At 45.0% G+C, this 144,179-nt stretch overlaps 1 protein-coding gene across 1 annotated transcript; it reads left to right on the forward strand.

Moving 5' to 3' along the window:
* Positions 1-5,582: 5,582 nt before the first annotated feature.
* On the forward strand, positions 5,583-104,004 carry LOC144751952 (Fc receptor-like protein 5). Its single transcript, XM_078639915.1, has 6 exons — positions 5,583-5,772; positions 8,457-8,744; positions 22,962-23,309; positions 45,986-45,991; positions 89,313-89,594; positions 103,943-104,004. Exons 1-6 carry the CDS (start codon positions 5,583-5,585, stop codon positions 104,002-104,004), a joined length of 1,176 nt encoding a protein of 391 aa, XP_078496041.1.
* Positions 104,005-144,179: the final 40,175 nt, after the last annotated feature.

Here is a 144,179-nt window from a genome sequence, read left to right on the forward strand (position 1 = left end):
ACTCAAGACCTGGCTGTTCGATCAGTAGCGCCCCCCCCCCCAGCGCCTTGAGACCCTTGCAGGTATGTAGTGGCTTTACAAATGATTGATTGATTGATATGTCCCCTCACCCCAGCTTCCCGGGCACACACACACAGCCATACCCAAGTACTTCACAGGTCTTTAAAAGACCATTTACACGTTAATGAGGCTTTGCTCTATGGGGGCCAGGCGATTCACAACAGACAGAGTGTCTCGGAGTCCGTGTTTGCTGACACTCTTGAGTTAATTTTTTAAAAAACACAAGTACAATGTCTGCAAGGTCCGCAGGCCACCAAGGAAGGCTTGCCAGGCAGCTGGCGGCCCGTGGGCCTTACTATGAGTACCCGTGCGCTAGATAATAAAAATAGGGTGGGACCTGACATCAACAACTTCAGCAACCTCCCCTTACCCAGGTGTGAGCATTCCTGTGGCCCGTGTACCAGCATGAGAGCGTTCACCAACACCTAATCATAACCCCTGAACCTTATCTGCAGCTTTGGTACAGTATAGTGCAGCACTCCCCGAAACCTTGCTCCATGCTTTGTAGTGCACGCTGTTCTCAAATGATGCAGACTCTGCTGCTAGCAACCGAGGCAGCGGAGCTGAGGGAATCCCTGTAGGCCGCATTGCAGCCTCAGCAGAGCCATGATAGTTTAGCTGCAAAAGGTGGGAAACCCTGGAGCCTCCATGGCTGTCTTGTTTTGCACTAGATTTTACTTGTGCCAGCCCAGCGAAGTTTCATGTAAAGCGGCCCAAACCTGAGGCTACGATGCACCCCCACCGCCCTGTCTGCCTTAGCTTACGGCCGACTTTCGGGTTCAGGCTCATGCTTACCTCCGCTACTTGATCGTCCATTGTCTGGGGGGGGCACCGCTGCCCGCACCCACCCGCCACCACGTGGCTGGCCCTCTTGGCCCAAGGCCGGTGCGGTCAGCTTGTCCTGCATCCTGGCTGGAGTGCTCCCCTGATAACCGATTGTTGGCACAACCTCTTTGCCCCAGACACCGCTGTAGGGGCTGCAGGTGCCTGGCATGCATGGTTCTGCTACTTTGTTATTTTCTGTATCCTCACTCGGCCGCTTTTGCTCACTCCTGGCGCCCTACTTAAAAAAAAAAATGTTTTTGAGTTTTATGTAGCGCAGACTAGACCCGAAACGGGTATCAGAGCGATTTACATGAGCACCAGTTTCGTTACACAATGACACATTCATTTATGAGAGCGCTTTACATGAGCACCAGTTTCGTTGCAGAAGGACACATTCATTTTTGTCAGGCAGAGAGAGATTAAGGGCCCGATGTAGGTAATTTTTTTTACCGGTTCGTAAATACCAAATCATACCGAATCGGTATTTATGAACCGGAAAGCCACATGTAGGTAAATAATCGGTAAAAAATACTGATTCGGTAACATTCGGTATCCACACTCGGTAAATACCGAATCGGTAATCACCGATTCGGTAATCTCCGATTCGGTAACACCCATTCAACCCTATGGGCCTCCAGTCCCATAGGAATGAATGGGAGACACCGAATCGGAGATTACCGAATCGGTGATTACCGATTCGGTATTTACTGAATCGGTAAAATCCGATCTCGAAAATTCGAATACATGACATGTGAGCCAGTGAACCAATCAGGGACACCCACCACACCCCACAACAAAGCATAAGAGAAATCAACCAATCAGATGCAAGTACCACACCCCAGTACCTGGAGGTGGCCACACCCATTTAGGTGCAGAGCAACAGAACTGCAGAGAGAGCTGGAGGTGAGACAGAGGAGCAGGCTGCACTGAGCCCACTATAGCAATACCATGGAGTCCCAGGATGCACAAAAGGATGGAGGTGACAGAAAGAGGAAGGTGAAATTCAGCCCAACTGAGCTCCAGGTGCTGGTGGAGGAGGTTGTGCAGCATTACAGTCAGCTGTTTGGGAGACAGTCTCTGCAAGTAGCAGAGTCTGTAAAGAGGAACACCTGGCTGGCAATCCAGAGCAAAGTCAATGCACTAGGAGTGACTCATCGCGAAATTGATGACATGAAGAAAAGGTCGTATGATCTGAGGATCACCACCAAAAAGAAGCTTGCCACCCAGAGGAAGGAATCAGCAGCCACAGGTGGGGGGAAGAATCGTGCACCAAGCCTCACAGAACTGGAGCAGCTTGTGGAATCCACCATGGAGCCTGAGAGCATACACGGGGTTGGGGATGCTGATAGCTCAGCCATAGCTGCAAGAAAGAAAGGTAAGATGCAGGGACATGTACCCCACCCATTCCCTGTCCCCTTTCCCAATGTGGGTGACTCACTCACAATCCAGCACACATGACAGTAGTCACCAGCAATGCATCATGGTAGTCGTAGTCATAGGTACATACATCAAAGCTGCCAACACTGAACACTGCATGCCATGCCACACTCCCCATACACAACCAGTTGAGGCATATGAAAATGTAATTTAGGATTTTGTGTGATGAAAACACACAGCTGATCATTGTCCATGTCTCTCCACAGGAGAGTCATCGCGCAGAGCAGCGCAGGGAGGGGAGTCAAGTGCACCAACAACGGCTGCGAGGGAAAAGCCCACAGACACAGCAGGACCTAGCACTGTCCCTGAGGACACAACCACAACGCACGCACCCACAGCAACGGAGAAAGACACTACTGCACAGCCACTGTCGCCCCTGCTGTTCGAGTCACAGACTCCGGCAGCACCTTCAGATGTCCCCTGTGCATGTGAGGCCAAGGAGGCAGGACGTACCACCATTAAGGATCATGGAAAGCTCTGATGAGGAAGTTGTGGAGGTTCCCAGACCGAGCACACCACCACTGGCTGGCGAAGCGGGCCAACAGGGGTCAATGGGATCTGGCCGTGCAAGTGACCGTGGCGTAGGGCACGTGAGCAGGATGAGGGGCAGAATGTGCAGGGGGTCTTTGCTGGGCTGGAAGCCACAATGGTTAAGGTCCAGCGCATGCAGGCCAAAGGGATCATGGCAGTGCACAGACAGGTGCGCATCCTGAACAGCAGGATGTCAGACATCGATCGGGGGAAGTGTCATGGCAAAGGGAATGGAGTCCATGGGCAAAGGAATGGAGTCAATGGGCAAAGGAATGGAGTCCATGGCAGAGGGGGTCAGGGACATGGGTGTGCACATGGGTTCCCTCTGTAACAGGCTGGAGAGTGACCACCAAGAAAGGCGCAGGTATAGGCGCGAGGTAAAGCAGCTGAATCAGTCAATTAACTGTCTGGCTACTTCTACCACACTGCTATGCCGCCGGTCAGTGAACATGCAGACTGAAATTGTGCACTGCTGCAGTGACTTGTCCAGGGGGATGGGGAGGGTGACCTCTGCTATGGAGGTACTGCTGACACAGCAGGCAGCCACTGCTGATAACACATGTGTTGGGGACACAGAGGAGTCCACAAGCAGGAGTGGAGCCAGCACGCCTGTACAGGACATTCGTCTGAGCAGCAGACTCCATGCAGATGACACTGGTCCCACTGCGCAGGTTGACCCCCAGCCCCGTGGCTCCCACAACATCATGCGTAAGCGCAAACATTAAGAAATCATAATGTACACAGGACAGGTCACAGTGAATTGAACTTTGGCCACCCAGTGTGCAAAGTGAATTTAATTTGATTTATGTGGTCTTGAATAGTGCAGTAGTGCATTTTAAAGTGAGTGTTTCAAGACATGAACATGCCTGTGTGTCATCACTCTATTAAAAGTATCTATTGGTGATTTCTGCGTGTCGCAGTCTACCATCTGTTGCAGGTGTTGCTCCTGCTGCAGTGTAATCGCCTAGTACAGTCCCATCATCTATGTCCTCATGATATGTTAGTTCAATCTCTGTGCCCTGTTTGGTTGCAAGATTGTGCAGCATGGCGCAGGTCGCAATAATCTTGCAACAGATAATTGGCGTGTATTGCCGTGCACCTCCACTCTTATGGAGGCACCTAAATCTACTTTTCAGCAGTCCAAAAGTGCATTCCACCACGCAACGTGTTGTTCTGTGTGCCAAGTTATAACGCCTTTCGCTCCTGGTCGATGGGTTCAGGTAGGGGGTTATCACAAATGACCGCAGGGCATATGCACTGTCACCTGGGTGGAAAATGAAATTTTGATTAGTCACATACTCTTGATTTTTCCTTCTGCATGGACTATCAGGGTGTCTCACACATACTTACCCAGCAGGTATCCATCACCAAAATCACCAGCCACAAGGCGTCTGTATATCCCACTGTTCTGAAATATGTAGGAGTCGTGGGTACTCCCTGGATATTTGGCTACAATGTCCGTTATTATGTTGCCAGTGTTGCAGATCACCTGCACACTGATTGAATGTGTGGACTTCCGGTTTCTGTATATGTGTTCAGTTGCTGCAGGTGGGCATAGTGGGATGTGCGTCCCATCGATACAGCCTATGATGTGCGGGAACTGTGCAAGTTGATAGTAATCGGTTTTTGTCTTTGCTAGTTCAGCAGGTGTGTCAGGGAACTCAATGTAGTGTTCCATCCTCTGCATCATGGCGTCAAGCAATTTTCTGAAAAACCGTGACAGGCAGCTCTGGGACATCCCACCTACCGCAGCAATCACATGCTGGTAGCTCCCAGAAGCAAGAAGGTGTAGACAGCACAACACCTGCACATGGGGTGGGATGGCGTGTGCTCTTGGTGTTGGGTGTTGCAGATATGGGTGGAGGTCCCTGATCAAGTCCAGGATGGTTCTGGGGTGGAGTCGGTACCTTTGCAGGATCGCAGCTTCAGTCAGTTGGAAGAGGGTGATCCTCTGCCTATACACCTGCTCCTCCCTTAGCCAGACCCTCTCTCCTGCTGCCTGTATCCGTAGCCGCCTTGCAATAACGTAAAAAGCCGCCATAGTGGTTGCACTGTTGCATTTTGGGGCCTTCTTATATATCCTGTTCCTGGTTTCCACCTGCTTCCAATCTGGTATTTTTTGGATTTGCTACATCTCAACAGGCCATTTTTACCATTTTTTATTTACCAACTCGGTAAATATGAATTCGGTAAAGGTTTCAGATTTCTGTGACATTTTCATAATTTCGGTGCAATTATGAGTGACATTTCAACAACTATGAGTGACACCTTCTCGTGAGAAAAAACAAGTAATAAAGACGAGGGAAGCATATAAATATCAGAAATTACACCCATCTGAGTAATGAGAAACTTTAAGAAGATCTTAAAACTGCTGTAAAGTACAAGAAATGGAAGGGCATTTAGGCATTTAGGTGTGAATGTGTGAGGCACGCTGCTTCTAAGCACCTCATGCCCATGAACCAGCCTCGGCCTCCCTGAGTTCTTGGGTGCTCCTTTTGCCCTAATATGCCTCTCACATTCCTACGGGGTCGCCCAGGCTGCAGGCACAGAGAGCATGTGCAGCCTCGTTCTACAGGTGTAAATGTGTGAGTTGCTCTGCTTCTAAGCACCTAACACCATTGATCCACGTCTCCTCCAGCCATCCATGAGTTCTGAGGTGCTCCCTCGGCCCTACCATGCTTCTCACAACTCTAAGGGGTCACCCAGGCTGCTGACACATATGTAGGGTCATGAAACGTGTGAATGTGCTACATGGTCTGCTTCTTAAACACACCACTGCCACCCAGAACCTCCAGCCCTTCTTGAGTTCTGAGGTGCTCTCTCCGCTCTACTGTGACTCTCACACTCATAAGGGGACATCCAGGCTGCAGATACAGAAGGTACTAATAAGAAGGGGGACCCCTGACAAGATACAGGCCGGTAAGCAGGGGAAATAAGGACAACCAACAACAAAGAAGTACCTTCCCAATACTTTCAATAGTGGCCCTAAGAAGAGGGTCCAATAATAATGGCCACCCACCGGAGCGGACCAGAGCTATGACAGACAATCACATGGAGTTATTCAAAACATTTTGTCATTTTATTTTTTCTTTATCAAGTATATAAGACACCCAGGGACACCTTACCGGCTTTGAGCAATTGAGAACCCCTGTCTGGAGACCACTCTGTCCCCGTTCCTATCAGGTTATGATCCTGTTTTCCTAGTGACGTATTCAGTGATGTGATAGCTACCCTAAGACCCCTGTGAGGTGTGATATCCTTGCCTCTCCCTGTGATCACTTGGTGGGAGTGCATTGTGTGCTGTGGAGAAGGACCCCATGGATACCGCTGGAGTTCCGTTGGGTAGTTCTATCCTCTTGGGCTCCCTGTAGCCCCTTGCTCTAAAAAAGAATCTACTGATCTAGGTGCATCACAAAAAACTACGTGTGCATTGTCCCACACTTTCTGTTCATCTTCGCCCTGATAAAAGTGTAGCCCCGGCTGGGGCGATACACCAAAACGCGCGTTGGCGTGGTTTGTGCGAGGGCAGCTGGATTATATTTACCCCTCCCCCTGGATGACCTCTTCCAACTTGTTATCGAATCATCCTGTGGCTGTTGTATATACCTTGATGTAATAGTTGATGTGAACTGCATGCGTGATGCTTGAGGTGTTCTGACGAGTCCTGGTGTGTATGATAGTATGAGTGTCATGTGTGAATCTGGTGTGTGGGACATGACTTATTGATTTATCTTTTATTTATATGTGGTTTGATTTTGTATTGAATTCTTGTTCATATATTGATGACATTTGTCTTATATATTTGATAAAGAAAAAATAAAATAACAAAATGTTTTGAATGACTCCATGTGATTGTGTGTCTTGGCTCTGGTCCTCTCCGGTGGGTGGCCATTAATATTTGGACCCTCTTCTTAGGGCCACTATTGAAAGAATTGGGCAGGTACTTCTTTGTTGTTGGTTGCAGGTACAGAATGCACATGACAGTTGAGCTGTTTAAATTTAGAGTCAACAGCTGACTCTTTGATGCTGATGCAAACAGGCAGGGACATTGACTGGGCAACAAATAGCACTGAGCAGCTGAGGTACACAGCCAGCAGCATTATTTCATAAACTACCCATCCATTCACTGACCCCAAAAATAATTATAACCCCCCCTCCACATACACCCCACCCTTTTCACAGATCACAGCATACCGCAGCTTTCACAGAGACCTACACACCACTGACCAGAGTCACTGGCGCAGCCCAATTAAAATGAGTTAGTACATGACACTGTTGACTCGCTCCATTCCAGGACTCTTGAAAAGTACAGTATAACTAACACTGCAGCCATACAGATTAGTATTAGAATGTACAAAGCGATGGGCACTGGATGAAACTAGTGTAAATGCTCAGCTGAATTTCTGTGCTCCTGTTCTTACTGATGGTTTGTGCTTGGGGTTCCGTGGGGACACAGCGGAAAGTACTGCAGTGCTAAGAAGTTCTAAACAGATCCCCGGCATGAGGGACCAGCATATTGTGTGCTCACTGTGAACCATGGTTGCTGGCACAAAGGTCAGGCCGGGAGTCTTCTCAAGGCACAAGAGGTCGGAGGGCAAGCCGCTGCAAATACACGAGCGAGAAAAATATATGGGCAGGGTTGCAGCCTGACTGGCGTCAGGGACTCTGCAGCACTGGTGCTAGGCTCAGGCTGTGATCCACTCCCCCCCACCATGCTAGGCTCAGGCTATGATCCACTCCGCCCCCCCCCCCTTGCAAAAACCATTTAAATTTAAAAGGCCGCTGGCCTTAGTTCAGGCTAACTGTCCCTGATTTGAGTTCTATTGAGCCTGTCACCGGCTGCTGCACCAATCTTACCGTCTAGTGAGTGTCACGGAAGACTGCCACGATGTCCCACGATGTCCGATCACTCCACTGCATGGCAAAATCACATTCACAGTTTGTGGCGGCCACCGCAAGCCCCACAGCATGCGGGCCCCTACAAGCCGACAGCAGAGCGCGGCGCCACCTGCAAACCAATGAGCCCACGCAGTGCTGGATTTTCTCCTAAACTTTCAGCAGCACCAGACGGCAGCAGGACGTGATGTTCCCCACGGCGCCACTGTCCAATTTTATCAGTTGGGCCCAGCCCTGGAGTCATGCTCTCTGACTCACGGCCGCGCGGTGCCATGGAATCACCACCTCCTGAATAAGATAGATACATTGTAGCATTAAATGGCGATGAGCCTGCCAGCGGCTCCTTAGCTCAGCTGGAAGCCCCAAAGCCTGTGGGAACAGCACTGCTGTCACCTACCAAACACACAGATCATTCCACTTCACAATGGCAGCTGGCATATGCAAATTTGTGTGACAATGCATTTCAGTGCGGTGATGCGGAGCAAAACCCTTAAATGTGTTACTCTAACACCTGATGCATGATACTTGGCAGGGCTGCGTCCAAGAAGGACAGGGTGGAAATGTGAGGGGTGGAGCGGGGATGGGGGAGCGGGGTAGAGTGGCCGAGCATCTGAAGTGGGTGAATTTGAGGATAGATAGGCTGCTACTTATGTACCATAAAATGAAATCTAGTTTCTACTCTAACTCCATTGTGCTTGGCATTCTAGTTGCAGTGACTAAGCCTTTGATCCAGCCTGAAGGATACTTTCTTGAAGTTTCTGAAGGAGCCACAGTGAACCTCATATGCTCTGCGGAAGGCTCACCACTGTTTACTTATAGATGGTACAAGAGGGACCTGGTACCTGGAAGTCGCAGAGTCTTTCAGTCGGGAGGAGTTTCGCTCCTCATCCCGAACTTTCAAACATCTCATTCTGGGACCTACTATTGTGAAGCGGAGAACTGGATTCCTGTGAAGACAACGCAGCAAAGTGAAGAAGTGCATCTAAGCATCACAGGTCAGAAATTTAATACACAGGTACATGTGCAGGAAAAAAGTTGCAGGCATTTTAGATGTATAGAACTTCATACCAAAAGTGTTTATACATGGCAGTAGCTGACTATAGAAATGAGACCATGTTTAAATTCGTTTTTTGGAGAACAATAATTTTTACAAAACAATAAATCACTTGCAACTAGCAAGATGTGCTTAATATCTTTGAGTTTGGAATGGTGCTACTTAATGGTCACAATATGGCTGACACCCTGTGATACTCTCAGGTATTTGAATATTGTTGGCGAGGCATTGGTGGGGATCATAGAGTTCTTCTGTGAGGAAAAGATATGTCTGGGTCAAGTCCACTCATTGGTTGACCACCAACAGCTCAGAACTTGGTGAAAAAAGGCAGGGCGGGGGAGTATTCTGATTATATAAATGTGCGTTTAGTAATCTAGAATCCATTGTGCGAAATAAGGGAACAACAGTGCAAGAAGATGAAGTAATATAGCAAGAATCACGTACGTTTTACTAAAATGTGATACTCAAACATGAAGAGTAATACTTTTTCCTTCTTTACAGGCACAGCACACAGATCCAATATAATGGTCATAGTTTCTGCGTAAACATTCTAAGCCTTTGTCGAATAGCAATGATCTATATAATTTCTAACATAAACTAAACAGGGGCAAGGATACAGAACAAAGGAAATAGAAGAAAGATATTGAATAACACTAATATTAAAAGATTGTGTCGGAGGGAAGGTCAGAAACAGAAGTGAAGAGGCCATATAGGTTGAATATTGTAGGCTTTTATTGACGGTAATTAGTATCCCGTAGTGAATAAGGTAGGATGGGGTAACAGTCTCTTGGTATAAACAAAACAAATAGTCCACAGCGTTATCTTCAATGGGTCCTTCCTCAGGTATGTTTTCAGGTGGTCCCTGGAACCTTGATATTCTCTGTGGTAGGGGCTTCCATGGGGTACCGAAGTCACTGAAAAGAAAAGAGAACAGCGGTCACTGTTTAATTCTACTCTATAAGAATACCTAATCCGTCACAACACCGTGCGCGAGGTTTAGAGAATGTGAGGGAGGGGTTTTATTATGTGCACAGGTTATCCATCACAGGGGTTATCGTACTTCTGACATATGTGGTGAGCTCTAATCCTGGTTACATTAGGCATGTGGAAGGAAAAGGGGGTATAGATGTGCGCTAGAATGGCAAGGAAAACAAAAGAGCACTACTTTCCCTCCCAGCCTCACCCACCCCACTCCCACCTGAGCGCGAGGTATCCGCTACGTACCGCTGTCTGCCACAACTCTCCTGAGTTGTGGCGGCTCGTGCGTGTCCCCCAGGCTCCACCAGTCTTCGGTCCAAATGTCGAGATCCTCTGGTGTTGGCGGCGTCCTTGGCTCTGGCAGCGTCCTTGGCTCCGTCAGCGTCTCCTTCCGGCGTTGTAGACCCAATTCCAGCGGGTGCGCATATTGTTGTTTCTTCTGGCTTTTTCTGCTGCTCTTGTCCTTGTGGCTGGTTCCCTGATTGGTCAATCCGTTGAGGTTCGCCTCTAGGGAAATCCACTTCAGGGTCAAGTCCGGCGTACTGTGAGGCGGGGAAAAGCGTCTTCGTTATTGCGCAAGTTGTGGTATCGGCGTCCTCGCCCTCATCAGGACGGTAATGAATCCAACTTCTTATGTCTCCATCGGGATATTTACGCCCACTGCTCTGCTCCTCCTCACAGATTGTAACACATTTTCCTTCTATAACACGAAACAACAGACCTAAGGAATAGAAGTAAAACAATTGGAGATTAGACCATGGCGACTAAGAACTATTAAACAATGACATCAGGTCCTTGAGCTGTATTGAATGTTTCTGAAAACTAGCACTTTCTCTTCCCCAAGAAGCCATCCTCTCTTGTTCTCACATATGCATCCTGTCATCTTCATACTTAGCAAGAGTCCCGTGCACACGTTAAGTAGTGTATATGAACATGTCATAAATAGAAGTCATTCAAAAGGAGACTCCTACGAACGAAACTAGGCATAACCGGTCTCGATCTTTTGGCGCTATTACCCAGATAGCTGCGAAGACGGCTGTACCCGCCCGTCTCTTTTAAACTTTACACCTTGAGATTGAATTCAACAAGTTACTTTTCCTTTTTACCCGTTCCCGCTGGGTCGGAATTATCACCGGCTACGCAAACCCAGAACTAGCGGCAATTAACAGTCCTGAAGAGTCACGGGTCCAGTGCCAGCATGACGAAACACATGTCGGTTGGTCGTTTTCTTTGAAATCACCCTTCCTGAAAGGAAGGCCATTTATATTTCATTTGAAAGAAATTACTCGGATGTGTCCACCTTGTTTAATGTCCACCTTCTTTAATTTCTATATGTTTTGAATGACTACTATTTATGACATGTTCATATACTCTACTTAACGTGTGCACGGGACTCTTGCTATATTCACTGAGTGGGCCTTTGGCACTCCTTGCAGAGGTTTTAGTGTCTCCTCTGACCTGTAGCACCGTTGTACTATTACTGTTATTCACTCAACATATACAGCTACCAGCCTAGGCGCCATCCTTCCTGCACATTCAGAAACCCTACACAGAACTCTCAGTATCTTCATACTTAGCACCAGATGACATACTATCACATTGCAACCCATCATCATCTGGAACATGCAAACATCTGTCACCCTCTATGCCAGACCTGTCTGTAACATCCGTAAGGATCTCCTGACCATACTTGCATCTCCTAGACTCCACATCCCACTCATTGTCCTCCGTTTTGCTAATCTTTTCTCTATTGTTACCACCCTTGTCCGCTCGCCTCATATTCCAGTCAAGTCCATCTTGGGTAATAACACTGGGGCATTCACTTTCACCACCCTTATGGGCCGACCAAAACTCAAATTGCGTGTTTTTAACAAATCCAGATCAAAAAGCTCATGGTACTTGTGTCCACTAGGCAAATGATACTAAAAAAGCCTGAACAAGTATTGATAAAGCAACCCAAACCTGAGGCTACGATGCGCCCCCACCTTAGCTTACGGCCAACTTACGGGTTCAGGCTCATGCTTACCTCTGCTACTTGATCATCCATTGTCTGGGGGGGGGCAATATCTCAAAGCAAAACATCATTTACCTCTTGTTTACCGCTTTAAAGGTGATGGACATTTGCCACCGTGTCTCACCTTCAGGAGACTTTACATAAACATGAAAAATCAAAAATGCAATTAATATTTAAGCCACTAATGAGAATTGTGAATATTTAAAGGGTTTAATTTTCTAGTCAAAGGTTCAGTTTCTCTGACCCTTTATTCATTAATCATTAATCAAATATCAAGCAGGCTACAGAATTGGAAAACAGGAAAAAGATAATTAATACAGAACATATTATAGGTAGCATACAAAGTACTCCATAAAGGAGGAAATGAGGCATCAAATGTCAGTCAGAATTCCTTAAAGAGTTCAGGAAAATATAATTCAAGAGTGATTTTTGCAAGGCTAATCAATAATTAATAGTTGGCAAAAATCTCCCATAAAGAGAAATAAATGCAAACGACAAATACATCTTTTCAAAACTACTTAATTATTCAAAGAATAAACTTAGAGTTTAGCATCTAAATGTAAACTTGTTCTATCAGCTGCTCTCTCTGCCCTGGTCTGTTCATCAGTCTCTCTGTGACTCACATAGGCCTTCACAAGACCACAGAGGAATGTGATCTGCCTTGCCAAAAATATGACGTGCAAGACTAGCCTATGCCTCTCTGAAAAAATAAATATGAGCAAGGCCCCCCTCCTCCCTCTGTCTCTCCTCGGAGGCAATCTCCTCCCAGACTGCACCTGAGATGTTCACGTACCTAACCCATGTGATGTCTGGTCAAATCTGCTCCCGCTCCTCATCTTTCCTCTAAACCCGGCATACCCCCTAAGCGTCATTATTTATACTCTAATTCTGTTCTGACTATACTAATAATGTTACAGTTTCAGTAGAAACTTGCACTGTGATGGGTTAGCATAGGTGACATGGGGTCTCATCATCATGTTCTCATTGCACATCCAACCCATGTTCTGACAATAGGGGCTTAATGCTAAGAACAATATACATAACATATATCAGTATGAACATTTCTTGCAACAAAATGTATCACTTAATTTCCTGTCTCTCTTTCACATCACACACAGGAATGACACTTTCCCACAAACACTGGTACATTGGCACGATGACAGGAGTGTACAGTTCATTGTGGCCTTGACCCATGTGTCTTCACTTGAGGCACTTGGCAGTTCATGCAGCTGGCACAATCTTCTGCGCCTGCATCTCTCATTCAGCACACTGCTAACAATTCTCAACCATACTGGATTCTTAAGCAGCCCATTTTATTGTGTGCCCAAAATGTATACTAAAGTAAAACAAACACAAAAAAAATGTAATTTATTAAATAAAACCCATTATGCTTACCTCCCCCATACTAGTACCCTGTATTAGTTCTTACCTAGCAAAAGTTATTAGTTTAAAGCAGCTTTTCTATCATTTGTGCACAAAATGCAAAAATGTGCAATGTACAACATAGCATAAACATGCCCCAGTGCAAATTTTCAAACTGCAAACAGTTAATACATACTCATAGCAACATGCTCTAATGTTTCAGATAGCTTTTCATGCAAAATGCGTTTGCCTCACGTGTAGTGTTGGTGCATGGTTGATTTACCCTTTCGGTGCTGATGACGGCTCCCAGCCGTCATGAGTCACAGTGCTCGTGTGCTGATGACGGCCGTCATTACCACACCCATTTCAATTGACCTTCAGCACAGCAGGGGAATATCTCAAGCAGCCAAGGTGTTAATTAATACACATTATGAGAAAGATGCATTATGAACTGAATATGCATTGTCTAAATATGCAACAAAGCCAACGTCTCTTGAGACGGGAACAGGGAGTGTAGATTACAAGGAAAAGGAGCTGGGAGGAGAGAACACATTCCCTGCTTATCTTCAAAGCTAAAGAGGCCACTGAAATCACTTGTTTTTCCACACTGGAAAAACACATGTTAATTCAGCACAATTATGTGCTACTTTAAAGGTTAAAAAAAAAAACATTCTCTAAATTAAATGTACATTCTATAGTGAGGTTAAAACTAAACACATTAACATCCATGATAAATTCATTAAGCATGGTTTTAAATGAATGCATTTCAGACTGAAAGCATTTTAACCAGGCCCTCATTTCATGTATTTCATTTTGCATGCACCAAAAGTGCCACTTTTAAAAATCATTTGACTACGCTTCATTTCATGTTTCATGTGCCATGTGTTTTCACTTGCACCAAAATCTGTGTGCCGTTTTAAATGCAGTCTGTCTGAAACGCAAAACAGAGCAATGCTTAATCTTGATGAAAGCTAGCTCCATCAACCCACCCTTTGATGATAAAAAATCATGATACCTCAAATGATTTGTAAATCATCACACTTATTTATTTTCACAGGTGACATTTTTATTGCAAAAGCTGAGCATATAACCATTTTACCTCTAATTCTAAGGCAACACAACTTTTGTCTGTAATCAGATCATATATGGCCAAGCTCAAATGTTTAGTGCAGAGTGCAGAGTTCTGTTAGTAGCTTCTTAGAACTGTTCTCTAAAATAAGTAACTAAAATAATAAAAGGAAAATTCAAGAGGACAGTTCTCTTTTCTCTTTTCTTTTCTTCTTTTTCTTTCATCATTCAAAGATTCTTTTCTCTTCAGCTCTTGACAAATCTCAGTTATTGTTTCAGCATTTCCTGGCTCTCTGTCATCAGCTTGCCATCAGAGTGGCTCATACAGTGTGTACATTCTGTAATTTTTCCATGCAATTTGACCACTCAGGTGCTGAGAAACTCTCACAGAGCACCATCAATTCTTTACACTTTTTCAAACCAAACATTTTACTTTTATTTTCACTTTCATCAGATTCAGATGTTTCAGCTATTGGTGCAAATGACTTTTCAAGGGACCACTGCAGACGTTTAGGATACCCTTTCAGCCAGCTTTTTCCTGCCTACACTCGTAGGCCCACAGCACTAATTTCTTCTTCAGAGGCTGCACCTGACTCCTTCATCCTTTTGACACCGCTTTCATCTGAGTCCGTTTCCACTTATTGCTTTTCCAGTGCCACTTCAGTTTTTTCTAGTGCTGCTTTATGCTCTGTGTGTTCCCTTACAGCTTGACTGGCCCCCTTCTGTGGGCTTATGACCACTCCTGGCATCTCTTCTTGAAGAGGAGCTATTTTATCAGGGGGACACAGGACTATACGTGTGTGGGAAGCATGCACCCAATTTGGAAGGCTACCACATTTCACAACAGTCTTTGCCAGTATCATTTGGAACAGGCCTTTCCATTTCACAGAATCTCTCAGATCAAAGTTTTGGCACCATCCATTATGTAGATGTTGTGTAGCAGCTGCAAAATGGTGAGAAACTGCACGCTCCACATCAGTCAGACCTTCACAGCAATGGCTAGTCTTTTCATCTGTTGTTTTCACAAGTGCATTTGCATGGACATTTTCAAGCCACTTCGGTGATGCTGAAACACGGTCTTTTGAAAAGTGTAACTCCGTGCTATCTTTTTGTTGCTTTATTATACTTGGAACTTCAGGCAGATAGCTACAATCCAGTCTTTGTCCAATATGTTGTTCTCCACACATCATCTTTGAAACCTCATTATGATTTGATTTCAGAAAGACTGGCAATATATACCTGGGCATCAGTTTTTGCAATAACACATTTTCTACTATGCAGTTGTCATTATTCTCAAAATCTGTTCTGATACAACCTTGTTGTTCTGTTTCTGAAACATTCTCTTGACCCTCTATTAATTCATCTGTGAAGATTCCATTGAATGTATATGCTAACAGAACACCATTTTGTGCAACTGAATTAGTATTTATCTCTCCATAACAACAGTGACTCCCATTTGAGCAGATATACTGCATGTTATGGTAAGGGCAATCAATTTTGAATTTTGGGCTATGGTAACTACTGAAAGCCATGAAGCTTTGACGACATAATGTATAAGGAGCACATCATATGCTGCTCCGAATGTGTCATTGTTACCTTTCAAATATGGACCATCTACACAATGGACATTGTTGGGCTGAATCCGACGTTCATCCTTAAAGTCTGATCTTGGCTTTATGCATATTTTCAGGACATCTAGACACTCCTATTCAGTTTCATTGATGTTGGGAAATACATCACAGACCTTTGAACACATTCATGTTTTTGAACAGGCACTAAGAGAGCGCAGCCTTCCCTCTCACTGCAAATTGGTGTATTTTATTTTAAATAAACTTGCATTCCTAGTGCCGTGGTGCAACACTTTTTCTCTTTCAACTCCAGGAATGCTCTTGTGCAATTGTTGTCCAATGGAAGCGGATCAGACACATCCTTGTGTGTCAGCATCAGTAAAGGCTTAGCTACTAGGGAAAGGTTTAGTAACCGCTCTCTACAGCAGACAACCATTCCCAAAAACTTCCTAACTTCTTTCTGAATTTGAGGTGGATTCATCTGGTGAATTATTTCCACTCTCGCTCGTGACACCTTTCTACCTCCCTTTACAATTTTGTATCCCAAATATTCATCTTCTTTTTGACAGTACTCCTGACTATTCTCATGCAATGGCACTGTGACATGAAATTGACAAAAATCAATAACAGGAAGCCCTTCTTCAGCACATGAAATGTGAAGAAATATATTGTCTGGATTCGGTACCACAGGACAACATGGAAAAGTTATGCTATTAATCTCCTGAACTAATCTGTTCTTTTCATTTAAAATTGTGAACCTGTGATCAGAAAGTTACATACACTTCCAATCAATTCCATCAAAAATCCTTTACTCACTTTATCTCCAATTATGGGTAACATTTCTGCAACTGATGGTGTTCTTGAATATATGTCATCTGGTTCTAATTTGAATAAAACATGTTCTGCACATTTTATTAATCTGTCATCTTTCTCTGTGAATTCTCTTATTTCTATGTGTATTATTTCTTTCAAATCAGAAGGTAATTTTTCAACTGTCATTTTTTAAAACAATGATGCAGCTGTCTCATGTTAGGCCAATTTAAACTGTACATCCTAATCAGGAATCTGAAAATTAACATTATCTGGTGTACAGTAATTTTTGCTGTTTAATTTGCAAAGCCATTGTTTTCCTGCTAGGCCTGAGTCACAATCAACAACTTGGCAATGTTTATCAAATGGGCCTATTTTTGCTCCAACATTTCCTAAAACTGAGTTTGTAATTATTCTTTTTAAAATTCCTACAACTAAGTCTGGACCTTCCACAATGGACTTGGTAAATTCAAAATGATTATTGATAAAGCTCTCATTTTCAAATACAACAACCTGTTGAACAGGGTTCTAATTTTGTTTTGGAAATAATTCGCATTTGCTCTGGACAATTGATTTAAATTAATGTTAGCATTTTCCATATTTTGTGGGACCATCTGAGCTTGAAAAACTCCTGCCATTGGTACCTGTTTCTGAACTGTCATTTGCATTTGCCTAACTGGCATATTTTGCACCTGCATTTCTCTCAGTTTGTGCATTCACATTTGCTGCATTAGGTTAAATTTACATTTATTCTTCCAATGCTCAAATTTGTTATAAAGATGGCAAAAGAATACTTTTTCTACCAGTGCAACATCCATACCTTAATTTGCACAAACTAAAACACCTTTACTTCCATCCTGTGTTCTTTTAATCTGTACCCAATTAACATACTTTGCTGGCACTCTGCCCTTCAGGAAAGTAATCACTGCTACACTTTTCTCCATAACAACAGAAAATGATGGTGCATTCATGCAAACCCTTTTCATTGTCTCCTCACCTGGCATTTGCACAGCAACTTTAGATTCAAACCATAATTCAGTCTGCATCGCAATGTAAAAGAACATTTCCAAATTGATACACAACTCTTTTAAAATGTCAACAAATCCATCAATTTCTGGGTACCACAGCATAGGGTTGTCTCTCAATTTTGAGAATGTGTTCAGAAATGCTACAAGTTCACTTTTGTTTCGTGGCACATGAACATGCACTTCTCCCACCTTTTCTATAATGAGTAAGCAAAAGCTTCTCCCTCATCCTGTTTATTATTTTCCTCAACTAGATCTGGTGGTTTCTTTTTCTTATCCAGTTTCCTTGCTAGGTCTGGTGGTCTCTTTTTCTTCTCATGTTTTCTTGCCCACTTGTCTCCTAATTTATCAAACCCATTGCATTTGAAAATATATGTAATTATTTCTGCAGTGTGCAATTGCATTTCTGAAGAACACATGTTCTCATTTGCCTCATCATTCATAGGTACCCTGAAATATTTCTGAAATGGAAAACTTCCAGACACATCAATTTCATATTTTTGAGCCAAATTAGTCAGTCTATCATGTGTAGTTTCTGCACATGTAGCTGTTTCCTTACTAAGGGAAATTAATTCTTTCTCCTGACACTGGTTCCCATTTTCATGATTTAAATAGCAAGGACTGTTAATGTTTTCATGTTCAAATGTTGATTTTAAAGCACTAAGCTGTTTCTCATTTTAAGGGTCTGGGTTAATTTGTTCCCCCTTGCTCTCTATATTTTTTATCACTCCTGCTTCCTCAAAGCAGGTTTGAAAAATCCCATCTTCAAATATATTCATTTTACCCTGGGTTTCAGATGTTGTAAAAATCAATTTCCACAACGTTCCAGTGCTTGGATTGTCTGAGGTAATTTCTCTTCAATAACCTGTGAATTCTGAGTTTCTGAAATCAACCCTGACATAGTTACTCCTGCAGTTCTTTGAACCTTTTGTAGGGGCCATATTAATTGGGACAGTCACAATTTTCCTAGGCACTGCCTGTGCATCTGCAGTTTGTGATATTTGGTCTGAATCAGTCACATTTGAAGAAGGAATTGGTCCAAATGGGAAGTAACGCCATCTGTAACATTTGAAGAAGTAACACTTGGAGATATCACTGTCAGTGCTGAATCAACAGGTAGTGGGTTAATCTGAAATGTCTGCACAGTTCTTTCAGTCTGTGTTTCTCTCTGTTTAACAGACGCCGTCGCCACTGTAGTACTTACTGGTAGAATATTATCAGTATTTTTAATGGGGACTACATAAGATGGCAAACACTTAGTTAACAATGCATCCATTATTTCATCCCCTGAATCACTATTTATTTGAAGCTTTTTGTCATCATTAATTCCCTTCTCCTGTATCTGGTGCTTTACCTATTTATCCTCACTTACTTGTCTCTTGCTGATTTTTCCCACATGCTTAAAGCCGCAAATTGTGCAGCTCTAGATTGTGGCTTTATTTCACAGAACACTTCCCTTAATTTGTCCATTTTCAATTCAAATGTACCATCTTTTGGAACCCTCACAGGACCTTTTTTCCAGTAATCTTGCACCATTGGTGAACTCAGATACATGAATTTTGTCGCAAATTGTAGACATAAAATGCACAGGTGTTCCTTTAGGAGCATCACCAATTAAACATTTTTTTTTACTTTACCTCCCAACAGTTTCTTTAAACCTTTAAACAATTTCATTTCTGCAATAGTTCAATGCAATTTCTTTTTTCCAATGCTGTCAGTTTCAATTTCAGTCAGTTTAACTCCTACTACTGACACTCTCAACTGCAATATTGTCTATGTTTTCCTTAATCAAAATTCTGTTAGTAACAACATAAAAACATTCGCTACTCTGCCTGTCCCACTAAATAAAGGATACATTTCTTTTCACTGCGAGTAACACATTCTGCTTACTCTACACAAAGTAAGAACTTCTGTTTACTCTTCAAAAACTGCAAGTAAATCCCTTCCGCTTACCCTTCACTCAAGCTCAGAAGAACCTGCTACTCCTTCAGTGTTACCCTTTCTAGGTGATATAAAACCAAAGTTTCACCAGCGAACTCTTTGCTATCAATCACTCTCACATTTACACAGAAAATAGTCCCATATGTGACGCTGCCTACCCTACCTAGTTTCTCAGTGTTATTCCATTAGACGAGTAACCTCACTGCGGTGTGGTTTCTGTCGCCACCCGCTATTCATTTCCAGACAACATAAAAAAAGATGCTAACTTTTCATGTTAAGAAAATATAATCAATAATCAAAAATTCTGTCCTATGAAATTGCCAATATAATCAATAAAACCATCAAGTCAAAATGAGCAAAATTTCACTAACAGTCAAAGCCCTTACTATTTTTTCAACACTTCAAAAAAATAAAGCATATCTTCTAGCACATTGACAACATTTCACATTCCTACTGATACTCACACCACTCCAGCATTTGCTTTCTTACATTACCTTCCAGTACTGCCTTGCCAGTCTTCAGGTTCTGAGCATTGGAAATCAGGACTTTTGAGAATGTGGACATTTATCTAACTTGGGCAATTATTTTCTAGCGCTATTTAGGCTTTAAACTAACCTATGCTCCTTTTGGTGACGGTGTTAACCTTACCTCTGCTACCAGAAACTGATCCAGCAGTAATTTCACGTTAATATCTCAATGCAAAACATCATTTACCTCTAGTTTACCGCTTTAAAGGTTATGAACCTTTGCCACCGTGTATCACTTTCAGGAGACTTTACATAAACATGAAAAATCTAAATGCAATTAACATTTAAGCCAATAAAGAAAATTGTGAATATTTAAAGGGTTTTATTTTCTAGTCAAAACTTAAGTTTCTCTGACCCTTTATTCAATAGTCAAATATCATTCAGGTTGCAGAATTGGAAAACAGGAAAAACAGAATGAATACAGAACATATTATAGGTTGCATACAAAGCACTCCATAATGGAGGGAATGAGGCATCAAATGTCAGTCATAATTTTTTAAAGAGTTTCGGAAAATATAATTCAAGAGTGTGTTTTGCAAGGCTAATCAATAATTAATAATTAATAATTGGCAAAAATCTCCCATAAAGAGAAATAAATGTATAAGACAAATAATTTTTTTCAAAACTAGCTAATTTGTCAAAGCATAAACTTAGAGCTTTAGCATCTGAAAGGAAAACCTGTTCTATCAGTTGCTCTTTATGCCCTGATTTGTTCATCTGTCTCTCTGTGTCTCACACAGAGAGGCTTCCCTCCCTTCACAAGAACACAGAGGAATGTATATGCCTTGCCAAAAATATGACGTACAAGGCTAGCCTATGCCTCTCTGAAAACCTTTTTGGGAGCAAGGCCCCCCTCCTCCCTCTGACTCTCCTCGGACGCAATCTCCTCCCAGGCTGCACCGCGACGTTCATGTACCTAACCCATGTGATGTCTGCTCAGATCTGCTCCCTCTCCTCATCTCTCCTCTAAAACAGACACACCCCCTAAGAGTCATTATTTCTACTCTAATTCTGTGCTGACTATACTAATAATGTTGCAGTTTCAGTAGAAACTTTCACTGTGATTGGTTAGCATGGGTGACATGAGGGTTTCATTATCCTGTTCTCATTGCAAATCCAACCCATACTGGTTCTGACAATAGGGGCTTAATGCTAAGAACAATATACATAACATGTATCAGTAAGAACTTTTCGTGCAACAAAATGTATCACTCAATTTCCTGTCTCTCTTTCACATCGCACACAGGGATGACACTTTCCCACAAACACTGGTACATTACCACAATGACAGGAGTGTACAGTTCAGTGTGGCCTTGTCCCTTGTGTCTTCACTTGAGGCACTTGGCAGTTCATGCAGCTGGCACAATCCTCTGCGCATGCATCTCTCATTCAGCACACTGCTAACAATTCTCAGTCTAAAAAGCAGGGCTGTCTTTAAAAATGACAGCAGTCACACAGTGCTGCACACTCCAGTGTGGGGAAATCTACTGGGCCTCTAAACCCCTGCCCTATTATATACTAGGGACTTATAGGTAGTTTGAATCCCCCCCGCCCTATTATTACTAATGACCACATATCTTTTTCTTCAGAGCACTGGCCCTGTTTAGCAGTCAGTTACCACTAGTATCAGTCAAAATCATGGGGGTGAACATGGTAAAAAAGGATGACTTTCTCACAAATATATATACCAACTAATGGAATAGATGGGACTCAGAAATGTTCTTATAGGTCTTGATTGGCAGGATTTAATTTGGCCGGAAGTAGAATGGATGTTAAGCTGCTATTCTAAACTGTTTTCCTTCAGTCACTCGTGATTAAGAGTAGCCTAGGTGGTAGCAGGGAAAAACTTTGAATCCATTACCCTTTCACCTGTTGCCCCGCCCTTCCAGGGACAGAAATCTGGAGAAACAAAACGTTGTGTTGGTACAGTTGGGAAACCTAAATTGCTCCACTAGGGGTAGGTATATGAAAACTTTACACATCCCTTAATCCATTATGCTAATGCATGAGTATCCATTAAATTTCTATAGAAGGTTTTGCTTCCTTTTAGGTTAACCCTGTGAATGTTTGTGTGTTAAAGGGATTGAATATTTCATTACCACAGACTTTACTAAAGTTCAATGTTGTGATGGTTGGATTATTGAAGGGGTCTCGAAGATCCAGTTGATCAAGGATTTCTCCAAACCAATCAAAAAAGTTACAGATGTGAGCACTAATGGGCGGAGATGCCACATTGCATGGCCAATTAAAGCCATTCCATACACAGATTTCAATGAAGATTCCAAACAGAATTATAAGCAAGGGGTAAACTTTCTTGGGTAAGGGGCTTGCTTCAATGTAGGCTATATAGGTTAGTAGCGTGTGTCTTCTTTTATTGTGTCACACATTCTAGGTGTTGTGCTGATGTTGTATGTCACAATATTGAGGTCATTAATATTCACCAATAACAATATTGAGTCGACTATATCAACTACCATTATAACGATGAGGTAAGCATCTATAGGGAAGTATAGATTTACTGTTCTAAACTCCACATCTACTTACTATGCTGATATAGAGGTAGTTGATATAGTGGAGTTAATGTTTTGTCGGTTGATATTTCGACCACATTATTAGAACCCCCACCCTAACAGGAGATGGGGCCTCACCCTGTGTCAATATAATTGAGTCCACAAACCCGAACATTAAAAAGGCTCAAGTTTTCTTGGACATTCTAGATGTGTAGATAGATATCATCTCCGTTCCTATAATGTTTTGACCATAGAATGAAGGAAATTAATGACTTTCAGTTTTTTGCTCGTTTTATTACAGTCATCCATGATTCCTAGGGCTAACTAATAATCTACAATTTACGTTAAATTACAGCTGAATTTAACCGGTCTGTCCAGCAAGACGATCATGGGACCTGGAGAAGTTCAGTCATTCTTCCGTGCTCCTACTCGCCAGTACGTTCTACACCACATAGCGGCAGATGGCTAACGAATGGGCTAATGATATTAACAAGAGATAACACCAGAGACCACACATTTATTACTAAGGACAGAGGCCAGCTCAGCCTCCCATGGGAGTCTGAAGGGAACAATATCTCTATCACTATCATGAACCTTCAGACTGACGACGGGGGACAGTACTCCTGTGAAGTGTCCCTATTGTTGATTGGAACCAGTGACTTGCTGAAAAAGGAGGCATTGTTTAACCTGGATATAACCAAAGGTAAGAAAGTAACAATGTGCACATCTTTTCTTGGTGTTCTCAAACTGTTATCCATGGTCGAACTTGCCTGAGGGCATTGTGGCATGGTGAGCAAAAAAACAATGGATTTAACCCAGATCTCTTGACTGGGGTGAATGTTTGATTTGCTCTGCATTCTGTCCATCATAGTGTGTCTTTTGCTATTGGGCAATTGGGCAATTGGGCAGTGCCTGGGGTTCTGGCCTGACAGGTCATGGGGGGTGGGGGTTCTTTTATTTTGCCTACTTATGGGCCTGTTTTCAGCCTTGGCTTCTCACGTGAATCAGTAGTAGGTCTGGGAGGTGGGGGGGAATAAAAATTAAACAATGACTTACCTGCCGGCTAGCTGGTTGGCCGCTGCCTTTCTTGCGTCCTCTTCCTGGCTTTTGTTGCAACAGGAAGCAGGATGGGCTCCCCTAAGCCAATCGCATTGCTGCATTAAAGCATTGTGATTGGTCTGAGTGCCTTGGTTCGGCGCTCAGATGGGGAATTGAAGCCTGGGCATCTCCTCCACCCAGGCTGGTATGCATTCTGGGTGGAGAACATTCATGAACCCTTAGGAGGGTGTAACACTTCTCCACCCCTGAGCAGCCCAGCCTCACCCCACAAAACTGTCCCAGCACAGAAAAAGAAAATGATAATAACATTGTGTTATCATTTTTTTTTGTGCTGGATGGCAGTGAGGCAACGCTTCTCCACTTAGCGGAGGAGCCGCCCCTGCCTGTTTCATCTTCTGATGGGCTTGTATCTTACCTTTGATTTCTCTTATATTAAGCCAAACATTCCATGTATCTAGCTCAAATCCATGCAGTCTCCCACACCTTGAAAAACACTTTTTACAGCTTGGCTTTACAATTTCAAAACTGCCCCAATTTACAAACATCGGACACTTTTTAAGTGATCAGATTTGCTAATGGAGGGGTGACTTTAATTTTGGTGCCCGGGCCCATTCTCTGTCTCCGTCTGACATTGCTGTACTCATAGTGTAAGCACTATTGAAGGCAGAATAGTCAGAAAGCACATGGCCCTGGTTTAATCTTGACTTCCATGGTACCGTAAGACAAAGGCTACTAGACACCAGCACACAGTTTTTATACCAGGATCTCCCGTATGATACAAAACAGTTCATTAAAACACCTACCAAATTTAGTCAGACCTGTGGCTTATGCATATTCATCATCCTCGTCATTTTTTGTTGTTTTTTTTAATCACATCTAATGTGTTCGCTATCACAATTCTTATATATTGGAAGAGAAAGCCCCACTCAAAAGGGAGATGATCTACTGATAACCAAATATGTATTACTCTGTGGCAGTCGACACTGTAGATATGGCTCAGTCACACTTTCAATCTAAAAGGTATTTTTTTATTTAACTATACCCTTGGCCCCAATGACAAAATTTGGTATACGCTTAAAATTGTCAAGTACAGTCCATGCAATTCCACGAAGGAGAAAAAAGTTGAGAGGTGTCAAAAATGTTATCGTATTTTAGCTGCCATAGGAAATTTTGCTTGCACCTACAACAAAAAACACTAAACAGATTTGAACCAAAGTAAGCATGAATATAGAACTTTTCTCCAAAAGTATGCTTTTGTTGGTTCGATGTAAATCCGTTTGGAAGTATTTGGAGTTACTAGTTGTAGGAGAGTAGGATCTGCTTCTTATAGTTATCCCCAATTTTTGCTGATATATCACTGTTTTCAACTTAGACTGACTGGGATCCTGCTATTCAGGACTCCAGTCTATCTGCTTTCTCCTCTAAATTTATTGCATGTACTTTAGGTAAACTCCAGATTGGATACTGGGGTACAGTCCCTTATCAGTCCCTAGTATATGGTACACCATGTACCCAGTGCATAGGTACACCAGAGGCATCCAAGGGGCTGAAGCATATATTGTGCCACCCCTGGGAGGTCATTCAAAATAACACCACAGGTCTGCTACTGCAGTCTGTGTAGGTTGATGCATGCAACCCTTACTTAGATATAGATTACATATATCTATTCTAAATCACTGCACATATAAACCTATCAGTCACCCCTATGGCAGGCCTTATCAATCCTGAAGGCAGGGTGCTTGGTTTTATGTGAGAGGGTGCCCCTGCGGCCTTCGGAACCGATTTTCCGGTGTTGTCTGTGATGCAGCCAACCATATGTATTTAAGTGTATTATAACCTTGTGGTAAATGCTAACTTTAAAATGGCTGCTTAGAAACATGTCGTGTTTGGTGTCAAACACCTTGGAATCATACCTCCCCACCAGTAACTGGCTGGGGAGATATGATTATATCCTTCTAGAGTGACTTATGTGAAACACCGGTACATCCGGTACCAGCTTTCTCGACCTGGGCATCATAAAATGGATGTTGCCAGCCACAGACACGAGTCTGCCCTCCTGCTGCTGAGCCAAGCTCGAGCAAAGGAAGGCCTGACAATAGGTTTGCTGTCACAGGGAGGTGTGACCACCTCCCAGACAAGCTTTAGTGTAATGGGGCTGGGTTGGTGCACTCAGAGTGCCAGAAAGTCTGCATTGGGAGCAAATTTGGTGTCCCTGTGCATAGTCCAGCTCAAACCAGTTGCAGGAGCCATTTTCTCCTGCTTTGGCACGAAACTGGACAAAGGACATGTTTGTAGCCACCCCTCTGTCCTGACCCTCCCCAAGGTGGGTCCCCAGAGTTAGTACAACCTCTTCCTTGGGTATATAGTAGGAAACCTGACTACAGGACTTTAGATTTTACCTGGACTAAACTCTGCAAGCAGAAACCAAGTACTTAGATGGTCTACACTTCACTGGATGACAGAAGAATCTCCCTTGGAGTAAAGGAGTTACTCCCCAGCAGCAGCAGGCACCTTAATGCATCTGACCAGTTCACAACTCTCAAGCTCCTGAGGACTCTGAGGATTTGTGCAACACAGGAGGTGGGTTCCCGAGTGTCTCGGAGGCTGATCTGCTCTCTCAGTAATCCTGAGATCAATATCCCTCGTGGGGACCGTGTAAACCGAACCACTGGGCAACATGTACTTTTGCAGCTGCATATGCTTCTTGGCAATCCCTGAGGTTGTGCTTTGGGCTTCTAATAGTCTTGACCCCACACAACACTTCTGCTGAGGATATCCAGCCTTTACACCACGAGTGCTCCATGGGCTGGTACTTTGTGATTCAGCTTGAGGTCCCTTTGTGATCCCTGGTCTGTTGGCCTGTGGGTCCCTGCGAGGGTAACTTTGATTTCCGGTGAGCTTCCTGGTTGCTTTCGACATGCCCCGACTCCCCATAACATGGAGAGTCTCCTGGACCTTGCTGGTCTTTACCGTATCTTCTTTCTTCTGCCTGCGTGGGTTGCATTTGCCAAGGCTTGTTGGTGTTCAATCCGGACACTGACCCCTCAGCACTCAACATCCTTCATGATACAGCTCACCTACGGACTTTGGTCATCGTTGACATCTCTTGGTCCCCGTGGTTGCAGAGTCAAGCATCCTATCTTCACACCTGAAGCACCCAACATCGGTTGGGTGCTTCAACATTGGCACCCAACATTCGTCTACCGGGCCCCTGGTCACCCTGAAGTGACCCAGACTCTGTCCCCTCTGCTTTCAGGTTCTTCTCACCTCGGATCCAAGTGTGGATTCCACCGGACACTTTTCATCTTCACCGCAGCAGCACTTCTTCACATCACACCATTGAAAACTATGAGAGTTTCCGACACCACTTGACCCCCATGCACCTGCTCCTCTGGGATAGGTAACACAGGTACCTCAGTACTCACAAGGGTGCTGGCCTTAGAATCTTCTATGTTCCAAAGGGTTTGCTTGAAGTCCTCTCCGAAGTGTCCTTAAACTGTCATTTCCCAACCTCGATTTTCCCATAGGGTTGTACGGAGCTCGCGTCTGTGTTCCTACACTGCACCCATCCTTCGTGGGCTCCCTATGTCACTCCTTTGGGTGTTTCTTTGGGGTCCCAGCGATTCTACATGCTCTAGGCACTGTGTCTAGTAAAGACGTTGTTGTTATACTATTTTTTTAGTATATGGTAGATATAAGCTCCTCACTCTAAGAGAAGAGAATGCTAATAATTACACAGTCTTGAAGAGTGCTCTCATTTATGGGTTTGGCTTAACCACTGAGCAATACAGGATTCAGTTCAGAGACACCCAGAAGGCACAGACTCAGCACTGGGTTGACTTTGTAGTTTGTGCTACTAAGGCATTGGAAGGCTGGTTACCTGGCAGTAAAGTGTATGATTTTAGAGGATTGTACAATTTAATTATTAGGGAGCAGCTCCTTAATAATTGGCGAAATCAGTTGTTGCATCAGTACCTGGTGGATTCTGATATGACCTCTCCCCAAGAATTGGGAAAGAAGGCAGACAAATGGGTCAGAACCAGGGTGAAGCAGAAAGCTCAGAACCAAGGTGGTCACTCTAAAAAGCAAGATTCTAAAGCCTCAGATAAGGGTGGGTTGAAGGGTAAAGACCAGAAGTCTTCACAAGGGCCCCAAACGTCTTCATCTGGGGGGGGGGGGGGATGACAATCAAACAAGGGAAGAGGCAAAAAAAACCTTGGTGCTATATCTGTAAGGATAAGAACCATTGGACAAAGGATGCTGACTGTCGAAAGGCCAAGGAATCTACTCCAACCACCACTGCCCCTAAAGCAACTGTTCCCCCTAGTTCAGATCAAAGTGGTGGTACACAGAATAAGGGTGTGTAAGGGTTAACACTGGGATCTGAGATGGATTCTGCCATAGTCAGAGTTCCAACTCAGGCTGTGTTAGTCTGTGATGGAGGCATGGATATTGCCTCTTTATTTGTCAGTCCCAGTAATCTGGGCAAATACAGGGGTTCCCTTTGATCAATGGTAAGGAGGCCATGGCATACATGGACACAGGTGCAAGTATCACAATGGTGGCAAAATATCATCTGGACCCTGAACAGATCACACTTGATGAGATGTACCAAGTGACCAATGCAAGCAATGTCAGGACAAACCATTTCTTGGCAGTTGTGAATTTCACCTGGGGAAGGGTAACTGGCCCTAAGAAGGTTGTGGTAAGTGCAGACCTCCCTGTTGAATGCTTATTGGGCAATGATTTAGAAACTTCAGCATGGGCTGAAGTGGAACTCATGATACATGCAGAAATGCTGGGCATCCCTGCAGATGTGTTTGCCATGACTAGGTCACAGGCAAAAATGTCTTACACTGAACAGGCCCTGGATCCTGGAATAATGGACCAGGTGCCTTCCAAGAGAAGGAGCAGTAGGGATTCCCCACTGCCTCATAATACAGATCAGTCTCTTGAGGGAGATGATCTTAGTCCTGAAGAAGGAACTGTCTCGAGGAACTTCAACCTGATCAGGTTGAGTTCTTGGGGATAGGGGGCCCTTCCGGGGCAGATCTGAGACAGGAGCAGCTGAGCTACCCCTCTTTTGAACACCTCAGACAGCAAGTTGCTGCTGAGGCTGCTGGGAGTACCAGTGGGTCACACAGGATCTACTGGGATGATGGATTCTGATATTCAGAGGATAGAGACCCCAAACCTGGTGCTACCAGGAGGTTGGTTATACCTCTGAAGTTTAGTGGCTTCCTATTGACACTGGCACATGATATCCAATTGGCAGGAAACTTAGGGTAAAACAAGACCTGGGACAGACTTGTTCCTCACTTTCATTGGCCTCATATGTCAGAAGACACAAAGGCATTTTGTCGCTCCTGTGTCACTTGCCAAGCCAGTGGTAAGGCAGATGGCACTACAAAGGCCCCCCTGACACCACTACCTGTGGCTGGGGTTCCCTTTCAGAGGGTGGGGATTAACATTGTTGGTCCCATGGATCCTCAAACTGCATCTGGGCACAGATTCATACTAGGGGTGGTGGACCATGCCACCAGGTATCCAGAAGCAATTCCACTTAGGACTACCACAGCTCCAGTAGTGGCTAGAGCCCTCCTGGGAATGTTTTCCAGAGTGGATTTTCCTAAGGAGGTAGTATCAATCAGACAGAGATGCAAACTTTATGTCTGGTTACTTGACTGCTATATTGAATGAGTGTGGAGTAAATTACAAATGTACCACCCCTTTTTACCCATAATGCAAAGGGTTAGTTGAGAGATTCAACAAAACTCTCAATGGCATGAGAGAGCAATGGCATCAGAAGAGGACTCTCTCTAGTTATTATTGTGGATTGTTTTGTTCCCTGCTCACTTATTTTCTATATGACTTTGTCCTTATGTTGTGTTTAGTAGTGAAATTTGTCTACTAAGGGTAAATTATTCTAGCCAAGACATAAATATTTTGACTGTATGGTGTGCTGTAATTAGAACCTCATCCCCAATTTGCAGGGTAGCCAGTAATCGCAAAAGGCCTGGCATGACCAAAAGGCAGTGTTGACTGTTTATCAGCCAGGACAGAAAGTATGGGTGTTGGAGCCTGTGGCCCCATCAGCCCTCCAAGACCAGTGGAGTGGCCCTCATACAATCATGGAGCAGAAGGGAGAGGTTACCTTGGAACTCCCAGGAGCCCCCAGAGGGTGCTCCATGTGAACAGACTCAAGCCATATGTTGACAGGGAAGACATGGGCTTGCTCATGGCTACTGATGAGAGACAGGAAGAAGAGAGTGGTCCACTTCCTGACCTGCTCTCACAGAACCCTGATGATGGTTCAGTGGATAATGTAGCCTTGGCAGGCAGCCTCACTGACCAGCAGCAAACTGATTGTAGGAAAGTCCTCAATCAGTACAGACAAATGTTTTCACTGACTCCAAGTCAGACTACCTGGTGTACTCATGAAGTGGACGCAGGTGACAGTCTGCCTGTTAAAATAAGATTTACAGGCATCCAGACCATGTCAGGGACTGTATCAGGACTGAATTCCAGAAAATGTTGGAACTGGGAGTAGTTAAGCCCTCAGATAGTCCTTGGGGTAGTCCAGTGGTTTTGGTACCAAACCTCACACCCAGGGTTGTAAGAGTGAGATGAGGTTCTGTGTTAACTACAGGAGTCTCAATGCAGTAATTAGGACTGATGCCCATCCAATAGCCAGGGCAGATGAACTTATAGATACTTTGGCCTCAGCCAAGTTCCTGAGTACATTTGACCTGAAAGCTGGCTACTGGCATTCGGATTAGCTGAGGATGCAAAGCCAAAAACAGCATTCTCAACCCTTCGTGTGCACTACGAATTTGTGGTGATGCCCTTTGGCTTGAAGAATGCACCTGCCACTTTTCAAAGGTTGGTGAACAAAGTCCTTACATTCCTGGAAACCGATAGTGCAGCTTATCTAGATGATATTGCTGTCTTTAGATCCACCTGGTAGGATCACCTGGTCCACCTAAGATAGGTTTTGGAGGCTCTGCAAAAAGCAGGCCTCACTATCAAGGCCACCACGTGCCAGATAGTGCAGAGTAAGGTTGTATACCTAGGCCACCTTGTGGGTGGAGGTCAGGTTCAACCATTGCAGAGCAAAATCCAGATCATAATGGACTGGGTTGCTCCAACTATCCAAACTCGGGTCAGAGCTTTCTTGGGCCTGACTTGGGTATTACAGGAGGTTTGTCAAAGGATATGGATCTATAGTGACCACTTTGAATGATTTAACTTCCAAAATAATGCCTAAGAAAGTTCAATGGACAGTTAGCTGTCAAAAGGTATTTGATGACCTGAAGCAGGCCATGTGCACTGCTCCCATTCTGCAAAATCCTGACTATTCCAAACAATTCATTTTTCAAACTTAGGCATCAGAGTTAGAGGTAGAGGCTGTGTTATCACAACTGAATGAAGAGGGTCAGGATCAGCCAGTAGCTTTTATTAGCATAAAGCTGATCCCCAGAGAGAAACGTTGGTCAGCTATTGAGACAGAAGCCTTTGCTGGGGTTTGGGTCTTGAAGATGATGAGGCCATACTTGTTAGGCACTCACTTCATTGTTCAGACAGACCATAAGTCCTTCTTATGTCTAAAACAGATGAAGGGTGAAAACCACAAACATTTGGTTGCAGGAGCCATTTGCTCCTCATCTGGCATGAAACTGGACAAAGGACATGGGAGTAGCCACCCCTCTGTCCTGACCCTTCCCTAGGTGGGTCCCCAGAGTTAGTCAAACCCCTTCCTTGGGTATAAAGTAAAAAACCTGACTACAGGACTTTGTATTTCACCTGGAATAAACTCTGCAAGCAGAAACCAAGTACTTCGACGGTCTACACTTCACTGGACGACAGAAGAATCTCCCTTGGAGTAAAGGAGTTACTCACCTGCAGCAGCAGGCACCTTAAAGCATCGGATCGGTTTGCATCTCCTGAGGTCCTGAGGACTCCGAAGATTTCTGCAACACAGGAGGTGGGTTCCCGAGTGTCTCTGAGATGGATCTGCTCTCTCAGCAATCCTGAGACCAGTATCCCTCGTGGGGACCGTGCAACCTGAACCCCTGTGCACTGTGTACTTTTGCAGCTGCATATGCTTCTTGGCAATCCCTGAGGCTATGCATTGGGCTCCGTGTAGTCCTGACCCGAGCAGTATTTCCACCGAAGGTTTCCAGCCTCCACTCCACGAGTGCTCCGTGGGCTGGTACTTTGTGATTCAGCTCTCGATCTTTGGTCCGTTGGCCTGTGGGTTCCAGCGAGGGGAACTTTGACTTCTGGTGGGCTTCCAGGTTGCGTCAGACTTGCCCTGACTCTCCATAGCTTGAAGAGTCTTCTGGACCTTGCTGGTCCTCACCGTAACTTGTTTCCTCTGCCCGCATTGGTTGCATTTGCCAAGGCTTGTTGGTGTTCATTCCGGACACCGACCCCTCAGCACTCAATATCCTTTGTGAGACAGCTCACCTCCGTACTTTGGTCATCGTCAACATCTTCTGTTCTGCTGAATGCAGAGTCAAGCATCCGATTTTCACACCTGAAGCAGCCGACATCGGGGGGCTTCGTCTACCGAGCCCCTGGTCACCCAGAAGTGACCCAGACTCTGTCCCCTCTTATTTCAGGTTCTTCTCACCTCGGATCCAGGCTTGGATTCCACTGACACTTTTCATCTTCCCGGCAGCAGCACTTCTTTGCATCACGCTTTGAAAACGACAAGGGTTTCCAACACCACTTGACCCCTATTCACCAAGCTCCTCTGGGATAGGTAACACGGGTACCTCAGTACTCAAAAGGGTGCTGTCCTTAGAACCTTCTATGTTCCAAATGGTTTGCTTGAAGTCCTCTCCGAAGTGTCCTTAAACTGTAATTTCCCAACAGCAACTTTCCCATAAGGTTGTACGGAGCTTGGGTCTTTCAGCCAGATTCATGAAAGGAAATCCGGCTCGCAAAGGGCCAGATTCTGCGAATCTGTCCCTTTGCGAGCGCAATTTTTGCATTTGGGATTCATCATCCCAAATGCAAAAATCGCTAATTGGGAAATCGAATATTTGCGAGGAATTGCTTTTAAGGAATCTCTATTTGAGATTCCTTAAATGCAATTCATTATCCATTTTTTATTTGCGAATTCGCAAATTTGGCCCGCTATTTACCACAAAGTCAAACCTCGTGGTAAATAGCGAAAACTTAGAAAAATGCACTTAAGTGCATTTTTCTAAGTTTAATGTTACACACACACATGTCCCAAGGACATGTGTGTGCGTAACACCAGCATCCAATGTCATTTCAGGGGTGCAACAGGGTGTCCATTGGACACCCCTGCACCCTTGAAATCGCAAAATCAAAATGCGAATCGCTAATAGCGATTCGCACATTGATATGTCTTCCCATTCATTCCTATGAGCCTTTAGGCCCATAGGAATGAATGGGTAGTTATTCCTTATTTGCGATTAGCAATTAGCTAATCGCAAATAAGGAAGCTGTAGGAATCGCAATAAATATTGCGATTCCTACATGAATCCCGTTTTGCGAGTCTGTAATAGCGATTCCTTATTATTCGCTATTACAGACACGCAAAACATGCCGATGATGAATCTGGCTGAAAGTTCCTACACTGCACCCGTCTTTCGTGGGCTCCCTGTGTCGCTCCTTTGGGTGGTTGCTTGGGTTTCCAACGATTCTACATGCTCTAGGCACTGTGTCTAGTGAAGTTGTTGTTGTTATACCATTTGCTTAGTATGTGGTTCTGTCTCCCTCTGGAGCCCGCAGTGTATTGTGCTATTTACTATTGTTCTATTGATTAAGTATAGTGTGCCTTGTGCTCTAATCTCATAAAGAGTTTAGTTGAGAGTGTTTAGCACTAAATGCATATATTTTTTATAACACTTGTATGGTTCTCCTTTCATTTGGTTTCACAGAAGGTTCTGATCTGGTAAAACAAGCTGCTTTACATTCCTTCAAGACTTAGCGTGAAGGCTGCTTTCCATAGTCACCACTAGGATAGCTTTCATAAAGGTTATTTTTAACCTAATCACCATAAGGGTCATTTGTACTGGTACAGGGTGCCCACTTTAATTAGTGGACAACATATACCAGGCCAACTTCTCACACTAGTGTTTGTAAAAAAGGTGCTGGGTGCAATTGAAAGGGATAACACTTTTGTATATTTTGTCGGTAGAAAAGCCATGTTTTGATTAGGAACTTTGGCCTTGTTTGAGGAATAAACCTGAAATTTGGAAGATACCCTCAATACAAGTTGGGCATAGTGCGGTGGCGTATTTACTACATGGGGTAAATACCCTTAGCCTGGGGTGAGGTATGTAGCACGTGTGGTGAATAACAACTATTCAAGTCTAAAATGAATCATAACATTCCCCATCTGTATTTAATTTGATATGTTTTGCCTTTTCTAAGGCCTTTTCCACAATAAATTCCGGTAGGTTTTCCTTCGGAAAACAAATGATAATTCTGATTGTTGTACAAACTTTTGTTTGCACAGGAATTGCGATTATCCTATTACCATGATTAGAGAATCTGGATTTCATTAAAGACCTGGAGGCTCACATTATGCATGAACTTTTAATGCAGTCTCTAAGCAGCCGCATACATCATAGTTAAAAGGTTCCATAAAAAGAACATTCAGAATAAATAAAGGGTATGAGTCAACATGAATCTGCCTTTTTAAAATATGGAAATACAGATAAGTCCATAGAATACAATAAACTTCAAAATATCCAAGTAACTTCAGGTGAAAAAATCCAAAGACGGTAAAACTGTAGAAGGATCCAATCATCTCGGAATTAAGAAGAATTATCTGAAAAAGAGATAAAAACGTAAATTTCGAGAAAACCAAAACAAATAAAAAGACAATAAAATTGTATCACAATAAATATAAATCAATATGTTAGAACTGTAAGCAAGATTGTAAAAAGGTAATACAGATTATTTAGTCAAGGCTGTAAACATAGTAAGCAAATAGAAAGGAACATATTATCAGGGAGGGATGGGTGGGATAGTGTGAGCCTCCGTGTCTTTAATGAAATCCAGATTCTCTAGTCATGGTAATAGGAGAATCACAATTTCATTACAAGAACAGAAGCTACATTGTGCATGTTGGTAGCTTTGTAAGACTACATCAGACATATGTTCTATAGGCTTACAGTAGTGTCGAGCAAAGGTGCTAGCATTGGACCAATCAACAGCTTTAAGAATATCATCCAGCTTACCACCAGACCAGAGGGACTTGCTGGCCATAGCACTTCTAAGAGAATGAGCCTGATATTAACGTAAATCGACACCTGCTAATTTCATAGCTGTTTTAACCCATCTAGCAATGGAAGTAGAAGAAATAGCTTTATGTGGTTTAACAAAAGAAATGAGTAACTGTTTGACATCAGGGGTAGAAGAATAGACATTCTGTAATTGTACTCTCTTAAACAATCAACCACACAAAGTTTAGGGCAGGAGTCAAAGCGAGGATAGAAAATTGAATCGGACATAGTTTTAGTTCTTCTATAAATTTCAAATTTCACACCAAACATGTTATAGGACCTATTAGAAATCTCTAAAGCTTTGACTTCGGAGAGTCTTCGACAGGAAATAAGACATAAAAGAGTAGCAAGTTTGATTGAGAGGAATTTTCTGTTAAGGAAAGAGTTATCAGGACAACTATTGAAAAAGTCTAAGATTAATTTAAAATTCCAAAGAGAATCATACTTTGGTTTAGGAGGTCTCCTTAGACGGATGCTCTTCATAACTCTATAAATGATAACATTTTTACCTACCATCTTACTATTCACAAGAGTATGAACAGCAGAAATAGCGGATCTATAGCAATTGATGGTTCTATAGCTAAGACCCCTATCAAATTGTTCACAGAGGAAATTAACTATGTCAACAATATGTGCCTTAAGGGAATCCAGGTTCCTCTCCACGCACCAACGAACCCAGGTTCTCCAAATGTGGTTGTATATGTAGTGGGTGCCAGGAGACCATGACTCAGAGGGGAGCTGAAGCTGTAGACGAAAGTCCTGAGATCTCGTTAGATCTCCTGACACTCTCCAAGCAAGAAGGTTCAAACTCCCTGTCTGGATCAGAAGGTGAATTCCACCATCTACGTCTGTTAGGAGATGATCCATGAAAGGGATTAGGAAGGGAGTGTCGTAAGCCAGTTCCAGCGCCATTGGGAACCAAGCCTGAGAAGGCTAGAAGGAAGTTACTAGAACAAAGGATCATTCATTGTTCGATTCTCACTTTCTGTAAAACCCTTTGGAACATAGCAAAGGGGGGAAAGGCATAGCCTCTCAGGTCTTTCCAGGATTGGAGAAAGGCGTTCACAGCTAGAGCTCCGTGATCGGGCATCCAGCTGAAGTACTTTTTTAGTTGAAAAGTTAGTCTGCTTGCAAAAAGGGTCCCCAAACTTTGTTGAGACAGTTGGAAATGGAAACGTCGAGTGTCCAATCGCTGTGTTCTAGAAGAAATCTGGAGTTCCAATCCACCAAGAAGTTGGTCTTGCCTGGAAGGTATTCTGCTTTCAGAACGATTTTGTGTTCTAGACAGAACATCCAGAGTTTCTTGGCCAGATTCGAAAGGTCTGCAGATTTTGTTCCGCCTAGACGATTTATATAGGCCACTGCAGATAGGTTGCCCATCTAAAGACAACTGACCTCCCTTGGAGAAACTGTTTGAAACTCATTAAAGCGTAGAGACCAGCTGTGAGTTTCAAGTAATTTATGTGTTGAGAGGATTCTTCCGGAGACCAGACTCCACCAGTGTTATGATCGAGAACGCAATTTCCCCAACCATGCAGGCTGGCATCTGACTCCAAAACGAATTTGGGTTTTGATCCAAAAATCGCTTTTCCTGTCCATGCTTCCAGGTTTTCCAGCCACCAATTCAGTTCCAACTTGGCATCTAGGTCAAGTGAGATGTGATCTTCGTACCAAAGACCAGATGTCAGGGCTCTCGCTTTCACTCTTTTGAGGGCTAGATAATTCAGAGGTCCAGGAAATATTGCTTGGATAGAGGAGGATAGAAGACCGAGAAGTCTGGCCAGTTCTCGGAGTGGAAAGTCTTCTTTTTTCAGGACATGACAAATGTATTTCTTGATTTTGGTAATCTTCTTGGAAGGAAGAAGGAGGAGACATTTGGATGTATCCACAGTGAAACCCAAAACTTCCATTGACCTTGAAGGAGTCAAGACTGATTTCTCTTAGTTGGTGGAAAAGCCTAGATTTTCGAGAAGGATCATAACTGTTTTCAGATCTTGAGAAATTTGCTAATAAGTTTGGTACTGTGTAAATTATCTACATAAAATTGGTTAGAATCTCTTTAGGATTAGTTTTTCTATTAGTACGCATGTTGTGTTCCAATTCATCGTAAGGGGCAAACATAAAGGGGGGGCGGGGTCAATAACATTTTTATTTGCCTATTACTTGAGTGCCCTTTGATGAATCTGCATCAAGTGTGGCTGGTAGTAAGTTACACCCAGAGCAGGTATTTCAGGGTTCATGAAGATCCACTAGGGAGTCTAAAGTTAAACGGGGGTGAAATATATTTTTGATTTGGTCTTAACTTTGGCACTGTGTGATGAATCTGCACAATGTTCGGTAGGGACTTGGCCTGTTTGGTCGGCACCCGGTGTTTTTAAGTTGATGCAGATCCTTCAATGGGTGGTGGGTAAATTGTTCATTTGCTGATAAAATTGGCACTGTTGTGACAAATCAACACAACACTGGCAAATACTTGGAAGGGTTGGCTTGCTATTAGTATGTCAAGTTTGATGCCAGGCTGTTAAGGGTGAGGCAAAGGTGAAGGTGGAAAATAACCTTTTTGACATGCGTATAACTTTAGTAGTGTTTGATGAATCTTCCTCAAATGTGGCAAGCAGTTAGCAAATTATACCCAGTGCAGGTATTTCTGGTTTTGTGCATATCCAATTGGGAGGCCTGGGGAGGGAAAAGGGCGGAGTGTTAGAAATTGGATTATTTTGGGTGTAGTACTACCCTCCTCAAGAATTAACTACAACCTTTGTCAAGTGAACCCTGTAAGACAATAAATTAACCTGAGCAGACAGGCTTAACTTACACACAATGCGTAAAGTAGGTATGATGTACCAAAACAGTAATAAAATCAAAATGCCAAACCACTAAAATCACAAACAAAAACAGAGTGAAGTTAAATGAAAAAAAGTTACACCAAAATGACATAAATCCAATAAGAAGAACTGGAGATATTAAATGTTAGAATAGTTCCAAGAATCACAAAGTATCATTGATAGTCAATGGTTGGGGTGGCACCTAGGCACAGTTTGAGGCTGACAGCAAAGGAGCACAGGTCGTATATACTAACCAGATTTGTCTTGATAAAAGTTTTTACCTTTTGAATTTCTCCTTCAAGTGCCAATCCACCACAGGAGTACACTTCCAGACCTCATTATTCACCATTCGTGTAATAAAAAATAGAGTACAATTAGCTAGATTTGGCCTTCCGTGGCAGCTGAGGTAGTAAAAAATGTTTTTAAGTGTATGTTGTGTGCGTGCTAGTTGGTGAGTGTGTGTTTACGTGTGAATGTGTTTAAGTGTAAACGCATGAGTGAAACTGAAGATCAAAGGGTTTGTGATGTCATTGCCGCTGTTCCCGACATTTTTCTTCATTGACGTTCATGCTTTCTATTAGCCCAAATAGGTTACACAAGCCAAACTTGTTAACTCCAGGTCCCCTCGACTGTTGCCTGGACCTTTCTGATTTGAAAGGAAAGAATAGGAGGTGCACTCATGATGCCAGCCTTCCAGGGAACAACTCCAATCCACGATTTATCACAAGACTTGTCTGCCTATCGTAGCCAGAAGGGCGCCGCTCGAGAGAGAGACACTTGCCAGCTAGCCAGCTAAACGCTACAGGAGTAGCTTACCAGTTCCGTCTAGCCTGGACACCGGACCCTTGGGTGGAGTGACTGTTTCCCTGGAGGTTGGCCGCAGAGGAGGTGAGAGGCGCGGCGAGCGGGACTGCGACGACCAGCATTCCTGCAGAACACCGCCAGCTGGTTCCTCTTCCCGCCCGCGCCGCGCCCCCTCCCAGTGCCACGCCCCCCGCCTGAACGCTCTTCACCTCTCGCGGCTCCCGCTTCGCGGGCGCCGCTCGAGAGAGAGACACTTGCCAGCTAGCCAGCTAAACGCTACAGGAGTAGCTTACCAGTTCCGTCTTGCCTGGACACCGGACCCTTGGGTGGAGTGACTGTTTCCCTGGAGGTTGGCCGCAGAGGAGGTGAGAGGCGCGGCGAGCGGGACTGCGAGGACCAGCATTCCTGCAGAACACCGCCAGCTGGTTCCTCTTCCCGCCCGCGCCGCGCCCCCTCCCAGTGCCACGCCCCCCGCCTGAACGCTCTTCACCTCTCGCGGCTCCCGCTTCGCGGGCGCCGCTCGAGAGAGAGACACTTGCCAGCTAGCCAGCTAAACGCTACAGGAGTAGCTTACCAGTTCCGTCTTGCCTGGACACCGGACCCTTGGGTGGAGTGACTGTTTCCCTGGAGGTTGGCCGCAGAGGAGGTGAGAGGCGCGGCGAGCGGGACTGCGAGGACCAGCATTCCTGCAGAACACCGCCAGCTGGTTCCTCTTCCCGCCCGCGCCGCGCCCCCTCCCAGTGCCACGCCCCTCGCCTGAACGCTCTTAACCTCTCGCGGCTCCCGCTTCGCGGGCGCCGCTTGAGAGAGAGACACTTGCCAGCTAGCCAGCTAAACGCTACAGGAGTAGCTTACCAGTTCCGTCTTGCCTGGACACCGGACCCTTGGGTGGAGTGACTGTTTCCCTGGAGGTTGGCCGCAGAGGAGGTGAGAGGCGCGGCGAGCGGGACTGCGAGGACCAGCATTCCTGCAGAACACCGCCAGCTGGTTCCTCTTCCCGCCCGCGCCGCGCCCCCTCCCAGTGCCACGCCCCTCGCCTGAACGCTCTTAACCTCTCGCGGCTCCCGCTTCGCGGGCGCCGCTTGAGAGAGAGACACTTGCCAGCTAGCCAGCTAAACGCTACAGGAGTAGCTTACCAGTTCCGTCTTGCCTGGACACCGGACCCTTGGGTGGAGTGACTGTTTCCCTGGAGGTTGGCCGCAGAGGAGGTGAGAGGCGCGGCGAGCGGGACTGCGAGGACCAGCATTCCTGCAGAACACCGCCAGCTGGTTCCTCTTCCCGCCCGCGCCGCGCCCCCTCCCAGTGCCACACCCCCCTGCCATTAATAAGATCTCTTGGTCACGCGCCTCGCGGGACGCGCGCGGGGCGAAGACCGGGCAAAGAGCGGGCCGTTAGAGGCCGGGAGAGACCGGACCGGGCCTCCCCTCTGACGTCTTGTCTGACCCAAGTCTCTGCCCTTGCCCTTATTAGCCTGCTCCCCCCGTTTTTTTCCTCCCCATGGCTGCCAGAGCTTCTAGGAGTAAGTCTGCTCAACAGTCCTCTGGTACACTTGAACATTTTTTTCCCAAGGCCAGTGCTGCGGTTAAGAAAGGTCACACAGTGCCAGACACTCTGCCTGAGGTGAACACTGAAAATGTGTCTGTGGGCCCTCCGGACCCCTCTTTAATTGATGTTAGTACTCCAATACCCCTTCACAACACCCATCTTTCACTTTTGGACAGCATTGACGAGACAATTGAGTCAGTCCTCCAACAACTCAGGACCCCGTCAAACTTATCAAGGGATAGTGAGTCCTTGCGTCCTTCCGGGGTGGTGGAGACCACTCCCTATGTGAATTGTGTGGAAATGACCGAGTCGTTGGTTGGGGGCCAAGTTGTAGTGCTAACGGAACCCGTAGGTAGCAGAGTGGACCATCCGCCGAAAAGGAAAAGGTCAAGGGAGCTAACCGGGGCAAAAAGGGCTAAAGTGGACATATCCAATCCAATACTGGATGCCAGCACGGATATTTCGGCATCTCCCGATATTACTTCCCCGGGTCTTGGGTCTGGTCAAACAGGCTCGCCATTTGTTACAGTTGTACCAGGGTGCTCTGGGCCATTTATATTTGGGGGTCCTCCACCTAATATCACAGATGCTCTAATTAGTTCACTTACGGACATTTTTAAGAATTTATTGGAACCCCTATCTGTTAAATTGGACTCTATAGATGCTAGACTCTCAGCTATAGAAAATGCACACTATAGAAATAGTCCCAGCGGGGGGTTGGGCTCAAGTGCACAGACGGCTCCTAGAGAACCTGTGGGGAATGGACCTTCTACTGTTGAAACAAGCACACAGGCCCAGATTGGGGCTCAACACAGTATTACAGGTAGTCATGTCCCCCTACTGCCCCCTTCACAAACCCGTAGGCCCCCTGTCCCTGCACCTAGAAGATCCAAGCCACCGACACCACCCCAACCATTGAGTGAGGGGTGTGCTACCAATGAATTTACTGGTCGTCCTATTAGCTCTAATACTAGGCGTAGGGCGGTTAACCTGCCCCCTGAGGCAGTGCCCTATACAGCGATTATGGTGGGAGTTCCTGAGCTCAATGGCGACACCAGAGAGCCACAGGACTCACTTCGCAATAAGGTAATCAGCTGGCTTAACATTAACAGGCCCCTCCCTCCTAACATCAAAGGAGATGTGTTGATGGTTAGAAGGATCCCATGGATTGGAGTCACCCCTAAGAATAGGGTAGGGGACTGTATTATAATCAGCTTTAAAAGCCCACTGGTTGCTCCTTATATCTGCAACTGGCTGGTAAGGCCGGATAAGTCCAACATAGATTTAGTATCCCTCTCACACTTCTACCCAAATGTCTCTAATTTAGTTGTGGGGAGGGAACAGAGCTGGACTAGAGTGGGCTTCGCAATTGATGGCTCACGGTACAGACCCAAGCATAACACACTTCCCGTCCATGGCAATTTCATTCACCAGAACAGATTTTCCTGCCTGAACCAAGTAGATTGACCACAATGGGGAGATACACCACAACACTCAGGTAAATCCCCCCTTGGGGTTCCAGACAGTGGGGTGGGGAAACCTTATCCCGCAAATGACAAAAATATCAAGGTCTCTCTCAACGAGGGGGGGACCTTCTTGGGAAGCATCCCAGTTCAAGCGGAGGAATCATCAAGCACATGCACTGCTTCTACATTGCAACCAGTGGAGCTTGTTGTATTACCCATCCCGTCGTCCACCATAACCGGGTTGGGTGATCCGGCTAAGCATGCACATGACATCTCGCCCGTATTAAGTGAAGTAGGTTCGCAACCCCAAAGCTCAGGGTTGAATATTCTGTCTTGGAATGTGGCAGGCATTACAAATAAGGTAGGCACCCTGGAGTGGGAAACCTTGGTTAATAAAAGTGATATCCTCCTTTTCCAGGAGACGTGGGCAAGGGAACCACTGTCTAGGAGGGGGTATGATATTTCTGAAATCCCGGCAAAGTGGAATGGGAGGGGGAGACCTTCGGGTGGTCTAGCAATTTGGGTGGCAAGTCACATTGGGTGTCAGGTGGAAAGGATGGACACACTTTCACAGGACATCCAGTGTGTGCTCCTCAGATGGCCCGGCAAAAGAACTTGGGCCATTGTTAATGTTTATTCACGACCAGTCGCTGTGGGCAATGAATCCTCTACCCTAGTCGAACTCTCATCTTTTCTAGGACAACTGCCAGGTGACCTGGAAATAGTGATGGGAGGGGATTTCAATTGCCACTTCGAACCCCTGGAGGGTCTAATAGAGGGTCCCTTCACAGCCGAGGATGATCACTGGGGAGTTCCACCCTCCTCCTCACCTCATCCCAAAGCTTGGTCTCCGTTGGCAATACAACTCACTTCCCTCACTTTGAACTTTGCTTTGAGGGCGTGCAATGGGCGCACCCCTTCCGACACTCCATCGGTGTGCACATTCAATAGAAAGGGTCATGAGTCAAGGCTGGACTATATATTCATAGATATCTCCCTGTGGTCTAAAGTTCATGACTTTAGAGTGGTACCGCGAACAGATAGTGACCACAATTCCCTTCTGCTGGAGATCCAGCATCCAGCCCCTGCAGCAGGGCTGACAACTACTGACACCGGAGTTGAACAGGGGGATATACTCCTTACTACAAGCAGGCGTCGGGTGAAATGGGGGAAGTTGGTTGACAAAGAAGATGCTATTAACAAGTTATATGGCATAGCACTCCCCAGGTTCCAGGAGGTGGATGCTCTCGTTAACCAACTAAGACCCTCTGACTACAATGAGAGACTATCTGGCATCCACCAGGCCTTGGTCAGGGACCTTGCAGATGTTTTCAACCCGGTGGTGCCCCTAAGAAGGAAAGTGACGCGTACTGCGACTTGGTACACCTCTACTTGTAGGAAAACTAAATCTGAGCTACTGTCCGCCATTAAAGAAGGTAGTGACAAGGAGAGGGTTGTAGCCCTTAGGAGGGAGTACAAGTTAGCATTAGCTAGCGCAAGGGCAGAGTGGGACTGGAACCATTGGCACGAATTGATGGAAGCCCTGAAATCCAAAGACTCTAGAAAATTCTGGGCCCTGGTAAATAATGGAGCAGGGGATCTTACATCCGCAGTAGTACCCAATATTGCCCCCTCTATTTGGGAGGCTCACTTCGGAGCATTATACCAAGAAACCACTCTATGGCCCGAAGGGATGGCGGCGGAGTTCCCCTGTCCTCCAGATATGGCCCTGGAATTTTCCTTAGGTGAGGTGAAGATAGCACTGGAGCGCTTGGCGCTGGGGAAGGCACCGGGGCTGGACAAGCTACCCGGTGATTTGTTTAGACACCATCCTGACATCTGGGGCCCGTACCTTCTTATCCTTTTTAATGCTATATTAGGAGGTATGGCGGTCCCTCCTTCTTGGTTAGGGGCCGAAATAGTGCCGATTCATAAGAAAGGGTCCCCCCTGAGCCCGGCAAACTATAGGCCAATTAGCCTTATAGATGTCCCCCAAAAGCTTTTTGCGCGTCTCATATTGAACCATCTATTAGACTGGGTAGAGGATAACGACATCATGAGTCCCCTGCAGGCTGGCTTCAGGAAAAACACGTCGACCATGGACCAGATCTTCCGCCTCGTTCTCCTCTACTGGAAGACGGTGAGGATCGAGGGGGGAAGATTGTACATGGTCTTCGTGGATCTGAGGTCAGCCTTTGACCTAGTCCCGCGCAGGAAACTGTGGGAGGTGCTGGAAAAGCTAGGAGTTCCCCCCCAGCTACTTAACATCTTAGCAAGGCTGCATGAGAACAACTATGCGCAGGTCAGGTGTGGGAGGGATGGCAATTTATCATCCAGGTTCCCTGTCCGTCGAGGGGTGAGGCAGGGTTGTGTCTTGGCACCAACCCTGTTTTGTTTATTTATTAACAATGTCATCTCTCACCTGGAAAAAGTCAAGAACAACGACGCCCCATGTTTGGCAGGCAGGAGGGTACCGGCAATTATGTTTGCCAATGATACCCTCCTCCTTTCCAAATCTCCCATGGGGATCCAGAGGATCCTGGATGGATTTGGTCTTTTCTGTCGTCAGCACGGGTTGGAGGTGAACACAGAGAAGACTAAGTTTATGATTTTTAATCCACCTACCAAAACCAGGCCCAATCCCACCCTGGGGACTGTCAGCCTTGAGAGGGTGTCTACCTTTATATATCTGGGGGTAACATTGCAGGAAAATTAATCTTGGGACCGCCAGATAGTACGATCTAGGGTTAAACTGTCCCAACTGTCGGGCGCAATTTTGAAGGTGGCCAAAACTTCTTCCTTCAAGCCCATAAGTCCGGCCCTTGAAACTTATAGGTCCAAGGCTAAGGCAGCGGCCATGTATGGCAGTGAGTTGTGGGGGCATAAAGCGGTGAAGGACCTATCAACAGTTGAAAACAGTTTCTTAAGGCGCTTATTGGCTCTCCCACGTGCCATGCCACTTTTGCCCTTGAGAATGGACATGGGTCTCCCCCCTATTGCAGAGGAGCTTGTGTCAAAGCCAGTGAAGTTCTGGCACAGGCTCTGGTCTACGAATGAACTCCATAATTATAGGGAGGATCTTGCCCACGTCATGAGCTTCAACTGTAGTGGTAAAATCCCCTGGCTTGCCTTTGTGAAAAACGAACTGATTGCTATGAATCTCCGCGACCTCTGGGAGGACCCTGCGCATGGCTGTCAATCAATCTCGCGCAAAGCCCTGTCACAAATTTTTAAAGATAGGTCCCTTGCACATCTGATGGACGCTCAAAACAGCGGCACCTTACCTTGCGATTTTTAGAATCCAAAAATTCATATGCTTTTGAACCTTTTATGGATTTTATCTTCCCTATACTGGCGAGGAAACTGTTTGTTCAATGGAGGCTTGGCACACTCCCTATTAACTCATACACATGCAAGTGGACCAACGGGGACGACAAAACATGTCCCTGCTGCAATAGCCACTTGGAAGATGATCTCCACATTTTGTTTGTGTGCCCCGCTTATCAAAGGCCCAGGAAACATTGGATAGCGCCAGTATGTAAGAACCTAGGGTTCAGAGAGTATGCACAGGCATACAGGATCCTGAAAACCAGTACCCTAGGCCATATTGTGTTCGCTGTTTCCAAATTTCTTATGGCAATATGGTTGATTAGAAAGAAAAAAACCTCTGAAGCCTCCTGAACTTTTTAGCGCTTTTAATTCCTTCCCCGCTGGGCGAGTGAATTTTATACTATGTATTTTTATTATGTATTTCTACTGAAAAATGTGTTTTTTATTGTATGCAATGCCTTTTATTGCATCTTTTATGGTCTATATGGCCGAAATAAAGATTTTTGGGATTGGATTGGATTAATGATTACTATAAAGTTTAACTACAAAGTTCATAGCCAGCACTAGTGTAATTATGTGGTAGTGAGGACCAAATTATGCAATGGGGTTAAATAAACAATGCTGCAAGAAAAGCCCAATTATGCTGCACATTCTGTAACTATATTTTGCTCTTTAGTCATTTTAACATACATTAATAACAAAGGTATCGCAAACACAGTATACAATTCTACGGCTTCTTAAGAAAGTAAAGTAATTCTCCCAAAAAATAATGTTTTTGCTTTTAGAAAGACTAGTTTATCGACACCATGCCTTCAAATTTCAAGATTGAAATACTGAGGTGGCTAACACATTTGAAAAAGGGTTGAGGGGGAACTTTGGGGCACTGGGCAGTGGTCAGTGAGCAGGGGTGGGGTTGACAATAAAGAAATTAAACTTACCTGATGCTGCTTCTGCCACCACACACCTCATTGCTCCTCTGCTTCCTGGTCCCAGCAGCCCCTGAGAAAGCATCAGAGACTCCCTGTGCAATCCCCGAGCTGCTCTCCTGCTGCATGAGAGCAGAATGGAGATTGACCTGAGTGGCTGGTTTAGCGCTCTCTCAGGCACAAAGAGTCTGTGCCTTTTCTGCAACCTGGCTGCCCAATACAGCTGGGTTGGAGAAACCTAACTGCGCATGTTCATTTGGCCGGCCTAAGACAGACGACCAACCAGACATGCACACTTAGAAGTGCACCAACCACTCCTCACTGTGACGCACAGCCCTGCTCCACCCTAAAAATGCTGGCTTGGCCAGCAGCCAAAAAAAAAAACAATAATAAATTATTGTTTTATTTTTCAGCTGCTGGCTCTTAGCCAGTGGGGCGCCGCTCCTCCACAGCAGCGGAGGAGCCACCTCTGATAACATAGTTTGCTACAAGACGTCTGCACAAGTTCGTTTGAGTGCAGAGGAAAATGAGTGTACATTTGACAGTTGTAATGAAACATGTGTCGCTTAAATTTAGGGTGTCCAGTCATAAGTTAGAGATGGTCTTCAGTTTTGGGTTTAATCTAAATCCACATTTGCACCTTTAGAAACATCAATTGTATTTGGGGAAGCCCTTCAGAACAGTATTGTACATTACATATCAATAATGTAAGTGTTTTTCTTTCAGTCATTGAAAGATTCGAAACATTGCACCTTAAAAAGTGAAGTAACATGCTTGGGATTTTTCTGTTCTTTGAGGTCATGATTACAAGTTGGCCGAAAAATTTCATTCCAAGCTTAAACCCATATTTATGCACAGGAGGAAATTACGAATTTGGTTTCATTTAACACATCCGATAATTCTCTGTTGTATTTAATAACCAAACATTAGTTAACCTTTTGCAGGTCAAAGCCGCCGAAATTTAACAAGTGAAAACATATGGTATTTCCCATATCATGCGGATTTTGGTGCTTTAAACACCAAACTCTGCATGCTATTTCCCATAAACTCATAAAAAGTGTTATTTTAAGCACTGATGAATAACGTCCCCCATTGTATCGTTACATAACCTCTACTTCTAATCAGGCCCGGAGTTTCCTTTCAGAAACTACTGCTGATACCAGTGTCTCTGGTACAACATGAGTTTGTGTGGATAAGAAACTAAACATTTTTATAAGAAAAAAAGAATCATCACTTCCCAGTGTTTGACTTACATTTTAAAACATAAGAGTTTGTTTGCTGGGTTCTTTTCTCGGCAAATGTTTCTTCTCATGAATACTAGTTTTACACCAGAATGCTGCAATCCACTACTGAAAAGTGACCTGACAACCATTGTAAAGGGTCTGCCAATGTGTCAATGTGTACACCACGAGTGACAATAAGCTAGTGGCGCATAATTTTTTGTAGAAATATGCAAATTAAGCAACAGATTGTGACATAAAAGCAAGAGTGCTAAGTCTAATACTAAGTGGAAACATTTGCATCTGCATAAACACAACTGCAGTGGACCTGCTGATGGATAAAGGGTATTTTCATGGAACAGTTTCTCAGCTACAAGCACACCCCATACGGAAAGAAACACACAAGAAACAAAACGGGTGATAAAGATTTCTTCTCACAACCAGCCAGTGCTTCATTTTAGCCGGTGGATTTCGGTGCTCCGCTCCGCCACCAAATTGTCAACACCGGCACTTATGGCAGTCTGCCACGTGGTGACGCTGCTTGTCTAATTTACAGATGAGCACAAGAAGAGTTGTTTAATAACTGAATGTACATTCAGATACCTGCCGTCCAAGACATTATGATGGCTTTGGGGGCCTGGGATAGTCCGAATTGTTACACTTGTCAGAGTGTAATGAATGGTAGTTCTGTCGGTAATTTCATTGGCCGCGCTGGCAGGGGCAAGGGGTGATGCACGCTGCAGTGGCCTCCGGCCCTAGCTCTTATTGTTTCACAAATTAAGCACTGCAACCAGCCCAGAGATGCAACTTCCTCTGAAGGCGCAGGAGCCACATCCAGTCCACTCTCTCTGAGCGCAAGTGACAGCATGGAGACCATAGCTCAGGATGTATTGTTCAAGAGGAAGGAAACCTGCTATCTTTATGGGGTGGAGTTTACAAATGAATAACTCCCCTTTATTTATTCTTCATCAAAGGACAGCGGTTTTGTGAGCAAATGCTGACCTTTAACGATAAAGTTCCAGTTTGTTGAGCACCCGACTGGACTGATCACCGGTTGATTAGTTTTTTGGTGCTGGAATGTGCGCGTCCGGATTACAGAGCGCCTACCTCGCTCAGACCGGCCTCGAGAGCGCTTCATAGAGTAACTCCCGACTTGCTCGAGCAGGCGCTGCTGGAGCACCCTTGTCTTCTCTCGGGTGACCTGGATAGCGACACAGAGACTTTGCAGCGTTGGCTTACCGATCGGCTGGATGATCTTGCCCCCAAGGTTGTCCCCCGGTCCACGGTGGTTCGGCACTCTGCCCCGTGGTTTACGGAGGCGCTCCGTGTGGCTCGTAGGCAGTGCAAGGTGGCCGAGAGGGCCTGGCGCCTTGTGTACGATGGGGAGGCTAAACTTGCCTACAAGGCGGTGTTGAAGGCTTACCATCGGGACATTCTCGGTGCCAAGAGGGTTTATCTGGCTAGGAGGATAGAGGCATCTGCGAACTCCTGTAAGGAGATCTTTAATATTGTGAAGGAGTTTACGATCCCCAGCTCCCCATCCGCCCCCACCAGCTTCGGCGGACGCTTGGGCATGCGATCTCGCTGGTTTCTTCACAAATAAGATCAAGGCCATTCAGGCCACCTTCGTGGAGGAACCGGATGGAGGCAGCGGTGCGAGGGTGGACTGTAGACTGCCGCAGATCTCTGCGGCAGTGCTGTCCGACTTTCCTACTGTTTCCAGCGAGGCGTCTCATACGTTGTTGGCCAACCTTAAATCTGGCTCGCCACTTGACCCCTGCCCTGCCAAATTTTTGGCCGGGATGGCGGCAGTGGTGAACCCTTTGGTCAACTCCATCCTTAATGCCTCCCTGAGGGAGGGACGGGTCCCCAGCTCTTGGAAAAGAGCGATGGTGATCCCCCTCCTAAAAAAAACGGGCCTTGACACCGAAGTCTTGGCGAACTACAGGCCAATCTCGCTGTTACCAGCACTAGCGAAGCTGACGGAAAAACATGCCCACGGTGTTCTGTCTAGTTTTTTGGAAGCCAATAATCTGCTCCATCCATCTCAATCGGGCTTCCGTCCTAATTTTAGTACGGAATCAGCTTTGATAGAGGTGACTGAGATCATCAGGGAGACTCTGGATGCCGGCGGCAGGGCCATGCTGGTCATGTTAGATCTGTCGGCGGCTTTCGACACCGTCCCCCATAAGGCGCTTCTAACTAGGCTTTATGACATCGGCCTGAGGGGGACGGTGCTCAGGTGGTTTACTTCTTTCCTGGAAGGCCGCCGCCAGACGGTCTGGGTTTCCCAGAGCTCCGCCGAGATGCCGCCTTTGGGAGTTGGGGTTCCACAGGGTTCTGTGTTGAGCCCCACATTATTTAACATCTTTATGTCCCCTCTGGCGGCCTTGGTGGAGGCGTATGGGGCCCAGATCGTCTCTTATGCCGACGACACGCAACTCCTCTTCACATGCGGGAAAGATCAAGAGTTTGTGGGAGAGAGAATCCGGGACTGCCTTGCGCTGGTCTTCGACTGGTTCCAGCGGAACGGTCTGAGGGCCAACTCGGGCAAGTCCGAGATTTTATTTTTTGGTTGCGTTGCCGATCCGGAGTGGCAGCATTGGTGGCCGTCCGACATGAGTCCTCCCGCACAGTCCTCCGTGGTGGCCAAAAATGTGGGCGTCAAGCTAGACAATCAGCTGTCGCTCCGAATTCACATTCTTGGCCTGGCCGGCACCTGCTACGGATTACTGAAAATGCTCCGCAAATTTTTGCCTTTGTTATCTGAGGAGCACAGGAGGATTACTGTGCAGGCTCTGGTCGGTTCGAGGCTAGATTACGCCAATGCTCTTTTTCTCGGCCTTCCCGATTATCTGGTCCAGCGCCTTCAGGTGGTGCAGAACTCTGCTGCCCGGGCGATCTTTGGCTTAGGGAGACGAGCTCGAGCTTCCGGGCTGCTCCAGACGCTTCACTGGCTCCCCATTAGGAAGCGGATCCAGTTTAAATCCTTGACCCTGATGCATAAAGCTCTGCATGGATCAGGAGCGGGATATCTGCAGCGGAGATTGACTTTTTATCGTCCAGCTCGTTCCCTCCGCTCGGAAGTTCTCTGTAAAGCGGTGGTTCCACGGGTGAGGAAGGCCCGTGCAGGAGGGCGGTCTTTTGGCTGCAGAGCCCCCCAGCTTTGGAATCTGCTTCCATTTTCTCTTCGGAGTACTGCCAACCTGCTCCAGTTTAGGAGGGGCCTGAAGACCTGGCTTTTTAACTCCTAGTCTGTTTTAACTGCCTACTGTTTTTGTTTTGTTCTGTTGTTTGTTTTTAGCTGTGTTGTGTTATTTCATTATGAGTTGATGGTGGAAAGCGTCGGGACACTCCTTGTGAGTAGCTGTACGCTATACAAAAGCTTAATAACATAACATAACATAACATAACCCGAACATCAGCGGGGCTCTCACACTCAAAGGTTGCACACTACCTCTCCCCAGCACAGGATTCCTGCACATCAACATATCAAGGATTAATTCATAGAAAAATGGCTAAACACTGCTCCCCATCATCTAATACAACATATCTACCTGACCATTACAACCACAAGTCGTCTAATTATACATGGGAGGTGCCTCAGGGTAAAGGTAGGGACGGTAACCTTAAATGGTACATTACGTGGCATTTTAGGCCCCATGTATCAAACGATTTTGCATATCAAACAAATCAAAATAGCCTTTCAAGATGTATGAACAGCTTTGTGGCCGTAATTTTATGTAATCGCTAAAATTGCCACTAGAAATGGGGAATCGCAATTTGCGATTTCCTTTGTACATGTACCAAGAATTTTCTAAATGCTAACTGTGCGTTTACAAAATGCTCTTAACATCTACTCCAAGTCTATGGTAACCATATGCACATTTTTAAAAATGCATTTTTGTGTCATAGGGCATGTGTGCGCTTTACATGTGCACTTTTTGGGGGGGCAGAGGGGGCATTAGGCTCCCGGGCAACCTTGGTATTGCGATACTTAATTTGCGATTACCAATTAGGTAATCGCAAACTATGTAATGTAAAAATACTTGCAGCTATGCCATAGGAAGAAATTAAGTATTACTACCTACTAGCGATTACCTAATTGCGATTGCAAATCGTTAGGAATCACTATTAATTAATCGCTATTTTCTAACCTACTATTTTGCATTCCTTGAAAAAGGCGTGGGCAAATGGTGCATTTTCAAGCAAATTTGAGAAAGTAAGAAGGTTAATAAAGCAATGTTGAACTGATTCCCTGAGGGCCAAATCTGTGGATTAGACCATGCCAGAAGCTCATAAGTACTAACATTACACTTATTATGGGAAACAAAACCATGGGCAAGGAAAGGGCTGTGCTTAAAAATATGGAAATAAAAACTGTCAGACTGAAGTGACTGTTTCCACTGTCCCTTGCAACTACTATCCCATATCCAGGAGTTTAGCACTGTGAGGTTAAAATGAAAGGTATTTCTTAAAATAAATAAAATAAATGTACTTGTGAAATGGATGCACCAGGTTATACACAAAAGCTGCTCTAGTCTCCTGAGCTATTTTCCTAGCTCAAGGTGGAAGGAGGGAGAAGTTTCCCATTACTTGAGCTCAAGACGTGACCACTGAGGCCATATCCTATCGATCCCTCGCCCTTAATCCAGCCTGCCTGGGTCTTTGTAGCAAATTAACTTAACAGGGACACTGCCTGTGCCCAAGAGAGCAAGGTCGCAGCCAAGGGAGTAGCCCAAATATTATCAGAGCTCCTAAGGCACCAAGCAAACAAAGCAAGTCATCACAACCCCACCCAGAAGAGCTCTCTTGTCTCCTCCATCCAAGCATCTATCAATTCATCCTTCCATCCACCTGCTGATATCTGCGATTTAACTTTTACATTCGGTAATCCATGCGTTCTTTCATTTATCATTCAGTCTTTCACCATTCCGTCCAACCATATTCAAACCTATGCATCCATCTCAAAATCTATCCACCCTTTCGCTCAACCGTCTCTACATCCACCATTTCACTAATCTACCCATCCATCCTTTGTCATTTATCCATCATTTGAATCCATCCATCCTTGCACTCGTTCATTCATCCTCCCTTTCACTCATTCATCCATCCATCCTTTCACTCAGACATCTAATCATCCATCCTTTTACTCATCCTTCCACCCAACCACTCATCTATCCATCCATTTACCCTTTCACTCATTCATCCATCCCCTCACTCGTCTACCCTGCTTTCACTCATCCATCCATCCACCCATCCACCCTCCCTTTCATTAATCCATTCATCCATCCATTCTTTCACTCATGCATCCACCTTTATAATAATGCATTCATACATCCTTGATCCATCCTTTCATCCATCCATCCTTTCCACATCCATCCTTTACGTCATTCATCAATCCATCCATCTACACATCCATCCCTATACTCACCCATCCACCAACCCTTAAAGTCACACATCCATCCATCTAGCCTTTCACTGACTAACTCCCCTTGGTCTGTCAAGTTGCAGACAGAGGCGGCCCATCAAGAACTCCACCTCGTTGTAGCTTCTAAAGTTAGGAAGTTCACAATGTCCCAATATCCAACCTTTCACTCATCCACCAATTCACCCTTTTGTTCAATCATCAATCCACCCCTACATTTTGCCCATCTGTCTACCCTTTCACTCCTCCCATCAATCCTTTCTCATCATCCATCTACCATTCACCCTGTCATCCATCAATCTACCCTCTCATTCATCCATCCATTCTTTCACTTATCCACCTATCCACACTTTCATCCATCCTCTCTTTCACTTTTCCATCCTTACATCCATTTTTCACCCATGTATTAATCCATTCATCATCCACCCTTACAGTCACCCATCCACCCTTTCACTCACACACCTATCCGTCATTCCTTTCACCTACATAACCAACCACTCACCCCCTTTCACATTATTCAAGAGCCTTTATCTGCGGAGCTGCAGACAGGAGAGGCTCATCAAGAACTCAACCCCTGTTTTAACTGCTAAGGCAGGGCGGGGGGCAGGGGGTTCAAGATGCCCCTGGACAGCACCTCAAGTGGTTGCAGGAAACCAGCTGTGGCAATTATAAACCCATTAATGCACACTATTATAGGTGGCATTAGACCGCTTACACATCTTTTATCCACGTCCAGATTAAATGATTTGCCCAGAATCACAGGATGGATTCCAGTGTGAGTCTCGGTACCAAGGCTGCAACTTAAGCTTCTTGACCTCTCATTTTGGGAGACTCCAGGACACTTATTATGGACAATCTCCTTAGGCCCATCGGGAACGCCTTTCGGCTGCTTTATCTCTTAAAGGGAAATCATTTTTTAATCACATGAGACTTGAGCTCCGTGGAGGGCATCAGTGGCCTCTTTTGAACTGCTCAGGGTGGTCAAGGGAAGGGAGAAAGGCAGCCTCAGAGTAGAGTTGAAAAGATGCCGATCAGTAATTGTGGAAAAACAAAACTGGGTCTTGACTCCTAAAACAGCAAGGCTGAGTTAAATCTGAACTAAACCAACGATACAAATGCCAGTACTGAGCTTACTCCGTTTGTAATAGCAAAAAATGACCTGTTATGAATGAAACATAGCAGTCTATTTGAACGTATCATATTATTTTTATTCAAACATGTTTTCAAAAGATTTTTTTGTTTATATTATTCAAACAGAATTTCTTGTGCATATTCACGAATATAAACAAACTGTACAAATAGATACAAAAATAGACAACTCTATACAAGACACTCCTATAAATCACTCATACTGAAACTTTCACACCTCATTTATACAATGTATATCTCTACAACAAAAACAAAATACCACTGAGGTATGGATCCGTGTCAATATTCCATTCAAATGTATGATACAATGTACATTTGTCAATTATAACCAAAACAAATCTTTTTATTGTTGATGGATCACTGCTTTCAATTTTACACTGACAACGGACCTATGAGGTCGACGCGTTTCGAACCCCCTATTAACGGGGTTCTCCTCAAGACCAGGGTGATTTCTACAAAAACAAAACGGGCTAAGGTAACTAATAAAAGCAGACAAACTGCGTTTCAAAAACAGCCACCATCCGGCTTGACAACGCCTACCTTAATTCACCTGCTAATGGGGCCTCGGTCTGGTGTAAATAAGTCTGCACAAAAAGACAAAAAAACACAAAACGCGACATTTATAACAATCTATGGTTGAATAGCCTGTAGTGATTGTTATGTCTTGAACAGATAGTGTGGCTCACCTTCGCTATCTTTAGAACTTGTCTTGAATGCCTATAAAAGAGGGGGAGGTTCAATCGGTGCTGTCTTATTTAAAAAGCGCAATACATTTCAAATTGTGACTGCTCCTAACTTAAATGCGCTTACCCGGTTTCAGCGTGGCAGGTATTAGCCCGGGTTTCCCATGGCGGTTTGTTTGAAAGTGTTTCCGTTTTCTTTATCGACAGGAACCGCAATTAAACTGCACGAAAATGCTGAAATTAGTAACGGTACTGCTACCATGCATTTCACCGTGTCAAAAGTGAAGCGGTTTAGAAAGATGACTCACTTGTGCTGTCGAGTGTCTGCTGCATGAATGAAACCAGCGCGTCCATAGATTGACAACAAGCTTACTTCCTGGGGATGATCTCCTATGATCTTAAAGGGCCCGCAACACTACAAATCGTGCTACATGAACGTTTATAGTATAATTCTTGTACTCGTTTTACAAAATTCACCCGGTTATATTGTTGGTACTAGAAAAAGATAAAACATAATGAAAAAGCATTGGCAGAAGCCTAAATATAGCTATTGTCCAGTGCAAGGCATTGTGGGCAATGTAGTCCCCTTCAAAATTAAATTTAAGTGGGTTGATAGAATGCCTTTTCTGTGTTATTCTTAATAGGTGATGTGCGCATTATGGGGGTGCCTGGTGGTGGTTATTTGATAAATGGACCGGAAAGCACGGTTAGGAACACTTAGTCACGTGTTGGAGGTATTGTGGTTGAAATGGCTGCAGTGCTGTACTTGATTGTCTTTTGCCACCTCATTAGAATTTATTGACCGTGAAAGGCTTAACCAGGGTCCCCCTGTAAATCTCAGAAATCTCATTAAGTCCTGTAGTCGCCGTATTGTACTTCATTATTAAAAATGCTTCTCGTTGTGCTAGTTTCAAATCCATATCGCCTCCACGTGGATCGTTTTCAATTTTGGAGATGATCGTCCAGCGTATATGTCGCATTCTTTGTGGTCAAGTGTGGACCAATGATGGACTAAAGGTGCATTTGGTACTTTCTTTTTAATCATTGACTTGTGCTGTGTGATTCTCTGTCTTATCTCCTGTGTCGACTTTCCAATATAGAGTTTGGGGCATGGGCACCAGATGCCATACACTACATTTTTTGTTAGGCAATTCGTGAAGGTTGTATGTTTCCAATAAATTCTTTCAAAACAGAAGACAGTGCCTTCTTCCGTTGAGTCACAGCAGGTACAGTTCCCGCATTTATGATGTCCAGTAACCGGGGGTAAACCAATCATGCTTCTTAGTGATGGTTTTGGATCTTTTGGCAAAGCTGCCCTTACAATGTGATTGGCCACGCTTTTTTCTTTTTTATAAGCGAAAAACGGAGGGTCCAATAAGTCACAGTGGAGATCTTTTACCAGGTGCCAATTCTGTAGTACCAGTTTCCGTAATTGATGCGTGTTAGGACCAAAAGTAGTGACGCATACAATCCTTTTCAATTCATTTAGCGTTTTCTTTTGGAGCAGTGTCTCCGTAGGAACCCACCAAGCTCTCTTTAAAGAATGTTTTAGTAGCTTTTTAGGGTAACCCCTCTCTGTTAGACGTTCTTTCAGATTGTTGGCGTGTTTAAAGTATTCCTCCTTATTTGAACAATTCCGCCGAATCCTTAAAAATTGGCTAAAGGGCAGATTTTGCTTTAGGCTCCTTGGGAGAGGACTCGTGAAATGTAATGCCTTATTCCTATCAGTAGATTTCCGAAACAGGGTAGTTCCCAGTGTGCCTTCTGTGGAGTATACTTGTACATCCAGAAATGTAATGCTTTTGTTTGATGAAGTGTGGCTGAATTTAATATCTTCTGTCCTCATGTTGAGCCAGGTCAGAAATTCAGTCAGCCTCTCTTGTGAGCCAGACCAAATAAAGAAGACGTCATCTATATAACGCATGTATGCTGTGATATGCTCAGCAAAAGTGTTATTGTTATATATACATTTGTCCTCATATAAGCCCATGAACAGGACCGCCAGCTCTGGAGCAAAGGGGCAACCCATTGCTACCCCTTTGGTTTGGAAGTAAAAATCTGTGTCGAATTGGAAATAGTTTTTTTGCAGTGCAAATTTTGCTAGCTTTAGTATAAAATTGGTTGGCACTCTACCAGGTTGCTCTTGTTTGTCCAGAAAGAGTTCCAAAGTTTCTAGCGCAAGTTCTTGGGGAATTTGTGTATACAATGATCAGTAATTGTGATCATTCCTGCAGAGCAGTCCACAGCCAAAGTTGCTGCAATGAATCTTTCCTCCCTGGGATTCAGAGAGAGTTGGGCAGCCTAGAAACTGCACGCACTAGAATGAGGATGACATGGTCGAAACCATGAACAGTCAAGCAGTATTACAGGAGCCAGGACCAGAATCGGACGGGCCGCCATTATGGCGGTCCCCCCTAGCCCCTATTCACAAGGAGGGAGGGGGTGAGGAAACGCGTCATCTCCGACGCTGCCCTCGCGCCCCCCCCCCCTTTCGTGGGATCCAATCGCGCCCCCGCATTCCAGCCGCGAACCGGAAGCATTTTATATGCATGACAGCCCGTCGTGGCATTGCATTGACACCCCCTTTTTGGGTTTCGCCTGCCGAAGGCTGCTGCGCAGCCTTTCAGCGCAGGTGAAATCCTATGTCCCCAATAAGCACTTCGGGAACGTCCCCCGGCTCTCATTGGCTAGCTCCATAAATGGAGGCTAGCCATTGAGTGCCGGATCTGTCCGTCAAGGCCGGACCAGATTCGGGGGCGTTCCCGAGATTTTTTCCCAGGGCGGAGTTACGTTTTTTCCTGTTCCCTCCCCTTTCCCGCCGTCCATGTCCTCTCCCGCCCCCCTCCCGTCGTCCGTGTCCTCTCCCGCCGTCCGTGTGCTCTCCCGCCCCCCTCCCGCAGCCCGTGTCCTCTCCCGCCGTCCGTGTCCCCTCCCGTCGTCCGTGTTCTCTCCCGCCCCCCTCCCGTCGTCCGTGTTCTCTCCCGCCCCCCTCCCGTTCGTGCAACTCGAGTCAGCTGTGCCCATCAGCGAAAACAGGCAAGAGAGAGACTCTGAAGTCGGCAGTCAGGTAAGTTTTCTTTTTTTTTTTTAACTTTTCTTTTTAATGCCCCCGGCCTCTCATTCCAGCGCTTCCCCACCAAATCCCCCCCAACCCCTCCGCAGCCATTGTGCTGGATGTTGGGTGCGGACACAAGCAGACGACTGGCCCGGGGTGCTCACACTTCTGGGATGCCCTCCAGAGTCTCCCCCGCAGCACCGCAGGTCCGATCACTCGGGAGCCGCCGGGCCTCACAAGGCATGCGCCTGGGAAAACACGTGGAACAAAACCTGCCTCGAGCTTCCAAACATCGCCTATTTTAAGCTGATTAATAAATAATACCCCGCGGCTCACTGCCGGGTGCAAACAATTCTTCGAAGCAGGATGCGGTTCCACCAGGCTCCTCGCCTCCAAAACCAGGCCTTGTTGGCTCCTGGCGGATGACGTGGGCTCTGCAAGGCTGGCACGAGCTGCAGACTTCAGACTAAGTGACTAGAATAGGAATCCACAACACCACGACCCTTATACTACGCCATGCGGGCCTGTGCGGGGAGTGCTGTGGCAAGGGAGGGCTGAGCTGGGGGCTCTGTGTGAATGGCGGGCGGGGCAGCCAGTTCGGTATTGCAGAGCCGCGGGGCAAGACGCATTTCCGAGGAAAGGATGGTGCGATCACTGCCGGAGCCGATGGCATTCAGCAGGCACGCCGGCCAGGAATGTGCCTCGCGCTACAGCTTGCTCGACCTCTCCCCTTCCCGCGCGCTGCCCAGGGCGGGGAGCGCGAGACAACACACGCAGTGCTCGAGCACCGCGGTCTGGAAATGCTGCGCCTTCACTGGACCATACTCCGGGCACACACATACTGCCCCGGAGCTTCTTAGTGCGTAGCGGCAAGAAACGAAGGGTATAATTAAGACGCAACAAACCGAAGGCCGACTTGCCCTAGCCAGGATTCCCACTCAAGACCTTAAGATCACTGCAAGGCCTAGACGTGGGCGAGGCAAAAAGCAACAGGGAGAACGGAGTTAAGGATCGGGCTTGACTCCAAGGGTCCGTGCACGAGCCGAGCCAAGAAAACAATTGGAACGAAAATCATACAAAAAAAGATCACATCAAAATATCATGAAGGCTAAGAAAACTTTTTCTTTAAAACATGGAAGCGTTTAGCCTTAAAGCATCAGATGGTGGCACTGAATTGAGACCTATGTATTACGTGACAGTTTTTCAACATAAACTTCCAAACATCTCTGCCCCCCACAAGGCATTGATGAATTTAGAGGAGTCATTTGTCAAGCGCGCCTCATATATGGCCTAGAATCTTTTTTTTTTTTGCTCTAGCCCCGCCGTCTTCACCACTGACCCCGCCCCCACCGGTGCGCCCCTCGGACACAAACCACACTGTAAACTTGGCCCCCAAGAGAAAGTTTGTGAGTACCCATGGCCTAGATTATTATAGATGGAGCTCCATGATAGTCTTTTAAATCAAACACAAAAGGTTCTTGCATTTTCTAAAATTCACGTATTCGAAGGTGAGCTCATATGTGATAAAAAAAAGAAAAAAAAAGAAATATTATATTTGCTTAACTAGTTCACACAATTTAGTCAAGCTGAGAAGTCAGGACTGCTCCCAATTTTGTTGTTTTCACATTGTGTAATTTAGTCGTTACTAGATATGCACCTCTCTCTCGCCGTTTGACATCAAAGGTCAGTGCTTTGTTAATAATTCTTGGTGCATGTGGTTAGAGCCAGGTGTCGGGCAGAAGCCACATGACAGCTCAACTTGTTTTGGGCTTGCAGGTCCAAGAAGACCTTTAGCTAAGCCGGAGCCAGGCACCTGGCTGAAGTCCGGCTCACGCTTTCAGTGGCTCACCCATGCCTGCACAGGCCCACATTATATAAAGGGTGCACAATCCCCATTTGCGCTGTGACAAACGAGGACAGAACTCAAACTACATCTCCTCAATAAATACTGGGGACCCTAATCCCTATCTGTTCTCTTCCGCTGGCCACTCCTGTCCTACCCTATTTGCATCCGCCCTCTCTCTATCATCCTTACTCGCCCTTCCTTCTCGTCATTTCCCCTCAAACCCCCCCCTACTTCTCCCCCTCCCTTCCTTACCAACCTAACTGATCACTAACCACCCTATCCTGACTCTGCAATTTCCGGCTCTTTTTTTCAATTTGTGCCTTATCATATTTTTGATTATCACTTCTTCCACATTCTGATATGCTTACTTCCCATATTTATCGTTTTGTAATCTGTTAGGCAGAGACTTATATGTTATATATATATATATATATACATAGATGCTTTGTATATCCCCTGTCTTATTGACCCTCTTGTCTCAAAAATGTAAAGCGCTCTGATACCCCTGGGTCCAGCCAGCGCTATATAAAACCTCTAAAATAAATAAATAAATTTAATGACAGTAAATGTGCTCTCCCCAAAGGTTGGAGGCAGTGCATCAGTGAAAGACAGCCTGGATTTTTAAAGCCACCAGTTTGCCTTTCACTGTGCAAGCGGAAACCCAACTGTAACCGAACTGGGGAAAATAACTCCGTGCAAGCAGGCGCAGTCAGTGACTGTGCACGCCCCCCTCCTTTTTGAGCGATGCCCTTGGGGGGGTTCATGAATGCGTGCCTCCTTTATGTGGTGCAGTCAGAGCGCCTCCTGACAGCTCCTTTAATTCTGCTGCAGGGGCAACGTTTTCCCTCATTTGCCCAGCCCCCCGAGAAAAGGAGTAATAGACCCCTCGCAATTATGCCAGTGCCAAGCGTGCACCAACATAATCCATATTATAGAAAAGTTCACAGAAGCATCTGCAGCTCCTTCTGTAATACCAAAGTTCCCTGAGGTGCAAGAAGTGGCACAAATGGCTGTTGGGGCCCCTGGGGAACTTATTGTCATATAGCCCCAGATGTCAAAAGGCGCAATTAATTTACTGAGCCATTACAATCACATAATCCAGCTCATCCCAGGGGAACCTGGCACACTATCCATGTCACAACACAGGTCCCTAATAAAGGTGTGGCGCAGTGGCCAGGGTGCCTGACTCCAGACCACAGGGTTCACGGTTCAATCCCCGGCGGCAGGTTAGCCCAGCACCATGTGACTCTGGGCAAAATTGCTGTCCTGCTGTTGCTTGTGCTTGCTCCCCTGCCCACCGTTGCTCGTGCTTGCTGTCCTCCCCCCTCAGTGCTTGTTCCCCTGTCCCCTGTTGCTTGTGCTTGCTGTCCTGCCCCCCTTGCTGTCCTGCCGTTGCTTGTGCTTGCTCCCCAGCCCCCCCGTTGCTCGTGCTTGCGGCCCCCCCTCCTCATTGCTTGTGCTTGCTGTCCTGCCCCCTCGTTGCTTGTGCTTGCTCTCCTGCCCTGCTATTGGCATTATAAATGACAATGCCATTTATTTATGTTTTTTTTTAAAAAACATAAATAAAAATAATGTCATGAGCAAAGCCAATAGCTCTAACTTTTGCAAAGGCGAAACCATTGCATTGTAAATGCTTGTTTCTCTGTGTTACTTGCAGTTTCTCCGTCCTGTGACTCAGGAGGGAAACATGCGTCTTTACAGTCGGTGGCCGTCCGCGGCGAAGCGATCAAAGAGATGACGCAAGTTTACTCTTCGCATCGGAAGAAGCAAATTCGGGGCGAAGCAACCAAAGAGGTGGCGCAAGTTTACTCTTCGCACCAGAAGAACCAAGAAATCTGGGTGGTAGGACATTCATATGTTCGCCGTTTGAAATCTTTCTTTACAGGGTCCATCAAAGACAGGGTGTCAAGGTTAGGGTCAAAAATGTCATTTTTTGGACAGGGGGGTCTGTGCGTGGAACAATTCAGAGAACTGGTGAACCATGCTTTATGCGCAAGCTCGGGACCACCTGCTATCTGGATCCTGCACTTGGGGGGCAATGATTTGGCAAGAATAGGTAGGAGGCAGTTGACGGAGGAGTTACTCACAGAAGTGGGGTGGCTAGCGAAACAGTGTCCTCAATCCATTATAGCGTGGTCGCACATGGTACCAAGGTTCCAGTGGAGGGGGGGTGAATCTGTCAGAGCGTTGAATCACGCGGTAAAGCGGCTCAACACCAAATTTGACAAGTTGTTTAAGACCCCTAGGTTAAAGACGATATCACACAGATACATCAAGGGAGAACAGTTTTTTCTTCAGGACGGGGTGCATCTTTCACATAAGGGGAACCAGGCATTTATGGATGACATCATAGCCTGGCTTAGGGAGTTAAAACAGAGTTCGGGACCTTCCTAGTTGAGATGGGGGGGGCCAGATAGTCGGTCAACTATGCTGGCCTGTGGCGGTAAGGTCAACACTGGTAAGCATAGTCTGCGGTCTTAGCGGTCAGTACCATGTAATTCCGGGGGTAGTGACAGCCGGTAAGTAGGCTGTCGGGGTATGGGGGCCGGGGGAGTCATCTTCCAAGTGGGCCTGGGGCCACCCCCGTACGCACATGCGCAGCAGTCTGCACCCCTTTTATGGAGCTGAAGGACCGGGCGTAGGGGGGGCCCGGGGGAAAAAGATCCGTCCGATAAGCTGGACCCCTTGCGCGACCTTGCTCCAGGAATAATAGTGTCAGTACCCTTAGGACTAAAGGAGGGAGGAGAGAGAAGCTTGCCAGACGTTGACTTTGCCGTCAGGCTCAAAGGGACACGCAGAAAGTCATATCGTACGTTGTTAGATTTATGGTAGGAGTGCCTTCTGTATTAGCATGTGTTAAGGTTAGTTCTGTCAACAACATGTGTCTATCAATGTAAATTGTACTTTCTGCGTTTTTTAATTTTGTAAACTAATGGTTTGAAATATTTGTTTGTACTGTTAATAAATACGGCCAGGGGGGGTCACTCCCCCTAATCCAAATAACTTTCAAACTCTTAGTCTCGTTGTCCAATCCCTGGGGAAAAGGAAGGAAGATCGGGGCGGGGCTAACCTTTGCGCCAGGGAACTGTTAAAGTATTGAGAGGGGGCCTTATGGGGTACCTGACCATATTACAGGAGCCAGGACCAGAATGGGACGGGCCGCCATTATGGCGGTCCCCCCTAGCCCCTATTCACAAGGAGGGAGGGGGTGAGGAAACGCGTCATCTCCGACGCTACCCTCGCGCCCCCCCTCCCCTTTCGTGGGATCCAATCGTGCCCCCGCATTCCAGCCGCGAACCGGAAGCATTTTAGTGCTTCCGGTTCAAGAGTGTCCACCCCGGAAGTCCTCAGGCTCGCTTACCCCCCTTAAATGGGCGAGCCTGTGAGGGAGACAGCCTCTTTGTTGCACGGCTGCCTCCCCCGTAGCATCTGCGCGCTATCCTTGTCCTGGTAATCGTTTGCCCACCCACCATCCCCTAAGAGCAGGTTTCTGGGTAGTTATGTGTCGATCCATGCTGTATATAGTCATTTATGGCCACAGAATTGTTCTTTCCCACAGGTTGTGATAATGTAAATAAAGTTAATATGTATTTTGCATGCTTAGCTGTTTGTCGTATTTTACATGTCCTTGGTTAGGCGGTAAGGTCAACACTGGTAAGCATAGTCTGCGGTCTTAGCGGTCAGTACCATGTAATTCCGGGGGTAGTGACAGCCGGTAAGTAGGCTGTCGGGGTATGGGGGCCGGGGGAGTCATCTTCCCAGTGGGCCTGGGGCCACCCCCGTACGCACATGCGCAGCAGTCTGCACCCCTTTTATGGAGCTCAAGGACCGGGCGTAGGGGGGGCCCGGGGGAAAAAGATCCGTCCGATAAGCTGGACCCCTTGCGCAACCTTGCTCCAGGAATAATAGTGGCAGTACCCTTAGGACTGAAGGAGGGAGGAGAGAGAAGCTTGCCAGACGTTGACTTTGCCGTCAGGCTCAAAGGGACACGCAGAAAGTCATATCGTATGTTGTTAGATTTATGGTAGGAGTGCCTTCTGTATTAGCATGTGTTAAGGTTAGTTCTGTCAACAACATGTGTCTATCAATGTAAATTGTACTTTCTGCGTTTTTTAATTTTGTAAACTAATGGTTTGAAATATTTGTTTGTACTGTTAATAAATACGGCCAGGGGGGGTCACTCCCCCTAATCCAAATAACTTTCAAACTCTTAGTCTCGTTGTCCAATCCCTGGGGAAAAGGAAGGAAGATCGGGGCGGGGCTAACCTTTGCGCCAGGGAACTGTTAAAGTATTGAGAGGGGGCCTTAGGGGGTACCCGACCATAAAGGAAGATACAGAAAGCAAATAGGAAGGTGTAGTATTAGCATTGGAGCTATAGTTACCAGTACAATAATGTGACGTACATCGCCGGGGCGGAGACAGCGAGGGCTTTTGGAGGGATCACGTGCCCTGATCAGACAGACACATTTTTAAGCGAAAATTAAATTGCGTTTTGTATGAAACGTTGTTTTAAACCATAACCACATGTATTATATCGCGAGCTACCCTGAAGTGAATGCAAGCGTTTCTAAACAAATAATTCACGCCTCTGCTCATGCATGATGCTTGCAATTAACTTATCACATTAAAAAGGCATGTAACCTCATAGACGGGGAGACATGTTTGAAAGACAAATAATTTGTCCGTTTAACTTAGCCTACGTAAATGAAAACTGTTTTCAGATGATCATCGACTGTCACAACGGCATAGCCATCAAAAAACGCTGCGGATTAACTAATGGCCGACATTTCAGCTTAGTGAATACGGAAAACATCGTAAAGTCAGGGCTTTAAGTGGACGGAGTCTCAGCAGTGCTGCGCACCAGCAGTTTTTAGTTTAGTGCTGCGTTAGGAAAACGACCTCTTGGAATCGCTTTGACTCTCGTGCGTGTCAAAAGGCCTACGGTTTTCTGTTACAAGCACTAGCGCGCAGTGTGCCATCTGTTGTGTCAGTTTTCACACAAGCGTGCGCACCACTCACGGGATGCTGCAGCTGCTTTCACTTTTGCCGGCACTTGTCTTATTAGCTTTCACTTTCGTGAAAGTTTGCAGCCTTGTTTGTTTGCAGCCAGGGAGCCCTGTCATCCATCCGCGCAGCCATCAAGCATGGAAATCCGCAGAAATTTTTCTAGGGGGGGGGGCTAACCTGGCAAACGAAGGGGCGTGGATAATGGTAATCACTAGGGGCGGGGCTAAAATGGCAGACAATCAGGATCGGGTAATGCTCCGGCCAAGCCGGAAAAAAAAAGTGGTGAATTCTACATGTGAAACTGGACAACAATTAGAGCACACATATGAACTCTAGTATCACCCCCTGGCCCCTTAACACTCATACATTCCCTGATCCCTAAAATTAACCCCCTGGCACCCCAAAACCCACAACCCATACTTGCCCTGACCCCTAAAATGGTCCCCCTGGCACCCCAAAACCCATACCCAGCCTGAACCCAAAAATGTCCCCCCCTTTCAACCCAAAACCCATACCTACCCTGAACCCTATAATTACCCACCTGATACCCCAAAACCCATAACCACCCTGAACCCTAAAATTACCCCAGCCCCCCCAAAACTCATACCCGCCCTGAACCCTAACATTTCCCCCGGCACCCCAAAACCCATACCCGCCCTGAACGCTAAATTTATCCCATGGGCATCCCAAAAGCTGAACCTACGGGGCAGATTTACAAGCCCGTTGCGCCACTTTTGCGTCTCTTTTAACATGGGAAAAGTGATGCAAAGTGGCTCAAGGGGCTTGTAAATCTGCCCCTACAAGCTTACACTACATTTGCATATTCGGAGGGAACTGTCCTCATTGACATTTCCATGCATGTAAGTCTAAAACACTGTAACCTAGATATGCAGCCAGTAGGTAATGCTGGTGATGCTGTAGAATGCATTAAAGTTACTCGAACTTACTTGAAAACAGCTGCCTGCTCTTCTGATACTATTCAGTGGAGTCGGGCTGATTAGCAGCACTGTCGTCCTGGCATCCAGCCCCTCCTGAAGGTCTCACTTTCTAGATAGCTGTGGGTCAAATGTCTGCTGGATTCTCTTTGCCTGGGCCTCCTCTGTTTCTTCGTCGGTGCCCTTGGATGCATAAAGAGACAGATCCATGGCCCTGTTCACCATTTATCTGGTGAACAGCGCCGTGGATGTGTATTCCATACAAGTGCACATACAGCAGGGTGAAAGGGATGGCAGTGCAGGTGACACTTTGTAAAGTAATTCCTGCTGGTGTCATAGCCCAAGTTATGCTGTCTGTGCACTTGTATGGAATACACATCTATACAAATGCACAGACAGCAAACCCTGGACTATGATGCCAGCAGAAATTCCTATACAAAAGAAAAGTGTCACCTGCACTGCCATCCTTTCCCCCCTGCTGTGCACATCTTCCCACTCCCAGCCCATGACGAGGCAGCTAGAAGTGGTAATTTGTCATTCTGAGGGGTGTGAATGTTATAAGAATGTGTGTGCCTGTCTGAGACAGCTTCCGGCACAGCACACACAGAGCCGCATCCGAGTATTTCACACAGGTCTTTAAAAGACCATTTATTTGGTAATGAGGCTTTGTTGTGTTTTCACCGTGATGACTAGGGTGACCAACTGGCATGGGTGCAAATTCAGGACAGATAGTGTAACAATTCAGGACAAAGGGTCAAAATTCGGGACAAAAATTCAGGACAGGAGGTCAAAATTCAAGACAAAAGGTAAGGTTTACATACACATCAGAGAAGGTTGCGCAATAGTATATAAGTAAGTAAATAGACAACCACTAAAGTACAAGTGAAAATACGGTTATATTAGGTTGAGACAATTGTGCACTTCATGGTTTGTCAGTATACGCGCATCTTTAAGCAAATGTGCAGGTCTTTTTGTGGTAACGAAACCGCCCCCACCTTTCCAGCTCCCAAAGAAAACACCTGATGTCTGGTCCAGCCAGTCTGGCATAGTTACCACCCTCCAATGGCGCCCCTCATCTTCACATAGACCCTCTCTCATGTGTATTTAATTTCTTCTATAGTGCTATGAAGTAATCTCCTAAATTGGAGAGCCAGGACTCGCGGAGGTATTTAGTATCTTTATTCTTGAGAGAAGGATAAAAGGAAACGTCGTCTATGCAAGCCTGAGTCAACCGATTCCCCGTGGAACATCCCCACACCCAGTGTTCTACATTCTATGTAGGAATGGAGGATACCACACATCCCCCTTTTTAGGAAAATAAAGAACTCATCTAAAGCTTTGAGCGTTAACAAGAGGAACATGTATATCAGCATTGAACAATATAAGAAAAAGAACAATAATAACGATTTATAACCATACAATAATATCATTCACGAAATGTTAAGACTAAAGGAAAATAACTAGATATACATTGACAATGTACTTTGAACATTCACTTGAATTTGTATAAAATCACTTATACATTACAAAATCATTGTACCGTGAGGGTGGCTGTCTTGTTCTTGGTTTCAAACATTCTCGGGTCCTCGCTGCACTAGAAGAATCTTGGCTTTTCCTTCACCAATTGACATTACCGGATTGACCTTGACTTTTCCTATCTGTATGGGAAGAACTCTGGGGGTCATTAATTTTAGAAACTCTCACAACTTTCGAAAGACTCCAAACATTCCCATCTGTCAATTCTACAACTTGCTTGCCAACTCTGACCACTTGCATAGGATTTGAAAAACGAGACTCTCCACTCCGAACAAATCTACCTTTTTTCACACGTACCCAATCACCAATGTTAATGAGTTGAGAACATGAAGCATCAGAAGCCCTAACAATCCTATGTGATCTCCCTGACAAAGAGATGTTATCTCCTTTAATTTTAGAGACAAGCAAATCCCTCATCCACTGCTGACTTAAATTGCAACATCCTTTCCTTCCACGCATTTTCTCAAAAGGTGATAAATCACAGTCACACCTGGGAGTATTTCTATAATTCCATAACAACTTGCTCACAGCATCATAGCAATTTTTCCCATTCCTCGAGCAAGTTGCAATCCTTCCTTTAGAACTCTAATCCAACGTTCCACTATACCATTTCCTTGTGGGTAATACACTGAAGATCGTTTGTGAATTATCCCATGATTATCGAAAAACTTTTTCATTTCCATGGAGGTGAACTGCACCCCGTTATCTGATTAGATCGAACAGGGAAAACCTTCCTTTTCAAAAATACCATTCAGAAATTGGATAATAATCTTGGAAGTCACATGAGGTACAAATGTAACTTCTGGCCACTGAGAAAATTGATATATTAACACAATGGCATACACTGGATTATGCCCAGAACTCATTGGACCAGCGATGTCTACCGACACACATTCCCACACCGCAGAGGGTCTAGAAACAGGATCATGATGGTAATTGATCGTCTTCTGGGATTTGTCACTTACACTACACTCAATACATGACCTTACCTTTCTCTCAATGCACCTATCTATATCAGGCCACCAAAATTCGCTCCTAATTCTTCTTTCCATGCTTGACATTCCGGGATGTCCCTCGTGAGCCATATCCAAAACAATATCTCTGAAGCTACAGGGTACCACCAGTTGCAAACCTCTCAACAAAATATCGTTTTGAATAGTTAATTCATGAGAAATTTGAAAATAAGGCAATAAGTCTTGAGATAGATCAGTTTCAATGGCCATTTGCCTTTGACAAAGGACACGACACACTTATAATCACCGTCCTCGTCACAGGCAGCTCTCCATTGTTCTGCTTTTATACAACCGTTAAAAACTTCACAAATAGAAATAACTCTATCTTGAATATCATCTGCTGCAACAACATTATCATCTTTGACAGGCAGCCTAGATAAACAGTCGGCTAAAACGTTTTTCACACCAGGAATGTACTCTACCTGAAAATGAAATTCCTGTGATTTGTATTGCCATCTAGCTATTCTGGCAGCTGCCTTTCCACACCCCTTAGTTGTGAATAAGTCTACCAATGGGCGATGATCAGTCCTGACTTTACACGTATTTACGAAAATACTCAATTCCCCACCAACAGGCTAGAGTTTCTTTCTCCAGTGTAGAATACCTATCTTCTGCACCTCTCAAGGGTCTGGATGCAAAAGCGATGGTGACAAGACTACCCTTTTGCTTTTGCATAAGTACAGCACCAATGCCCATATTACTGGCATCCAACACAATAATAGATTCACACGATGTGTCGAATGGAGACAAGGCAGGTGCAGAAGCTATGCATTTTTTTAGATAAACCAACTGGTTTTTACAATCAGAATCCCAATTGAAAACTTGATGATTTTTCAGGAAATTTCTCAAATATTTGATTTTATCAGCAAATGATGGAATACATTTGGCATAGTATTCTGCTAATCCTAGGAAAGATCTTAGTTGGTCCTTGTTTTGGGGTTCAGGGGCATCCTCAATTGCTTTCACTAAGCTTTGTTTAGGTGAAATACCATTTTTGCTGATTGAATGACCTAGATAATCAACAGAATCCATGCCAAATTTGCATTTCTCTTTGGTCAACGTTAACCCATTGTCTTGAAGAATCGACAATACTTTATGTAAAATTTCCGAATGTTCTTTCACATTTTTTCCAAAGACTAAAATATCATCTTGAAAATACAGTACACTGGTTAAATCTTTAAATAACTTGTGCATGACTCTTTGAAATACCGAGGAGGTGGACACTAACCCAAACGGCATTCTTTTGTATCTGAATGCCCCCTCAGTAGTTATGAAAGAAGTCAAGGGTTTGCTGTCATTGTGCAGTGCTATTTTATGGTATGCATTCGATAAGTCTAATGTCGTGAAAATGGTGTCATCTTTAAGTTTAGAAAACATTTCCCCGATATTTGGGAGAGGATGCCTGTCGACCCAAACACTGGAGTTGAGATCTCTCATGTCAACACACAATTTCACATTGCCATTAGGCTTATGTGCTACGACAACTGGCGAAAGCCATTCGGACGATTTAATTTCTTCTATAACGTCCAGTTCACAAAGTCTCTCTAGTTCTTTCTTTACTGAATCTCTTAATAGCAAAGGAATGTTTCTTACTTTATGGACTTTAGGGGTGGCATTATGCTTCAAAATAATCTTATGTACACATTTCTTGAGTAGCCCCAATTTAGGTGAAAATACACTTGGAAACAATTTTTCCCAATCACTTGCGGTAATACAATTAATTTGGCTGATGATGTCAGAATATCCTAACACTTGTTGAGGGTGGTTATGGTCAAGGATGATCATTAAATCACGCTGCTGTGGCCACCCTAACAAGCAAGAACCCTCCTTAGCTACATAAACCCTTGAAGATATATTTTTACCTTTGAATGAAAGGTCAGAAATAAAGTAACCTAAAACCTCTATAGGTTATCGCCCATACCCAAATAATTTATTATCCGGTGGGAGCAAAGTTACGTTAAGAAATTCTTTTAGCCATTCATCACCAATTAGTGTATGCCTGGCACCAGAATCAGCCATAACTTTTATAAATTTAGTACCCACTTGCAACATACAAAATGGAGCATCTTTCTTGTCTTCATCAATCTCATAAACTGTCAACAAATTTTCTGAGTCATCTATATCACTATCAATTTCGTTGACGTTGTCAGATTTAGAATTCCTGACCTCAATAGATTTGTTTCTAAACTTATTTCTGTTTCTGCACATTTTTGCAAAATGCCCTTTTGATCCACAATATCTACAAATTTGACCTATAGCTGGACATCGTTTGTCTGTAACAACATGACCAGGGAATCCACACTTAAAACAAATTACTTTTTTCTTATTACTGCTTTTAGTATTAGGAGAATATTTGTTGTAACTGTTCTCCCCAGATTTCTTTCTGACAACGTGAACTTCAGATGTTGCTGTTGATGTTTTCTTCTCTGCCAGTTCCTTCATTCCCAGTTTCATGTCTTCAAAACGATGTGCTATATCAAGTGCCTTGGTAAGAGACAATTCCTTTGCAGCAAGCAACTTCTCTTGTAACTTTGCATCTGCAACATTGTGCACCAATTGATCTCTTACCATTTGATCATGAAAATCTTGATAATTACATTTTGCCGCCAAAATTCTTAAGTCTTTCACAAAGGTATCGACAGGTTCGTTAGGTAATTGTAGCCTACTTAAAAATGTATGTCGAGCTACAACTTCATTGACCATTTTAATATACTGTTTGTCAAGCTACATTATGGCATTCTCATAAACGTCGCCCTCGTCATCACTTGAATTGTCTGCAATAATGGGAGGTAGATGACTAAGAACTTCCCATCCCATCCCATCCCATTCCCATCCTCGTCGCCACTGAAGTAATCTCCTAAATTGAAGAGCCAGGACTCGCGGAGGTATTTAGTATCTTTATTCTTGAGAGAAGAATAAAAGGAAACGTCGTCTATGCAAGCCTGAGTCAACCGATTCCCTGTGGAACATCCCCACACCCAGTGTTCTACATTCAATGTAGGAATGGAGGATACCACATGCTACTCATCCCAAGTATGTGGGGGAGAGTTTTGGAGTGCGTTACAACACACATATATTATATAGAGACAATCACTCTTATAAATGGGAAAGTCAATGTATAGGAAATGTTGCTTAAGCTAATGGGGCTTACAATGTGTAATCATACTTTCATCCATCATTCAGTCTTTCACCATTCATTCTGTCCTTCCATCTGTGTGCCCACCCATGCAGCTGCGGTCGGTAGTGGGAGTAGCTGCCGGGCGGTGACGTTGGAAGGGGGAGGTCCCAGGAAGCTTGTTTCCGGTCCAGGGAAGACATGGCTTTGGCAGTTCGAGCTGGACTGTTCCCATGAGGCACAGGGTCAGACTGATTTGCATATGGCCATGTCTGAACTGGGGTGGCGGAGTGAGCTAAAGAATGGTGATGGATTAAACCCAGATCTGTTGACTGGGGGTGAGTTTTTGATTTGCTCAAATGCTCCGTCCATCATCCCCTTTTGTATCGCTTTGTTCGCCCTAAGTTGGCAGGGTATGCACAGACGTGAGTCCCTTACTCACTTTGCCACTGGATTCAAGCTAGCCTTGCTGATGATGGCTGAAATGCCAGAAGCCAGTCCCAGGATACTTGTTTCCGGTCCAGGGAAGACATGGCTTTGGCAGTTCGGGCTGGACTGTTATCCATGAGGCACAGGGTCAGACTGATTTGCATATGGTCATGTCTGAACTGGGGTGGCGGAGTGAGCTAAACAATAGTGATGGATTAAACCCGGATCAGTTGACTGGGGGTGAGTGTTTGATTTGCTCAAACGCTCCGTCCATCAACCCCTTTTGTATCACTTTCTTCAGCAATACGGCACTTTCTGAACACCCTTATTAGAGTGTTGTGACCAGAAAGCGCTCACCCGATGCAAACTTAGACAACTGTTTTCTTTTTGATGGGACTCCGACTCCGTATATCACTAACAGGGCACCCAGCTTGTACGATTGATGTATTTTTACTGGAAATATATTTAGACCCGTGTTGCTTTAACCTCACAAATGGGCCAACTGAGTGTGCCAGTGCTTTGTTGCAATTTGGGTAATTTATGAAGGTAACCAAAAGTATGGTCAGTATTTAAAAAAAATGTAAATAATATTGGCGTGTACAAAGCCACGTGGATTCGAGCAGTCCTCCATCGGCCAATTGTCTTCTCAGCACTCGTCCCAGCAACCTGCCCCTTTAAATCCTTGTGCCTGTGTCGAGGCGGAGCATGGCCTTGCTCGTATCCTTTCTAGACCGCGCACCAGCGGCCGTTCGTTTGCCCTGCTGTAGTGCCCAACTCCTGCTGCCTCCGCTGTACCAGGCACTCCAGTGGATGGGGTGCTGCTTCCTCACTTTGGTCAGGCACCGGCCGTGTGGGTTCCAGCAGTCCTCCATCGGCCGGTTGCCTTCTCCACACTTGTCCCATTCAGCCATGACCTGCCTGGTTAAATCTGGTGAGTACTGATGGCGCAGGCAGGGCGTGCTTCCTCTCTTGGCTGTGCGCCGGTGCCCGCTCCTCCACTGTGCTTTGGTGTCTTGTTCCTGCTGGCTCCGCCATATCTTGGTGCCATCAGACACTCTTCCTCAGGCCGGTTGAGGCGTCCCACCCGCTGCGTAGCACTCAGGAAAAGTGGAGGGAGCTGGCTCTCATAGGCACTGCTTTCTAGAACACGCCCTCCCAGGTTTCCACAGCTCCACACCTGCTGGTCAGCTGTGTTAGATATGGGGGTCTCTAGTTGGCAATGGTATTCACCTTTGTTCAAATAGGGACCCTTACTTCTAAGTCAGGATAAGGTGATTACACTCCTTAATAACCCCTGCTCACCCCCTTGGTAGCTTGGCACGAGCAGACAGGCTTATCTCAGAGGCAGTGTGTTAAGCATTTGTGAATATACACAGTAATACAGTGAAAACACTACAGATGGACACAACACAGGTTTTATAAAAAATTATTATTCTTTATAGAGACTTAACACAAGACCACAAATGACAAAAATCCACAATACTACACTTAAAGTTGACTTAAAGATGATTAAAGTTGCTTAGTTCAAGTTGATGATAAATGTGACAAAGTTCTCAACAAAGTACCTGGATGCGTAACGCAAAGTGAACAAAAGGCTCGCAATAGGGGAGATGCGTCGGTTCCGTGATCCGGGGAAAAGGTTGCGTCCTGCCTCAATGCTTGCGCAGAGTAGGGGATGTGTCGTTATCCTTCCGGTGCAGAGGTGATGCGTAGATTCTCAGCCTGCGAGCCCGTTGTGGTGCGCAAGATGGCTCCTTGATGCGATGTGATAATCCTGGTTTGATGCAAGAAGATGGCGCCCTTGATGCGGCGATGCGATGACGATGCGATGACTCCCTGGCAGCCTTGCGATGACTCTGTACTTTGGAGCCGCGACAGGCCCTGCGACATGCTTCTCCAGTGAGGCGATGCGACTCTCACGATGGCGTCACGCTTCTCCGGTGATGCAACAGCAGACAGCTTCGATGAACGCACGCTTCCAGGGAGATGCGGCATAGGCTCGATTCTCCGGCGTTGCAATGATTTCAGCTGAGGCGGCGACACGCTTCTTCTCGATGCGTCGCGCTTTCAGCTCCGAGCGGCACGCAAGTGTCTGGAGTCAGAATTCCCAGCAAGGAAATTCAGGAGGGAGCTGGAGGTGAAGTCTTTTGTCCCTGAGACTTCAGCAGGAGGCAAGCACAGTTCAAGCACTTGTAGAATATTCTGTAGACGAATGGAAGTCCTTAAAAAGTTCCTTCTCCTTTCCCTTGGCAATAAAGCAACCACTGCAGGCCAACCCAGCAAATAGCACACTGGCAGAGGGGCAGTCCAAACTCCTGCAGCTTCCTTGGTCCTTCTCCTTGGCAGAAAGGTTTTGTTCCAGAAGTAATTACATTTCTTGGGATCAGAGTCCCAATATTTATACCCCAAAATCCTTTGTTCTCTGAAGGCAGAGAGCCCTCTGCCTAGTCCAAACCAGTTCCTGAGCACTTTGTTTACAGGACTCTCCTCTTCCTTTCACTGTGCAGGGCAGAGACATCAGCCGCCCCACAGGAGGTAGAGCCAGCACAGGGGAGGAAAGATACAGCTCTGGACCACTTTGTTGACAAGATTCCTTCTCTCCTTTCACAGTGCAAGGCAGAGACATCAGACAAGCCTCAGGGGGTGGAATCAGCATTGTAGAGGGAAGGCCCAGCCCTATTCAGATCCCAGGTGCAGCTCCTCCCTCCCATCTAGATGCAGATCTCTCTATTCACCACCGGGCTGCCCCAGCCTGTCTCCTGGAATCCCCCAGCCCTGTCACTCACAAACCCAGACAAGGAATACACAACCTAGCAGAGGCAGGCCTGGACAGTTAGGCAAGAAAATACCTACTTTCTAAAAGTGGTATTTTCAAACACAGAATATTAAAATCAACTTTACTAAAAGATGTATTTTAATATTACGAGTTCAGGTATACTAAATTAGAATTTCTACCATGTTTCCTGAGTCAGTTAGGATTAAAAGAATGTAATAATCTAACTGCCCATTCTGGCCTATGGAGAACAGTTAGCCTTCAATAGTGAAAAACGAAAATGGCTGTAATTCACTATTAGGACATGCTACACACATCAGGGCATGTCTTACCTTATACTTACAATGCACCCTGCCCTTGGGCCTACCATAGGGGTGTCTAATATGAAGCAACGGGAAGGTTTAGGGACTGGCACGTGGGTGCACTTGGCCAAGTCGACATGGCAGTGCTAGACTGCACATAGGCCTTGCAATGGCAGGCCTGAGACACACTTTACAAGCTGCTGTTGTGGGTGGCACAACCAGTGCTGCAAGCCCACCAGCAGCATTTGACTTACAAGCCCTGGGCACAAATGGTGCACTATACTAGGGGCTAACAGATAAATCGAATGACCCAATCATGGCATCCAATTAGTACATCAATTTAACGTTGGGAACACTTGAACTGTGGCATTTATTAGCAGTGGCACAGTGCCCAAAGCATAAATCCAGCAAAAACATATCAAAACAGAGGAGGCAATCCATCAAAAATGGAAGGGAGACTCACGCCAATGATGTCAGGTCTAACACGCTGCAATACCGGGCACTGGCGGTGAACTCTCTGGTATTTCTTTCAGACATAACACACGGATCCCTCGACAACCGCCCACGGGTAATTTTAAAAAATCCTTTCAAAATATTTCTAAGCATGGGCGGATTTTGCGGATTGGCAATCCGCGGATCTGCGTATTTGCGGATTTGCGGATTGCGACAATACGCAAAATCCGCGGATCCTAGCGTATTTTTTTTTTGCGTGTTCGCACAGGTTTCTGCAAGTTCGCGAGGGTTTTATTGTACAAAACGCTCGCGAACGTGCAGAAACCCGTGCGAACACAATGTGCCTACTCATGGCCAAACGGACGGGGCTTCCCACACCTGCCCTGCCTCCACGACGCTCACAATTGTTTCTGGGCTGATGAATGAGTCACTGAATTTAAGCTTCAACTAGGGCACATGCTTTATTGATATCTGTAAGTGCTTCCTCGTTGGGTAAATGTATAGTGCTTTTACTACACTACAGCTGCCTAAAGTGCCAGAGAGTTGTCTACAGCGACCATGTGTGTGTTACTATACAATCGCGCCGAAGGGCGCAGGAGTCACTATTTACAATGGCGCCAGCAAGCTGCCAGCGCCGTTGTAAAATAGTTACAAAGTTAACTTGCACAGGAAGCACTTAGATAAAATAAAGCAGCACCTGCTTCGTTTTATCTAGTGGTTCCTGTGCAAGCTAACTTTGTAACTATTTTACAACGGCGCTGGCAGCTTGCTGGCGCCATTATATGCGTGGGTGGGGGTTAAACTTTTGAACCCGTTACATCCGCGGATTTTTTTGGATTTTTGGGAAAATACGTAAAATACACGGATTGCGTATTCACCAAAAATCCGAAAAATCCGCGGGCGTAACGGATTTGCCGCCCATGCTTAAATATTTCAGCACCCCGCCCCCAGCTCCATTAGAGGAGGCTGTGTACCGGCATTTGTCATTGAAGTGTTTCCTCACATCTGTGTTGTTCTTGTGTTTCAGTTGCAGTGTGCAAATCAGTGTGCTTTATCCCAGTGCTGGTGGGTTTCAGTTGCCATGTCCTGCTCTCCATGACCACATTACTGTGATGTCCCTGCCTGTTTCAGGCGTATAGTGACATTTCAGTGTACAGCTTTGTCTGACCAGCAGCAGTGTGTTCTCTTTCCTAGCTCATTGCATCTCCTGTGTTCCTGACAGTGTATACCCTGACCCAGGTTACCTGTTTGTCCAAGTATCAGTGTATTCCCTCTCCTTATGTATTCCTCTCCCTCTTCAGATATGTTTGTGTGCCCAGTGTCTGCGTGTCCTTCTGTCTCAGTGTCAGTGAGATCCTTGTCTCAGTGTCAATGTACTTCCAAATCTCAGTATCTTAATTTAATGTCTTGATGTAGTCCTTACCTCGGTGCCGGAGTATTCCTTCTACCAATGTCGGAGTCATTCCAGTCTATGAGGGATTTTATTCCCTATGTATATACCCTGTATCGGTACATAGCCTGACTCACTGTGTTCCCTGTATGTGTCATTGTCTTCCTTATAGCATTGTGTTCCCAGTCTCGGCGTCAGTGTACTCTCTGTCACAGTGCAATGTATTCCCCGTCTCAGTGTATTCTGTAAGTGGCAGTGCATTCCAGGTTTTGTTGTATTCTACGTCACTCTATTCCCAGTCTCAGTGTATCCTGTAAGGGGGAACATCACATACAACGCAACTTTTACCATGCAGTGCTTTTACATCGCAGCTTTTACAACGCAAACCATTACAACGCATTGCGCTGGGGGGGGCGCTCTAGGACAGGGAATATATTTAATTTACTATCCAACACCTTCCCTACTATCCACGGGGACTGTAGTTGGAATAGTAAATTAAATAATTCATTATCCAGCGCCCCAAAGCACTATGCGTTGTAATGGTATGCGTTGTAAAACTCGCGTTGTAAAAGCATGCGATGTAAAAGCATGCGTTGTAATGTCGTACATCCTCCTGTAAGTGTCACTATGTTCCCAATCTCAGTGAATTCTGTGTCACTGTATTCCCTATAGAGGTGTGTTCCCAGTCTCAGCCTCAGTGGGCCCTTTGTCACTTTGTCATCGTATTCGCCGTCTCAGTGTATTCTGTTAATGGCATTGCATTCCCAGTTTTGGTGTAGTCTACGTCACTGTTTTGCCAGTCACAGGGTATCCTGTAAATGTCACTATATTCCCCGCTTCAGTGTATTCTGTGTCATTGTATTCACTGTCTTGGTGTCATTGTTTATCCTGCCTCTGTGTCAGTGTAGTTCATCTCTCAGTGTCACTGTCTTCTCTGCCCCATTGTATTCCCTTTCGCCGTTTATTTCCTCTTTCAGTGCAAGTGTTTTCACTGCCCCAGTATCAATGTATTCCTGGTCTTAGTTGTGATATGTCTCCTGTCTCTGTGTTGGCGTGTTCCCTCTCTTTGTCCCTTTATTCCCTGTCTCAGTGTCAGTTTATTCCCCTTCTCAAGTCGGTGTATTCCAATTGCCATTGTCTGCATTCCCTGTCTCAGTGTATTCCTTGTCTCAGTGCCACTATATTTCCTGACTCAGTGTCAGTGTATTCTCTATCTCGTAGTCCCTGTGTCAGTGTCAATGTGTCTTCTGCCTCATTATCTACCCTGTCTCAGTGTAAGTGTTCTCCTTGTCTCTGTGTATCCATCTCTCATGGTCATTGGTTTCCTTGTCCCTCTGTATTCCACTGCATTCCCTGCCTCACTGTTTTCCCCGTGTCAGTGTACCCCCTGTCTCAGTGTCAATATATTTCATGTCCATTACAGTGTACTTCACATTCAATTTGTAACTTGACTTGGTGTCCCCTGTCTTGGCTGTCCCAGTGTCAATCTATTCCCTGGGACGGTTTATTCCCTGTCTCTGCGTATTGCCTAACTCAGTGTTAGTTTCTTCTTTGTGTGAATGTATTCTGTACTCCAGTGCCAGTGCTTTCCTATTTCCTGTGTCACTGTATTCACTGCCCCAGCGTCACTTTACTCCCTGTTTCAGTATCAGTGATCTCCATGTGTCTTTGTATTCTCTGTCTCAGTGCCAGTGTAGTTCTATTCCATGTGTCACTGAATTCGGTGACCCAGTCTCATTGTCCCCCATGAGCCAGTGTCAATGTGGTCCCTGTGTGTTTTCCCTGTCTCAGTGTTAGTGTATTCCCTGTGTCTGTGGGTTGTCTGTCTCAGCATCAGTATATTCCTATGTCTTTCTGTTCCCTATCTCAGTATAAGTATATTCCTTGTGGCTGTGTTCTCCCTGTCTCAGAGTATGTGCATGTTCTGTGTCTGTGTTCCCTGTCTCAATGTCACTGTATTCCTTTTGTCTTTTTTTATTTTCCCTGTCTCAGCTTCAGTGCATTCCCTGTATCCGTGCTCTTCCTGTCTCAGTGGCATCCTATTCCCTGTCTTTGTTTTCCCTGTCTTAGTGTTAGTGTCTTCTCTGTGTCTGTGTTCTTCCTGTCTCAGTTTTAATCTATTTGCTGTTTCTGTGCTTGTCCTGTCTCTGTGACTGTGTTTTCTCTGACTGGTGGGGCCTCTAGTTTTTATCAGGCTCCTGAAAGGTCAGTAAGTCTTGGGCAGTCAGTCACATGTGATGCCTATGTCTCAGAGAGACTACCAGATTTAACCTCTGTCGAAACACTTATAAGGTCCCAATGGTGAGATCTATTGGCTATGCCAATGCTTGTTTAAAAGAGAACTCGAAACAGGTCTCTATTGGGCTCTGTTTTGTGCCCTGGCACAGGCGGTCTGTTTTTTTCAGGACTGCAGTGACAGCAGGCATATCAATGTACGCATGCTCACACTGCCTACTTCTCACTAGTTGTAGGGGAAGGGAAATCCTTTAACCCGTTTACCGCGGCGGTTAGTTCGCCGCATGCGGGCTTTCCACGAAGTGGGCGAGGCCGCATCGGCCGTTGGCCATTCGCAGCACCAGCGAGGTAGCGCTTGCGACGGCCAACGGCCGACGGGAGCACGGAAGGGGTTAAAGAGAGTCATTTTCTCTCTGGATTTCCCTTTTCTTTTTGAAACTCAGGAGCAGCAACATTGTCATGGTGTCACCAGGGCTTTAAGTGGAAGCTTGTTCAATATTATATGCACGCGATAGTTACTGCTTATTTATCTTAGGCAACCAACAACCATTGACAAAGCAAATAGTCCTGACTTTTTGTAGGTAGGATGTTACTTGTTGTATCATATCTGGATGCAATGACAGAAATAGCAAACTACAATTTGGGTGACACACTATGTTAAGCACATATTTTTAGCTTACATGTTTTAAGCCACACCCTTAATTACATTGGGGACACCCCTTTGAGAGACCCCTCAGTTTTTTCATCCCACTTAAAGCCCTGCGTAAAGTTAACACATGTCCATTAGCCTTTAGCATATACACACAGGGTATGGGGCAATGGTGACCGCACCTAACTCCTTAGTGAGATCAGGTAATGGGTTTGGGTGCCTAGGACCTGAGACGCAATACCCTTCGGTCTCCTATGAAACACTCCACAAAGCACCAATTTAACATACAATGATCTGGCACTCCATTCAGTGATTAGAACATATAACAATACATCAGTTTTCAAAAGAACAGAAAAAGCAGGTCATGGTAGGTCTTCTTTATTCAAAAAAATATTATTTTCTTATTTCTTATGAAACGAACGAAGTAGCCAAACACGAGGTAGCCAACGTGTTTCGTCCTTACAGGACTTCTTCAGGGCTACAATCAAATACATACAAACAATTTTCACTGTTTTGACATTATGTGCAACACATCCTATATACAATATATACATTAATACAAAACTATACATTTAAAATACAATATTTAGAAACGTTTTTTCTTCTAAAAGTAAAAGATTCGGCTCTACACAACCACATGAGAAATATACATTACACTCATTTATTTATACACAAATCAATTTTTATTACTATAAAAAAGATTGGTATGAGCCACAAGAGACCTAATCGGAATATATATTTAAAAAATGTATTTTTTAAACGGACCTGCTAATTCTAAATATACATTATGCTTTTGATTAAGAGTATGAAAGAAGAAGGGAAATGAGAAAGAGGGTCAAAAAACAAGGAACAACAAATACTAAATTAAGTGTCATTCACATCAAATTCCCAGGGAATCATTAAAAGAATCCTTTTAGTTAGTACAGTTCCAAATACCTGTGTTCAATCAGCCATAACATGTAATACCCTAGGGAGAGGTTTCACTTGGCACCAGTCCTTAAAATGCCTAACTGCAAATACTTCTATATGGTGGACTACAAGAAGAAGCTTACCGAATACGGTTCCTCTAGTGCGTCCCTTTCAATCATTAACAACAGAGAAGTCCACAAGAAAAAGAAAACGGTAACTATATTTACGTTTTCAATAGTAACCTGTAAGACAAAAATCAATCATATAACATTTTGTCAATATTTATTTTTGATTAGCAGAGCATACTTGTGAAAGGGCCAAACATAGAGAGATGTACATAAGTCAATAAAGTATTTCTGAAGCTTTGCACATAATAATGATTATTCCAGAGGTCACTGTCGTCGAGAGATCGCGGTGCTATATTGGTATGTTTCAACCCTAAAAATATCAAAGGATTTGCTCAATACACTTATCATTATGAAGCCCATATTTATAGTCCCTTATTGGAAACAGTATTTTATGAAAAAGTAATGGCAAGCGCCCTAATAAACAAACAACTTGTGAGAAATTGATGGGCCTAAAGCCTTTTGTAAGAACCAATACACTAGTAACTCTCAAAAGGGGCTCACAAGACTGTAAAGAATAGACCGCCAATTTAAAATCAATTGGCAAAATTCTACAAGGTAACCATGTCGGGACCATTTAAAATCAGTGACTCCCACAGTATAAAACAGACCAGTAATTACCCGGTTAAAAACTCCATGTCAAGAAACCTAGAAAGGCACAGTCACCCGAATCAGACCCGGTAGCTTCAAAGACATACTATTATGTTAAAAAAAGGAAAGATACATACACGTATTTCAGTATTCCCCCAATAACAATTATACAAATGCAGAGCAGAGCCCTGCCCCAGCTCCCACAACTTACTTCGAGTCCAGCACCCTGGTAGCGAAGCGGTCCAATGTCACATTGGCATTTTGCTTGCTGAAGACATGTGGGAAAAGCAGCGTTTAAATAACCCGCCCAAGCTCACAGCTGTGAGCAATTTCGATCAGCGTGAAATTGAAATACATGTGAGCTGTTCATAGGGACTTTTTGTGTTGAGCATGTTTCATATAATGGTGGCCGAGTGAGAGGTTACTACCACTGAAGCACTCCACTATAAGATGGCGGCCACTATAGGGGTGATTGTAATGACTGATTTTTCCGCTTCTTCGGGTGATTCAGTTGATTATCCAGGTCTCTTCTCATACTCTTTTTAAGACACCTCACTTCAGAATACTCACCTGAGGAACTAACTACTAGAGATGAAAGAAATCATAGCTCTGAGGGTATGTATAGCAACGTCTCCCGACGAACAACGCAAATCTATGCGAGCAACACACCCTGGTGCAAAATCAGCAACGTCTCCCGACGAACAACGCGAATCTACGCGAGCAACGCACCCGGGTGCGAAAATCAGCAATGTCTCCCGATGAACAACGCAAATATACGCGAGCAACACACCCTGGTGCGAAAATCAGCAACGTCTCCCGACGAACAACACGCATCTGCACAGGCAACACGCCCTGGTGTGAATCAGCAACGCCTTACGACAAACAACGCAAATCTACGCGAGCAACGCTCCCTGGTGCGAAAATCAGTAACGTCTCCCGACGAACAACGCGTATCTGCACGAGCAACACCTTTCGGTGAAAAATCAGTACATACCACATATGCTATGTTGGGTTGATCTACTTATACTTTTAGCATTCTTGCTCAGGAGCCGATTTCCCTACTCGTTAGAAGGAAAATAGCCCATCCCTCTGTAAGCACTTGGTAAAAGAGGGGCCCGACCTTCCTTTACAAAGAATAAGAACCAAATTCACATTCCAAGGGTCTTTATTATATAATAATAGTGGTGGCAAGAAAGAAATAATAGTTAAACATCAACACGCATATACACATAAATCCTGAAAATGAAAGGCAAAATTAGATAGTATTACATATACATGGAACATCTCACCATAATGGTGTTCATCTGTGTCTTGAAGAAGGGTTCAACTCTCTCTCTCTGTCCCTCTCTGGTAAGGCCAAGACTCTCTGCTCCACAAACACGACTGCACGTCTGCACCGTGAAGTTCGTCAGACCATCAAAGCCGCCAGACTGTTGTCTCACAGGCCAATAAATCCATCTCCTCTCGCTTGGACCTGCTTTCACTAATATAGAATCTAACCCTTTCTCGAAGCTTCAAGAAGAACCCCCCTACCGTTATCACAGGATTCCTGTACCGCCTCGTACTGTAGTGTAGTTCCTATATTCCCAATAGGCTCTGTGCATCGGAATAATATATCCTGTAGCTTAGACGTAGGACTGAGGTCTACTACGTCTCTACCGGCTATGTGAGTGCCAGCTAGCTCAGAGGTCACTAGAAACTTTCTCGAATAAACAAGAAGGGATTAGTTTCTGACAACGCATAAAACATGACAGCTTTGTTTCCCAAGAATAAGAAATCAAATCTCTAGAGTTGCGGAAACAATAGATAACTCTTTCGCTCAGTCAATCGTGCATGCTTAGTTTCACCAGAGATGCAAGAGAAATAGAGAGACGGACGTTTTCAATAAAAAGGTATTTATTGAACAGTCTTCTTTCTCAAGCATTGAAAATGAACTGCTACAATAGTAAGGCTTACTATGAAGTATAATGCATATAATACGAACAGTATTATAAAGTAGTACTGTAAAAGCATGATATGGTTTCTAAGCCATAAAGTGCATAAAATGTATAAAATACATAAAATACATACAGTGATAAAAGGATGACTAAAATACTCAACTGGTGCTTCTAGAATACGCCTACCCCGGTGTAACTAACCTAAGTCTGGTAAGAGGGAGGGAGTATAAGAGGAGGAGTTTAAGTCTAGGAGTTCTCTGCCAGGAATCGGATTCCAATAATTCTCTTAGAGGTCTAATCAGCTCCATACCTTTGTTCTAGAATGAAAGATGTCTTGTATCTCGTTCTCGGGACTCGATTTCCCAGATACCCGCAAGGGTAGCCTGGAAACACTGGAGCTGGATTTCTCGGCAGGAGAAATGACAGAGTCTCGCAGTGCGTCTGCTGGAGGGTCGGCTTCCTTCGGCACTTGCTGCTGCAGGGCGTCGGGCAAGTAGATAGTCGATCTGCTCCAAACCACCGTGTGTTTGTTTAGGCAAATCAAGGCATATTTATACTTTGAAGGTGCTGAGTTTGACGCATGTTTGGACTTAATAACATCACTCTAAGGCTCATTTCACGGAAAACGCTGGGAGTTCCAGGAGAATTTAATATTCAAGCAGGGGGAAGTCCCGGGCTGCTGAAGGCGGGTTTTTCCAAGGAAAAGTTGTTAATTCTTGGAGCTTAGTGGAAGTATCCATGCCGTATTTGGGCTGTATGGTTTAGGCCAAATATGGTAATGATTTCTATGCCTATATAAGGGAATGATAAAGTATACCTATATAAGGGCATGAATCTGGAAATGTATACTAGGGTCCGAGATTCATTTACAACAGTACCAGGCACACAACAGCAGCTGGCCAAGCGTTTGTTGTGTCTCCTGCGCGAAGAGAGCACATTCCACCGATAAGAACCGGTCCGTGCTGGTTCACTGCTAGAGAATAACACCTCAAACATAAAACATTACCCTTCACCTAGAGGAGCTCAGCAAGATGGGGTCGGGGAAAGAATATGGCTCTGCTTGAGCATAGGCCTCTAGGCCCGAAAAAGAGCAAAAATTGTGTATAAGACAGCATAAAGTTGTCAAAGCCTATCGGTAAGCTCTGCAAATAGGTCGAGTAAGAGTCGAGACTACATCATATACTGAGATGGTGGTGGGCAATGGTCATAACCACGCCAATTAAAACCAGTATCTCAGTCACTACAGTGATCTACGGCGCACGCCAAATGAAATTGCTCACAGATGTGAGCTTGGGCGGGTTATTTAAATGCCGCTTTTCCCACATGTCTTCAGCAAGTAAAATGCCACTGTGACGTTGGACTGCTTCACTACCAGGGCGCTGGACTCGAAGTAAGTTGTGGGAGCTGGGGCAGGGCTCTGCTTGCATTTGTATAATTGTTATTGGGGGAATACTGAGATACCTGTATGTATCTCTCCTTTTTTTAACATAATAGTGTCTTTGAAGCTACCGGGTCTGATTCGGGTGACTGTGCCTTTCTAGATTTCTTGACATCGAGTTTTTAACTGGGTAATTAATGGACTGTTATATACTGTGGGAGTCACTGATTTTAAATGGTCCCGACTTGGTTATCTTGTAGAATTTTGCCAATTGATTTTAACTGACGACAGTGACCTCTGGAATGATCAATATTATGTGCAAAGCTTCAGAAATACTTTATTGAGGTATGTACATCTCTCTATATTTGGCCCTTTCACAAGTATGCTCTGCTAATCAAAAATAAATATTGACAAAATGTTATATGATTGACTTTTGTATTATAAGTTACTATTGAAAACGTAAATATATTTACTGTTTTCTTTTTCTTGTGGACTCTTCCGTTGGTAATGATTGAAAGGGACGCACTAGAGGAACCGTATTCGGTAAGCTTCTTCTTGTAGTCCACCAGATAGAAGTATTTGCAGTTAGGCATTTTAAGGACTGGTGCCAAGTGAAACCTCTCCCTAGGGTATTACATGTTATGGCTGATTGAACACTGGGGTTTGGAACTGTGCTAACTAAAAGGTTTCTTTTAATGAAGCCCTGGGAATTTGATGTGAATGAAACTTCATTTAGTATTTGTTGTTGCTTGTTCTTTGACCCTCTTTCTTTCTCTTTTCCCTTCTTCTTTCATACTCTAAATCAAAAGCATAATGTATTTTTAGAATTGGCAGGTCTGTTTAAAAAATAATTTTTTTAAATATATATATACCGATTAGGTCTCTTGTGGCTCATACCAATCTTTGTTATAGTAAGAAAAAATGATTCGTGTATAAATGAATGAATGCAATGTATATTTTTCATGTGGTTGTGTAGAGCCGAATCTTTTACTTTCAGAAGAAAAAACGTTTCTAAATATTGTATTTTTAATGAATAGTTTTGTATTGATGTATATATTGTATATAAGATGTGTTGTACATAATGTCAAAACAGTGAAAATTGTTTGTATGTATTTGTTTGTAGCCCTGAAGTAGTCCTGTAAGGACGAAATGCTTTGGCTACCTCGTGTTTGTCTACTTTGTTCGTTTCATAAGAAAGAAGAAAATAATATTTTTTTTGAATAAAGAAGACCTACCATGACCTGCTTTTTCTGTTCTTTTGAAAACTGATGTATTGTTATATGTTCTTTTTTAAGTTCAAAAAAAAAAATTTTATTGAAAGAAATGCATGGTAAAGGAACAGAATATGAACAAGTACTGTAGGGAAAATATTGTTATATGTTCTAATCACTGAATGGAGTGCCGGATCATTGTATGTTAAACATGTCTCTTAGCCGTCCATTCCTCCGACTCAAAACATTAAAGACGCTGAAGTTTACTGCCCCGCTTTATGGCAAGGCACAGTAGCGTGCTTCAAAGTCCCTGCCCTGAAATAATAAACATATAAAAAAATGTACTTACCCACTTGTCCTCCGCTCCATATTTCTTCTGGAATACAGTCAGCGCCAGTCCTCCCCTCGACGAATCCAGACACTGATCTCATGCTGCTAATGTTAGCAGCACGCGAGCAGCGCCAGGATAGGTTTGAGCTGGCTGCATTGATGCTCCTGCAGGCACTGGGGTCCTTAGCATGCTCACCACCCAGCTTTCTACGACAGCTGAGTGGAGAAGTTTAAAATTCGCATTTGAGGCTGGCTGTGGCAAGACCGCCAGCCAAAGTGACTTGCGCTGATTAAACAGGAGCAACACTTTCAATGCTCCCTGCTGCCAATTAGCAGCTAGCCACGCCCAGTTCTGCCACTTGGCTTGGCTGCAATGAAAAATGAAACTGTAATTAAATCTCTTCATTACCATTTCATTTTTCATACTTGCTGCACTGATAGCAGAGGGGACAGGGCTCCTCCACCCCATGGAGGAACTGCCCCTGCTTAAAGAGCAATTACCAAGAATTCGCCATTTAAGGAATTCAAAATGGATTTTTGATGCATTTGTTCCTAAGTTGCTAAATCAGAGGAATTATACATTTGTTACCTTAAGTTTTGTTACATTCATAAAATATGCGTGGACGCTCAGCCAAATTGCTTTGAATGATTGCAGAAATGAAGAAATTTTAGTTGTTCAACACATGGGCACACAAAAGCAGGAGTTGGCTAAGATAAAATGGTGAAACAAAGTTGGTCACTTTTATTGAAGAGGATTAAATGTGATGGAAATATGTTGCAGGCAGTTATTAATATTATTATTTAAATGTGTACGGCGCACAGTTACCCCGTGGTGGGCATCTGTCAGGACCTGCCCGGGCTGCAAGTGCCGTTCCGCTTACCCTGGACCCTTTGTTCGCCACCTGCCTGCTCTCCAAGGCCCCCTGCGTTTGGCTTCCCAAGGACCCTGTGTGAGCATTTCATCTACTCTGCCTGTGGCTGTGTGCTGTCATTTAGCTCCCTCAGTAACCCTGCAGTGAGGCAACCCAAGGGCCCTGTGGGAGCATCACATCTACTCTGCCTGGGGTTGCGTGCCGTTGTTAGCTCCCTCAGTGCCCTTGCCAAGAGGTATCCCAAGCACACTGTCTGAGCCTTCCATCTACCTTTGTTAATTTTTCTTTCTTTTGTGTTTCTTTCCTGGGTTTCTGCCACCAGGCTACCTACGGTACAACGATCAGAGGGAGCGCCATCCTGCTCTCTCTTCCCATTCTCGTTCAAGAGAAACCCATCTGCTCTGAGATCCCTACAAAGTTGCGTGAGAAACTGTCCATCCCTGCCCCTGCCAGGTGTACCCTGCGCTCGGCTAGGTTATTCTGATGCCTGTCCGCCCTGATTCTCCTAGAGTTTCTTGTATGCCACTATGTGTACGGTATTACCGCCCTGGAGTACAACTTCACATTACCACTGCTATTTTCACAAAGGGGGAGCCTGTGGGCTACCGATGAAGTAAAATGAGCGCAGGATTAAACGTGTGAACCTATCACTAGTCATGTCCCCTGCCTTCCTAAACATGGTAGATGACATGAATCCATCTCACGAGATGACTCACATGGATTGTTATTGTTTTGCTCTCAAACAACCTTTTTCATTTAGCAATTCTGAATCTGATTTAATCCAATTTAGTGAAGTAAAAATGAGCCACGGATTAAGCGTGCCAACCTATCACTGATCATGTCCCCTGCCTGCCGAAACATGGTAGGTGACATGTATCCATCTCACAGGATGACTCACATGAATTGTTATTGGTTTGGCCACAAAAAACCTTTTCTGTCCATCTCTGCCCCTGTCAGGTGTACCCTGAGCTCGGCTAGGTTATTCTGCTGTCTTGCCACTGTCCGCCCTGATTCTCCTACAGTTCCTTGTATGCCACTATGTGTACGGTATTACGGCACTGGAGTACTACTTCACATTACCATCGCTATTTGCACAAAGTCGGAGCCAGTGGGCTACCAATGAAGTAAAATAAGCTCAGGATTAAACGTGCCAACCTTTCACTGGTCATGTCCCCTGTCTGTCTAAACATGGTAGGTGATATGTATCCATCTCACGAGATGGCTCACATGAATTGTTATTGTTTTGGCCCCAAAAAACCTTTTTCTTGTAGCAATTCTGCATCCGATTTAAACCAACCTCAGCTGCTAGATGCCAGATCTCTTTGCCCTCTCCTTTGATTTGGTCTGATCCCAATCCTAGGTCTGCTGCAGTGTTGGCCACCCCACTACAGAATGAGTGGGACCCAAATGCCCTTGGAGAAGTCCCCACCTTTTCAAGTGACTTCCTCACAACCGCTATTTATTGGAAACATTTCATGCCATGTCGCTATTGTATACTCTGTCTGCTGAAGGGTGTCCTGTCTAATAGCATTGGGGTGACCGTCAAGTTGTTCCGGCGATTCTTTGGTGACCCTTTTGGCTGGGTGAAACATTGCCTCTTTTATGTGAATGCTCATCATTATTCGGTTAACACTGGTAAGGGTGCACAGAAGGCCTCCTGCAAAACTTCCCATCGCTTCTGCCCCTCCACCACATTTGGGGCGTGTCACATGCCCTGCTCGAGCAGTGGTGGGTCACCATAGCTGTGCCCTTTTCAGGAGCTCAGAAGCCCTATGTACCTTCCTACCAGCTTGACTAGCCCCAAAATGAATCAGTGTGTTTCATATTCGGGGTGTGGCTAAGGATGATGGTACGAAAAACCCATGTCTTCCCTCAAATGCCATGTCCCCAGCATCCCATACTGTACTATTGCTTGCTGACAGTGGAGGGGGGGGGGGGAGATTACACTGCTTGATCCCAGTAAAGAGAAACAGGGAGATTTAGACTCCTGTATGCCCAGTTGCCTGTCCCTTCACACCAGGGTGGGTGGCAGCCCCCCTTTTCGTACCCCAACCCTACATTGATATCATCATACCTCTGTGCTTATGGAAGTGCATAGGCAGCTGCAGTTGCTATCCCATATTATATGCTGCCTAGTGCAAAAGGGGGGCAGAAAACAACTGGTTTATGGAACCCCCTTTTTCTAGACATGTTGCAGCTGGTTAGCTTAATGAGACCCATTTTTAAAAAGTGCCAGCTTAATTTAGACATATCTAGGCCCAGATGTAGGTAAAATAGATTTGCCGATTTTTAATTACCGAATTTTACCGATTCGGTAATTAAAAATCGGTAAATCTAAGGGGTGGATATGTAGGTATTCCAGATGTGCTGGAATACCGATTCTGAAGAATTTGGTATTTACCGATTCGGTAAAATGCCCATTCATTCCTGAAGCCCATAGGAATGAATGGGCATTACCGATTCGGTATTTACTGATTTGCACAAGGGTGCAGGGGGTGTCACTTTGACACCCTCTGGCACACCCAAAACAGGCACGGGGGCCATGTGGCAGGCATACATGCCCTAAGGGCAGGTCTGCCTGTCACATGGCATAGGTGTGCATGTACACATGTGCATGCACACCGGAATCGGTATTTTACCATCAAATTGGATTTGATGGTAAAATACCGATTCTGTAAGGCCTCTGGGACTCTGAAGAGTTCCACCTACATCTCGGTGCCTCAGAATCGGTAAATTTACCGATTATTTATTTTACCGAATCGGTAAAATTACCGAATCGGTAATTTTACCGATTCGTTAAAATAATGCCCCCTACATACCTGTCACCCATATACCGGTCGGTAACTGCCGAAAATACCGAAACCCATGTTTCTACCCTAACTCCATTGTTTTTTGCGTTCTATTTGCAGTGACTAAGCCTTTGATCCAGCCTGAAGGATCCTTTCTTGAAGTTCCTGAAGGAGCCAGAGTGAACCTCACATGCTCTGCGGAAGGCTCACCTCCGATTACTTATAGATGGTACAAGAGGGACCTGGCACCGGGAAGTCGCAGACTCTTTCAGTCGGGAGGAGTTTCGCTCCTCATCAATAACTTTCAAACATCTCATCCTGGGACCTACTATTGTGAAGCGCAGAACCGGATTCCTGCAAAGACAAGGGAGCAAAGTGATGAACTGCATCTACGCATCACAGGTCTGAAATTGAATACACAGGCACATGTGCAGGAAAAAAGATAAAGGCATTTTAAATGTATAGAACTACACACCAAAAGTGTTTCTACGTGGCAGAAGCTGACTATAGAATTGAGGCCATGTTTTTATTTGTTTTTTTAGGGGGAACAATAATTTTTACAAAACAATAAATCACTTGCAACTAGCAAGATGCGCTTAATATCTTTGAGTTTGGAATGGTGCTACTTAATGGTCACAATATGGCTTACTCCCTGTGACACTTTCAGGTACTTGAATATTGTTGGCGAGGCATTTGTGGGCATAATAGAGTTTTGCTGCGAGGAAAAGAGATGTCTGGGTCAAGTCTGCTCATTGGTTGAGCAGCAACAGCTCAGAACTTGGTGAAAATCGGCAGGGCTGGGGGGTATTCTGATTATATAAATGTGCTTTTAGTTATCTTTAACCCATTGTGACAAAAAAAGGTAACAACAGTGCAAGAAGACGAAGTAATATAGCAAGAATCACATAAGTTTTACTAAAATGCGATACTGAAACATGAAGAGTGTTGGACTTGGCACTTGTTGCAGGGTCATCCCTAAACATTTTGCCTTTTTCCTAGCCTTTTCTCTGACATGGTGTTGGTGGTTTTAGGCCTCTGGGCACTTTAGCCCTGTTGTCCAGTGTAAAGTGTCTCAACCAGCACCGACTACACCCTCAGCACTGTCGAACACCTGCCCTTTCAGTTCCACACGGACCCCAACACCACCCTCAGAGGAACGCTCATCTACAGACCCCCCGTACCCCGGCCTCAGTTCAGTGACTCCATCGCCGACTTCATCAGCATGCACGCCATGGGCTCCACGAACTACATCCTACTCGGAGACCTAAACTTCCACCTCAAGAACACCAACAACACCAACTCCACCACCCTGATCGACAACCTCGCCAACCTCGGAGCCAGACAGCTCGTCACATCGCCCACCCACTCCACCAGCCACACGCTCTACCCCATCTTCTCCGCAAGCTCCCACATCTCTTTCAGTCACACCACCGAACTCCACTGGACCGACCATCACTGCATCCACTTCACCTTCCGGAAACCTACCACACACCACCACACTCAACAGATCCCCCGCCGCAGCTGGAGCAAAGTCACCGATGTCCAGCTTAACACCACTCTCGCCCGGAGCCCACCCGCCGACCCTACTGACACAGCCGCCCGCGACCTGGGGCGATGGATTAACGACTGCACCAATACTCTCGCCCTGATCAAGAAACCCTCCAACAGACACACCAACAAGAAAGCCAGCTGGTTCACCGCAGACCTCCAGGCCTCCAAGCAAACCTGCTGGAAACTAGAGAAGAAATGGCACCGCAAACAGACACCGGACAGCCATGAGGCCCACAAGAATGCCATCTGCAGACACCATCTCCTCATCAGAACCGACAAAAGGGTCTCCTTCAAGAACCGCCTTGACAACAACGCACACAACAGCAAAGAGCTCTTCAACATCGTGAAGAAACTCTCCAACCCCAGCTCCAACGCCAACAACTTCCCACCATCGCAAGACCTGTGCGACTCCCTTGCCACCTTCTTCCACAGCAAGATCGCAGACATCCATGACAGCTTTAAAATCCAGACCGCCTTGACAGCCAACGACACCTCGGACTCCCTGTCCACCATTCGCATCGACCCCATGCTCACCTGGACCAACATGAACGACGATGACACCATCAAAATTATGAACACCATCCATTCCGGCTCTCCGTCAGACCCGTGCACCCACCACATATTCAACAAAGCTAGCGCCACCATCGCACCCCATGCTTGCAAAGTCATCAACATCTCCTTTGAGACCATGACCTTCCCGGAGAGCTGGAAGCATGCACAGATCAATGCCTTACTCAAGAAAGCCAAGGCGGATCCGAGAGACATCAAGAACTTCCGCCCCATCTCCCTGCTCCTGTTCCTGGCGAAGGTCATCGAGAAGATCGTCAACAGACAACTAACCCGCTACCTCAAGGAGAACTACATCCTGGACTCATCCCAGTCCGGGTTCTGCAGCATCCACAGTACGGAAACTGCCCTCATCGCCGCCACCGATGACATCAGGAGTCTGCTGGACAATGGTGAAACCGCTGCCCTCATCCTCCTGGAACTCTCAGCCGTCTTCGACACGGTCTGCCACCACACCATATGCACACGCCTCCACAACGCAGGGATCCGAGACAAAGCTCTGGAATGGACCACATCCTTCCTCTCCAGCAGAACTCAGAGCATCTGCCTCCCCCATTCAGTTCCCAAGCCTCTGAGATCATCTGCGGTGCACCCCAAGGATCATCCCTCAGCCCAACACTGTTCAACAACGTCGCCTGACTGCACGACCTCAACATCATCTCCTACACCGATGACACCCAGCTGATTTTCTCCCTCACCAAGTACCCCCTTACCGCCAAAGCCTACCTCCACGAAGGAATGAAGGTCGTCGCCAAGTGGATGAAGAAGAGCCGAATGAAACTGAACTCGGACAAGACGGAGGTCCTCATCCTCGGCTCCACCCCGTCAGCCTGGGACGACTTCTGGTGGCCAACCACACTGGGAGCAGCACCGACACCCACCGACCACACACGCAACCTGGGGTTCATCCTTGACTCGACACTCTCCATGACCAAGCCGGTCAATGCCGCCTCGTCTTCTTGCTTCAACACCCTACGTATGCTTCGCAAGATCTACAGGTGGATCCCCACCGAAACAAGAAGAACGGTCACCCAGGCCCTGGTCAGCAGCAGGCTGGACTACGAAAACGCCCTCTACGCTGAAGCCTCGGCCAAACTCCAGAAACGACTGCAACGCAAACAGAACGACTCTGCACGCCACATCCTCAACATCCCTCGCCAAAGCCACATCTGTAGTGTAAGGTGTAAAGTGACAAATGTGTTGATTGATTGCGCTCTCTGTGTTACATTTGGTAAGATTGGTCTACACCTGTTTGGCATATTTAATTTACCTATCAGTCCCTTGTAAAGTGGTATCCCATATACCCAGGGCTGGTAAATTAAATGCTACTGGTGGTCTTGCAGCACTGATTGCGCCACCCACCAAAGTAGCCTTGCAAACCTATCTCAGACCTCATCCACTGCAGGGCCTGTGTGCGCAGTGCTACTGCCGCTGTGATGTGGCACCTAAAGTGTGTGCCATTTTATTTATTTTTTATTTTATATTCTTATATAGCGCAAGAATCGACCCCTTACGGGGTATCTCCGCGCTTTGCTCGCAAGGTGGCTTGGCAGGTGTTACCAGAGGTTGTGGTTATCAGCTGACAGTTGATTATTTATTCTTCCAGGAATAAGCATGTTTTTAATTTTTTTCTGAAGGAAGAATGGTTAGAGGTTTGTCTTAGGTCGGGTGGGAGGTTGTTCCAAAGATTGGGCCCTACCAGAGAGAAGGCTCTGCCACCTTGTCTGGTTTTTTTTACCAGAGGAGCTTTTATCAGCAATTGATTGCTTGACCGTAGTGCTCTGTCAGGTTTGTAAAGGGGCAACTTTTGAGTCAGATAATTGGGGGCTTTCCCGAACAGGCATTTGTGAACCATGCAACAGATTTTAAATTTGATGCGTTGCCGTATTGGCAGCCAGTGAAGTTCTCGCAGCAGAGGCTTGGAAGGGGTTCTGGGGGGGGCATTCAAAACCAGTCTTGCCGCTGTGTTTTGGACTACCTGGAGGCGATTTATGGCGCTCTCGTTGGCTTGTATCAGGAGTCCATTGCAATAATCAATTTTACTTATCACCATAGTCTGCACTAGGGTCTTTCTGTAGTCACATGTCTGTGACTCCCCTTTTTCTGCATATCAGTCACCCCTAAGGTAGGCCCTAGCTAGCCCTATGGGCAGGATGCATTGTTAGTAAAAGATAGGACATGTACCTTAAGTGTGTGACATGTCCTGGTAGTGACACACAGCCATTTTGGTTTCTCACTACTGTGGGGCTGACCTCCCGTAGGAATGCATTGGGGATTCCCTGATTAGTGTTTCAGTGGTAATTCCTGATATGGGAGGAGCAGCGTGGTCAAGTTTAGTATATTTGGAATCGTCATGATAAATGCTGCGCAATGGTGTATGCAGATTTATTATACCCATTTTATAAATACCACTTGTAGAAATTGGCATTTCTGTGTGCTATGTGTCTGCCTGCCTGATGTGAATTGTATGTCTGGCTTTTGAGTGACAGGGGCTCAAGAAGGATGAGAGCGTGGGTTGCACAGCGCTGAGCTGCAGCCTTTTTAAAGGGAATCCCCATTGTAGGGATTCCCCTGTGATGCCGTGGAGCGGGTGCCCACCCTACATGCTTTTCATACCAAGTGGAAGCCCACCCCGCTTTATATACATTTAAAATAGCGGGTGCCCTCCCCGCATTGAGGATTTATTTGGGATGTGGGTGCCCATCCGGCGTTGTTTGTTTTAGCAGAAGCCCACCCCGTTCTCCTATTTAGAGTCACTGCCGCCGGCCCGACCTGGACGCCAGGCGGCCTTGCCCGACTCCGGGCGGGGCACAGAACAGGAAGATGCTGCTGGGGCTGCCAATGGCAGCGCAGCCGAGAGAAAGTCTGTGGCCAGGCGGGGCTCCCGTGAGCAGAGGGAAGCTTAGCGTGAAGGAAATGCTGGCACTGTTCAGCTGGGTTCTCGTAGTGAAGAGAGAGCCTCGTAGTGAAGAGAGAGCCCCGCGTATTCCTCCGGCTGCCAGGAGCCCGCCGGAAAAGAGGAGAAGGGCTATAGCGGGACAGCGGGGATCCCATGGCGGAGGGAGAGCCCCACGTGTGCTTCACCGAGGGAGTCCAGAGGGCTTTACCTACCCCCAACAGAGAGCCCAGTGAGTGAGGAAGGCTGGGGGAGCGAGATCAAAGCACAGTGCCTGTGCCTCTTCTGTGTGGCCAGATTTACAGCTGCCCCGCCTGCTAGAGGGCAGTTGCAACAATGGGGGTAGTTTGATTGAGCGAGCCCCAGTGGAGGCCCTGAGGGCCCAGTCGTGCATGTGCCTCTTTACCTTATCACAGCTGCGCCGCACCAGCGCGGGCAGCTGCAATGATTGGCTGCATTGTGTTAGAGAGTCCCAGAGAGGGGCTCAGGTGACACAGTGGAGCCAGGGCTGATTTCCTTGTCCCCAGCTGCTCCGCACCAGCGCAGGCAGCTGCAACGTTTTGCCCATATTTGTTTTAGAGAGTCCCAATGGGGACCCATCCAGAGGGCCCAGTGAGTGCCCATGTCTACATTTGATTTCCCAGCTGTACAGCAATTAGTGAGAGCTACAAGGTTTAGGTCTGCGCAATTGCGTTTTTTTTATGTTGCTGCATTGGCAGCCCAAGCCCTGATATTATAGACATAGGGCATTTGAGCACTCTGAGAAGGCCAGTTGGCCAGGGGGACTGTTGGGTTGATAGGGCGCCACGCCCTAATGTGATTTATGTGATGTGCAGGAAATGTGATTTATGTACTGTGATGTATGCACCATGCTTTATGCCTCTAATCTGATTTAGGATTATGAGATTTTGCATACTGTGTTTGTTTATGAGGTTATTCTCCACTGTGATTTATGCCGAATGTGATTTATGATTAGGAGTTCATGGTCTAATATGTTTAGGCTTATGAGGTTGGCGCATAATATATTTTACGCCTAATGTTATGTTGATTGCATACTATGATTTATGTTGTAGGATATAATTCTGAGTACAGTGTTTGCCAGTAGTTACTGGTTGTGTTCTACATCTACTATTTTCTGACAGTGGCCCGATTGGCCCTGTCGTGTATATAATCCCCTGTAAATAGTGCCTAGTGCCAGTGGGGTTCCTTTTGTGGTGTGCCTAGTATGTTGCTCCTGTGTGTGTGTTGTGCAAACGCTTACACATTGCCTCTGGGATAAGCCTGACTGCTTGTGCCAAGCTACCAAGGAGGTGAGCAGGGGTTATCTTCAGCGTGTAAACTCCCTTGCCCTGACTGGAGTGGTGGTTTCTGCCTGGTTTAGGCGCAAGCCCTAGCCGACCCGAAATCCAATTTCTAACAAAGAGTAATACTTTTTCCATCTTTACAGGCACAGCGCACAGTATAGTGTCATAGTTACTGCATAAACATTCTAAGCCTGCTTCGAATAGCAATGATCTATATAATTTCTAACCTAAACTAAATAGGGGATAAGGGTATATAATAAAGGAAATAGAAGAAACATATTGAAATAACACCAATCATAAAAGATTGTAATACATTTTCCTTCGTTAAAATGAAACAACAGACCTAAGGAATAGAAATAAAACAATTGGACATTACACCGTGGTGGCTAAGAAATATTAAACAATTACATCAGGTCCTTGAGCTGCACTGAAAGTTGAATGTTTCTGAACTCTACAATTTTTTCCCTCCCCCCTGAGAAGTCATCCTCTCTTGTTCTCACATATGCATCCTGTCATCTTCATACTTAGCACCAGATGACATACTATCACATTGCAACCCATCATCCTCTGGAACATACAAACCTCTGTCACCCTCTATGCCAGACCTGTCTGTACCACCCATAAGGATCTCCTGACCATACTTGCATCTCCTAGATTCTACATCCCATTCATTGTCCTCCACTTTGCTAATCTTTTTTCTTTTGTTACTACACTTGGTCACTCGTCTCATATTCCAGTCAAGTCCATCTTGGGTAATAATGTTGGGGGCGTTCACTTTCACCACCCTTATTTGCCGACCAAAACTCAAATCGCATGTTTTAACAAATCCGGATCAGCGAAATCAAACCAAGTCTCATCATGCAATCAAGGGCAGACATAATCCTAATGCTCCTTGGACCTACGTTGCTTCACAGCTACTTGTTCCGCCACACTATGCCTGTGAGTGTCTTTATTGTTCACAGACTTCGTAACCCACCGAGGGTGCAACCTAGAAGCAGATTCCATCCTTTTAACAACCTAAATAGACTCTCTGTGGTACTGTGGGGTGTAGTTCTATAGAACCGCACTTTTTCTGGAAGAGAAATTCTTCAAGACAAGTAATTTGAAACAATCCATTTGATATCATCTTTAATTACCCTATTGAAAAATTCTATTTACACATTAGCTTGTGGACAGAGACTGCTTAAGAATCTTAAGAACTCATCTTCAGAATTAATGCGCTCCAGGCAAGATATATTCTGGGGTCCTTATTGGGCAAGTTTTTTTTTTATTCATTACCCTTTTGCAGCTCATTCAGTCCTCCATGATATAAAAAAATATTGAATTATATGTTAAACCTTGAAAAAAGTATACATGGAAAACAACCGAAAGCTCAAGGTACTTGTGTCTCCTAGGCAAATGATACTAAAAAAAAGCCTGAACAAGCATTGATAAAGCTATTTATTATGGAATTTGGCTATAGATGTTTTTTTACATGCCACAACATTTTATGTGGAATCCTTTGACTAAGCTGCGTGCTACTGTCATTGTATCTGCTCTTAGGATTGTCTCCATTCGGTCAGTTAAAATCTGATAATTTTCTCTTTCGCTGCTTCGCCCCTTTTCTCCTCCTTATTAGTGCGCAATTTTCTGGCTACAGTCACCGGTGACCCCGCTGAGTAAGAGCAGTGGGACAGGGAATTGTAGCATCCAGCTACAATAACTACAGACACGTGGGGTTACATTAACTGGAGCTTTATTACACACACGTCTTGCTCCTACCCTGTCCCTACTCTAACTGCCCCTTCCTATCCTGTCCCCTCCTCTTCCCCTCTGCCCACCTAGCTCCGCCCACCCCAGCTACTGAACTGCTAACTTCATTACATCTCCCCCTTTCTTAATAAAGTAACACATGAAAGAAATAGAGATTAGTCCATCTCTGTAATCAGTCTCTTGGGAGGCCGCACTTGACGGCGGGGTCTCGCCGGTATGGACACGACATCTTCAGGTGAGGGCTCTTCGGTAGGTGAGGGTCCGATGTCAAATGCAACAGTCTCAGGGCTGTCCCTGCACACAGGTGTGGGGACCATGGGTGCACTTGCATGGACTTCAGGAGAGCACTTCTTAAAGTGAGAGGCGTTGCGGGTGACCCTTCGTGTCTCTGATTCTGCTGTCACCATGGTGCCCTTTTGTTGAGTGATCGTCAGGGGCTCATCTTTGAAACGACAATCAGTCTTTTGGCGTTGTTCCTGCTTAACAACGACTCTGTCGCCTTCTTTCAGGGAAGGGGACCGGGCCCTTCGCTTGCGGTCCGCATACTCTTTCATCTTGTCCTTGCGGTGCCGATCTGTGATGGCCATGTCTCTGTGTTGTTGATCCGACGGAGATCTTTTCAGGGCTCCGTCCCATGTGGGGATCCGATTCCTCATTGTCCTCCCAAGCATGAGAGTCGCAGGGCAGTGGCCCGTCGTAGAGTGAGGAGTGGTCCTGTAGGCACTAAGGACCTCGTTCAGTGCTGACTGAAGATCTTTCTTTTCGGCCGTGGCTTGCTGGAATGTTCTCTTAATGGTGGACATGAATCTTTCCACAGTGCCGTTGGCCTGAGGCCAGAGTGGCGTGACTTTGCGATGTTGGAAGTCCATGTGTCTCGCGAAGTCGCTGAACTCATGACTATTGAATGGGGGCCCATTGTCCGTCTTGATGACTCTGGGGACGCCCCACGTAGCGAAAGCTTCCTCAAGCACCTTGAGGGTGCAGGCGGCACTGGTGGATGATATGAACTGGGCCACGGGGAACCTGGAGTATTCGTCCAGGATGACGACTACATACTTCCCGGACTGCAAGGGGCCATAAAAGTCCATGGCAACTTCTTGCCATACCCCATCCGGCAACGGGGTCATCTGTAGAGGAGCAGGTGGATTGCTGTGGCTGGTCAGTTGACATGGGTGGCAGTCTTTCAATGTGTCCTCGACCATCTGGTCAAGGGCTGGGAACCAGACACGTTCTCTCAGTGCTCTTTTGGTGGAGACGACTCCTCGATGACCTTCGTGGGCCAAATCGATCACTCCTTGTCTCAGTGTCGCTGGTATAACTAGTCTGTGATCTCTGAGGAGGAGGTCGTCACTGGTTACAGAGAGTTCGTCAGAGACATGCCGGAAGGCTTGTAGTTCTTTCCTGACAGCAGGGCTTTCCTCTTCCTCCTGCGGGTGGTATCTCCATCTGTTGGTTCGGGTGCGCTTTATCACTTCTTGTAGGATGCTGTCTTGGTTGGTCGCTTCCCGAATGGCATGCATGGGGATGGCTGGTGGACGAGCATGATTGGTCACAAAGTGAATGTATTCCTCCGCAATGGAGGGTGCAGTCTCTGATGAGTCTCGGGGGTGGCGAGACATATAATCAGCTGGATTCTCATCCTTCCCCGGTTTGTGAATAATCGAGAACGTGTACTCTTGCAGCCGCAAGCCCCATCTCTCAATCCTGGGGGGCATCTTGCACTTGGGATTCCCATAGATCGTGACAAGTGCCTGATGGTCAGTTATGAGCGTGAAGTGTTTCCCGAATATGAAGATGTGGAAGTGTTCGCACGCCCACACGACAGCCAGGCTCTCCTTCTCCGGTTGGGAATATCGTTTCTCAGGGTCCGTTAGGCTCCGACTGGCATAAGCGATGATCCTCCTTTGATCCGACTCATGGTCGTACTGTGCCAGGATGGCCCCTAAGCCCACGGGGCTTGCGTCCACGGTGATTTCCGTTTTCCTCTTGGGATTGAAGTAGGAGAGGCACTTGGCTGATTCCACGGCGTGTTTAATGTCTTTGAAGGCACGCTCACACTCCGGAGTCCATACAAATTGCGCGCCAGCTTTCGTGAGGAGCCTCAGAGGGTGACTTACGGTGGCGTAGTCACGAATGTAGCGGGCGCAGTAGCTTGCCATCCCAAGAAAGGAACGCAGGTCGTTGACATCAGCCGGGCTCTTGGTGTTGTTGAGCGTGGCGATTTTGTCCGGGTCTGGTTTCATGCCACTCGCCGAGAAGATGTGCCCGAAAAATTTCAGGGTCGACCGATGAAATTCACATTTTTCCTTGTTGAGGGTCAACCCAGCCTCCATCAGAGCGAGGCAGACCCGATCGAGGGCGGTGTCGTGCTCTTGCGTGTCCGAACCGTAGACCAAGATATCATCGCTGTAATTAAGGGCGTTAGGGATGTGGTGGATGACGAGACGTATGGCCTCCTGGAAGATCTCAGCGGCCGATGAAACGCCAAAACTGAGCCGTTTGTAGCGGAATAGGCCAAGATGGGTGGCAAACGTCGTGATGGAGCGAGAACTGTCATCCAGCTCGAGCTGATGATAGCCCTTGTTCAGGTCCAGTTTGGAGAACACGGTTGCCCCATTGAGCGCCGTGATCATGTCACTCAGGAGGGGGCCTGGGTGTCTCTCCCTCTCGATGGCCGTGTTCGGTAGACGCATGTCCACACAGAGACGGACTTTGTTTTGAGACCCTTTCTTGGGGACGATGACCACCGGGGACACCCAGGGAGTGGGGCCCGCAGTGCGCTCAATGATGTCGGCGTCCAGAAGTTCTTGCAGTTCACATTCAACCGCGGATTGCAGGTGAAACGGCACTCTACGCGGGTGTTGAGCCACCGGTTGGATTTGCTCGTTGATATGCAGGTGGATTTGGCGGCCTTTCAGTTTTCCCAAACCTCGGAAGAGGGAAGGGAATTTTCCGGCGCAGTCTGAAATGTCATGGACGTTGAAGAGGATGTGTACCAGCTGAAGACGCTCAGCCGTGGGGAGACTCAGCAGACAGTCGGCCTCCGGTCCTTTAATGACGTGGATAACTGCTGGGATGGAGAGTTTGCCATGTGTGAGGGTGGTGTCAAACTTGCCCAAGCATTGGAGAGGTTTCTTCGCCATCCAGGTGTAGACGCGGACGGGCGCGAAATGCAAACGTGGTTTGGGGTCCATTCGGTCATGTTCGGCAACCGATATGTAATTGAGTGATGCTCCGCTGTCCATCATGAACTTGGCGGCGTGGTTGCCCACTTTGATGTTGAGACGTGGATAGCGTTTGAACTGATCATGGTCAGCAAAGTTGACATATTCGGTGGTGAATGACGACCGCCTGGAGGAGGACGATCTTGAGTCTCTTGACGGAGAACGACGGTCCCACCTGGAGCGTCGAGAGTCGTGGCTGGAGTGTGAGGACGTGGGAGATCGAGGAGGCTCTTCTTGAACCGCTCTGATGTGATGACGCTTGGCCTCCGATCGTGAGGGTCGCTGCGACCCATCGTGTCTGTCACTGTCGTTGCGTTTTTCTTTGTGGTAGTCCCCACACATGGCCTCAAAGTGGTTGGACCGTCCACATTTTCTGCATCGTTGGCCCATGGCAGGGCAGGAGTCGATGTGAGGGTAGTCGTATCCACACCTGAAACATCGTCTCGTGCGTTCAGGACGGCGATCTCTCCTTTCAGATACTTTCCTCCTGTAGTCCGGGCGTCGCCTGGGCGAGCACTTGGAGCGCCGTGATCTGTCTCGCGGGTGACGTCTTCCGCTGTCACGCCGATCCTGTCGCCCTTGCCGTCGTTCAGTGACACGGTTGGCGTGTTCACGGCTGGTACCGGGTCCGGTTTCAATTTCCGCGGCGCTTTCTTCAGCCTGGTCGTACAGTCGGGAGTTCTCTTCGATTTCTGCTAGTTCCTGTGGTTTTCTTAGTAACCGCCGTCTCAGCGATTCCGAGTGACACCCAGTGATTATTTGAGATTTGATGGCGGCATCCGGCGAGAAGTTAGTGAAGTCACAATGGTGGGACTGTCGTCGCAGTCGATGTATGAAGGAGCTCAGTGGTTCTTCCTTACCCTGGCGCTGCTGGTGAAATTTGTGTCTCTCATAGTCGACGTTTCTCTTGTGAAGAAAACGGTTATTTAGAACGTCTCTCACTTTGGTATAGGTGTCGCCATCTGCGGCCGGGATCTCTCGTACGATCTTGCCTAGCTCGCGCCCTCCTAGATTGCGAAGGGCTATTATCTTGTCTTTGTCTGGTTCTATTTTGGACCCCTCAATGTAGTCCTCAAAGTCCTCTAGCCATTCTTGCCATTTCAGGCCCATGCTGCTTCCCGTTGTGATTGACAGTGGCTCCGGGGCTCGCAGGTGGGTGCCTCCCTTGACTTCTGTTTGCGCGGGAGGGTTAGACATCCTGGCGATGAGTCTTAGGGCCGGTGTCTGCTCCTGGCTTCAGTGACTGGCGCGCGTTTTCCAGAGGGTCGTCCCTTCGTAATTACCAATGCTTGTTTGTTTCTTGCTGATGCTTGTCCTTGCCGGCACCAATGCTTGTTATTTTCCTGTTAACAATGTTCGTTTGCTTTGTTCTTGCCAAGGCTTGTTCACTTTCTGGCTGTTGCCTGACTCCAAAATGGCCGCCTATGAATTACACAGGGTATGTCCTTGAAATTTGCCTGACTCAAAGATGGCCGCCGTCACTGCAGTCATACACGAGGCTCTCTCCTGATTCATGCACTGCTATCTCACTCTGGACTCACCGGCCGGCGTCCTCGGGGGCAGCATGCATCAGGGCTCACTTTCCAGCAACCACCACTGCTACCAGGTGAGGTTGGGGTGGGCTCCCGCCTTACTTTCTACGTTCCCGCTCTTCCTCTCCGCTGGCATGCCAAACCTCACGCATCGGGCGTGAGGTTTTCCGACGTCCGGGGCTCCGTTTTCAGCGCCTTCAGCTGCGCTCGTTACTGGGCTCTCGGGGACGGCGTCCACGACGTCGGGGAATCCTGGGCTCACTCCAAGGTGCCAGACAGGGTCGGAGTGGGCTCCCGACTCCTGTATGTCTGGGGCTCTAAGTTGCACGCATCCAGCGTGACGCGCGTTTCCAGCGCGAAACAGTTCACTTCCCGAGCGTTTCAGCGCTCGATCGACTGGTTCCCTCTGGGCTCTCACAGACGCTGGGGAAAGCAGGGTCACCTGCTGCTGACCTTTTCTTCCGGCAGCAGCACCACCAGGCAGCAGATTCTTGGCTCACTGCTGCAGGGGACAGGGCACTTCGAGTGGGTTCTGATTATGCCAATCCCACCCTCGTCGCCAGCTGTAGCATCCAGCTACAATAACTACAGACACGTGGGGTTACATTAACTGGAGCTTTATTACACACACGTCTTGCTCCTACCCTGTCCCTACTCTAACTGCCCCTTCCTATCCTGTCCCCTCCTCTTCCCCTCTGCCCACCTAGCTCCGCCCACCCCAGCTACTGAACTGCTAACTTCATTACAGGAATGACACTGGAGAAGGCAGAGACAAAAAGAGAATAGTATAGCAATTTGTAGTAGAGGAGGAGGGCGATATAGAGATGATGTAGAAAGATATGTGAAGTAGAAAAAGAAGTAAAGTGAACCGATCGACGTGGGTTAGCCAGGAGGAAACAAAGATAGGAAGGAAGATGCAAATAGAGAAAGGGAGGTAGAGATAAAGGTAAGGTTTTAGAGTGAAGTAGAAAAAGAGATAGGGAGAAGAAATTTAGAGAAAGGCAGAAGAATGAGTTCAAGAGAAAGGTAATGTAGAAAAAAGGTGATTTTGAGTGAAATAAAGGCAGTGACAGAGGCAGATAAGAGTTGAGGAAAAACAAAGATGCAAAGCACTGAGAGCAAAATGAGACAAGGTTAAGAAAGAGAAATACGATAGACAGGAGCAAATAATAGAGAAAAGATATGTGGAGAAGTAGAGATAGCCAACAAGTGTAAGATCTTTAAAGAGGTGAAGCAGAAGGACCAAATGTAGAAAGAGAGCAATCAAGCCCTAATGGGTATAATGATCTATGAAACACTCAATGGCACGAGGTAAGAAATACAAACACTGCAGCCTTTAGTCAACTACAGGATGTGATTGACATTGTCTCAGCGCATTGGCTGTACAGGGATGACTCATCCAATGGTTGAAAGGGGCTGACCCAAATCGCTGCTTTGTTTTTTGTAAACGGTATGTCTTGCAGATAGTGACAGACTTTGCAATCTTGTATTTCGGACTGGTCATGTTAGTGAAGTCCTATCCATTGTAATTTTCAGAATATCTAACAGAAACACACAGGCTTCCACCTCACTGGATTTGTTGCATAAAAGGTGGAGACACCAAAAAAATCCCTTTTTTTCTAAAATCTCATGGCCTTGATGACAGTTATCTTCTCCTTGCTGGGGGTTATTACAAATGGAGTGAGGTACAGTCAATGGATTGGAGGGGTGATGAGCTGGATGCTGCTGTTGGTGCTGCTTTTAGGAAACTTCTCTAGTTGATCATTGTCTTCCAATAACCTCTACTGTGTTAACCTCGGCTTAAAGATCCTTATGACTTCATGTAGTCAATGAATGGTTCCCATTGGCAGAAGAGATGGTGGGACGATAAGAAACAAGGATGATGTACTTCTTGAATAACTTATATTAAAAAAAATTTAAACAGATGATACCATTGCAAAGGTAACCACACCAAAGTCAGGCATGGGTAGCACGGAATTTTTTTAGCAGGTAATTTTTTTATAAAGTCAGTGTTTTGATAATTCAGTTATTAGAAGCACATGGATTTGATGAATACAAGCATTTTGGAGAGACAAGCAGTGCAAACTGTGCAAAAAAGAGCAGGGACTCCTGGGTAGTTCCAAGACTTGGGTGGAGAGCAGCTCCTTAATATGGAACACTACGCGCCCACCGACACTCCAAATCTGCTCACCTCAAACGTCTGTTTTTCTAGCAGAGTTTTTAGCATTGGATTAGCACAGTGCCATCCACACCAGTTAGAGAGTGTCAAGGCTGGTGAGGTGACTAACACCAGAGCTTCCAGTTCACATGGTGCCACAGTGTGTCGCATGATTTCAGCTTCCTTGACAAAGTCACCCAGTGAGGAGCCGAAATCACACAGTGGCAAGGGAAACAAGCTGAATACCACTGTAAGCTAGGACTTTCCATCTCGTTTTCCTAAGCACTAAGCAGTCGATGTCCATTAGGAGTTGTGAGGACACCCCAACACATTGGTGACAGCCTCAATGACCCTTTGTGTTTTTGGGAGTTTCTCTTTTGGAAGAGGGTGCGAGGCTTGTTGGCGCAGGTGCCTCTCACGTAGTTCTCAGCACAAGACCCCGCCCATTCCACGTACAGTGAAATTAATTTGTAAGTTGACAGGTATGTAACCGCTAAGCTTAATTGCTCATTTTGGGAGAAGAAAACGGTGTCAGGAATACCAACGCTGGGAAATATACTGAGAAGTGTGCAGAGTTTTGGGATACTGCAGCATCATGAAAAATGCTGTGTGGTATACACATATATATAATATTCACCATTCCTCCTAATCTCACCCAACGCAGGGAGCTAAAAAGACCAAACATGCCTGTCGTTTTGTGTCCCTGCTTCACACTCTCGTTGACCGAAGAATCTACCAGTCGTAACAGAGGATTCTGGGCAATCCCAGAATTCCAAACAGGGAGCTAATGCTTTGAGTCAGTGTTGTGTCCTTAAGTGCACAATATTTGCATGAAATAATTGTATATAAATAGGCACATATAGATTTAAAAAATGTTTCACTGTTTCATCCCTGTTTCACTATTTAACTAGTGCCATCTTGTACATTCTTTTAGCCGCCGGAGCTGCTAGTCAAACGCCTCCTAGTACCTGGATTCCGAAGACTGTCATCTACAATACTGAATCACCTGATAACAGAGGACTGCATAACCCGCATGACAGGAAAAGGCACACGCGTGTCAATAACATGACAACAACGCCCTCTACAGGTGAACATGTGGAGGGAAGTGGGCTCGTCAAAGAATAGTAGTTGTGCGCACTCTGCCCTCTCATACTTGGACAGACGTCTGAATGATGTGTGCATTCATGTCTGTTGCACAACTGTTGATTCTAGCTGTGCTTGTGTGTGGTGTCAGTGTTCATGCCCTATGCACAGGATGGGTGGTTCTTCATCTAGGGACCCTGACATTGCATCACCTACAGTCCACCCTTTGTGGATACGTCATATGTTTACTGCTGCCTCCCAGCCCAGTTCACAAAAGATGAGTAAGACCAGGCATGCATGAATTATGGGTCATTTTTCATTCTTTTTCTGATTCACACAGTAGCAGGATACAACCTGGCACGCGTCTTTCAGCCTTCGGCCTCCAGTTTACTACCCACTGAGTAGAAAATCCACAGTCCGAGTTCTACCATCATTGTGCAATTCCACTTCTTTCTTCTTCATAAAGGAAACAGTTTTTGCAGAGGGCCTGGGTGACCGTTCTTCTTGTGTCGGTGGGGATCCACCTGTAGATCTTTCAGAGCATGTGGAGGGTGTTGAAACAGGAGGAGGAGATGGCGTTGACTTGCTTGGTCATGGAGGGTGTTGATTCGAGAATGTATCCCAGTTTGCGTGGGTGTCGGTGCTGCACCCAGGGCAGTCGGCCACCAGGAGTCGTCCCAGGCTGGGGGGGTGGAGCCGAGGATGAGGACCTCCGTCTTGTCCGAGTTCAGTTTCAGACGGCTATTCTTCATCCATTCAGCGACGGCTTTCATTCCTTCGTGGAGGTTGGCTTTGGTGGTCCGAGGGTCTTTAATGAGGGAGAGGATCCACTGTGTGTGGTCGGCATAGGAGATGATGTTGAGGTCATGCAGTCTGGCAACACGGGCGAGTGGGGCCACGTAGATGTTGAACAGGGTCGGGCTAAGGAATGATCCTTGGTTGTCTTTTCTTCATTCTCCTTTTCTTTCCCTCTTTGCTGCTTTCTCTTCACTTCTTTCCCTTTTCCTTTTATCTCTTTCCTATTGGCTCCTTCCATTTCTTTCTTTACTTCTATCCTCTTCTTCCCTTTTTCCTCTTTCTTTCTCCTTTGTGTACCTTCCTGCCTTCTTGCCCACTTACCTTTTTTCATGCTTGGCTTTTTATCTTTGTTTCTTTTTTTAAGGCAAGAGGCTTGCAGCTAATGTCAGACTGGTTTGCTTTTTTAGGTATGTGATAGCCAAGACCTTTCGATGTTACTAAAATTATGTGTATAACAGTTTCTTGCAGGGGTTTTAGCCAGACTTCATCCATTGGTCTGTTTGTTGTAGTCATTCACATTTTTCTTCTACCCACTGTTCAATAAGGAGCAATGTATCAGCCCTCATCTTGGAGGTCTGGAGGTCCGCAGTGAACCAGCTGGTGGTCCTGTTGGTGCATCTGTTGGGGAGGTTCTTGATCGGGGCGAGGGTGTTGGCGCAGTCATCGAACCGGCATCTGAGGTTACTGGCAGCGGGGTCCGGGTCAGTGGGTGGGCTTCGGGTGAGGGTGGTGGTTAGCTGGTCTTCAGTGACTTTGCTCCAGCAGCGGCAGGGGATCTGTTAGGTGCGGTGGTGCGTGGTGGGTTTCCGGAAGGTGAAGTGGATGTAGCGATGGTCGGTCAGTGGAGTTCGGAGGTGTGGCTGAAGGAGACATGGGAGCTTGCGGAGAAGACGGAATCCAGCGCGTGGCCAGCGGAGTAGGTTGTCACGAGCTGTCCGAGTCCAAGGTTGGCGAGGTTGTCGATCAGGGTGGTGGAGTTGGTGTCATTGTTGTTTTTGAGGTGGAAGTTCAGGTCTCCTAGGAGGATGTAGTCCGTGGAGGCGAGGGCGGGCGTGCTGACGAAGTTGGCGATGGAGTCGCTGAACTGTGGTCGGGGTCCGGGTGGTCTGTAGATCAGAGTTCCTCTGAGGGTGGTTTTGGGATCAATGTGGATCTAGAAGTGCAGGTGTTTGGCGGTGTAGAGGGTGTTGTCGGAGTTGGTAGAGACCTTGAGGGTGGACTTGTGGACGATGGCGATTCCTCCTCCCACTCCATTGCTGCGTTCTTTGCGGGTGATCTTGTAGCAGTCCGGGATGGCTATGGCGATGTCGGGAGCCGAGGAGTCATTCGTCCAGGTCTCTGTCAGGAAGGTGACGTCTGGCGAGGATGTGTCGAGCAGGTCCCAGATTTCGACGGCGTGTTTGGAGCGGGTGTTCAGGAGTATGCAACAGAGGTGGTTGGGTCCTGTCCTGGTGGGCGGATTGGCAGCTCTGGTGCTGGTGAAGCTGCAGTTCTGACAGGAGAAGGGTCCTTGTGTGCACTTAGGGGCGGCCTGGAAGCAGGTGTGTTCTCGTCCGGTGTTGAGTGCATAGAGGGTGTTGGCATCCTTGCGGAGGCGGGCGTTATGGCGTTCACAGGGGCCAGGGGTTTTGGCGCTGGGCGCGGTCCAGGCATGGACGGGCAGAGACAGGCTTGCCTTAGGCGTGCGTACGGCCGCCATAAGAAGGGGAGGTGGGAGGGAGGAGCAGCTGGGATGGGGGAGCGGGTGAATAGGCGAGCGGGGGGGCAGGGCCACAGGGGATGCAGCGGCGGAAAAAACAGTAGGGGGGAATGGAAAAGGGAAACAGAAGGCACAAAGGCATAGAGTAAAGGTGGAGCTGCGCGGCATGGGGAGCGACTTGCCTGGAACCAGGGTCAAGGGTCGCTATCGTCACCGCGCAGCGACTTCCATAAGAAGAGGAGGTAGGAGGGAGGAGCAGCCGGGAGGGGGGAGAGGACAAATGGGCAAGCAGGGGGCGGGGCCACAGGGGATGCAGCGGCAGGAAAAACGGGAGGAGGGAACGGCGGAGTGAAACAGAAGGCAAAAAGGCACAGAGTACTGGGGAGGAAAGGAAAACGATCACAGAACAACACAATTACAAAATACAGTACCAATGACAGAAGCAATTACCCAAGAAAGGTGCAAATACAAAAAAGCAAACCTAGGGCCTACCACTGGCCACCAGGGATGAGGCGCAGGTGACAGCCTGCGGGTGGAGGGGGCCTCGAACTCGGTCAGCAGCAGCGGCAGCTGGGCACAGAGCACGGGCACAGACAGGTGGAGCTGCGCACCGTGGAGAGCGACCTGCCTCGAAACCGGGTCAAGCCATAATCCAGTCTAGAGTTTATTAGCGCTTTCACAATAGTTTTTTGAGTATCCAAAGGTAGGAACCATAGAATCTTTCTTCAACATCCGAGCAAGCCAAAACAGCATGCTGCTTCCTTGATAATTTGCTGATCTATGGTCAGTCGATCATCCAACCTAAACCCCAAATTCTTAATCACTTGCTTAGGAGAAAATCCATCCAACAATAGGGGCCCACAGTCGGGGTTGATACCCAGTATTAGCACTCCATTGTTTCTTCCATTTAATTTCAGGCAATTAAGCCGCATCTAGTTCTCCACTTCCTTAAGATAGTGAACCATATTAGGTGTGGTGCTATTGTCCATAGCGCAAAGCCATATCACGATTGGCTTATCTGCATATGAGTATAGAGAGAAGCGTTGATTTGGCACTATATCTGCCAACGTGCAAACAGATATGCTAAATAGTGTTGAGCTCAAAGAGGACACTTGGGGAACTCCATGAGGTAGTCTATACACTGAAGAATTGTAAGGTTTTACAATGAAATGAAACAATCTTCCAGAAATTACTGGAACCAGGATAAAGCAAGTCCTTGGACCCCCAACGTCTGTCAACCTCTTGAGGACCACAGGACGTGAAACAGTGTTGAAAATGGCACTTAAATCCAGGAGAATTAGAGCCGCAGTTCCTCCTCTGTCCAACTCCTGCCTAAGATATTCAGTGACTCCTAGCAGCACTGTTTTGGTGCTGTGCTCTGGTCGAAATCCTGAGTTGGAAGGATGCAGTACATTATGGACTTTGACGCTTGTGGGAAGCATTAAAATGCTTCTCAAGGATCTTGGTATGAGAGAATTTTGAGAAATAGGGTGATATTTGGCCCAATCAGAAACTTCCAAATTGTTTAATAGTGGTAGTACCATTGCTTGTTTCGATTATTTAGGGACCTTACTGCAAGGTAGGGAAGTGTTCAGCAAATCAATTAGGAACAGGGAGAGCGTAGCTCTCATTGTGCTTACCTTATCTGGAGGTAGAAGCTCAGAAAGAGAACCAGACTTAATAGTAACCCTGGGCAAAGCACTACGCTACGTTCACGTAGTTTGCGCTACTTTGCACTACGCAAACTGCACGTAGCACAGTGCAAACATGCGACCGCGAGCAAGCAAAATGACATCCAGACAAGACTTTTTCCTCGTTCGCGATCAGCAACATCAAGTTGCCGATCACGAGCGTGGAAAATAAACCTCCCGGCGAGATTCTCATTGCGGGGAAGTCAGGTTTCTCATTGCGACTGGTCTAGTATTCTCGCGATGAGAAACTACCAGTCCGCATTGAGAAAGCTGCTGCTCGAGTAAAAATCTCCTCAGGTGGCAGTAAAAGACAGCTCGCACTGTGCAAGATGCCGTTTTCAATGCTTGCACAGTGCGGACATGCATCCGGCACTGTGCAATCATCGCGGACAGGGTACTACGCAGTTCGCGTATTGCTACGCGTAGCTCACGAAGTGCACTTCGTGTAGCCACGCATTCGCAGGGTTATGTAATAGCCTTTGATAAAGCCAGAACATTTGTTGTCTGTAAAGGATGAAAAAAAGGTCAATCTCTCTTTAGGGTCACTAGTTGCAGTAGTTACATGAGCTGGAATAACTGAACTTTCAAAGGTGGTAGAGATAGCTGTTACATTGGTACAGAACAATTCTGCCAATTCATTGCAATCATTTTGAGAGAGAGAGGATCAAGGCAACACATTAGAAGGCTTGAATAAAGATTTTGCAATCTGAAGATTTTCTTTGGTGGAGTTGCTAGTTGTAGAACTCTTTATTGTGAAATAAGTGGCGCCTGAGGATGTACAGGCCCTATGGTGGATTCCAGTAACCTCCTTGAGCCTTAGGTTATCTTCTATTAAACAGACCCCCCAGGACATTGCGTCATAAATTTGCAAATTTAGCGGCACAAAAACTGAAATTCATTTCGCCACTTTATTGTACTCGTAATCGTTTCTTTTCAGCTTTAAAGCAATGTAACCTGATTTAGCAGAGTATTCCACTGTGAAATAGGCATGTTTAAAGTGTCTGCGCAGTGAGACTGCCCCCATCTGCGCTGTTCCTGATGCAGCAAAACACCTGGGGTCCTGCAAAAGATAAAAGGGACATACTTTGGAGCGCTACTACTGCATCATATGAACACGGTGTAGTTAAGGTGCATCCCGGCGATTAAGTGGCGATGCAGCACGTGCCCCATTTACCTGAGTCCAGGCACCATCAGCCCCCTTTGAGACCCAGTTTTTCACCTTTGAATAATATAGCTGAGGTATGTGGTGACCGATATTAGGGCAGTGGGATTGGGGGGCTGTCTTGTTTGGCTGAGAACATTAAGCACTACAAGAACTAGAATGCTTTGGGAGCCTAGCTGCTGCGCCATATAAAGTGGCAGCGTGCCTTGAAGCACACTGCCTGATTCTGAAACACTAATATGAGCTGTTGTCTGCCTCATGGCATCGATTAAGAGTCAGGGACGGTGGTATTCCCGGATGGGATACAGCTCTGTCTGATCATGACTGCATTAGTGTTCCCACACGGATGTAGTTACCATTGGTGCAGCAGGTGCAGTGGCTCTGGGGCCCAGAGACCTGAGGGCCCATTGAACCGCTACATTGAACTCCCTCACAACAACCTGCATTGATATGTCAGGTTTGCAATATTTAGTCTATGAGAAGGAGCTGCTTTGACTCGTGTGGGCAGTATTCGTGCTTTTTAAGACACCAAATGAAAGTGTCCTGGTGTGTAATGCTTGTGGCATTGCTCAGTCTGTGGTACACTCTGTTGTAATATCCATGGAAGTCTGGGACAGGTGATACTAATTGTAACTCGAATATCGTAAACCATGATACATCAGTGGAGACGAAGTGTTGCACTCCCTTATGCATATGTGAATCTGTATTTTCCCTGGAAGGCTCGAACTGACTGCTGTACCTTTATCTGAAGTATCCAGGAACGTGGAAGACGGAGAATATTTCTGGACCGTGATCCTTAGGTCAAGGGCGAAGAGAATACATCTGTACTAAAATGAGGCAAAGCGAGAATGAAAGAATCTGAATCAGGCATGACTCCCTTTGGAATCACGGTGTTCTTCATTGGGATGTAGCGAGCTTAGTTTAGAAGCGGTTGGGTTGGTTCATTTTAGACCGGAATGAATACTTGAAGTAGGTCAAATAGAATATGGAACTCTGGAGTCTCTTGAAACTGACAGTCGGTGATGAGGATTTTTGGTGCCCAGGAATAACAAACACAGGGGCATATTACCAAGGGCCATTATCGCCGCCTTAGCGGGACTTTTCCCGCTAAAGCGGCGATAATGTTATCGCCCTATTACCTAGCTGTCGCTAACACCAGTTAGCCACAGCTAGTAGGAGATAGAGATCATCTTGGGGCCCACTTTGCATGTCAGCGATATTTATCACTAATGACATGCAAAGTGGGCGTGCCAAGATGTTAGCGACTGGAAACAGTCGCTTATATCGCTATCTCCAATTATCAACAAAGTCTTACTTTTGGAAATATTCACGCTAAGCGCGAATATCTCCAAAAGTTAACGCCTGGCCGGAGCAGTTCTTAGCCATGTTATCCAATGGAAGGTGGATAACATGGCTAAGAGCATTGTCACGATAATGCATGAATATCGCAGATTTTTCAGCGATATTCATGCATTTCGCAGGATTTTTACCGCTTTTGAGATAAACCTTGATAATATCAAGGTATCTCAGCAGTAAAAATCGTCGGAGTGCAACGATATAATTTTAGCCGCTAACCATTCATAGCGATAATTATCGCTATTGCTAGGTAATATGCCCCACAGTTTCTGTTCTGTGCTGCAGTATGGAAGACATACCTGGCACCCATAGGCACAAACATTCTGTGCAATCAACAGTGCTGTCTTCCACTGTACCTGGTATTTCGATTTGGACCGAGTAAAATAGTGATAGTCAAGAGGGTAGAAGGAGAAGGTGTCACAACAACCCACGATTTCCTGGAACTCCATTGTCTCCATCTGGAACAAGGTACGAGTCCACCCATCTACTTCCTGATCCACTACTTCCTCCACACCAAATGGAAACATGCCTGCAATCAACAGAAGAACTCTTTGTGGTGCAAACTGGCTCTGCTGTTATCACAGGAGATTGTCATATTGATGAACGAATTCCAAATGTGGAAATACAAAAAGTATTCGATGGTAATGCTTACATTATTCCAATTCATCACATTTTGCTCACTACGCCATTATAGACATGGCCCGACATACTGAAATCAGTTTGTCCTGCTCTAAAAGGGACAGTCCAGCCCAATCTTCTAGCCATGTCCCCTTTCAATGTGAACACAGTAAACTCCTAGGTGTACTTGGACCTCTAAGACAAAGTGAGCTGTGTGAGTTACATATGCATTCTAATGGCACTTAGTGAACTTGCTGGAGTAATTCCATCCAGACCACATCACTCTAAATGTTTTGGCTCCCACGTTCATCCACATACTGGGAAGGACCAAGCACTTGTCAGAATATGTGGGCAACGGCCGAGCAGCCAACCTCATGTGTGCAAGATGAAACACATGTCATCAACACGAGACTCCTGAATGTTGATCTGTGACATAGAGAGTAGATAGGAAATAGAAAATATACTACAGTCAGCAGCGTGTCATGATACACAAACGGACATCTGAATTTCAGTTGGAGCCTGTAGCAGGGAGAGACTCGTGTCCTGCACAGTGTCTTTGAAGATGCAGATACCAATCATTGGCAGAAGGAGCACAATTTAATGGGAGGGGTTTAGGGAGGATGGATAGTCTGGCAACTAATGATGATGGAAATACGCTAAATAAATGCCATTTGAAATCTGTTCAGGTGGAGGAGTGAAAGGGGGTCTAAAGAGAGGGAAAGGGGATGGGGGGAGGGCAGTGCGGGCTCGGGCCTTGTAAAGATGACCACAACGATGGTAAAGTAGTTTAGTATTTATTTCAGTAAAGACCTGACACCAAGGTACGTCTACAGAGAATCGCCGCTGACTAGCAACTGACAATAATAACTGTCAACCTGCCAGTGGTCAGGTAGAACACCCTGACGTCACAATGCACTGGCAGGTAGCGCGTGCAGGGAACTAGCGCGCATGCTCAACATAGGATAACAGTACAGTATAATAAACATAACACATCTCCCTTCCCAAAACATCCAAAGGAACCATGGATATCGGATTGTAGTTTAAAGATAGGGAGGGGAACCTCGTTAATCACAAATGTACTCCTGTAACTTAGCTGGGGGTTTGACTACTCTACCATATCTGCTCACGGTAGGTTCTTCCTCACAACTGACGTCCTGTGACGTAACATCTTCATACACTGAATCATCAGAGTCTGAATCCATATCACTGTTGGTCTGATAGCTGTATTCTTCAGATGTTCCCTTATTCTGACCACTACCATCGTCTTCCAACCGCGAGGTAACTGAAGTGTGCTCACTCTCAGAAAATACTTCATTTGTACCTAACGATACAATGTTAGTACCACCTGGACGAGACTCCCCAGTTCCATCACGGTCCAGAATCCAATCATAGTCCTGAGAACAAGGAACCTCATGATTTCTAGGAGTAGATTGGGAATCACACATTCCTTTCCCCTCCTTACACAAGGATAGGGCAGAAAAATGCCAACGTTTCCCATCACTCAACAGAGCTGAATTACAAAATACTTTCTTTACTTCCATTGGTTGGGAGTAGTGGTTTTTACCTTTGCTGGTGATTCTTGCATTTTTGACTCTTACATAGTCACCTGCTTTGAGGGTTACTAATTTACATGCATGCTTATTGTCATAGTATTTCTTACCTATGGTTTGTGACCTACACACATTCTCTTTTATCTCCTCAGGAGACCACATCACTCTTTCAGGGGTAGCCCAACCTACATTATCTTTCGTAATTGGAGACCTCCCTCTCAAGATTACAAAGGGACTGGTGCCTGTGGATACACATGGCGTAACCCGAAAAGACCAAAGAGTTTTGTTCAGTTGTTTTTTCCATGACATTTCATTTTGATTAGCCAGTTGGATTATCCCTTTGATAACCCGATTAAACCTTTCAACTGCACCATTACCTGCAGGATGGTAAACTGATGTTGTTTTGTGTTCTATCCCGTTTTTCATAAGAAAATCTTTAAACAATTTTGAAGTGAACTGAGGGCCATTGTCCGATACGATGCACTTTGGTAGGCCCTCCCTCAGGAACAATTTGCGCAAAAAACTAACAATACTTTTGGCATCTGTATCTTGTACCACTTCAACCTCTGGCCATTTTGAGAAATGGTCTACCAAAACAATAAGATTCAACAATTCTCCATGTTCACGAATTGGCCCACAAATATCAATACCTAATCTCACCCAAGGCATGTTAGGACAAGACAGGGGTTGAAGAGGTGGTCTTAATGTATGTTTGGTCTTGTCAGAATTTTCACATGCTGTACAATCCCTAACACTTCTTTCAATTTCTAGGTCATATCCCGGCCACCAATATGAATTTCTTACTCTACTCTTGGTTTTTCCTATACCGAGGTGCCCCTCGTGGCAAATATCAAGGAGTTTGGATCGTAAACCTGTGGGTGGAACGACTTTACCATTCCTCAAAATCAAATCGCCTTCAATGGACAATTCGTCTCTAAGTTCCCAAAAAGGGCGTAATAGAGCAGCTAACCTTTTTTTTTCCGGCCAGCCTGCTCTTATGTGTTTCTTTACTGCCTGCAAAACATCATCTTTTCCCATATTTTCTGACCACTCTACCTCAGATATACATGGCATCTCTTCTATGACATTGGCTATGCAGAAAGTGTCAATGTCTGAAACTTGCTCTTCATTGTTTGGTAGGGGTAATCGGCTTAGACAATCTGCCACCTTGTTTTTCACACCAGGAAGGTATTCAACCTCATAGTTATATTCTAACAATTTCATTGAAATACGTGACAATCGGGGGGAAGCAACTTGAAGACCTTTCGTGGAAAGCACCTTTACTAAAGGTTTGTGGTCGCTTCTAAGGGTGATTTTGTACCCCCAAATGTATTGTCTGAAATGGTTCAAAGCCCATGCACATGCAAGTGCCTCCCTCTCAATCACAGAATATCTAACTTCTGTGGGCGTGATAGCTCGTGATGCAAATGCAATGGTGACCTCCCTTCCTTCCCCATTAATCTGTGAGAGTACCGCTCCCAACCCTTTATTGCTAGCATCTGTAGTCACTATGCTTTTTAAAGAAGGGTTAAACCCTTGAAGGGGTGGAGCGTCACAAATTTCCTCTTTTATTCTGTTAAATGCTTCTTCACAAGTAGCAGTCCACTCAAATTTATTCTTTTGTTTTATGAGTTCTCTTAAGTTCATGGTTTTTGAAGAGAAGTTTTTTACGAATTTTGCATAAAATTCAGATAAGCCTAGGAATGCTCTGACCTCTTCCTTATTATTAGGTGAGGGGGCCTCCCTAATAGCCGACAACAACTCTCTTTTAGGTTTAATAACATTCCCATCAATTTCGTGCCCTAAATAGGTGACATTACTTGCTGCAAATTTGCATTTACGCAGGTCTGCTGTAAGCCCATGGTGTTCAAGCAACCCTAGGACTCTGTTGAGTTTGGCATCATGTTCACCTCTGCTTTTGCCTGTTACCATGATGTCGTCTTGAAAAATTAAGAGATTTTTCTCTTTTTTGAAAATTTCACTCATCAACCTTTGAAACATGGCTGCAGCAGAAGCCAGTCCAAAAGGTACTCTCTTGAACCTAACACACCCCAGCGGGGTCACAAATGTGGTAAGGCTTCTGCTATTGGGATGTAAAACTACCTGGTGATAGGCAGAGCTCAAATCAATGGTTGAAAACCATTTTGCGCCATTAGTACGGGACAACATCTCACTTATCCTTGGCAAAGGGAATTGATCTACCAGGATATTTTTGTTAAGATCGCGTAGATCAATACATAGACGAAGCTTGCCATTTGGCTTCTTCGCGACAACCAAAGGCGAAACCCACTCTGCTGATTCAACAGGCTCAATGATGCCCTCCTTCTGTAACTTTTTAAGTTCACTTTCCACTTCACCAATAATTGAAAATGGTATGTTCCTTGACTTGTGTATGCAAGGCACAGCATCTTTCTTTAATTTAATTTCATGAACGAAACCTTTTAGTTTTCCAATCTTCTCTGTAAATACTTGAGGATATCTTCTTTTAAAGAAGTTATTACATTCTTCCTCAGTTTGTAAGATGAGAACTGGATCCGGACTGTTGGGATCCAGAATTATCCCTAACTCTCCCTGATCAATCCACCCTAACACAGATGGACCAACCTTGGAGATATACAATTTACCAACCATTTGGCGGGACTTAAATTGGAACTGAAGTTCCCTGTAACCTAACATTTCAATTGGTTCATAATTGAATGATTTAGGAAAAATATCTGGTTTTTTTAATTTTCTCCCAATGACAGGAACAAATTTCTCTAACCAAACCTCCTCATTTACTATAGTCCAAGGTGAGCCTGAATCAGCCACAATTGACATGTCTACACCGCCTTTGTTCATGTCACATATAGGTTTCTTTTTTTTGTTCAAGCCATCTTCCAAATTCAACACAAATAAGTTCATATCATCCTCATCTGAAGATGTAAATCTTTCATCTTCTTCTGGAATTACAGCTTTTACATTACTAAACCCTTTTTGTTTCTTTGGACACATGGCACTGAAATGTCCTACCATACCACAATTAGAACATTTTTGTCTCACAGCTGGACACGATCTGTCATTTGCTAAATGGTATCTACTTCCACATCTATAACATTTCCTGTCATCAGAAAGCTTAGCTTTATGGCTAGAAACCCTTTTCTGTACATATCCTGAATTAGGTTTTACATTACTCTTCCTAGAACTTATAACTTTAGCCACCATAGACTTGTCCTCAACAGAGGATTTTTCTTCCAGTAATACTGCCTTGGCACACCTTCCAGTTAATTCAGTACACTTAACTATTTCTACAACTTCTTCCAAAGGTAATTCACCTTTAGCCCATAGTTTCTCTTGAACATGCTTATTAGAGGATCTCATAACGACCTGGTCACGCACCAGCTCATCATGTAATGCCCCAAACCTACAAGTTAGTGCCAAGTTTTTTAATGCAGCAACGTAGTCTTCTATAGACTCTTCATGTGCTTGCTTGCGTTGAAAAAATTTGAATCTGTTGACAGAAATAGAAATTGTCGGTTTGAAATACATAGTCAAATCTTCCAATGCAATAGTGTACACATCACCTGGCCTAGTTTTCTTGTTGATTCGATTATAAATTTTCATAGCCTTTGCACCCAAGCAATGAAGAAGAATTTTCTTTTTCTTTTCTGGGGTTAACTCTTCATCCCCCTCAAAAGTGGATAAATAATTCTGAAAGTACTCTTTCCACTCTTCCCATTTAAGAGCATCATCACCTGTAGAGGGTATGAAAGGTAAGGGAGGTGACAAATTCCATACATTTCCTGAAGCCATTCCCAATTCTCCTATGCTATGAATTAGAAATAGAAAAAATAAAACTGACCAATATAAATATTTGTTTCTTGAAATATATCAGAATAATTAAACTTGCAATCAAAGTTACTATTACATTTCAATATTGTTTAAAAAAAACTGTAAGCGTAGTATTTTGTTTGGATCATCCTGTAGTAATAATCCTTCTAAAGTGTGCGTGTCACTGTTCACACATGCGCGCACAAAACTGTAAAATGAACACGAAATTATTGTTTTTGGATCATCGTCGTTATGTAAATACGATCCGTTTATCCTCTTAAAAGAAGTATGGTGTGCGTATCACCGTAAAATGACAAGCACCAATAATTTTTCCGAATTTCACAAAATGGCCGCCAGACGTCGTCAAACGATGCGTTCCACTGACGTCACCGCTAATCCTGACAGGAATCTTCACGAACCGTCGCAAGGATGCGCAGGAAGGCGGCAGAATCTCAACTCCACACACGTCGCAGCAAGTTTCTCCACACCGATCAGACAGAGATCACACGGCCGTCAACACCTGGTAGGCGAAAGCAGCATTTCCCTTTCCAAATCCTGCCAAGTCACATTCGCAGAACAGCCACAAGTTTGGGAATGAGGGAGACAACAGGAACCATAACAGTCGGTAGCCTTTCCGTGGTATACCAACAATTTTCTTCTGCTATAAACTCCCTCCCTTAGTCAGCGCAGGCGAGAAAAATCGCCGTAAGAATCCTGACAGCGCGCAGGGCTTCCACAAACAGCTGGTCAATATTGACTCACCCTACGAATAGCATAGTTCAGCGTAGCGCCTCAAAGAATGTAGAATACGCTGCTCAGTCAATAAACGACCCGCTAAACTCACGCAAATACCTCGAGGATGGACAGCTGTTTTTTTTTTGCGATTCCTTTTTTTTCCACGAAGTACTCTTCGCGCGTTGACATACCCAACAGCAGAATAGGTGGCTTCTGGTGGGTTCTTCTTACTGGTGTCAGGCTCTCCGCCTCGTCGCCACTTGTAAAGATGACCACAACGATGGTAAAGTAGTTTAGTATTTATTTCAGTAAAGACCTGACACCAAGGTACGTCTACAGAGAATCGCCGCTGACTAGCAACTGACAATAATAACTGTCAACCTGCCAGTGGTCAGGTAGAACACCCTGACGTCACAATGCACTGGCAGGTAGCGCGTGCAGGGAACTAGCGCGCATGCTCAACATAGGATAACAGTACAGTATAATAAACATAACAGGCCTAGTAGCACTATTTGCATGGAATTGAATAGAAGGTTGTGGTGTAAAGAGAAAAATAGCGACCGGGGAAGTGCAAAATTCTGCCATGTTGGGCTGAAATGTCATAAACGCGAGGACGAGAAGCAAAGTTCACGGGCAGTTTTGTAAAAATCGCAGCATTTTTACAAAACTGCAGATTTCATGATATTTTTGAAAATTGCGAAATCCAGGAGGGTCTGATTAAATAGTGCTTGCACCACAGGCACTCTAATCACTTGCAGTCGTTTTTTGTAGCGCTAAGACCACATTGATAAAGCAGGAGGGGGCAGTAATTAACTTTACTGTTGGGTTATAGCGGAAGTATCAAATACACAGTTATTTAATTTCCTTTAAAAAAAAAATTCTTTTGATATATTTTTGCTTTCCAATCCTAAGCTATTGGCATAGACACAGCATTTATGCTTACCTCTTCTCCTATATGATAACATAGGTTCAGACATAGATCCATTCCTATAAATGCATGGATGTAGCTATTATTATGCATGTTTGATTATAGTGTTTGTGTGCATCACGTCGACAAATATACGCTGAGCACTCAGGACTTTACCATATCCCTGAATTATTTATTTCATTTTGCGTGCAACCATCACAAACTGACAAAAACGTTTCGTCCACCAGGCCTTTTTCAATGCTAGTAACATGACGTGAATTCTCACCTTTTAAAACAAATTTCTTTCATTGGACAACTTAACTCATCAGAGGCACCCCTATGTGGGCCGTGCCACACACAAGGCAAGATAATTTAAAATGACGACATGCAGCAATCTAATATTAAGATGTCCTTATAGTATGCTATCCTAATTAGAAAACCAGAGTTCAGATTACAAATCCTAATACTGTATCTCTGTTTTCGAACTAGCTAGAAAATAATTATACAATTATTTTTCGTTGATTAATAAGGATTATTTATAAATGTTAAGGAAAAGTAACTTTCAGAAAGTTCCCTTTTGCCTGCCTGAGGTTTTCGAAGGCTACATTTCCATTTGCTCTCCAACTTCTACCAGCCAGTATTTAGCATTTCAATAGGTGTGAAAATTGTGCAAAGAGCCTCCAGGCGCAAACAGTAGCCTGACCTGAATGGGCAGAGATGACACCTCTAAACTTGACAAGATATGACGGGTAGCATTTGACATTAGTGTCAAATCCCCTTTGAATGCCAAATCCTGCATGATAGATCTGCTGGCTTTACATATAATACTCTAGGGGAACACTTGAAAGGAATGGAAGCAGGATGCCAAAACAATTCTTGTGTATCCGCTGAAACCCCTACTTTTGTTCTGCCAGACTACAGTCTTTGGGTTTTACATGTAACACTGGAGGTGCATTTAAATGGAAGAGAAACTGGATGTATACATACATTCTTGTGTATACACTCTCTGGTTGTTGGAGAACCCTACATTTTCTCTACCAGACATCTGTCCAAACTGGATTTTACTCCTGTATGTGGGAGGGCACTAGGATTACCATAGTAGTACACACACACACACACACCTGCCACTCTGAGCCCTAATTTGGTGTTGGCGAAGACTTTCATCATCTTGAAATTGATTGAAGGATTGGCCCTGGGAACTTTTACTATATTGGCTAGCGCATGCTCAGATATAATTCCCACCCACAAGCTCTTGTGAGGCAAGAACCCACATCAGATCCCTTCCTGGACAAGGGGAAGATCATAAGAGGACTGCACCTGCAGTGTTTGACCAGAATAAAGACCTGGACCTGTTCTCTGTTTACCCAGGACAAAGAATTGGACTCCAAGCATGAGAAAACCGACCTCCTATTAAAGCTTCAGGGACACAACAAGCTAAAGAGGTTTTTTCCAGCAACGGCCCGCTGACGAGTGGCAACTGGTCCTGAACTAGACCCTGCTGTTTGGCCTCTCGCAACTTCTTTGGAGTCACTGAGTGGCTCCCTTGAGGTACTCAGGGGCTTTAGAAGCGTACTTCTATGGTGGATTGGGACTTAAAATCAGAATGCAATATTTTTAACCAGGACAAACCTAAGTGGTATATCCAATCTGTGCTTCGTTGCTGTCAGCGTCAAATTTCTGTCCATTCCTGTTCTACCGCAACCATTGACAATCATTGGCACTTTATGCCGAATGGAATTATTTCTACTTAAAGTAAAAAAAAATCATATCTCTGGTTCTGCATTTTGATTTTTGTCATTTTGGTGTTGTATTGTTTATTACATTTTACTCAATTATTCTCATTCGGTTTGGTTTTTTCCTTGTTTTGGTTTTTGACTTTATTAATGTTTTTGTCCTACATAAATACTGTACCAATTGCCCTAAGTTAAGTGTTTCTGCTCGGAGCCATTGCTACCAGGGACGTGATCTCAGGTTAATTTATTGACTTTGAGAGTTCCCCTTGACAAGGTTTGTGATTATTTCTTGAGTTTGGTAGTCACCTATACGAAATAGTAATCCAATTTCTTACATTTCCTGGCAGTGGAGAAGAGGAGCTTCAAGTCTGGTGGACGGGGTGCTCTGCTATGCTTGTGGAAGAGTACGCCATGTACCAAACTCTAATTTAAGCCTTTTATATCAAAATTATTGGTTGCTTGGAAAACATTCACACATCTGGCCACAATTTGGCCATAATTTTTGATAATTGTTAATTAGTTGTCTTCAGTTGTTCAAGAATGTATCTTTCTATTTCCTGCTGAAAAGGCAGAGACCATAGCCATCCTGCTCAAGGCATGCCTTGGGTGCTCATTCAAGACTGCCTGCCATATTCCCTGTGCAATCTCCTCTCCATGCAGGAAAAAAGCCAACAGAATGCCGTGGGCACAACCAAGACTTCAGATTCACCTGTACCAATTGTTTAATTTACAAATTGGGTAAATCTAAAACAAAAGAAGTATCAATCAATGATCATAAACACAAAATCATCGATTTCATTAACTGCGAAAGCACCAATGTGGTGTATCTCATCTCATGCCCGTGTGGGCAAAATTACATTGGAAGCACAACTCAGCCTTTGAAGACTTGCATCCAAGAACATTACCGTAATATACACAAGACAGATACAAGACAACCTCTGGTTGGTCACTTCTTGAAAAATCACTGCCACCAACTTACATTGTCCTTTGTAGATTTGAAAAAACTGAAACAGCACAAACGAGGTGGGAATTTGAAACTACGTCTACGCAGAGAGGAGAGTGCCTTGATCATAGGCATGGAGACAGTGGAAAAGGGCCTCAATCAGGAACATGAGTGGCATCACTGGCTCTAAAAAGACTATAACACTCCCAGGGAGACAATATATGGCATAAAAGGATCCGTCTTATCACTGATGGCCATATGCCTTAAATAACAAATAAAGTAAGGAAGATAACTCGCCCCGCTTAGCAATAACATCTTCCTAAATCGTTTAAAGAATCCTGAAACTGGTTGCTCAGATATCAAAGTGCCCTTACTTACAACATGGACCTTGTGTATCTAACTATAAAAAAAGAAAATTAGTTCCACCTAGCAATAACAACTTTTTAAATTGTTCAAACTTTTAATACTGATTGCGCAGACATGAAAGTGTCACCTTTAATAATATGCCCTTGTATTACATGACTAGGAGATCTTGCATAAATAAGTTAGAGCATTATTATGTTTCCAATCTAACTACTTAGTTCAAGACATTTTGCTAGACCCCACTTAAATCACAAATTCTATGACTCGTATGGGTCCTTAGAATTGATAAAATAAAGTCTGTCTCGCTGATCCTGAAGATCGGATTACATTTTTTTGTCTTTTTTCTTTTAATACATTTACTAATCGGGCTTTAACACCATTTTATGATGGCCGCCAGTCTTGAGACTGATGACATTAATCCGTCCTTGATGTTTGACAATTCGTAAATGTCTAGCAGTGCTCTGGAAAATCTTCTCATTTAAACTTAACATGTGGAGCAAATTTACGAACCTTGCTAAAATTTCGGCTCCAAATATGTAGATATTTACATTATTTTAAAACGCTCTTTTTTTATATCATTTGGTGGGCTTACGTACACAGTCACTTTCACTTCCGGTTAACTTCCGGAAATTCAGGCTAATAAATATGGCGGCAGCATTACAGACTAACACGGGACCTGCATCGCACACGGAACTTTGTGAAGGACACTGCCAACTCGGGAGATTTACCTCCCAGTAAGTAAGTCTTATGCGCATTCGGCACTCTGCCCGTTTACATGAGAGTACAAGCTGCCGATCTGACTATAGCCACTCTTCCGATTTGGTTTCAATCTTAATAGAGTGGAGTCAATCGTTAAACTTGCTCAGCACTGGATCCCAACACCGGGATAACGAGGGGGCACTTATATTATGTAGCGCTCTATCGGCTTATCATTGCTACAATGACCCTACCTGGTAAATCTCCCTTTCTTATGTTTGGCGCGGCTTCTGGCAAAACGAGTAAATCTTTAACTCCAGTCTAAATTGGATACTATGACACTTAGAACCTCGTTGAAACTGAAATGTATAGCTAAAAACACTCGCGGGCTTATGACCGCTACTTTTTTCACCAAATGTCAAAAGCGACCCACTTGTAGGACGAACAGACCATAAGATAACTAATACTTGTACTAAAAGGGTTTCTAAGAGAAACATCAGAATTAGAGATTACCCTCTCTGTCAAAATCAATTGTGACATTATTTTGTTGCGCTTAAATAAGGCTTTATCGAATCTATCAAACATTGATCATAATACCTATGGTTAACCACAAAAAGAAACTAGATGTATAGAAAAGTTAATGTTATGATTTAGACGAGCTATACACCAATGAACCGATTGTAAATGAGACATTTTATTTATTTACAGAACTGTATGTGGGAAACCACCTTGTTATCTTTGCACATCGACGAAATCTGAAGAATTATGAGGAATGTCTAAACAATATTGAAATAGGTATTAACATTAACATTGTTTTTGCAGAGCTCAACCCTATCTCCTGCATTGGTACTCTGGGTACTTTTCTGTCTCTTTACTTAAAAACCCACTTCTATAAATGACGTTTAAACTTAATAGGGACCCCTACACTGTAATACATGTTCCATCTGGAACGTAGAGCAATACTCTAAAATGATGTAGTCGCCTCTAGGACTTAAAACACTGGATCCCTATATATTTGGTGTAACACTATCCTATATATTGGCACCGTCACCTTTTCTCTCTCTCCTCTCTCTCTCTTATTCTGATGTAAATATGTATGATATTTAGTCCCATTTTCCTCAAAGGAAACTTTGAACGCATTTAGAGGTTTTCCCTTGGACTTTTAACTAAACAAAAATTGGAGAAATAGTTGATTTAAATTTTGTATTTTGCATTCTACAACCTTTCTGATTCACTGATCCTCTTTCACCCTTTGGGTTTTTTCTTTTTTTTTGGGGGGGTCAACTGTTCTTTTAATACAGAGGAATTTTTGATAAAATACACTTTACTTTTGTTTGCAGCCTTGAAAAAGCCCTGGTGCTATTCGCCAAAAATAGCGAAACACGTGTCGGCTGTCTGTGTTTAAATGTTGAATCAATAAAGGAACTTTTTGGAAAACCTTAATGAAAATGGTATGAATCCTTTACATTTGAATGGTGTCTGCAACCAAGAGAAAAGGATTTAGCCTCGAACCAATACATTTACAAAAGAGGAACATATACTCATACCTATCTTAAAACTTGAAACTTTGAAGCTCATAGGGTCCAGAGCTTTGAGTATGGTTCCCTCGCCTTTATAAAAATTGTGGAAAAAGATATAGGCCTGTAATCCTTGGACCTCTTGCTATTTTTGAAACTTTAAATTAAGGATTGATTACCCACGACCATATCACGAGACATCAAATGATTTGTTCACTGCAATAAATTGACACCTGCCAGGAAATACAGCATTGGTGCCTAGAAACATCTTAATTTAAAATGTCCACCTATACCAATCGACGAGAAAGAAGAAATAATAGACTGGAAGAAGCATTTGACCCCTCGGGCGCTGCTATTAGTAAAACATCAAGCTCAACTAATTTACTATCAGCAAAAAGTACATTTCAAGTCTTGGAGAAAGTAGCCAAGAAAGAAACCTCCAAATGGTGGGAAGGAGCATCCCTTAAAAAATATCTGGAAAAACAATCTCATCCCTCGTGGCCTACAGATTCTTATCTTTCCTTCAATAGAGACCACGGCTCCTGAAAAACTGAAACTTTTCCGACGAAAATCTACGCACAGCCTCCAACAATATACTAAAACAGTAAATAGACATAGCACAAGAAGAATTTGAAAAAAAACAAATTGGAGATTGACACTCTATCCAAACAAATTGAGGAAGCTAACTGTGGTGACATTACAACAAAAAATTATGATATTTTAAATAACATTTTGGATGAATATGAAGAGGATATCATTCAAAGGAAAAATCGAAAATTTAGACGAGACTTGAATGACTATCAACAAGGAAGAATCTACACCTTCGCACAAAAATACGACAATATCAATACCTCAACATTAACTAGCAACACCAGTATCTCAAACCAAACCCCACCCTAGTTGGAAGTTGACTCAGTAGAAGAACCACCAACAACTAGCAATACCCGTCCGCAAGTACCTTTTTCGGGAGGAAGTTCAACGCCATCGTCTAGAGAAGGTCCAGGACAATCGCACCAGACCACCGAACCTGGGAACACCAAAACCAAGTACAACAGGAGTGCAAACCAGAGCAAGAAGGAAGGAACTGCATACTGTGAAAACCTAACCAGCAGCTTGGTAATCAACCTGTCCACCACAAACCTCACTGACACACATAACCATATTCTCAATAAAGGATTATCCTTCTGTCCGACTGCACAATGGGACCTTGTTCAAACAAAGGTTGATCTTTTTAAATTCACCAGGAAACTGAAATTGCATTCTTTTTTTATTGACAATCCAAGACGTTCTACTATAATCAACAATGGTCAACAAACAAGTGAATTGTCTGCACAAGACTTGGAGAATACCAATCTCTTATTACAACTGTCTACTGACATAGCACCAGATAACTTAGAGTCGCTAACGACAACTGCAGAAGAGCTGGTAATTGACATCTTCCATTCTAAACCAAGTCCACTTCAGAAAAAAATCTAAATTTACACCAGCATTACCATCCGGCAATTCCATTGACATTTTTTTCAAGAATGTCACTCAGGATCTTGATAAGGAATTCCAAAAATATCAGTCTAAACAGAAATACGTCACGGAAAACTTCTCTGTAAAAGAAAGACAAGCCCTGGTGGAATTAAAACAAGATGCAAACCTGATAATAAAAGAAGCGGACAAAGGAGGGAATGTCGTTATTCTCAATACATCAGACTACTTAATGGAAGCTCATAGACAACTGGAAGACGTAAAGTGTTATCAAAAATTGGACCATAACCCCACCCAAAACATCCAGGAAAAACTACTTGTACTTCTCAATACATGGTATGAAAAAGATCTCTTAACCATAGAACAAAAACAAATACTGTATATTGATAATCCAATCACCCCAACATTGTACCTGCTGCCCAAGTGCATAAGCCAGGAAGACCTATTATCGCAGGCATTGATTCAATCTGCTCAAATGTAGGAGCCTTCATTGATGCAGAACTACAACCATTAATAAAGGCTCTTCCATCCTTTATTAGGGATACCAAGGATGTACTGCAAAAACTGGAGAACATAGTTTGGCAAGAGGACTACATACTCACAGCAATTGACATTACCAGTCTGTACACGTCAATTAAACATTCTGAAGGAATATCAGCAACAAGAACATTTCTACAGACTAGATCTGTTCACCTGACCGCTCGAAATAAAATGATCCTCGACATACTGGAATTCTGTCTTTTCAACAACTACTTCCTCTTCAATGGCAACTTTTACTTACAACTCCAGGGCACGGCAATGGGGGCCAAATTTGCGCCCCCATATGCCTGCCTCCTGATGGGAGAGGTTGAGCAACACTGGCAATGGGATGAAAGACCTGAGGATATCACTAACAACATAATCATGTGGGGAAGATACATAGATGATATTCTGCTAATATGGCAAGGATCAGAAAAGAGTTTCAGAACTTTCATCAACTCTTTGACACCAAATCAGTGGGGAATTGACATCACATATAATATCTCTAAAACTGAAATAGAATATCTGGATTTATCAATTTACATTGAAGACAACAAATTATATACAAAGATACATAGAAAACCTACATCTGCAAACTCTATACTCAATGCCTCAAGTAGTCACCCTGCACATACAATCACGAATATTCCTGGAGGTGAATACAGACAGGCTCGGATGAACTGTAGCACAAACGAAGAATACCAAATTCATTCGGATAAAATAACACAACGCCTCAGACAACGAGGATATAAAAAACATGTCTTAACTAAAGCTCAAAAATAACTCTCGGATACTGAAAGACAAACACTACTACACAACGACCAAGTTAGAGACTGTAAACAAGTAATCCGGTTCAACACCCAGTACAATAATGGACAGCAGCACATCCGCAAAACCCTGAATAAACATTGGCACCTTTTGAAGGACAATCCAACCATAACTTCTGCTATACATGACAAACCGCAACTTGGCTACACTTGGAGCACAAATTTGAGAGATATTCTCTGCCCATCATTCCTGGAGATCAAACAAACACCAACCACCTTTCTGCAGCAACCAAGTGGTTTCTTCACCTGTACCAATTGCTCAATTTGCAAATTGGGAAAATATAAAATAAAAGAAGTATCAATCAATGATAATAAACACAAAATCATCTATTTCATTAACTGCGAAAGCACCAATGTGGTGTATCTCATCACATGCCCGTGTGGGCAAAATTAAATTGGAAGCACAACTCTGCCTTTGAAGACTTGCATCCAAAAACATTACCGTAATATACACAAGACAGATACAAGACAACCTCTGGTTGGTCACTTCTTGAAAAATCACTGCCACCAACTTACATTTTCCTTTGTAGGTTTGAAAAAACTGAAACAGCACAAACGAGGTGGGAATTTGGAACTACATCTATGTAGAGAGGAGAGTGTCTTGATCATAGGCAAGGAGACAGTGGAAAAGGGCCTCAATCAGGAACATGAGTGGCATCACTGGCTCTAAAAAGACTATAACACTCCCAGGGAGACAATATATGGTATAAAAGGATCCATCTTATCACTGATAGCCCTATGCCTTAAATAGCAAATAAAGTAGGGAAGATAAGTAGCCCCGCGTAGCAATAACATCTTCTTAAATCAGTTAAAGAATCCTGAAACTGATTGCTCAGATATGAAAGTGCCCTTACTTACAACATGGACCTTGTGTATATAACTATAAAAAAAGAAAATTAGTTCCACCTAGCAATAACAACTTTTTAAATTGCCCAAACATTCTAAACTGATTGCGCAGACATGAAAGTGTCACCTTTAATAATATGCCTTTGTATTACATCACTAGGATAAATAAGTTAGAGCTTTATTATGTTTCCAATGTAACTACTTAGTTCAAGCACTTTTGCTAGACCCCACTTAAATCACAAATTCTATGACTCGTATGGGTCCTTAGAATTGATAAAATAAAGTCTGTCTCGCTGATCCTTAAGATCGGATTACATTTTTTTATCTTTTTTTTAATACATTTACTAATCGGGCTTTAACACCCTTTTATGATCGCCGCCAGTCTTGAGACTGACGACATTAGTCCATCCTTGATGTTTGACAATTCGAAATGTCTGGCGGTGCTCTGGAAAATCTCCTCATTTAAACTTAACATGTGGAGCAAAGTTAAGAACCTTGCTAAACTTTCGGCTCCAAATATGTAGATATCTACATTATTTTAAAACGCTCTTTTTTTATATCATTTGATGGGCTCATGTACACAAGTCACTTTCACTTCCGGTTCACTTCTGGAAATTCAGGCTAATAAATATGGCGGCCGCATTACAGACTAACACGGTACCTGCATCGCACACGGAACTTTGTGAAGGACACTGCCAACTCCGAGATTTGCCACCCAGTAGGTAAGTCTTATGCACATTCAGCACTCTGCCCGTTTACATGAGAGTACAAGCTGCCGTTCTGACTATAGCGACTCTCTCTATTTGGTTTCAATCTTAATAGAGTGGAGTCAATCGATAAACTTGCTCAGCACTGGATCCCAACACCGGGATAACGAGGAGGCACATATATTATGTAGCGCTCTATCGGCTTAACATTGCTGCATTGACCCTACCTGGTAAATCTCCCTTTCTTATGTTTGGCGCGGCCTCTGGCAAAACGAGTAAATCTTTAACTCCAGTCTAAATTGGATACTATGATGCTTAGAACCTTGTTGAAACTGAAATGTATAGCTAAAAACACTCGCGGGGCTTATGACTGCTACTTTTTTCACCAAATATCAAAAGCGACCCACTTGTAGAACGAACAGACGATAAGATAACTAATACTTGACCTAAAAGGGTTTCTAATAGAAACATCAGAATTAGAGATTACCCTCTCTGTCAAAAAAAATGGTGACATTATTTTGTTGCGCTTAAATAAGGCTTTATCGAATCTATCAAACATTGATCATAATACCTATGGTTAACCACAAAACGAAACTAAACGGATAGAAAAGTTAATGTTATGATTTAGGCGAGCTATACACCAATGAACCGATTGTAAATGAGACATTTTATTTATTTACAGAACTGTATGTGGGAAACCACCTTGTTATTTTTGTACATCGACGAAATATGAAGAATTATGAGGAATGTCTAAACAATATTGAAATAGGTATTAACATTAACATCGTTTGTTGCAGAGCTCAACCCTATCTCCTGCGTTGGTACTCTGGGTACTTTTCTGTCTCTTTACTTAAAAACTCACTTCTATAAATGACGTTTAAACTTAATAGGGACCCCTACACTGTAATGCATGTTCCCTCTGGAACGTAGAGCAATACTCTAAAATGATGTCATCGCCTCTAGGACTTAAAACACCGGATCCCTATATATTTGGTGTAACACTATCCTATATATTGGCACCGTCACCTTTTCTCTCTCTCCTCTCTCTCTCTTATTCTGATGTAAATATGTATGATATTTAGTCCCATTTTCCTCAAAGGAAGCTCTGAACGCATTTAGAAGTTTTCCCTTGGACTTTTAACTATACAAAAAATTGAGAAATAGTTGATTTAAATTTTGTATTGTGCATTGTACAAACTTTCTGATTCACTGATCCTCTTGCACCCTTTGGGTTTTTTCTCACTTTTTTGGGGGTTAACTGTTCTTTTAATACAGAGGAATTTTTGATAAAATCCACTTTACTTTTGTTTACAGCCTTGAAAAAGCCCTGGCGTTATTCGCCAAAAAGGGCGAAACACGTGTCGGCTGTCTGTGTTTAAATGTTGAATCAATAAAGGAACTTTTTGGAAAACCTTAATGAAAATGGAATGAATCCCTTACATTTGAATGGTGTCTGCAACCAAGAGAAAAGGATTTAGCCTCGAACCAATACATTTACAAAAGAGGATCATATACTCATACCTATCTTAAAACAACCAAGACCTCTGAGACGACCGCTGAGCTCATGTATGCTGCTGACCTCACTATGGTTCTCACACCAGTAGCAGAAAAGGAAGTTGGGGAGGTCCCTGAGCTGGCATCCAAAACAGGCACTTCTGTCCGCAGCATAGGATCCTTCGCTCATATTTATTCACTTATATGCTCTGGAGTCCTGATTGCTTTACACCAAACATCAGTATGGTCTTCCCTGCTCTTTAGTGATGTCATTAACCCTATTCAAGGTTGTTACCTTTTCATGAAGAAAAATACAAGATTTCCCACTTCATCATGGCAGCCATCTGGTGCATTTAATATAATTCAATGCCTTTTGCCACAGTTACTATTCACTTGAGACCTTGACGTTCTCACTCTTTGTTTTCAAGGATTTCCCCAAATTTTGCTCTTTCTCTCCACTTTGTTCATGATTTTCTGTAAGGTTTTTGCTGGTTATTTATTTGCCTGAAGTCTTTGCCCCTATCGGCTTCATACATTAACTTAAGCCATGACAGCTATTTGAGAATTTAAATGGGGAAGAAATTGTTATTCGGTGTCACCAGAGCATATTATTGATATTTTACTCTGGTGATCCCTGCTTCCTCACCAAACTGCATCAGAACTTTGTGATTGATAGTCACACCAGCCCCCACATTTGGCTATCCTGCTTGTTATTCTGGAGCGGCTTACACCAGCATGTCTCTCGTTCTCTTCTGGTCTCTTTCTCTTCTGGTCTTATATTTCCCTGGTAGGGGGTTGGTGATGGGGTTTGAAGATGCACTATCATATTTGCAATATAAGGTGATTAACTGCTACTGCTTTAACAATAAAATGCCCACAAGACACATTTAGCAAGACCCAGAAAGGTGACCCAGAAATGTGCAGGTCCTTGAACGTCATTCTAAATTACAGTCCTTTCTCGTATTAATGAGATCGACTGGCAGCAAAAAGTGTTAAAACAAATAAATAAGGGATTCTGTGGACCATAGGAAGCTTAGTGGGGGATAAACCTTGGGGTAGAGAGGGGGGAGCAGGGAAACAGGGATAGAAAATAGTCTCTCCAATGCTGGGCAAAATAAGTCCTGGAAGGAGTGGAAGCATACCTCATCCAATCAGAACACGGAGAACAAAATGCTCCTGGGTGAGACAAACACAGGAATAGGTAGGAGAGCAATCAAAAAAGGAGTAAGGAAGGCAGACTGAGAACAAAGCTATTCAGTCATGAGAAAGGGGCTGAGCAAAAAGCCTACTCTTAGGATATATCATGTATTGAAAACAATAGGTCTTGCCCACAAACAGATAAAGTTGTCTCTAGTGAAGACCTAAACAATACATTTAACCTGACTAGGGTAGGCTTTCAATTTTAAATAAATAGATGTTCCTGCCTTCACTTGGTATGTCTGTGCACACAATTCTAATGGCCGTACACAGAACAACATAGAGTAAGCTCTTCTTGATAGAACTTCCCGGAGATTAGGTGCCTGGAGAAGAGTGATGCCAGTGCCACCAGGGATTGCATGCATGTAAAAAATTAACAAGTTGCGGATCAGTGCATGTCGTGAGCATTAGTAGGCGATTGTGGTGAAATGCAATGGATGAATTTGAGAGTAATATTTGTGTGGGTTTGATCTTGGGATCCTAGGGAGTGATAGTTATTGTATTCCTTACGATGCTCTTTGATTTTTGAAAATGGTACACGTATGAGTTGGTATACGTATGGTATAAAGCTTAAGAGAGTTACTGTTGAACTTGTCTGGTAAGGTGAGGTGTGCTGTGAGGTACTATCATTTATACCAAAAGGGACATAATCTTTTCTGAATGGTTGTTCTAATTTAACTTGGTGATGTCTCCTTCCGTGGTGCACAGGAGTGAACGTACCAGGTCCAGTGACTTTCACAGGTCGAGGGCCCACTGTTGGATGAATGTAAGAAGTAGTATTCTTATTGTAGAGATTTCTGCCTGGTCAGAGCAATCAAATGGTAAAAATTCTTTGAAAAGTGGTTCAGAAGAAGTCTGGCAGTAATTGGGCATTTGTTGCATCATCAAGGTACTGTGCAGGGATTGGCTAGCAGATGCTGTAGCCACGCTATGAGAGGGTGACTGTTGACAGAGACGTGCTGGTTTTGGTTGACAGCTCATGAATCCATTAGCCCGAAGAATGTTGAGTGATTGTAATGGAGAGCGACTGAGAGCTTTCCAGAATGGGAAATCACTTGTAAAAGAAAGCCGAAAATAAGGAGGAAATGTTTTCCCTTGAAGGTACTCCAGCTAGGGAAAGAAGCAGCCAAACAGTGGGCCTTATTTATGAAGGCCTTGCGCTGCCGGTGCGTCACTTTTAACATGGGAAAAAATGACGCACCGGCGGTGCAAGGCCTTCATAAATAAGGCCCAGTATGCCTAGTACAGAAAGGGGAAAAGAGGAAAGTTACAGTTGTCCATCAGCGAATGCTTTCTTTAGGACAAGAACCCTCACTCACCCGAAGGTGACATGCTTAATCAGTGGGTTCCCTCCTCACACCTGCACTGAATGGTGCCTGGTGTGGACTATGACTCTACAATGGAGAGGAGCTGAGGTGTTTTTAGTTAGATGAGCGGTATGTTTGAGTGAGGGGCAGAGTGCTTTCACATGTACTCAAAAAGGGTGGTGAGAATAGATCTCTCCTGCTGGGCTGAAGATCAATTTTATCGTAGAAAAAGCAAGAAGTGACAAGAGTTTGGAAAAAATACTCCCTATGCAAGGTCAACATGTTTTGGCACAGAAGTGACCATACATTAGGTTCAGGGGCATTCGTCAGGACTAAAATGGTACAATCACTTCACTGTTGTACTGTAACGTAAGGGTTCTGCTCACTCCCAAGCCTCAAGAGGCTGACTAGACCGCAGAGCTCAATGTCGTCTGCGGGTCCTTTAATGGCGTGCCTTGAGGCTCGAGAGTGAGCAGAACCCTTAAGTTATGGTACAACGTTAGACCCATGACTAAGGCATTGTGGGAACCTTCTGTATTGGCCAAGAACCCTCACTCACCCAAAGGTGACATGCTTCATCATTGGGCTCCCTCCGCACATCGGGACCAGTCGGTCCCCAATGTGGACTGCAAGTCCCCACCTAATTTAGTAGTGTTGGGAGGAGCTGAGGTGCTTTAAGGCAAAAGGATGCCAAAATATGTTGATGGTGAGTGAGGGAGACAGTGCTGTGAAGAAAGAGCAATGAATAATAAATCTTTCTCTAGGACTCAAATAATTTTACTAGATAGAGTCCTTGGGAAGGATTAAAAGAACAGAGGACAGGAGGGTTCATAACAAATATCCCCCTACAGAGGTCAACATGTTTCTGCCTTTCCTTGGCTCCAGAAGGAGTCTTTAGGCATTAGTCAGGACTAAATATTATATTAGGCACTCTGTATGTGTGTATGCCATAATCATATCTATCGTAATAAGATGGCTATACTGGCCGTTTCCATAGGTCTTGTTCAATAGTTCGTCACCTCCATCTGTAACACAAGAAAGAGCAAGATACAATTCGCCTTTCTCATATCATTGGAAAATAGTCATCCCCCACAAACATTAATGCAACCCTCCATCATTAAAATTATAACGAGTTAAGAAAGACATCCAAATGGATCAAAACCGTACATATGGTTACCTGTGGGAAGGAACTGACTTTTACTCTCAAAAGCCACTTTGTACCCTTCTACCACTCTGGCACACTGAACTAGGATTAAAAAGAAAACAGAAAAACACAATAGCAAGAATGGTTCAGGCAACTTCTTTAATCATCTGGTTGAAAAACAATCCAAATTATAGGTGTGTATAAACAACATCTACAACACAGTCATCCATTGACCAGTATATCTCAAAAGTGATGAGATGGGTCTCTTGTAGGGGGACTGAGAATAGTATCTCAGATCAATATCATAATTATACTACGTGCTAATTAGTAAAGATATAGCATTCGTCAATGTATTATGTGACCGACTGACCGACAGTCAAGTTATACCGTTCCCAGTCCCCATGCCGCTATAATACCACAGGTAAATGGTCCCAGTGCTCAGTCTTGGCACTTGTAACGTATCCGAGTGAAAACACAGTAGGAGTAACCCCAGAAAAAAATCATCCGTAATGGAGACAGGCAGGTCTGCAACTAAATATGGTTCCAAACTGCGAAAACTGGTTGAAACAGACAGCCTCGAGAGCGAGGACTGCCACTGGCGCCAGGAACAAACATATTTGATAAAGTAGAGTGTTGCGTCTAAAAATATTACTTAGTTGGCATAGACACCGAGGTAAGAAAGAATACATTGGTACTCACCACACTCCTCAAAAGAGTATCCTGTGCAGTTCGGGTCCTGGCGAGATAGAGGATCCGAAATGGAGACCCGTAAATAGGAAATTACATTGTGTGTGACAGTAGCGCAACAGGATGTCATTTCCTGCCCAGACCCGCCGGGGGTCCTGGGAATTGAAGTCTCGGCATAACGAGGTACCCATCAGTACGCAACGAAATCAGAAAAAATAAAATCCCAAAAAATAAAAATACGAACTGGCAAAGTAGCCGATGATCTGCCTAAATTGCTATAATGCCAAAAAGGTGAGGAAGTGGAAATTGTTTGGAATTTAAAGTTACAGGGTGTGAGAAAGTGGCTCTATATAGACTGGACCAAAGTAAGGTACTAGTAACACACGGTTATGATTACTTTTACGGTTCAGTACGGGGCTAAAAAGTACAGTACTGGCTTCTCTCCTGATCACAGGTGAGTACTTCAGAATTCGTTATTCGGCGGATTTTAGATGAATATTTTAAAGTTTCAAAACTCACACTTAGAAGAAATTTCAAGGGAAACCAGTCAATGTTAGCCTATGTAAGAAAAGTGAGTCATCGGCTTTCAGGTAAGAACTTGACTGGCAGAGTTAAGGTTCTAGGCATAGACTCAGGGCTCCCCCAGGGTCAGGTAGGTACAGTTGGTACACCCTCAGCGGCAGAGGGGCAGCTGGGTGCAGAGGTAGTAAGGCCCAATATTATCCAATGAGAGGCAGGGGGCCTTTGGTTGGTGGCTGCTGACTAGCAGGCTACACGGCTGTGGGAGCTGGGCTCCTGGTCACTTGCTCAGGGCAAATGGGGAAGTAGAATAGGACAACGGTTGCACTGCCCGAGGCACTCGGGCAACTGGGTGCAGGGTGCTTTTGAGCCATCGGGCGCTCAATGTTATTCAATGGAGATCTTGGAAAGGGAACAAAGGCTGCAGACTCAGGTACAGAGGATCTTCTGGAGCGACCAACACTTCGAGGGGTAAGTTGGGATCTTGGAGGATAGGTAGACACCCAGGAGTTGGGCACAGGGGCCCATGGGGCGCTGGGTGCAGGGGTGCCTTTTGAGGTCGGGAAATCTTACCTCCTGCTGAACGCGGTCGGAGGCTGCAGGCATCATCGGGGTCATCGAGGAGGGTCCTCCTTGAGCACTGAATTCCAGGTCAGAATCGGCGGGGGGACGTACTCAGAGTCTTGATTCACTCCAGCACAGGCCAGGCTTGGCGGGTGCAGAGTATGCAGGGTTTGCAGTTCCGGGCTGATGCCAGGGCTTGTTACTTGCTTTTAGGAGTACCACTGCTCGTGGTAGACCCAGGTAGTCAGAGTCACAAGGCAGTCAGGTCCTCTGGGATTTTTGAGGTTACTGACCACTGGAGACGTCGGGTTTAGCAGGAGCAGGTTCGAGGGTCGACAGGCCGGTAGGGCTTGGGCCAAATCAGTTGGTGTCTTCCTCTTCTTAGCAGCTGCACGGCAGGTCTTATTGTTCCTTGTTCTTCTTTCTTGTTTCGGAATCTGGATCTGCGGAAGGAAGGTTCAGGGTGCCCCTAAATACTAAATGTAAGGGTGTTACAGGTAGGGCAAGGGCGGGGACCAATGGGTCCCTGTCCTGGGGTGGGTACACCCTCTAGCCTGCTCCTCTCCTGTGGGAGGGGGGCAGGAGCCTAGCTGTGATTGGGCAGGGCTCCTCATCTTCAAGATGGCCAGAGCCCAGTGTCATGCTTCACCTCGCCTCTCCCACCTGAGGGGTGGGGTTTACACAGGATGGCACATCCCCCTTTCTGATGTAGGGTTTCCTGCCAGTCTTCCTACCAGAGTGGGGGTCAGAACTGGTAGGGGCCAGTTGCTGAGTACAGCAAGTGGTCTGTAGAAGCTCACAAAGGCGGAATGCCTTTGAAGCTTCCCCTGCCCATCCTGGGGGTGGAGGCTTGGCACCTCGTCCCAGGATGTGCATTGTTGCAGGCCTCTGAGAGCGTGGGCTCTCCACCCAGGGGTCCAGCAACATGTCTGCTGTGTGGCAGTCTAGGCAGCCTCTCAGACAAGACGTGGATTGTAGGTTAGGTTTCAGTGGGCATCTCTAAGACGCCCTCTGTAGTGCATTTTACATTAAATCCCACACTGGCATCAGGGTGGGTTTAATGTGCCGAGACGTTTGATAACAAACTTGCCAGCCTTCATTGTAGCCATTATGGTGCTGTGGAGTTCATAATGACAACCTCCCAGCACCATATACTCTTAATGGCATCACTGCACTTACAATGCCCAGGAATGGCCCTGGGTACTGTAGGGGCACAGGGCTCATGCACCTGTTCCCACACCACTGGCATAGTGCACCCAGCTAGAGGGGTGGCTGATGTATGCCAGGGCAGTGGGTTTGTGGGCATGGCACACACAAATGTGTTCCATGTCGACTCTTCGTTTAGTTCTGCACCAGGACACTCAGCCTGCAAAGGCAGTGTGTGTGTGTCAGGGTACAGGGCCCCTAAGGGTGGCACAATAAGTGCTACAGCCCTTAAGGGTCTTCTCAGGTCACAATGCCCTGAGTACCTAGGGTACCATTTACTAGGGGCTGACATGTGGCCAGAGATGCCAATTGGGTCTAGGCTTTAGTACAGTTTTTAGGGAAGGAACACAAACCCTGGGAACCTGATTGGCAGGGACCCAGGGCACACCAAGGAAAAGTGCATCAGGTATCAGGCAAAAAGTGGGGGGTACTGCAACAGAAACTCACTTTCTCACACAGGGAAACTGTGAAAACGGATACCTCCAACCCAAAAGCCCCCTTCAGGAGGAACTATGCAGTTACCGCAAGCACACTTGAGGAGCACTTGTGCGTGACCAAAAGAACCTCTATAGATAAAAATCCATCTCTAATCAACAATGGCAATTTTATCGACTGTGAGTCAAACAAGGTAAGACTGATATGTACCAGGTACTTAAAGGATATAATGAAAAGAAAACTAGCAGAAAACGTACTCAGGAAAACGTACCAAGGAATTAAAATTTGGCAGACACCATGAAAAGTAACGATCCCAAGATTCACCTACACAGAGTGTGCCAAGGAATGTCATCATTTAAACCTTGGTTGTCACATCTGAGCCTGTAAATCAATCGTTGTTCCCTGCGGAACTAGACTGATTCATGAGAGCTCATGTCTTTGACATATCTGGGCCTGTCAATGACTGTCCAATGTATCTCGCTCTCTGTACGGCCCTGATTTAAGAAGTGCCTTGTGAGTTTGGTATTGTCCTTTCTGCAGCGTAATGAGCTCCGGTGTTCTCCTATCCTCAACTTAACTTTACGTGACGTCATGCCGATATACACTGTATAGCAGTAAATAACACAGTCAGAATTGCAATTGGTAAGGGAATTCAATTGCCATGGGTTTGGCAGGCCTAGATCTATCGTGAGTTTCTTGGATGTAAAAGGGCAAACTGAACAAGACCCACAAGGATGATGTCCCATAGCATCTGTGGTCGACCATAAGATATGTTGTCCTATGCTGGGTGTAGCACTACGTGGGCGTGTATGTATAACCATGTCCTTTATGTTCTTGCTACGTTTCAGTGCAAAAAGTGTTTTGGGGAGCAATGCAGTACAAGTGTCAAGAATATTCCAATTCTTATTAATAGATTTCTTCCCACTGTTGGTGAAATGACTGAGACTTCCACAGATTTCAATCAGGAGCAATGATGGAGCCTGCGGGGGGAGGAGTGCATACTTGGCGCAATCCTTGAAATGGACCTGAGTAGACTGCAAGTGGACAGAGACGTTAACTGTCATCCGGTAACTTTCCTAATAGACACAGGAGTCACTTGTTCAATGGTTAGAACAGTTGAGGTCCCTAACCTATCCCCCTTGGGAAAATTAGTTTAAGTTGTAGAAATTGCCAACCAACAGCATACCAATCAAATTACTGCCCCTGTTTCAGTATAAATGGAAGATATCCAGGAACAACATCAGTTTGTGATCTGTGATTCTATTCCTGTAAACTTGTTAGGACGAGACCTCATTTGCAAACTCACTTGTGCCATCTACTGCACACAGGACGGAGTTGGAATTGAAACTCAAGCAGTCAATGCTGTGTTCAAGTTACAGTCACCAGAGCCTGTAGTCAGGTTATACCCGGTTATTACAAAAGAGGACCTACCAGTTGATTTGAGAGAGACAGTTATAGAAGATGTCTGTGATTTCACAAGGAGGGAAATTGGATTGATCAAAGGCTCCATAGAATGTTGTTTATCCACAGACCCAGCCTTGTAAAATGACTACAGACGCCATCGCAGAAATTACCCTCGTCATTGAGAGCATGATCGAACAGGGCATTTTGAAGGACATGATTGAGAGTCCATGTATGTCACCGATCATGGCTTTACAAAATGAGAAGGATAGTTCAAGACCTCCAGAAAATAATAATTCGTTCCACTCTATCCTGTAGTACCGAACCCTACTGTAATTTTGTTTTAAAATTCTCCTTGAGACGGAGTGGTTCTCGGTCATTGACTTCTGCCAAGCCTTCTTCCCAGTTCCCTTATAAAAAGAAAGACAATTTCTCTTTGCATTTTTGTTCCAAGAGAAGACCCTTGTGTGGTGTTGTGTAAATACTCTGCTCAACCGCTTGGCTGAGAACGGGCAAAAGGGCTTTCCTGATAAATTGCAAGACTGCCAAAAGGATACAAAAGAGAGTGAGGTGAGTGTCTCATGAACACATATAGGCAGTTCTCAATGTGTTAGAGAGAAGCACAAATATTCCTCAGTATTGTAGGCTACTGCCGACAATGGTTACCAAACCTTTCTTTTGTGGCAAAGTCTTTACTGAGGTTGATGCATACCGATGTCAATGACCCTGTACCAAAGGATGACAAGAGAATGGAAGTCTAACAGGAGCTTAAACTTTTTATTTGTAGTGCACCCGCTCTTGAAATGCCACACTATACGAAATAATTTGTACTCTTTTGTCATGAAAGGGATGGGTGTGCACTGTCTTAACTAACATAAGCCCATGGAGAGGCTAAGCGCCCCATCAGATACTTCTCTGCTACTCTTGATGCTGTAGAAGCAGTGTTGCCTGGCTGTCTCAAACCGGTTGTAGGATTGAGCCTTAGTTTTCAGCAAACTAAGGGGATGGTGATGGATTACCCCTAATCGTAATGGTCCTTCACTCCATTGAGATACTTAAGACCTGTCTCTGAACCCATTTGACAAACAGCTGCTTAACCCACTTTGAGAGTATCATTTTGGCAGCAGAAAATGCTTCCTTCAGGATATGTAACAAACTAAACCCTGCTTCTCTGTTGAGGACTTCCCTCCGGAGGGGGATGATGAAGATGAATTTGACCATAAATGTGTTAGCACAAAATTGAGACCCGACATACTGGATGTACTTCTTCCCAAATCTGACCACACTCTCTTTGTTGATGGATCCAGTTTGAAAGACCAACGTGGTATTTAAAGAGCTGCTCATGCTGTGTATACTCAAAGCATGGGTCATGGAGGCGTCCTACTTGTGCCACGTAACATCCCCACGAGTACTTGAACTGATTGCCCTTACCAGAGCCTGCTGCACTTCAGAAGGTGCGCAAGTCACCATTTACATTAATAGCCAAGATGGGTTCAGATTTGTGTGCGACATCGGGCAGTTGTCATCACACCCAGGTTTCATGAGCTTTGCTTGTTCTCTCATAAGGGATGGATTGTATATTTCAATTCTGTTGGATGCCTTAGAGCTACCAAGGGAAATTTCTATGGTGAAGTCTGCTGCACACAACAGTGGCAGTGATGTTATCACCAGTGGACGCCTATACAGTTGAAGTTGCCCAATATTGAACTTTTGAGTCAAGCCACCTTCTAACTTGGATGAACCAAGCAATGCAGAGGGAGAGATTATTTCTAATATGCTACTGAATACTGCACATACCTTCAATGAGCCAAGAGAGAACAGCAACATACTGACCCAGAGCTACAGAAGGTATAATGGAAATTGATGGGGTGTGTGAAGGATGCCAGTGACATTGGGGTGTCCAGTGATGGGAAGCCAGCTCTCCATGATTCCCTCTTACTTACAATGTTGCGGCACATGCACGGCTCAACACACGTGGGAAGAGACAGAATGGTGTCCACTTCAGGTTTTATTGGTTCAATCAAGAAAAGGTGATGGGAGGCAGCTTGCAATAAGTCTAACCTTTGGCAGTATCTCGGGGTAGCAGTGCAACCCATCGCTCTTTTGCTCACCATGGCACCTCAGTTTGGATCGAGCCATATGTAAATTAGTCTTGACCCAGCATCAAATGGGAACAGTCCAGACCGAACTACTAAGCCAGGTGCTCCCTGAACCGAAACACAAGCATCCTGGGACTGGTTTTGCCCTAGTTATGGGCTCATCAGCCGGGTACAGCTTGGTTCCAGTGACAGTGAGCACAGGACACATGTCTAGGCATACCTGTGCCACTTAGGGCAGTACATAAACCACACAAAAGGTGATGGGAGGCTACTTGCAATAAGTATAACCACTGGCAATAGCTTGGCGTAGCATACCAACCCATCGTTCTTTTGCTTTTGCAAGCATTACTCCTGTCACCTTTTGTATGTTTCATGAACCACCTTAGTAGAATGTCTCCGTATTCATTATTGAACTTAATCATAAGTCCCAATCAGGGAGCACCTAAATCCTTATTGGGACTACAACGTCCTGGTCCTAGAGATCGGCATGCTTTTGCCATGATTAAGACAGGTATGCACGTTGACAAATATGGATACTGGAGTATTTGCTCTGTAATCATTTTATGAACTAGATTAAAGAAAATGTACCTGTTAATAGAATGACTGAAAAAGATCTGCTGTTCATAATTTGTTTGTGCAGGCTCATGCTCTTAACATATGTGGACACCTGTTACAGCTCACTAGAAAATAATCATGCATTGCTATTTTCCAATTAATATTACTGTTTAATTAATGCTTTTGTTTCTTTAGATTCCAGTGTCAGCGAGGGATTGCTTCTCTACGACATCATCCTGGCTTTTGTCCTGAGGCTTGCATGTTTTTTAATTCTGATTGTTGCTCTACTGATCTAAATACGGAGTATGGAGACATCCGGTGCGTAGGTAGACTGCTTTTTACATTTTTGTTTTTTGTTATAAAAAATTGTTTTTGTTTGGAAAGTTGTGCCTTGGCTGAATGTACGTTCTTGGACTGGCATAAGGGCATGAGAACATGCCGGGAAGTGCACATTTAGGGGCCGATTAGGATGGCGGACGGACTTGCGTCCGTCCGCCATCCCAGAGGTGGAGGGACCGTCCGCATGGGCTGCGGTGGTCCCTCCGTGCAAATTGGGATGTGACCGCCACCCTGGCGGTCACATCCTGGATATTTAACATTGCGGCGGGTGCTGCTTCAAGCAGCACCCCCTGCAATGTTAAAAGTGCATGTTTAACATTTACATGCACAAAGCGGCAGGCACCGCGCGATGCCTGCCGCTTTGTGCATGTAAATACTGGGGGGTACCATAGGTACCCCCCATGTGCACCCCCCACCCGCCTACACACTGGGGGCCCGCAACGGGCCCCCAAAATCAAAAGTACACATGCTTTTCCACGGCGGAAAAACCTCCGCGGAAAAGCATGTTTACAAATGCTTCCTAATTTGGCTGGCGGTGTCTGATAGACACTGCCAGCCAAATGAGAGCTTTTCCGCCGCGGTTGTAATCCGACCGCGGCGGAAAAGCAGCGGACAGAAACCAAGACCCACCAGCCATCGTAATGCGGCGGTGGGTCTTTGGTGACTCCGCAGAGGATTTTCCGCCTCCTCCGGACCGGAGGTGGCTTCCGCCGGCCCGGAGGAGGCGGAAAATCCTCCATCCTAATCGGCCCCTAAATGTGTATTTGTGCGGCTAATCACAATGATGACGTGTATTTATTAGGCAATGTGTTCAACATCGCTTGTACAACATGTAGGTCATGCGTGCACTGGAAGTATTACCGTTAAAAACAAAATACGCTGATTAAGCCTATCCGTTTACTGTGTATGTCCAATACCACTGTAAAACGTCGTTTATGTATTTATTGAATGTGTATCTCATTATCTATCATTAAAGACAATATAAAACACAGGGGTTCACATGATGTTTGTATGAATTTATGAAAAAGTATTGTGTAGAAAAATATTGAGCAACAAAAATATTGCAGCCCAAATATCGCCTAAAAAAATATTGCAAAGGAAAGTATATACAGGGAAGTGTAGATTTCCTGTTCTTAGCTATCCATATAATAACTGATTGTCCAAACTAGTGCATGACTTTCAGGAAGAAAACAACTTTTAAAGTAGAACTTAATACTTCAAAGAAAGATATGTACACAATGCGATTTAGTGTCCTGGGGGCATATTACCAACAACTAGCGATAATTATCGCTATGTTGGCTTAGCGGCAATATTTTTATCGCCGTGCTGCGGCGATTTTTATCACTTAGGAACCTTGCTATTATCAAGGATTATCTCCTAAGCGATAAAAATCGGCTGAAAATGCATGAATATCGCTGAAAAGTCAGCGATATTCATGCATTACCGAGCTAATGCTCTTAGCCATGTTATCCACCTACTATTGGATAACATGGCTAAGAACTGCTCCGGGGCAGGTGTTAGCTTTTGGAGATATTCGCGCTTAGCGCGAATATCCCCAAAAGTTGGTAATAGGAGATAGCGATGTTAGCGACTGTTTTCAGTCGCTAACATCTTGGCACGCCCACTTTGCATGTCATTAGTGATAAATTTCACTGACATGCAAAGCGGGGCCCACTATGGTCGCTATCTCCTACTAGCTGTCGCTAACTGGTGTTAGCGACAGCTAGGTAATAGGGAGATAATTTTATCTCTGCTTTCTTGGCTTTTAAAGCCTAAAAAGCAGAGATAAACCCCCTTGATAATATGCCCCCTGGTTTTTAAAGCGAGTTAGCGCCTCCTCCCGCTACTGAGCGTGGTTCCCCCTCCCCCTTTATTGTCCAGACTCAGATTACCCCATACTCCTGTTTTACTTCACATCACTTAACCGGTTCTCTCTTGGTTCTGACCCACGAGTCTCTCACAGCCCGTATGGAGATGGCGCTTCTTCCCAGCTGCCCAGCCCCTCTGGGACTCACTCACCACC

This window comes from Lissotriton helveticus, chromosome 4_2 (genome assembly GCF_964261635.1).
Source record: "Lissotriton helveticus chromosome 4_2, aLisHel1.1, whole genome shotgun sequence".
Taxonomy (NCBI): Eukaryota; Metazoa; Chordata; class Amphibia; order Caudata; family Salamandridae; genus Lissotriton; species Lissotriton helveticus.

Excerpts from the sequence above, each read along its gene's own strand:
- LOC144751952 (XM_078639915.1), top strand. The coding sequence starts at position 5,583 with ATGAAACGTGTGAATGTGCTACATGGTCTGCTTCTTAAACACACCACT. Across the intron at positions 5,773-8,456 it reads CCCTGACAAGATACAGGCCG|TTGCAGTGACTAAGCCTTTG; the intron begins GTAAGCAGGGGA and ends TTGGCATTCTAG. Across the intron at positions 89,595-103,942 it reads ACTGCATCTACGCATCACAG|ATGATACCATTGCAAAGGTA; the intron begins GTCTGAAATTGA and ends AAATTTAAACAG.